The sequence below is a fragment of the Zophobas morio genome, unplaced genomic scaffold, assembly GCF_036711695.1.
Source record: "Zophobas morio isolate AGI-343-1 ecotype UQ-CSIRO unplaced genomic scaffold, CSIRO_AGI_Zmor_V1 ptg000023l, whole genome shotgun sequence".
Classification (NCBI taxonomy): domain Eukaryota; kingdom Metazoa; phylum Arthropoda; class Insecta; order Coleoptera; family Tenebrionidae; genus Zophobas; species Zophobas morio.
Window position 1 is genome coordinate 15,404,539 of NW_026972128.1, and position 123,198 is coordinate 15,527,736.

Consider the following 123,198-nt stretch of genomic DNA (forward strand, 5'->3'; position numbering starts at 1 on the left):
AATATTGAATTTTATAGACCTAGCGCTTTAATCTCTAATTTCGCTAAGTTGTTTGAGTCCATACTAGCTAAAAATTTACATAGTCATATATCTAGTCGATTAAGTCCTAGTCAACATGGTTTCGTTCAGTATAAATCAACCACTTCTATTTTATGTGATTTCGTTCAAAATATATCTAATGGGTTAGAATCCATGGTGCAGGTGGATGTGATTTATACTGATCTTTCCAAAGCATTTGATATTGTTAACCATCGCATTTTACTACACAAGTTACAATCTTTTGGGGTTTGTGATAATTTAGTTCAATTGTTTTCTTCTATTTTAGTTGATAGAGTACAGTTTGTCGAGTTACGGGGCTATCGTTCTGAGATGTATTCCACTCCCACTGGGGTTACGCAGGGATCCAATCTTGGTCCCACTTTATTCCTGTTATATTTTAATGACGTATTATCAAAATTTAAATGCCCCATCTATGTATATGCCGATGACTTGAAAATTACTCACTATGTTTCCTCGGTTGAAGACTGTCGACTCTTGCAGGAGGATTTGAACACTTATAGCAAAGCGTGTGTTGAAAATAAGCTAAAAATTAATGTAAAAAAATGTAAAGCAAAAACTTTTTCGAGATTACTTAACAACGTTCATTTTAAGTATGAATTGGAGGGCGCTGAAATAGAAAGGGTTAATCAAATAAAAGATCTAGGTGTCATTATGGATTCCCGCCTAACTTTTGTTCCCCACATTCGGGATATATGTGTACACGCCACAAAGATGCTTGGTTTTATCTTTAGAAATACGGTAGGATTTACGAGTGTTAACTCTTTGTTAGTTCTATATTATACCTACGTGAGATCGAAATTGGAATATTGTTCAATAGTTTGGGACCCTTACTACAAGACTCATATTAATGTAATTGAACGCATTCAACGTAGAGTTTGTAAACATTTACATTTCGTAATACATGGTTATTATCCTCCAAGATCTTATCCAAATGAGAATCTGTTGAAAGACTTTAAATTATATTCACTTCATAACAGGAGAATATTTGCCAACATTATGTTCTTGTTTAAATTGATACACGGATATATCCAGTGTAGTAGTTTACTTAGGAGGATAGATTTCCACGTACCACGATTGAACTCTCGTCACCCTAACACTTTTTCAATCACCGCCTGTAGAACTAATCAGCATCAGTACTCACCTCTGAATAATATGTGTCGGTGTTATGATAATATTGCACCAAAAGTCGATATTTTTATTGCCAAGATAACCTCTTTTCGTTGTTTGTGTTTAGCTGCCCTTGGACAGTAAGCACGTTCTCTATGTATACGGTTGTAGCGTTGGATTAGTTATAGAATACTTCTATTAGTTTATGTACCTACTTTATTTGTTCATGTATTGTAAATGAGTTTATATGTTATCCTTGTAGACCTTGGTCTGTTGGGTGTAATAAACATTATTATTAAGACCCACCACTGACCCGGAAATGACCGGCATTCAGGCAAGACTTCTATTACTAATATTATTAATATTATTATTCTCTTGGTGTAGTGAGAGTTTTTAGAGTCACTCATTCCTAACCTTTAGATTTACCCCAAATAAACACACTAACTAAAGTATCACTAGTAAATCAACTATAAATTATTTTAAGGTTATCCTACACCAGTTCCATGGTCCCAGTTTCAGTTAATTAGGATGACACAAGATCAAAACTACCGAACAAATTAGTCGAAGATATACATTCTGCCATTATAGTATTATTGAGTAACTCATTTATAACTCAACGGGAAAACCAAAGAAAGAGAAGAAAGAAATAGATGATTAAATTATTTTGATTAACTTTTTTAAAACAGCTATAAGCTACTGTTATACCCAGATAGGCTAACTTAATGTAAAAGAGGTAAAAAAAGCCCAAAAAATATACACCATTATATGAGCTTTCAAAGGACAATAAAGACAATGCGGTTTTAGGGTTTAAAGCAAAAAGGTCTTCCTTTTTTGAATATGCGGATAATTTAAATGTTTTCCATTATTTAGGAGAGATATTAGGATTTAATTATAATACTGAAATTATTCTTAGTGGTTTTAGAAAAGTGAACTTACAACCACGGACGAAAAAGGATGAGATTAAGTCCGATTGGCGATCTGGGATGGCTTAATTTATATATTCAAAATACATAAAATATTAGAAGATTGACTGATGTTAGTAGCTTGACCAAGTTGTTTTTCTGATGGAACCACTCGTAATGTATTTCCAGAAAACTTTAGGATTTGATCTAAGATACTTATTTAAACCTTCTAAGCAACAATTGTTATTAAATTTGATTAGAGATTTAATTTCAGCTCTTTTGAATTCTTCCAAATAGCTTGGATGACCATGAAACTTAAATTTAGACCAAATTTATACTTTTACTTAATTAGCTAAGTAATATGACTGTTGAACCAAGGACGATGTCCTATAGACTGTGACTTTTTGAGTATCTATTTCTCAAGGATACTATAGACCTTTGAATAGAAACACTGAAGTGTTACCAACATAGAAATAAGATTAAGAAAAGACCAATTTGCACCATACAAATCATCAAACAAGATAAGAAAATTCGCTTTTGAAAATTCTAATCATATAGAAAAGTTATTTTTGCACTATCTATTAAATAATAGTATATTATGTGCCAAGGTAGTGAAGACAATCATTACAGACCGAACGCAGACTAGCGCCCGAGACGCGAAACATCGAGGGTTATAAGCGCGATGGTCTTCACTACCGTGGCGTAGGTATATACATTTTTTTTTCACTAGTAGCGCACTACAAAATAGAAATTTGAAAAATTTTCAATTTATTAAAAGTAAACATAACATCACTGACACCACTTAACTAGATTTTGATGTTTCCGTCTTTATTTTTCAATGTTTGAAAAGCTGGTTTTTGTAATGAGGTTTGTAATTTCAAATGTCAATTAATTGATGTTATTTTTTTCGGAAATATGTCAGACAATGAACTATGTGTCCCTCCCGAGATGACAATTAGCACTATTACATTCTTCGTGAAAATAATTTCCAAAATTTGGTAATAATGGCCAACTTTCGTTTGTTAAGCATTACATAACCTCAACCTTTATTATAGACCTTGGTCAATAAAAGATAGAAGAGGAGTACCGACCTTTTGAGCAGTCTTTAAAATGTGGTAAATTAAAATTACCTAGAATCAATAAATTATGCCCATAAAAGATATGGAAAACTGAGTAATTGTCGACATCACAAGAAGGTGAAAACGTAGAGAAGAATATTTTTAATCTCGTTAATTCCGCTGTATATATCAGAAACCTTCAGTTCCAGTATATTAATATATATTTTAATGGCCAGAAGTACACTTTCATACGCAAGGGAGAGTAAGGATCTAAACCAACCTGAAAATAACCTGAAAAACATCTTGTATTTGGAAAAGAGTTGATACCCAGAGAAGGAATTAAAAATCGCTTTGTTTTAATTTACGAGATATGAGATAATATGTTCCTTTTTAGTTTCATTCGAAATACCGGCAATACGCAAATGGGGTTCATGAAATGAGCTATTTTTTTTAAATCCTTGTTGGTATTTATTACACGTTAGGGCGTGCTTTTGAAAAGTCCACGGTTTATATGTGGGTATACACGGAACTACTCGTAAATTAGATATGATATCAGATTTCGTTTTAGACATTAGTAAATAAATAAATGTAGCTAAGTCTGCTTGATTATTATCAAGAACACTATCAGTATAGCTTTCTTAATAAAACAGGAACCGCCATGTGTTAATGAGCCATTGTATCAACCACAGCCTCAAGTTTTATAGTCATTGGAGCTTCTGATGGTGTTAAAAGTCACCTTGTCATTACTACACAACGAATGTGATAATTTTCACTATAACACTGTCTACACACGTGTAATGATCATTTCGGCTGATAGTTTTGTTAGATTTGTGGCATTTAAAGGTCATTTTAGACAGGTATCTGTTTTTAAGAAACGCCAGAAGCTGAACTTTCTATAGCAGGGACGACAGAGACAAAACTATAGGCTATTAAACCTCACAAAAACGGATAACGAATTTTATCACTAGTGATTCGAGGTTAGAAACGCAGCATTTAACCAAAAAACAAAGCAAACGAAAAGACCATAAACTATTGTTATACTTATCACCAGAATGTCATGGGATGACTTCCAGAAAAGTATACACTAAGATTGCGCAAAAAATTGAGAACAAAGCAGAGCGGAGAGACACACACAGATCCTTAAATAACCTAACATATTTGCCTGAATTTACCTATATAGATTACCTAATTTACCTGACCTGACCTGACTGTGAAGCACACTTAAAGCATGTTAGAGGATATTTTTAACAAAGAGTTATTTAGTGATTTTTGCTAAGGATAAATAACATATTAATTTTAATAATAAGTAATTACAACACTACCACCGTCATTCCTGTCTTGTCTTAAGAATTTCGGAGAAAATAAAAAAATGTCCTAAAATAAAGCAATAGAATAATAAAATCATACCAAAAATAAATAATTAAACCAATATTAGTGTAACATTAAAATTTGAATAAACTTGTCAATGTTTATAGATTCTAAGAAAAATTCAAAAAATTTTAATCTGCAAATTTTACTGTTATATTATTAAACCACAGAGACGCGTGTGTTATAATGTAAATTTTAAGTAAGACTTACTTAAAAAAATTTTAAGATGACGTTGTCAAATTTTTGTCAAGAGTGATACCATCTGCACGGTAATCCTAAAGTACACCTGAAGTTTGACAGTTATCGGACTAGTAAGTACATTTGAAGAATACTTATCGCATAAAATTGTGAACAGACAGACAGGTAGACAAAGTGACAGACAGGAAACGGGCCACTTACTTTTTTATGTTCTAGGAACTATGAAACGTCAAGAAAACCAGAAATAATCATTCGTTAGTCAGCCCTAATACGGTGTGAAAACCAACATGAAGAGTAAGTCATATACATCGCGATTAACTGCAGTTACTATATTAATATCGTCGTATTTATAGTCCCGAAACCGATGATTGCTTGATTTTGCGTTTCTTGATAGGTCCACTACACTGAAACCTCAACAATATCTTCTTACAGTCCAGGTGGCATGCGGTAAACATCCATAAAGAAAGCATAAAATATACAATAACACATTCAGGGAGTATTATATGTTATTAACCAGGTAATTTGAGAATAGGTGTAAGTTATACACTATACAATTCAAACATGATAAAGACTACCGACCATTCATGCAACAATTGTGTAACACACACAGTAGTAACGACAAACTTTCAGCATTCATTGTGACTGAGGTGACCATGGAGACGTTTCAACTAGTATACGATAACGTGTCATAGTAATGTTTTATAATTTTATCCTTAGCAGTTGCCATCTGCGTTATTTCAATTTACAATCAGGAAATTATAATGTGACCCGACCACTGGATTAACCATCAGCCATCACTTAATCGTCTATTTGAAATCATGTGAGGGAGAGTAGGACGAAGGTGGTCTTTGCCCCGCGGGGGTCCCCAGGTGTCAGACTACGCGCTGTTTACACTTTACAAAATCAGAAGTGGGTTCAACAGTGGTCGTAAAAAGTGTTTGTAATGTGATATTATAAATAGCGGTTTCCAGTAGTGACAACCTCATTAAATTGACGGCGGTTACAAATGTCTCAATTTCCATTAAAAGATTTTAGGAAATGTAGCGCACATTATATTCACAATAACATCCAACTTTGAATTGATTTATTCATAATAATATTTGTAAACTCATTTGCATGCTATTACTCGCTGTAATTAATCATTAATTAATAAATTCAATATTTTGACTAGATTTATAATTATTAAGTAATGGTAAACGAATGTGAAATAACGATTCATTATTAATTACGCGAAATGATTTGATTGCTGACCGTGGTTTCAGCTGGTTGATTGTATATGTATTATAAGCTGGCTTTGTAGCATCCAGTCCGTAGCTTTTATGCTATAATCTGATATAATTGCTACCCATATTTGTCAAGGGCCATACAACATGCAGAAAACATGTTTATCTGCATTTTTGCAAATGAATATTGGCGTAAGAGGATTTTCATCAGTTTCCAATGTTAGAGGAAATGCATGAATATTTAGTAAAATATTTTTTTATTTAATGATGTAAATCGGACTATCAACAAAAACGTTTTAAAAAAAAATACGCAATTATTTGCGAATATTTTTAAAACGATGGTTAAAAAAATAACAGTTTAATGGAAAGGATGAACAAATTGTTTACAGCAACACTTTATTCACATTGCTATTGACAAAACGAATAAAGTAAAAAGATTAAAACTCCCACTACCTTTGAAATTTTCGTTGCTATGAATAGCCTGTTCATAAAACATGTGATACCTCACACAAATTCTTCAATTTACCGATTTAGAGTCTGAAAGTGTGTTTAAAATGACAAATAATCAGAAAGAAAGCATACCAGAAGATATTTTGATGACGCTGCGGTTGTAGTATCGAACTTATTGCCAGAAAAATCAAAATTAGTTTACCAAAAGGAGTATAGAACATTTTGTGAATGGAAGATAATAAAAAGAAAGCAAAGGTCGACCTTATGGTGTCGTTACTTAATGCTCAGAGCAACGCTGCCATTAAATGAAAATACTGATATTTTCACTTATAATATCCTTAGTGCATTGATTATTTCCGGAGATTTTTTCGAATGCATTTCAAACACGTATTAATTAACCCGAGTGGAACACGAGGGCTAATTACGTCATTTTATTCAAATCCATGCTAATACTACAGACTGTTCTATCAAAAATGTTATTAATAATAAATAAAATAATTGTGTATTTTATTTAAATCAACAATAAATTTTATCCCAATTGGGATTATGTCAAAAAAATTCCACTTATTAATTTCTGTTAGGTTAGTAAGGCGACAAAAATTGCCAGGAAATTTTTTGGTTGCTGCGGCAACAGTCCTAAATTCTATTCTCTTATAAAAAAAGTTAATGCTCTAGGAAAGATTTTCTAGAAGCCAACAAGTTTTCTAACTCGAATAGAGCCCGTTTCAAACATTTTTTAGAAAATTTTTGTGAATTATTTCGTCGTTTTTTTAACTACATACTGTACATTCTGTGATTTTTTTTTCTTAATTTGTTGCATAGTGTTATTCAGTCGAGTCGAGTCGGAATTATTTTGTACATAATCGCTCTGCAGTTGGTCGTGTAAATTTGAGTTAGTAAAAAATAAATTGTTGAGTTTTACCCACGCCGATTCTAAATCACCGACTCATCGTAGCAATACCTAAAGAACTTCAATCTCGTAATCTACGAACATTTCTCTATAAGCCAGTAAATTTTCAAACTTGAATAGAGTTCATTTTAACATTATTTTAGAAAATTCTTGTAAATAATTTCACCGCTTTTTATTATCATGCTTTCAAGATCTGTACCAAAATTCTCTACAAGCCAACAAAAAAATGGACGAATACAGATTCGTGTCGTACGATTTCCAAGTAAGTAAACCTAAATATTCTAAATTAGATTTAACTATGTTGGGGTTTTTCAGGTTTTCAAGACTCATCGTTTCTATAACAAGACAGACTTCAGGTTATGAACCAAAAACGTTTAGAACTTCGAAAAAACAGACGTCTACAATTTTTTTTCCAATGCTCTTAATAAATTGTACTTATGTATGAAGGTAAGAATTTTTTGTTTTGCTCCCAGAATTTGTAAAAATGTTTTAGTCTTTACTTAGTAAATATATCTAATAAAACATTAGGTGTGTTATTTCTATAAATCAATAACTGCTCGATACGTATTAATAATTTGCATTAAGATGAGTCATATTTTTAGTTTTATAGTTATAAATATGTTGGAAATAAAAAAATGTGTTAATTGTTTTTGAAACTGACAGACGAATGCTACACAAGTAAAATATATACTTCGTGCAAGTTTTAAAGATCCACCAACACCTCAACTAACTCTGAAAAGGTAGAAATTTGATATGATGTCTGAAATCCATTTGGAATTAAGAACACTTAGATTATTTTACTTGTTTACTTCAGACTCTAGTGTTTCGAGCAAAGATGAGCACGCTTATTGCATTAGGAACGGTGTTATTTTCTACGCGATATCTGAAATCTCGGCATGGGTTCCCGGATTTGGGAATATCACAGGTATCTGAGCGGGTGTGCGTGTGTATACTTTGACAAAATGGAGCCGACATGGGCGTTCAAGCATATGCCTTCTCAAAATCTAATGGACCGAAAATGCGGACTAAGCCAGGTGAGATTATAAAACGTGCTTAGAACATTAGAAAACAAACTGAATGCCGACCACAGCCAGTCTGAAAGGTCTCGGGAACGGTCCTGTTTACACGTGTTGGCTTTTAGCAAAGCGCGCAAATTGCAATCCAATAAGAATGACATCAAATCGAGCGGTAGGTCGTAGCGGTTCTAATGATACAAACATCCATACGTAGTACCAACAATAAGACCGCTGCTGCTTATAATAGCTGTTCAAAACCTTTTACTAAATGGTATATATCGGAGGGGAACATTCCAATTTTACCGGCTTACAGTTCATTTTGATTCAATTGTAAGACCATCTTTTCATGCTCAACTTTGTCGAGTGTCATCGTTAAAAATGCTATCGGGGTGCGGAGTGCATATATGCACTATCATAAATTGCAAAGTTTAAAACATCGAAAGTTTTTATTTTACGAGAGATAACTGAAAAAAAAATCCTAACAGTGTTACGAGACAATTTTTGAAACTACGGAATAGTTTACGTCCAAATTTTAAATGTTTTTAAGATTATTGTCGATTTGATAATAATGATAATGATTATAATACTTACTGTTATCATCAGTGTCACCAATCATCATTACTGGATCTTAGTATCCGTAACGATACATGATTTGTTAGAATGTTGGTCATTTTAGGTTAATGGTGAGTCTTAAAATAATAATAATAATAGTAATAATAATTGTGAATAACATAACAATACACCTATTGAAAATTTGTTATGTAAGTATATTATTTCCTTGATAAATATGAAATTAATGAATGAGTCAATTTATTTTTTGATTAAATTCGGTTCTGCAAAACCGAATGTTTTGAAATCTTGCAGACGTTTGGAAGTTATCCTACGCATGGTAAATTTGTAATCAAAATATGTATATCTGCCTAACCCTTTCAAAAATTTGATGATGTCATCTCAAAATTTTGCCGAATAAATCCTGTCGAAAACACGAACTGTAAAGGTCGTACTATGTTTGTTTCAAATATCGTGAAACTCTGCAGACATTTTTATTTTATGCAAGAAACTGCCAATCGGATACGAAAAAGCATTAATACTTTGAAAATTTTTGTCAAAAATAATGAAAAAAAAAAACTTAAAAAATTCGATTGCATTGCGCAGAATGTAATCTAACAAGGGATTTGTCCTATTTCAACAATGGTAATTTCGATGAGTTTCCAACTATAAACATATAACTAACTTCCAAATCATATTGTCGACGGACCGATTCTGAGCAAATATTACGCAGAGGCATATTCAAGATCTATAATATCAAATCAAGTTCCGACTTCCGGCCCACTAAGCGGCACATTAAATGCATTCCATGTAATCAGTCGACGGAATCGTCGCTATTCACTGAAAAATCAATTTCGAGAGCTTTGCAAAATTTCTTGTAATATATGTAACCAGGATTAAAAGGTCTCTGTGAGCGAGAGATTTTCCGGTTTAAGATGCTATAACACCGCTTATCAAGAATAAGGGTGAAATAAGTAAGAGAGTGTTGATCTTGTCCGACTCGACTGAATCAGAAACCAATATCCGAGGGTATGAGTAGTTGGCGGCCTGAGGCGGAGAACGTTGTCACATAGACGTTCATATGGTAATCGCCTGCAGAAATCCATGCACAATAGCATTAGGGCCAACTTATTACGTTTACATTGATCTCGAGGTTTATATTTTTCGTTCCATGTTTGTCTTTGTATTTGAATTTAGTTGGTTGCTCCACTAAACCCTCCACCATTTCACCACCCTATACTCACTCGCCTTTGCGAGAACTGATTTGATATTGCAGAGCAATTCATTGCAGACTTACGAAACTTAATACACACACACAAACACTATTAGCACTTTAATTTGCATACTTAGATTACTTTTGTTGATCGAATCTCGAAATTTTAGACTAAACTATGCAAAAAAAGTCATATATTAACTGTAGTGCTGCTGTTTTAGACGATTAGGTTAATAAATCGTATATATGAACATGATGTGATATTTGCGAGTTTGGTGATATACGTCACTACAAAATTCCTACAACGCTTGATAATACTTCGCATACAAATGCTTCTTTGGTATTTTCTTCTTGACATGTTGTAAATTTCTTCTCTGAAGTAAATTTTGTGGAGATTTTTGAAAATGCTTTGTGTATTAATATATTCTATATACGTAATACTACTTAAAATTTGAATAGGAACACAGAAACCGCTCGTTATTTTTCAAACATAGTGCCTATTTACCCTCTTATTGTTAGGGCAATTGGTTCTTCCATAGGGTAAATGCTTCACAATTATTATGCAAATGTGGAAATTCACATCCACATATTTAGTTGCATACGTTAACACATAAGAATCTCAAAGTACTTGCAACTATTCTTCGAACTGAAAGTTTTTGAGAAGAATAAATAAACAATACCCGTCACTGTGCAAAAAAGTAGTTCATGAGGAGACCGAACCCGCGACCTTCGAGTTGCTCAAAGTTATAATCTTATATTGGTGCAAAATGATATAGAATTTTGATTTTCTTTGCGAAAATTTGGATCTCTAGGGTAAAAAATCAAGACGAATTCATAAACCACAAGTACACGTAACATGAAAGCAGGTGTTCAACGGATGAACTCTATTAAAATACTTCCTAGCTTACCCTCGACTTTAGTGGATATAAAAAATTTCTTAAATATAGAATAATAATATGTCGAGGTTGTAAATAAACATCATAGGAACCTGAATATTGTTTGTTATCTACTTTTATAAGTTTCAATAGTTTTGTTTTAAAGTTCTGTAGTTGGATTGTTCGTTAAATTTGTTTTGAGTAAAAAATTAATGTCTTTTGAATCATAGGACTTCGCGTTCTAAAATGGTTGACAAGCTTGGCGTTAACAACTATCGACCCATAATAATAATTCCTGTGTGTGCTGTGAAAAATAAATTAATACTTCGTAATAAAAATTTGCTCCAATGAGTTTATGATCGCACTAAGAGCCTGTTGATAAAATTTATCTCGATAATTCCGCAGCATTTGATAAAGTCCTTAAAAACCTACTATTAATAAAGTTAGAATACTGTGAAATATGAAGTACGCAGATTTAGGTAGGTGTTCAATTGATTGAACTTGTTTTTGGTTCAAATAGGTGATTAGGTTTATGGTTTTGCTGATAATAAGTATTAGTGGTGTTCCCCACAACACTTTCATAGATTTAGGTGTTTTTCATAATTACTTGTAATAGGGTAATTTTGTTTTCATTTTTTTTTCAATATTTTTCCGTTTCCGCCCAACGTTTAACTGTCTGTCGATATATCTGTCTGCGGTCTGTGAAATTTTTGGGCGTACTTTAAGATGACCTGTAGATGGTGAAAAGACAATCACTTCTTTGTTCATTGCTATAAAAAATTTTTATAACGTAATTTAACAATTTGCTTAAATTTAGATTATATCGGTTAAAATAACAAAGTTTCTTTAGAATTTACAATACTATTTTTCTGAAAGTGAACTCCTACACAATTATGCCCAAAAAGTTGACGCAGACAGGTTTCGTGCAACATTGGCGATTGAAGCAAATGTAAAAGTTCCAAGATTAAATGAGTAACACTGGAGTACTAAGTATTTTTATTTGCTAATGCAGTCTTTAGAAGTCTATTTATATCTTCCAGTTAATTTTATGTTCCAGTTGCTACTTATAATACATATTACTAGACATCGTTAATGGTAATCATGTTTACTAACTGTCAGTTTAATTTAATTTTTTAGTCAGGAAAAGAAGTTGATAGAAGTTTAATAAACCTCACTTAGTGGGTAATGACTAATGATATTAAGTTTCTTTTCATATTTATATTCACAGTGATTAGGATTGATAAAACTTTCTTTTTAAATACATGTATAGATCGAGCAATGCTGGCATCTCATGATTTAGCGACGATACAATTGACAACATATCTGTTGTCAAGTGAATCGGCTGTTTCGTCTACTGATACCCAGATATGGAAAAATTTCAGTTCATTTTGAATACATTCAACAGTCTGTAATAATTGTGTAAGTCATTATTTTTATTTCAAAATTTCAAAAAATAAAAATAGAGTCAAAATTACTTACATTTTTATCATATTCTGCCAAATAAATAATAATTCTTGCATAATGGTGATTCATTTCGTATTTTTTTCCGCAATATATATATTTTTAATTATTGCTGTGCATTTTGTAGTTTATGTCAAGGAATATTTGGAATCTGGAAAATTTTGTGTTAACAGTCTTTGCCGAAATGATGTTTTGGGATTATCTTATGTGTGAATGTTTGTTCATACTGGTATAAGTCTCCTTTTTTCCACATGTAAGCTATAATGGAGCAATATTAGAAAATAATCATTTTTCTTAACTTAATTTTCTACAAACTTTGCAAACAATTTTGGGATCACATTTCATTTGATAGAACTCTTTCTTAGTTGTCCACAGTGGTAAGGTATATATTTTGTTTTGTAAATCTATTTTTACTTCCCAAGCGTAAGTAAGTAGTAATCGAGTCCATCGGACGAATGACCACTTTTATATTTTCTCGACGTTTCATGATCCCTACAGTACTAAAAAAGTAGTCTCCCGCTTCTGTCTGTCTGTCTGGCTGTCTGTGTGTCTGTATCCATTTTTATTAGACATACATCTCCGAAACTGCAGGACCGATTGTTGTCAAATTTTGTATGTGTGTTAGAAATAGATATCATGTAGATGGTTAAATGCGAGCCAAAATTTGGCTAATCATCCCCACCAACAATTTGATGACGTCATCTCAATGAACTGTATTTTAAAATGAGTTGAACGTTATACAAAACTATACCCCTGTACTTGTAGTGTACAATCCGCTTTCAGTTTTTCCACGTTCAAATTTTCGCAAAAACATCTGCAAGGTATAATAACGTTGCATTACCAACACGGGACGAGAGTTTCCGTTGAGCAGTGGCTATATCGGTTATAATTAGAGATGTACCGACTATAGGTCTGGCCGACTAACCGACTAACCGATTGTTCGGCCAGTAAAAACCGACTAGTCGGCCGACTGTTCGGCTTTGCTAAAACCGGTTTATAAATGCGACAGACAGTCTGTTTTTTTTTCTATTTCTCTGACTACTTTAAAAATTTGTTTTATTTTAATAAAAGGAATAACTAAAGTTCCTTTGTTTTCCAAAAAAAGTGTTTAATTTTTTTGGATAATTTTAACATTTAATTTTTTTCGTAACTCAGTACAAAAACAAAGAATAACACAATTTAGGGCCAGTTTATACAATATTTTAATTGAAATTAAGTTGATGGCGCATTTAACAAGGCCATTAACGACGTCTGATTGGCGTAGAGTCGGTCACATGGTACTTTAACGCGGGGTTAAAAATTAAATCACAATTAAATATTTAATTGAGGGTCTGTAAACCGGGTTTAATTGTTTTATATACTATTTTAATTTTAATAAAAAAAGCCGACCCATCGGCTGTTTAGCCGATCAGTCGCCGACTGCCAGCCTACGATGAAAAACGGCCGAATAGTCGGCTTATCCGACCGGTCGGCCACTAGTCGGTACATCCCTAGTTATAATATAAGGCGACCTGCGGCGTAGTCGTACGATTTGCCGCTGTAGGTTCGATGCCGAACTTGGCCCTTTATTTTTTTTTCTTGCATTGGTAATACGTTGTGACAACATTTCTTTTGTGCTGTGACCGATATTGTCCATGTTTATGACGTCGTCATCACAAATCTTTTATTGGTGAAATTAAGAACGAGTCACTCCATTTTCTCGAAAATGTGAAGAACACGCACGTCTTTATATAATAATGATAAAATAAGAATTATAATGTTCAGAACATTTTGTTCGATTGTGGTTTAATTAATAAGTTCAGTCCTGTTTTGAGAAGACAAATTCGTTAAAATGAAACTAATTTCTGCATGACATTTTTGCGATGTATAAACACTTGAGCTTTAGATTGCTATTACCTAGTGCTGAAGGACAAGGGATGTTATTTATGCCTCTGGTTTTTGCTTTACAGCGGTTATCATAAAACGAAAATCGTAAAATCAAATTTTATATATTTTTTAAAGAGCTGGAGTTGTTGGATTATACTTATAGACTTCGACAAATTTTTAATCAAATTAAGGACCTCATTTTTTAGCTTTGCTTGCAGGTTCGCCAAAAAAAAAAAATAAATCAAGTGGCTCAAAAAAATTAATGAATGAGTCAATTTATTTCTTAGAAAATTTTGGAAATACAATACTGTTATTACACTACACCAATCTAATATACGTGTTCTTCCAAAAATGTTGATGACGTCATCGCATAATTGTGTAAAGAAAAAACTTAACTCGAAAATGTTGGATATGTTTCGTTGTATTTCAGGAGCAAGAGAAGTTCTGTCGAAACAACTTTCGACCACTTTATTTTTTAAGCATACTTTAGTTGTACCTATTTTGATATTTTCAAAAACTCAAGAACACTAGTACTCCTACATTTAATGAATGAAATAAATGGGTAGGAAATCCTCAGACCCTCTTGACCTGGTAGAGTTTTCCAAGAAGTTTGCGAATTTTTATTAGTTGTTAGTTGGTAGGGTAGTTATCAAAACATGTCTAAAAGTAATATCGCAACAAAAAAATCCAAATTGCAGTATTGATCGTTTTAGGCATGTTAAGGCGTTTAAAAGTCGAAATAGGCACTTAAGATAGATGCTAGGTAGTTTACTTTAAACAAATGCTTGTTTTACTCTATTTCCTACAAAATCAATTAAATCCAAACTCTGTTAACGTGCCTTAAAAATAAAAATATTCAGTTTTGCCTAAAATCCACGCCTTAAATTTATGTGAAGAAGTATCTAACTAATTTTAGCTGTTAGTATTATACTGAGCATGGAACATCTGCTGTTAGGGACGCATTCACTATATTGATCATCTTAGTAGCACAGGCTCTTTTATACATCCATAAATATATATAATTCTTAGAGTTTATACATTTTTGTATTCTATGACATTTGCTGATGTCATAGAATTTATTAAAATTTATTACATTGTTTTTATTTACATGTATATAGAAACATATTTATTAAAATCTCTCAGCAGAGGAAGTGATCATGTGAAAAACGCGTAAACAGTCCGTACTTAAAGCGCAACTGAGACAAGCTATTTGTTGTGTAACCAATGGCAACGCTAGGTTCCTTGTTTAACCGTTCGTCACGCACTTTTATTGCTATGTAAGTATATCTTTTTTGGATTTTTCTAGTATTTTTAAAAATCACTGGCTCAGTCGGCAAAAACTCGTTAAATACTGGCATATTGTGTTTTAGTAGTTTAAATTCTTCAAGTTCTATAAACATTAAAGCATAAAGAACATCGTATAGCACTGGTAAAAAATTGGTCTAAAGTCTTGTAGACAGGACAAGAATGTCGACAAGAATGGGATAGAACTAACGTGAGCAGAGCTCAAGTTCTCTAAGAAATCCACACGTCCACCGGCAGTGGGATAAATCAAGAATCGAAAAATTCAGGAAAATGTAGTATCCAAAATGATTTTTTCTACCGCCCACGTTTTTTGGTTTTCTAACAGAGCTATTAACGCACGCAAATGACGTCACAGCAGTTCTTTAATAGCGGAAAGGCGTTCTTTAATAGATCTGGTGTAATTTAGATAGGTAAGATTGGTAGCAATGACGAGAAATGTCAGGTGAATGTCAGTGGCAAATCTAAACTTAAAATTTCCCATGTTTAACTTCTTCGCAAGACATTTTAACCAATTTTAAAATTACAAAAACTCGAATTGGTTCGAATTACAATTGTTGTTGTGAAAATTCGAACCTCAAATATTTCGTGGTTAGTGTCAGACCGACTCATCACCAACCACGACAAAAGTCCCCAGATTAAAAAAATGCAAATTTCAATTAAATTTTGGGAAAAAACGTGTGCGAAAAAATAGTATAAATAACTCGTTCATAAGGCCATTGAGGCACTCATCCTTTATATAACTCGCGGCTTCGCCGCTCGTTCTATAAGCTTGGTTTCGTGCCTCAATATTTGCCTTATGAAACTCGTTCTTTAATATACTATTATCCTCACAGTATAGAAAGAAAAAACGTGTGTTAAAGAACCAGTAGATGAAGTAAAATAAAAAGAAATCGATTTAGTATAAAAACAATTCTTATTCAGTATTCAGTTATCAACGTTTGTGTACATACATGAAAAGAATGTGATCATTTAGAGTACCGATATTTTAAAAACCTTCTATCTACATGTCATTCTGAAAATATAGGTTAAAATTAGCTGTATTGTTGACACGCACCAAAGGCCCCTTGCACCCTACCGTCAATTCGACCGGTGAGTCGTTTCGTCGGTCGGTGAAAAAAAATCGGCGAACTTTATTTTACATATAGTTTAACGAATTGTTAAAATAGATTGTGAACAGAATCAAACACTAAATAAAACGGCTTATAAACTATTAATACTTAATTTAAAATTCTTGGGGAAAAAGTTGAAAAAAAAACGTTATTTTTCCCTTGCACGAAAAATCGAAATATAAAAATTGTCTGAACACACGCACATAAGGAAACGAGTGCATAAAAAATAAAATATTTACAAAATATGTAACAAAAAGACGACAAAAATAAAACAAAATTACCGATCAAAATAGCCTTAATAAAAGATTTAAAAAAATGTTAAAAATAAAAACAACGTCCAATTTAAAATTAATGCAAAATTCTAACCTTTAGACTTCTTCTTCTGCTATAATTTAGCGAATCCCCTCATCTTCAATAATGAAACCAGTGCAACAAAAACCACATAAATTTTTTGTTTACACAAACAAAAATATCATAGAAGTTAACATCAACTTTATACATACTAATTTTTAATAACGGTGCAATTCAATATTACACAGGTTTAATAAGAAGATTTAAAAAATACTAATCGGAAAAAGTTTTGAAATCATAATATAAATTCTAAACAAAATTTTAGATTTACATCATGCGATTCTTGTTGAAGATGAACAGAAAAAAAATCTTTATAACAGGCTCAAAATACACACACAAAAAAAAGGTTTCGGAGAATATTTGCCTACACTACACTTGGAATTTAAGACCATTCTAAAGTTACGAGTAATTTAGCCGAAACTTTAATAAACACTTCCCAATAAACTCAAACATTGAAGACCACTGTTTTCAATTAATATGACTGTCTGAAACGTTTTGCTGATTTAGTGAACTTCTTCTCGTTGTAGCTATGCATGTCCCAAATACAAAAATGTTTCCAAAACAATTCTGAAATTTAAATGTTTCACAAAACAATAACGATAACTGCAATGAATAATATTTTTTAAATAATTAACATTGATAAAAACCTATTAGATATTTCAAATTATTTCAGCCGAAAACGTCAGTTTTAAAGACGAGATACTAACATTTAAGTTGTTGATAAAACAAACATATTTATTAAGACGATAAGCAACGATTTGTACAATATAACTTCGTCTCTCTTCACATCCGTATTTTTATATCAATTTAGAATAAAAGAACTGAAGAAAAAGTATACAATACGTTGAATAATAGACCGATACATAAAGCCTAATAGTTACACTGTGGACTGATTAATACAGCAAAACGGTCTGAAAATTATTTTGGGTGAGGAGCTGTCATAATTAAAATTATTAGTAATTTTCGAGTAAATTAAGTGAAGCGTTCTTGATTTGATAAAAAAAAGGTGTAACGAGGATGAGAATGAAATTCGAACTCACTAGTCCAAGCCTTATTCGAATGCTTGGAAAACAGAAATTAGTCACCTCCTGGCGTCGCAACCCAAGCAGCTACAACGCAGTTGTTTACACGCGCGCGTGGTATCGGTTATATACAACACAGCGAATATTGCGAAGACATTTTTGTAAAGTAATTGTGATTAGAATTAAATGCGGATTCGTAAACTACAAGTGAAAGTGTATATGATTTTATAAAATATAAAAAATTACTATTGTTAAAAATTTTGAGGGGATGGCTCACGTTGTTGGTGGCGATGATTAGAGAAATTTTGGTTATCGTTTAATCATCTACATGATATTCCCAATATACATACAAAATTTGACAACAATCGGTCCGGCAGTTTCGGAGATTACGTGACTAATAAAAATGGATACAGACGTCAGACAGACAGATAGACAGACAGACAGACGGAAATGAAAAACTACCTTTTTCTCGATTACTACACTTCCTTAGCTTCCGCTCAGGAAGTAAAAACAACACCTAATACCGCATTAAAATTGTAGAATTATAAATCTTTGTCATACAATTAAATAGTTTACATAAGTTAGGTCTGTTTATATTGGATCCCTACTCACTTGGAATTTTGATATACCAAATTACTGAAGTATGAGTTTTAAATAAAAAGTACGACACTACTAATAATTTCTGTAAGACTGTAAAACATTTGTGTTAACTTATGATCTCAGAATATACACAATATAGATTATAATGTAACTAACAAGAACGACAAATGTGAAATACAGATCACGCTAATAATGATGGTAATTTAGCTAGGGGTAAATAAAGGAAGCAGACGATGGGGTGGGCCCGTGCGCTCCCACGGTCCAAATAGTATTATCGTAATCTGATACATGTGACCATTCGTGTTTTTGCAAATGAGAAACTATTTATTAACTGCCTGCCTTTGTTGGTTTCCGGTCCTGGTTTCTGTTGATAAGGGGTAATTACCGCTATTACGATAAAAAAGTATAAACCCCAGTAATGGAATATACTCAACTTCTGAAAATTCAACCTCGTTATCGCAAAAATGAAAAGTACCTATAGTGGATTTGAACATTGTAATTTGCAACAAATGCTAACGAAATAAGGTATAAAAAAAATGTTGGTAATTCCGATATTATCGTCGAGTTCTCGTACTATAGCTACCTCTAACGGCAGGGAGCGACAATAAACCCCTGAAATCTGTTTCAGCGATGTGGTTGGGAAGCTCGCCGTCAGATTGCAGAGTGAGAAACTACCAGCAGCAAAGAAATAAATTTACTAAGCATTATTTTCAAAATTCAACTTGGCATTTCGCATGGCATAAACGCTAAAATTATTTTGTCAAAGAACTTATTTTCAGTAAACAAAATAGTGTGTAATTGACGGTTAATTATCATGGAGTTTCGACGATAATGAGGTCCGCTGAATTATTTAGCACTATTGTCACCTGTTTTTATCATTAGTGCATAATTTATGATGTTATATACGAAACGAAATATTGGATAGCTACGATAATTTTATGACATTAGAATATTGAATTGAAAGGGACAGAACAGTGAGTGTTTCTGGACTTTTAAATAAATTACTGCATCTGAGTGTATTGATTTTTCCTGTTTTCAAATAAGTAATAACATTAAAAGCATGTTTTAATTCATATTTTATGACAATAAATACGATTTACATTATGAAACGTAATCCATTATTTTTATTGAGAAACAATGATAACATCAAATCCACTTTATGCTGTTATCGTAAATAATTAATTCAGTGCGTGTAAGCAAATTAAGTCCACCTACTTTGTTTATTACTTTTCGAATGAAACTTATCTGCGTATATCGGTTATATTAATCATATTTCGTAACACATATTGAACTATCACCTTTTGAACCATGAGATGAGTGGATTTTACTTTCTTACGTAAAACTTCACCGCCCATTTTGCATTCACAAGAACTCTCAAAATAAAATTCAAGGTTATTAACTATAATTTTATATTATTATGTACTTCACAATTAATTTGGAAAATCCTATTTTTATCAAATTGTTGGAAATTTCTTATACAAAGACATTTTTATGGAAAATACTTGTTTAAAGAAAATGTAACTTAAATAAATGTTCTTAACAACAAAAATCAAAATTAGCCAAGAAATTATTAAATAACATATACTAAAAAAAAAAGAAAAACAAATTTCAAAAATATGGATAGGCGTTCAAGAGTTTTCTTTTTACTGTGCATATCATTGTGAATATCACACAACGCTTGAAAAAATCACAAATTAAAAGAAAAATGACGTAAGCAAAAAGAATCTTGTTATATCTACTTATTACTCTCCGAATTCGAAGCTAATTAAGTATATACATACCTACAAATAGAACTAGAGTGAGAAATGATAAAATTATATTCATGCACATTTTCTTATTTTGGAAACTACGGATTCTGATTTTCACCTAACGTACCCCTTTTTTATAAAAAGAAAAAAATGCAGAAAGGTAGACAACTTTTGACTGTCATGATATACCTTTAGGGTAACTTCGGATATCACTGAGAACTGTTTGGTACTAGGTATCGTTTAAGACTTTTCGACAAGCATCCGTGACCGTTTGAAAGTCTTTACTAGGTGTGAATTTTAAGTGTGTGGTTTCTGTTCAAGAAATAGCACTGTTCGTATTTTTAATTTTAACAACTTTATTGGTCAATAAAAAACATATGGTACTACCTTTGAGGTATCATCTAAAAGTCACCTTAACTACTCCGATCTAGTTTAAGTGGTGCTAATTTATTTATTAATTGAAATTTGCTAAGATCGTTTTCAGTCTTGTGGAAACCGACTTCGAAAGTTTATTTCGATAATAGATTTATCGATTTTTTTAAAATAAAAAATAAATTCATATTCTTGGGTGTTTCACTGCAAGTTTGTTCGAGTTCTTGTTGTTTTGGATTTTGGGCATGGTTAAGAATCGGTGACCAAAATAACATAGTTGATATATACATAAAAGAACCATTCCTTCTATAGGTTTTTTATTAAAGCGCTGCAGAAATTTTGTCGAAATGCGTTACTTTTAGAACACCTTTATACACTTTGCTTGTAATTTTTTTTGGTCTAGTTTATTTCACAGGGTAAGGATAATGCTGATGGAGTCCTCGTTTTACTAATGTGTAAACAAGCAATAATTTAGAAAAGACTGTACCCATTATGGTGCGTGACCATAACTGCTATTCTTAATCGCGTATTTAATTAAGTTAGGATTAAGATTACAATAAAATATGGTCACGATATCTCGTTGTGTCACGAGATTTAAGTTTGTTCCCTAATGCTACCTATTTAATTCATTAAAAAGAAACAACTTGTATGTTGCATTAAAAGAAAAAGGTCACGATGTAGTTTTCTGCGATCCATAACAATCACTGTTGACATTTCAATCTTGTAGCTGAAAGAATATAAATGTTTCGAAAATAACGAAGAAAATGTTCGCATTTATAAGTGGTAGGGAAGGTCGAATACACCAGTCAAATTTTTACTGAGGTTTCGTAATACAGAAGCTAGCTTGCTATAAAAACACAAATGTCAAGATGTCTCGGAAAAAAGCGGAAGTTGTTTGGAAATCTTTAACAAACGACGGGAGTCATTCGACAGTTTTCGGCAGGTATTAAGAGTTAGTTGTAACAATTTATCGTAACCCTTTCGTGCGCTGGTTCGAACACTTATTAGCATCAAAGCTTTATGTGAGTACGGTGGAGCTTATAAAATGTTATACAGACAATAATCGAGACAGTGTTAAACTTGTTACCCTAGGATATTATAGAATTAATCTGAGTATTTCCGGAAACTGGAAAGTACTTTTCTTTTTGAAACAGAACTGCCTTTTCAAAAGTTTATGATTTTCTAGAGACACCGCTACGCAATCTTTTGTCGAGCGAACAGTTTAAAATTCCCTTTTTAAAAACAGTGGGAACAGTTTTAACATGCCCATTTTTTGATAAAAAAATAAGTAATCATTGTTGGAGGATAAAATTATATCTACATAGAGCGGTTCATCAAAGGTTTGCTGTACGATTCGTTATTTCGGTAAAATTAAAGTTTTGTTCCAAGTTAAGGCATACTAAATCATACGTCGCTTATTAGGTGATATTTAGATTAATAATAGGCAATCATACCAAACTCTGGAGTGGTGCTTAGACAATAATAGCATACCAAACAGTATGCTGTAATTCCAGAATTTTGAATGTCGTTTCATTCTATTGTAACGAAGCGAATTCTCGCGGGCCGGAAATCGGGACGCGTACCGAGAGCCGGGGTAAATTCGCGATCGCGCGCCTACGCCGCGGGAAAAGAGAATTCTTTCTTGGAGTCTTTACGAGAGATTATTTTATCCGTTTTATTTTATTTCTTGTTTCCGCGAGCGCTCACCAGACCAGTGAAGATTTGTGTCTCCGGCTTTAGAGCAACCCCAGTGAGGGAGCTGGTGCCCGAGCACCGCCGCTCCCGACCGAAGGCGCAACTCCGGTGCCGTGAAAGTGATCGCATAACCCTAGGTCGGCCAGACGTGCTTCTCTTTCAGCGGCACTAGTCGGTCCAAGGCGTGGCACCGAGGCACGCCGCCCCCACGTCTAATCGGCGAAATTCCGGCCCGTCACCGTTCCTCACCGGAATTTCGATGCACCATCAGCAGTGAATTTCATTGTTTGGATTTGATACCTGTAATTATAGAAGTCTTATCTAAAGTCAGGTCATATCTGTGATGAATAATTGTTTCGGTATAATAAATTATTATCCTCCGTATCAAATCAAATACCGAGAGAGCAATAAATAACAAGATCAAAGGCATTGATATCTAAAGATTTGTCTTTGATAGAATATTGGTTTTGTCAGATTACTGACTGAAAGTTTGAGTTGAAACATGGTACAAGAAGACATGGTATGATATTGCGCATTTTGTGTGACGTCATGTGGCTGTTATGACGGCCAACTTTAAATTCGGACTTGTTTCATGTTCGTACTATCACTATCAACGAACGGTGCCAAATTTTGAACACATATTGTTAGCATCTGATTTCAACTTGGCACCTTGGAAGATAAGTTAACCCATGATTAAAAGCTGAACCGAATCTCAACCTCCCTATAACCTCAGATGTCACAGGTAAATTGACATTTGACAGCTTTCGAAGTTGTCAGAAGACCGTTTCAAGCACGGTTTTCAAGGCAATGGGACGTCACGTGGCTGGTGCGCAAAGTAGACGAAGACTCATCCATCGGAGTAGCATACCATGTCTTCTTGTACCATGAGTTGAAAACGCAACGATCAAAGACAAACTTCAAAAATCCATGGTTGTCTGATCCGGAGGTTTGCAGCTCCATTGATTTGTTTCTTATTATTTTAAGTATTCTCTTTTATATGTAATATTTTACTACTGTATTATACTTATCTTGTAGTTCTAAATATTTCAGTAGATTTCTCCATTCTACTCTCAAATATACTTCTACTAATCGTTTCAACATTGTTTCTAAATTTGATTCTACCATTTTGGTAGACAACGAAAAATCTATTAATATTTTCATCCAATCATTCTTCTGCAGATTAAAACAGATAACTCGATTTGAGAACGGTATTGATTTTTTTTTAATCTAACATTATTTAAACATAGTAGGTACATTATTGTTCGCAGTGTTTTGTATTTCATAGTGTGTGCTGTTTATAGTCTGCATTTGTTATTTTCTTGGAAAAAAAAACAAATTGCATTCGGAACACTGTAATATAAGATCACTGACAAACAGGTATATGAAGAATTCTATTTCAGATGTTTACTGGTAACAATTCTCCGTAATTTTCATCTTTTTTTTCACCAAGTTGCGAGTTTGTTTGAATTTGTAACTTGTAAATTCATTATTGAAAAATGAATGCTTGAATATTTAGAAGTATAGATGAATTTTATTATTTTGAAAACGGTTTGATTTATTGTACTTTTAACTTTATGTAGCATAAGTTTTACCCTACCTTCCCCATCGTAGAAAGTTTGTATACAATGGTAGGTTTATTATTCGTAAAGCAAAAGTTCGGGCGGCAAAAAAAAATTCCAAACAACGATACTTGGAAATAGAACAACACACAAAAAGTTGGTGAAATTGTTTTGTGTCTAATTATTCCAGAAATTTGATTTTAAGTTGTAATTGTTCTTTACGATTATAACACATTCCCTTGTCGAAACTTTTTTTCAAAAATATCGTGACATGAAAAGAAAGGGTCAAAATTACCATTAATTTTTACTTTTCGAACATAAGCTAGGGAACTGGAACGAGTGGCGTAGATCTCCGATCTCCATCTGTCTGTTGTCTGTCGTCTGTGGCGATTTTATTAGACAATTAATCTCTCATATACCTACCAGATATATGGTTGCAAAATTTTGGACGTATTTTAATAATATCGTGTAGATGACAAATGTTAACCAAAATTTGTCTGCTTTTTTTTCGCGACAAATATATCGACATCATTTCAAAATTTTTCCGTATAAATCTTACCTGAAGTGCATAAAATAATATCTTTTATACCTTTTGCTTTATTAATTTTGAAGATTTTTGAAAAAAAAACTTTTATATGTTTTCTAAGGAACTACAAAATCAATCGTTTTGAAATCTTGCAGATCGGCTGTTGTGGACATGGTAAAAAGCTACTCAGAGTCTGTTCGTCCCTTTCAAAAATTTAATAATGTCATATCAAAATTTTGTATAGTCTAATCTTGTACTGTTAACCTTACTTGAAATGTTTCAAAAAGTATATTTCTGTACATATAGTTTTTTGTACACTCCAATTTTTTTAGAATTGTTTATACAGGATGTTTTAAAATTGGTACCGTTGTTATTAGTATTATGCTGCACCTATTCAATTTGGTATATTTTACCCTACTAAAATGTTGAAGTCAGTTTGTTTGAAATACGCTCAAAAACTGCGCGCGAACAAGTAAGTTGTTCTTTGATTAGTAAGGAATGGCAACTGCTTGTAGTATTATAAGATTATCACTATTATCACCAAAATTTAATTAAGAACTTGCTGAAACTTGTGACGGTTAAACTGTACAAAAATTTTGAAATTGTTGGAAGCAAAATTTATCCGTATTGTGGTATTGCTTTTTACGTATTACATAGTAGTTCCTTTAAAAAAGTCGTCAAGTTGACGTTGTTTTTTTTTAATAGAAAAAAACTTAGCGAAAAGCGCAAGTCTTTTATTAATCCATAATGTTGCGGCAGTTGAAATGACATTTGACGTAGTTGTTGAAAAGCGTTAATTTTATTATACCAAAAAGTGAGGTTAGGTGCACTATTCCGTGTTCTTAGCTGTCATTGATTATATTTTACGTTTATTGTAGACATACCTACTTGGTTTCTTTTTCAGTTGAACATCCGATATGTAAGATTGTATTCGTTGATTGTAGAGGACGGTAGCAAGATTTAAGGGTACTAATCTTAATTTGTACCCACTGTACAACTTAAGAAATTTTACTTTTAGTAATAGAACAAAATTTTAAAAGTTTATACTATATAGATAAAATTATAGTCTAGTCAATATCTGAATAATTTAAATAATTGACAAATAGCTAGTAAAATTGACCATAGATATTTTTACAGAAACCTGGAATCGTATAAATATTTTGATTTTTTAATATATGTTATAATTTTCTGATACAGATATAAATTGACTTTAGTTTAAATTAAACAACAGAAAGGATCAAACTGACTGCAACTAATTACAAAGAGTAATTTTACTGATTACAATAATCCATCTCGTAAACTGATCACATTTTAATTCTCTATTTCATAGGGGAGTGTTTAGTTTTTATTGATCTAGAACAAGTCATTTAATCTTTTTCTTGTCAAGCAAGTTGTGCTATTTCTTTTTTGTTCCATTCCATTAATATGGTCGAAAAAATCCTATTCGGAAAAATATAAGTTATAAATATTACGTCCTGTAACTTTTCCATTTCATACACTTGAGAACTAATCAAGTTCCAAGCAAAGAGTGAACGGATTTTAAAATATTTGTACTGTTGTATACGTTGTATCTCTAGAGTTGAGACAAAATAACGTTTATTTTGTTTTTTCTTAATTACATGAACATTGTACAGCCCAGTGCTTTCAGTTGATTTTCACATATCAACTGATATTACGGAATAAATTCCCCACCAAAATTAGATAAAATACAACAAAAGAAATGGCTAAAAAAGTAAATAACGAATAAAAGAAGTTAAATTAGGCTGAGTTCATCGAGGCGAAGTGAAGTTGGGGGTGCATTCAGCCAACCGTCAGTTTGGTTAAATTTATATCAGATGAAGCGAGCGGACCGCCGGCAATAAAAGGGCAATTAGAATGGTTGGGCGGTCTGGAAACAGTCTGATTAAAAAAGAGAAGGACCAAATAGACAGGCACAAACCAATAAAGTAATAAGAGAGAGTTAATTATCGCGGCTCTGGGGCGAATGATCGACGAGCGGGGTCGGGAAGAGGGGCGCCCGCTCTTTTACCACTATTTCGAGGGGACTACCTAATGGTGAGGAAAATGATAATGTCGTCGCTTCCAATACCTTTTCCTCTCTGCGTTTTCGCTGATCTAATCGCAGGAGATTTAAAGATTTTTGTTTTACGCCATTTCTGGCGCAAAAATAGCTTTATAACTAATAATAATGTGTATTGATTCTCGTAAATTTACGTACTTCTGTGTTTTAATTTTAAGAATGTGGACAGGTTCCGAAACTATGAAAGTTAGAGCCATTCAAGTTCGTTGACGCTGAACATTAAATGTGTCTGAAAATTGTTTCATTCTTTTTTTAAAATAAATTTTAGAGATGAGAATACTATTGTTATCGGAAAATTGAATTAAAATGCACAAACCTAGCCGACTACTACGAGAAAACAATGGCTATATACAACATGTTCTTGACAAAGTATTATAAATTAGTTAATCTGATAATATACATAGAAGCTGCATACGACGTACGCTTAAATAAACAGTCGCAACTCAATTACCTGTTTGTTTTTTGTTGATTGAATATTGTGTTGTAAATGATATTAATTTTTTTTTTTAATTATAGCTGATTTGAGTTTTAAATGGAACGGAAAAATGCCACATATCTGAGATGGCACGTTTGGTAGTATTAAGGCATTAAGTTGTTGCAGAAATGGCTTTAACTGGGCAAGATGTGGAGCTCGTGCCATAGTAACGGCTGATTAGCGACGACAAACACGTATTAGCATTTTATTGCTTTAGCCAGACTCTCTACGCCCTCTAGATAAAGTGGAATTAAAACTGAAGTGCTCTTTGATCTCCACCGTATTAACTAAACTCAGCTATTGGCCGCACTTATTAAATGAGAGGGAGACAAGCTAACGCCTTTTCTTCTTTTTCTTTCCTTTACGTTTAGACGCAAGTTAATAACTTGTTAAAATGATGATTAAAACATTCTCTCTCTCGGTTTTGGTTTAATTTTGTTTCTATTAAAACACGGTAACAATTTTAATTTTAATTAACACATATAAGAAAACTTTGACGTCAAAGAAACCTATTATATCGTTTAAGTAATATAATTTATTGTGCTTTATTTACAAAAATTCACAGCTCTAAAGGAAACAATTATGTAGTTAAGTAATTATAATCAATTTGTTCTTCATCATTGCGAAATTACTACCTTCTACGACCACCTGCAGTTTTTCTCGAACAAAAAAACTGGTGGAGGCGCCGGGTTTGACATTAAGACTCGAATATTTTATTAAAAGTTTGTCGTCATTAAATCTACATTTTGGTCTAAATGTCAAACGGCAGAAACTCATCCATAAATTAAAATACATGTTGGTATGTATCTTTACAGACATTAACCAAATTGAATTAATTTAATTGAGATATTGCGATTATAAATCACATAGTACCTGTAATGTCTAGTCAAAACATTGTACTTAACACTCGATCACGATAAGTCCAACAACTATACTGTAATAAATGTACACCATAATAGGGACCAAATATACACATTGATATTTACAAGAAATGAAACTCGCAACACAGATATATACAAAATGATTGTCACTCAACAGAGCACATCTACACCATTTGGAGTCCTTTTGTAATGTTCTCGACGTGTTCTTTAGCTTTAAGACGCAAAGCTGCTATGGAGGTAGTTCTCAGGTCTGGTGTTGTTGTGGGAGAATGAGAGTGTGCTACAGGAGGAGGTCGGCTCGGATCCGTCGCTATAGGAGACGTCAGGTAACTTGGATATCCGGTTTGAGGATGGCTAAGGAATCCCGGCAAAGCTGAGAGAAGAGGTGGCGAAAGCCATGGGTCCATTGGCAGCGCCAGGGTAGATCCGGTTGCTCTAGATAACGAGGAGACGGCATGGTATTCGCTGAGACCCAGCCTCGCAGCTTCCATCTTTTCCTGTCGCCGCCACTTTGCCCGTCGGTTCTGGAACCATACCTGGAACGAAAAGTTTGGCTGTAAATAATTGAACGACCATTATCGTTAATAGTGTTTCTGATTATGGGTTAGAAAAAGCTTTTACTGAAAGCAAATATGTTATTTGTTATAAATCAAGATAGCATCTATAAAATGAAATTACTGACGTAAAGTGGACGTTATTTGGTCGCTTGGAGGCTATTAGCGTGCAACCGTTGCACCAGAGGTATTAAACAGGTGGTTTTGGTATCACTTTATTTGCTTACTTTGTCTGCATGTCAAAAACTCGTTAAAGTTGAATACACACAACGTTTTACTTATAACTGGAACTTTCTAGGCTTCAATTTTATTTCCATTTTCTAGATAAACACCTGTGTTTATTCGGTAATCGATTTATCTTACCTTATTAGAGATATTTTTACGTGCATTTCCATTTGATTGCTACATAAACATAATCATGTTTTCTAAACAATAATGACATTACGCCAGATCGATTCATTTTATTTGACTTTAAGCGCAATATGCTCCTTGATTACCTTTAACGACTGTTTAAGCTACATTATGCAATAATTGCTTTACTTGTTTAAAACTTTTACCTGTACAACTTTAGTATAATGCTTTCTACTGAGTTTTTCAGCAATTTTTTAAGTGTTTTGTGAAGGTACAAATAAATTAATAAAATTATATTTATTCCTGTATTATGTTAAAAAATTATAACCTTACCAGGCATAAACAGTAGCTAAGGACAACTTATTTGGTGTTTACAAAACAATAGCGTTTTAAAGCAGGTTTTGGCGGTCTGATTAATATTTTAACATTTGTCTCTCTTAATCTCACGCATTTCATCTTCGCGTGATGATTGTTTGCAAAATTTCTTGGAGGTATAGTACACCTACAACATTTTATCTCCTTTGTCAGTGCAAAATTTATGTACACAAACGTTAAAATCAGTTTGAGGTGGCTTTAGAGAAAGAAACCTTCGGGAGAAACAAGTTTAATAATAATAACAATTAACATGGTATTCTCTAAACACGAAAAAAGTTATGCAATTAATATAAAAATTAATTAGCAAAATGTGTAGTTAGATCAGAGGAATATTTTTGACATTTTTATTTAAGAATTACTTATTTGACACTATCGGCAACGATTCCTCTTAAAAACACAAATTCAAAATTTTTAGAAATCCTGTAATGAACATCATCAACAAAAAGTCAAGCTAGCAACATTAACTGATCATATTTTGTTCGTTTAATTTTCGAATATATTGTTGAATGTCTCGGTGATATAGAGCCTTTTTAAGCAGGTATACAATATCTCAAGTTCTTTGTACGTTGTATCGTATAACAAATAAATACAATATAAAATTGAAGCTATTTTATATTTTATGGGTTCTCTACCACTGTTTTCTGTCTAGAGAACAAATTTTTGCGTACCTATATGACTTATAAAATTCGATTTGAATCCGCAATTATAAAGATAATGATTTTCTTCAAGAAAACAGCTTGAAGGTGCATAATATTTACTAGAAGTTTTTATTTTTATAAACTGTAATAAGTGTTAATAATTTACTCGTTAAATCTTCATTACATACATTTGAGTAACAGAGATAACATTAATTAAGTATAAAACATACAGCTGATATTAAGTTTTGATGTAGGTAACAAATTTATCTACAGTTTTCTCCACTTCATAATTTACTTTTTTCTTGAAAAGGATTGCATATTTTTAAGTGTTTTCATATTTTCTGGTAACAACTTAAAATTACAATTGGCATTAACAGGAGATATATATTTTTTAAATGTATTGTTGTCATTGGATAGAGATAAGATATTTTTCAATATTATGTCATATTCGTGAAGTATCTCATTAGAATTTTTTTAAATTTCATGGACTATAGTAGTAACAGAGGAGGAATACTTTGTTAAAAATAGTGTTCTGGAAGTTTGAAAAGTATCTCTGAATATTTCTGTCCAGTTTAAGTCGATAATTTATAGATTTATTCGGTTTTGCTTTCTAAAAACTCGGTGGATGTCTATTTCCGTCAAAAAAATTAATCCAATCAAATTATTTATATTTCTGTATGATGACCAATAAAAATAGAATCTCAGCGATTATTTTGCACTAGTGCAAAATTATCAGATTTGACATTTAGTTGAAAATGATAAAAATAATAAGACGAATTTCAAATTTTTATAAAAAAGGTGGGTTTCACTTTTGTCTTCTAACTCTCTGACTTGTACACACGAAGATGAGGACCCCCACATTTTTTTACATTGCAGATCTTTTGCGACAGTGTTCCATAGAGTCTGGATTACGCTTACACTGTTTACGTTATCATGCAAAAATTTCCATAGATACAGATCCAGAAACTATTTGATTTTTCATAATTTTTGCGTAAATTAAGTAGGTTATTTTTTTAATTTTTTTATAGGAATACTTACAACGATAGATGTGCATTTTTTTTTCTCAGGAAATAGTCTGCAAAATATCCGCAAATTGAATAAAGTTAAATTGTCTGCTAATTTTCGACAATTTGACACGCACTCGGGAGATTGCTATTGATAATTGTGCTTTGCATTGTGTTTTGATGTTTTAATTTAAAGAAGAGCCCAAATCAGTACTACCAAATAAACTACTTAATTTTGCATTGTTGGTTGAAGTTTGAACGGTAAAAAAATAAATTACAATAAACTTTTGTATGTTGAAACATGTCTTGTAAAAGTCAAATAAATTCAGTTTGTCAAACAAAATACTAACAACTAGGAGTTAATATTTTGATGGATGTCATTTTACTCTTCTGGACATAGATTCAATTTTAGTTTTCAATTTAAGTTATACATCAGCAGAAGTAAAGAAAAAGGGAAGAACAGTTTCTGGACCCTCCCCTAAATATCCCCGCACCCTTGATTATCCTTATTCTTAAGTTTCCCCCTTGGCAATACGGCCATGTTGATGCCGTAAGCGCACTAAGAATTGGTTTTGAACTGATGCATTAATTGACAATTTGATGTCATTCTTTACTCGAGCTAATGGCGGGATGAAGCTGTCCTAAATTGACTAAATCGAATAAGAAACTTTTAGCGAACTTCGAAAAGCAGAATGTAATTTTCGCTTGTTGTTCGAAGATTAGCAAATAGGAGCTGACGCAGGAACAAAACAATTTCCAGTTTACGCATGTTTTTGCAAATAGGCTATAAAGAAATTTTGGTGAATACAATTTAGAATCAGTTGTTCCATTCGAGAGAGATCTGTTAAGTTTATTTAGACAGCAGCAGCAGCAGTAGTTACTGTCAGATTTGTTGATAAAATCAATGATTGTTGTCGCTGTAACAGCAATAGCACTGGGAACGACGGTACAAAGCGGCATTGTGTCGGCTAATAACACGGCAGCAGCCGGATTGGCCCTATTATGTTCAAGATTGTATTACGGCATGCGGATCTGCGCCTGACGTCTTAGCAAACCGGGCCCAGCTTGACATATGCGACCCCTGCACCAGGCAGCCGCCCTGTTAGGTTAAGAAATTTTATAAAACCATTTATTTTCTGTCAAGATATCGATAACTGTGGCAAACAAATTGCCATCTTTTCGGACCTTGCTTAAAAATTACTTATTAAGTTATTACCTAATAGACGTAATAAAAATTAAAGTGGATAAACATTTTTTTTAAGTGTGTGTAAGTGGATGATAACATTAAAAATCACTACAAAATATTAAACTTCAAGAAAAGTAGTTTTTAAGAATATGCATTTGGAATAATATTTACTAAATAATTTATTTTTGGAAATTTTTAAAGAGACGTCATTAAGAAATTTGGTGGGAGCAGATTTTTGTTTAATACGTACAATAACAATAATACTTTTTTTGCTTCATGAGCCCACACAATTTCTTTCTAAGCATTCTATAGCTTCTAGAATTCTAGATGCTGAAAAAGTAGATCTCTAGTTTCTGTCTATCTGTCCTCTGTTTGTTTGTCAAATGTTGGCGATTTTATTAGACAAGCAATCTTCAAAACCATCAGTCAGAGTGTTACGCAATTCTAGATATGTGTTAACAATACGTGTATAATGTAGACAGTACAACGCCAACCAAAATTTATTTGTTCTTTTCCATTAAAAATGAATTGCCGTCATCTCAAGCTCACAAAATCAATTGTCATATAAATTCAGACCTTTCAACACCGCGGATGAAATTTTTGAAAAAAATTTGTAATACAATTTTGATTGTTATCTTAGAAAGTAAAAAGCAGGTTGTTCCGAAAATTTGTCTATTTCTCCCCTGCAAAATATGTTAATATCCATGTCAATCAGTTTCATTTGGAATGCTCTGAAAAGCATAGTTTTGTGTACATTTATAGTTTCTTCATATACTCCTATTTATTTTGAATTGTTTATACAACTTTGAAAATGATGTATCAAATTTCAAAGTTTTCATCAGCATATAGCGCGTGTGAAAAACTGTTTAAAGTGGTAAGTAGTTTTAACAACCTTCTAAAATTTAAACCATATTTTAAATCCATTTTTTCTCTGTTTTATCGATTTTTTTTTTAGCATTTCCTTTACTTGCCAATTCAAGTTTTATATTGATTTGTTTGTATATTGTTTAAAAATAAGCGTCAAAAATTTATTACTAATAAAATATTTGTATTTAAGATGTACAAAAGAATAGAAAAATTGGAGATTTTGGCTTTTTTGTTTACCTAAGTGATAGCACACACTTAGATTTTATTACATTGATCACAAAAATTGAAATAATTGGGGAAATACTAATAAAATAAATATTAATGTGTTTCTTTTTATTTGCCTTACCCATTTTCTAACATTAAAAAACTCATTTATTTATTTAAGTTGAATTTTACTTTCCGACCTAAGCTAAGGAAGTATTGTAATAGGGTCCATCCAGGAAATAGCTACTTTCATGTTTTGTTTATCGTATCCGTCTGTCTGTTGTCTGTGTCGATTTTTATCAGATAGATACATTTCGGAAATTGCCAGACCGCTTGTTATAAAATTTTATATGTGTGTCAGGAACATCGTTTATATGGTAAAACGTTAACCAAAATTTATCTAATCGTCCGCATCAACAATTCTCTTCGTAAATATTGCACCGTAAGTCAAAATTTCAGATTTCTGTAAAACATGTTTCGAAATTTATTTTGTTATTATATTTTTTAGAGGGCATTGTAACCAACCATATTTCATACTATACTGGCACCTAATAGTTGATCGTCATAGTAAATAGCCGACATTATTGAAACAAAAATGTTTTGGTAATTTTTATTTCCCGAGCGTAAGCTAAGGGAGTATAGTAATCGAGTCCATCGAATTATCACCCACTTTTATGTTTTCCCGACGTTTCATGACCTGTAGAGTACGAAAAAAGTAGTCTCCCGTTTCCGTCTGTCTGTCTGTTTGTCTGTCTGTCTATATGTCTGTCTGTCTCTCTGGTGTCTGTATCCATTTTTATTAGACACGTAATCTCCGAAACTACAGGACCGATTGTTGTCAAATTTTGTATGTAGGTAGGTACATACATTAGGAATATCATCTAGATGGTTAAATGCTAACCAAAATTTGTCTAATCATCTCCACCAAAAAAGTGATGCCATATCCTCAAAATTTTTAACAATAAATACTTTTAAAATTTTATAAAATCATTTTACTCCTACAATTATTTTACAAAAATGTTAGTACAATATTCGCTGCGTGTTGGCGTGTTGTATATAACCGACATCTCGAGCGCATCCGATCAACTGCTTTGTAGCAACATGGGCTAGAGCGCCAACCAAGGGTTCGAATAAGGTTTGCGCTACTGAGGTTCAAATCTCATTCGCATCCCCGTTACATCTTTTTTTAGCAAATCAAGAACATTTACCCGAAAATTACAGTAATGTCACACCTCAAATAATTCGAATTTTTTCGAAGTATAAACATAGCTATGTTAACCATGTAATTAGTAACAGTTAATTTTCTCGATAAATATATTTTCTGTCGTTCGCATTTTTCAAGTTTTATAATTGTTCAAAGAAGCGGGATGTGTTTCAGGAGCGAGGAAAGTTCTGTTGAAATAAATTTCGACCAATTTCTTAGTTATATTTTCACTTACATTTTGAGGTACGTGAGTCTTGCTCCCACATTGCGAATGTACTATTTAAATTTTATAAAATAACATACACCTGTATTTGTGGTTTATGAATATGCCTTGAGTTTATTTCTAGGTTTTTCGCAAAAAAAAACAAAAGTGTATAATAACATTTTATACTAACTACAAATATAAAAGAAACGTTCTACAACAGGTTGATAGTATGCATGGTTAAGGGGCTACTACACCTTTACTGAACGTCGTTATGATTATGAGACATAACGATATCAATTTTTTTCTTAATAGAGGAGCAAAAAGTAGCACTTTGTTTTTTATCAAATTTGTAGGATTTTTCCTCCAACAACGAAAAATCACTTCTAACTTCAAAATTACTTACATAACCAATAATTTTTTTTGGTTGCCTAGAAAACGTTGTGTGTACCTCGGCCAAAGAGAACTTTTACGGTCTTATCTGATATGTAGGTCTCAGCTACACCTCAGCCTCAAATCTCAGATGGGCCGAAAAAGTTGTTCTTTGTAGCCTTGATACCCAAATAACTATTGTTGTTTTCCATATGTCTTATTTAAAAATTGCTAAAAGGCCTTTCTTGGATACATAAATATAAGTAAACATAAATTTTATCACGCATTTCATTTGTGTGTTCTAGGTTACCTATACCTATGAACTGACTGGTGCGAGATAACTGTTTTCCACTCAGAATCATGAACACGCCTCTTTATAGATACAGCGGCGGCCAAAGTAAAGTAGGGTACTTTCAAATTTTTATTGACGTTTAAATGTCATTTTCAGTGAATACCTATTCAATTGAGTCCAGTTTACATAACTAAATTTTTTGAAAAAATCCTTTCAAGATGTGTACTAGTTTATTTTGGCCGCCCCTGTATATGGTAGGGGTGCCTTTCTAAAGATGAATAAAATTAATTTAGTATTTATACACACACGACGAATGTTTGTCGAAGCATTTTAGCCAAACTGACCAAAATGCTGGAGTATAGTAAATTACGGGAAAAAATCAAATTTACGACTTCTACAGAAAATGATCCCAAGGATTGGATTTATGTTTTGCATTGGAAGGTAAATTTTCTGGACGACGAGGTTAGATTGGCGAATTATGATGATAGAACTGTGTAAAATTACTTAGTGTATTGATAGCTGTAAATATAAGAGGTAATGTATGTATAATTTAAGTAAAATGACATGGTAAAAACAGTAAAATCTTTGTGCGCTGCAGAACAATCTTACAGAAGTTGTTGAAAGTTTAAATTTTTATAAGCCAAGTATACTCTGTCCGTTTTATTTGTACCTCATAAAATGTTGTAGTTGACAATGTTGTCGTTGCGATGGGACGGAGGATGAGTAACTAACAAAATGTATTGTAGTAACTAATACTTAGTACACTGCTAACTAGCGAGTTGTGTTCTTCCAGCATTGACGTTTTAACCCAATTCAGTTACAGTATTTATTGGTATAAAATGTAGTAGTGAAATTGGGTAACAAGTCAAGTCCGACTCTGTATCGTCAGAAATTAATAAATGTGGGTGTGGTGGTTAAACAGGGCAGTACCATCCATTGAGAAAAAAGTTCATTAAATTACATGAGGTTCAATGTACCAAAGGAAACACTGGTTTTATGGTTTTGACTTTTCAAATCCCCTCATCTGTAACCAATCATCTTAAACCATTACCACCAAATAGAACAAGGAGCTGTTATTGAAGTATGAGATAAATGTAATATACATTTGGATCCAATAAGATGCTTATTTATTCTCGTCGATGCACTATACAGGGAAACCTATAACTCTTAAAAAAAAAATAGCATCTCTAAAAAAAAGCATAGAAGAATAACAGTAACTGATACTACTACATAATGATAGCAAAATATCCTCAAAAATGTAGTGATAAAACTGAATCGAATTTGCAGTATTTCCAAAACAGAAGGTAGTGGATATAGTATACGTTTCAAGAATGAACAGATGATTTTGAGTGAAGGGAGACCCTATTAAGGTGGGCAGATTATGTAGTAAGAATGTACTTAGTACAAAGTTGCAAGGGTGCCAAGAAGGGAAAATTATCAAAAAGATAAAAATCTAAATTATTAGAAAAGACTGGCTGTCGATATAAAGCAATGGAACTCGATAAGAGAGGAAGTAAGAGCTCTCAAAGTACTGTGAAGCTATGAAATGAATGACAAGTTAGTTTTATTAATTAACGCTTAATTGACACTTGAGTTGTTGAAAAGTGTTCATTTTATTATACGAAAAAGTGAGGTTAAGTTGTATCATTCCGTGTTGTCATTTGTCATCGATTAAAGACCTATTTGCTTACTTTTTCAACTGAACACCCGAGATAACTGTTTAATTCTATGAGTAAAGTTCGGCTAGTTGACAAACTTGTGACAATATTAACTAATTAGTGTCTTTCTAAGTTATATGCTACCACGCAAGGGTAAAAAATGTAAGATGAATTGGAACAATATATGAATATTATGTAGATATGGCTTGAAACTGCCAGACTTGCTAGCACATCTCGTGTCGATGTAGTAAACATCATAAAACGAAATGACAAAAAAACGCAGAAGTACATATTTCTGTATTTGTTCGCACCAGATATGTCATCCATAACGTAATACGTTTAGAAAATAGCATTTAATCGTTTTCGATTGTTACGAGTTCGTAATGATTTTTGTCCTTTGTTTTGTTTTATGAGCAGTTACGTGTGTGTGTTTCCGAGAAAACTAAAACTAATAGTGCGTATATGTATGTTTGTTTACGATAATGCGTGCATACTGTCCGATTTAGATGTTCTAGCTTCTGAAAGTAGGCATCAGGAATAAGTTTGTATTGTATAATTCGTTATAAAAACGTCGTGGTAGAGTAAGCGAAATCAGCATCCTCTTGAAACCAAGTCAGAATTAATTAAAGCATCTTTAATTACGGGCATTAATTGAGTCGGCCTCGAGTAACGACAACACGCGCAGCTTTGACGACAAAGCTTGCCATAAAATAATTAAATATCAAAATGAAGACAAATTTAATATTGGGTCGTCTGCGAAGCCGCGGGGTGTGCACGGCATTGCACCGTGAACGGAGTCAGCGGGGGTGGCGGAGGCGGCAGGGACGCTGAGGCTGCTGCAGCCGCTCTGGGCACGCGTACACACCACCTATAGCGAGCTTTCTACATCACCTCCCACGTTTAAAAAGATAAAACCTCAATTTATTACTTTTTAACCAAAATAAAATTACTTTCTCATTCCTGTTGTACACTTTGTCATCATTTAATAATTGCACAGATAGGCACACGAAGAGACGGTGGTGTATTCGATGACAGCTTTGATAGTTGAAATGGTGAAACTTTATGAGGTGAAGAGTTTGACGTTGGAAGTACAACGTTGCAAGTTAATTGGCCTAATGGGTTGTAATTAGAAAGGGCCCGCGGGCGGAACGTTAATTCACGTATTCTCTCTACACAGGTCCTGAATGCCTTGAAATTGTTAATTAAATCCTTAGTTTAACTGAGCTTTGTCTTGGCAGCAAAGACGAAGGGTGTATAATCCACCCACCCGCTCTTTAGTGGAGTAGTCAATCTAATCACCTAGATTTTTTTCAGTATTCTTAATAATAAATAAGTCAGTTACTAGCGATTATACGTACTGAATATATTGCGATATCTTTTTGCTCACTGTCTGAATGCAACTAAATTTAAAGTTTTTGAGAACTATTTATCTATTTACTCTACATACCGAATATCGTCTTCAGTGTGTAAAACTTCAATGTTATTATAATAAAGCATAACATATCGTTTTCTGAAAAGTGAAAGTATAGATTATGCAGGATTATTCACAAAAAGATCCACTTCTAAAAAATACAAAACGCAACCAGCAATACATTAGCATAACAGTATACGGATAATGTTTTCTATACAAACGTGAAAGAGTAGCTGTTTTAGCACGGTAGTATCTGACATTACGTCAGTCTTGCTACAGCAAAATAAATAACTGTGTTTTTTTATGGTATGCAATATCAAAATGGTTTTGAATTTGTATTTCTGGTTGCATCTTGAATTGTTTAGGGGGGGTACTTGTGGCGAATAACAACAATAGAATAATCCGGTAGGTGTATGTTATTTTCTATGTTCGTCATATACATATTACTTCAATGACAGATTTTTGCAAATTTTTTTGTAAACTGGAACATTTGTATTCTCCAAGCCTGAATTAAATGAAATATTGTAAATCTGTTTTACAGCATTTAAAATACAAAAATGACGATCTCTCGTTTCCGTTTCTTAGTCGTCTGACTGTCTGTATGTTCGTCATCTTACACAATTTTTTAAGAATTGCGTCATCTCAAAATTATGTTAAAATTATCCCAGATGCAATGTTGTATGTCTTAGTTATAAAATTTTATTTTTTAGAATTGCTCATATATGATTACGCAGCTTATTTGCGCCAAAAATTGTCTGTAATGTATGTCTTGAAATTTATTTATTTATTTATTTTATTCAATTATCTTTTCTAACAGGTCGAAAACCCTGTTACAGGGAAGCAGAGCATACACAACACCCAGAGGTAGGCGAGAATCGAACCCACGACCCAAGGTGTAGCAGGCAAGGACGAAGCTAACTAACTCACCCGGGTCCTAAAATGAAGATATTTATTTGTTTTCATTAAAAAATTGATTGAACGTATAGTCCAAAATTTAATTAAAATAAGCCCTCTTGGAAACACGCAGTCATAAAAAAAAGTCATGAGGCGATTTTAATGTATTTCCTATGTGTTTTTTAATTGTAGTAATAGAGTAGAGTAATGGTGAAGAAAACTTGCTGAATGATATATATAAAACTACCTTTTTTTTTTTGAAAAGTTTTAACATGTATTGTATTCATGTACAATTTGAAAAGTTTTAATCATAACATTTTAAAAATTGTATACCATTCTATCTTAAATTTAAAATGGTGGCAACACATTAATATTAGTAATTAAAGCAACACCAAACAATCGGCTCAGTACTTTCGGAGATTATGTGACTAATAAAAATCCGTGACGGCAGACAGACAGACAGACGGAAAAGGGGGACCTATTTCTTCGTACTCTAGGGGTCATGAAAGGTCGAGAAAACATAAAAGTAGAGAGTCGGCCGACAGACTCGATTATTAAGTTTATTTCGATAGAACTTCCTTCGTACTTGAAATACAGTCCAACAAAACCCGCTTCTTCAAAAAATTATAAAAAGAGATTTGGCGATTTTTATTTTGTGATAACCTCTATAAAGGAAAAACCAGCGGCATAAATAACACCCCCGCAGCCACTGCGCCGTGGGTGAGCAACTTCCAAGGAACCGCTCGTCGCACAACTACGAACTACGAACAAGATATTATATATTTAAAGCAGATAAGGAATGGGAAAATGTTCTCTCAGTAATAATAATAGAGTGTTTATGTTTATATTTCCAAAAAACTCGACGATTAGTGGCCACATGCGATTGTGTTAAAACAAAGGAACATGCTATAGATCAGGGCTTCTTAAACTTTTTTCGTTCACGACCCCATTTATGATTGCGAGTTTCCTGGGGACCCCATGTAAATATAAAAAAAGATAAGTGTGACTCTGCGCAAATACACATATAGATGTTATAAAATCGTGTATTTAAATATTTGACATTAAAATCTCTCGCGACCCCAGAATTTTGCTACGCGACCCCATTTGGGGTCGCGACCCATAGTTTAAGAAGGGCTGCAGTGAGTTTTTTCCATAACAAAATTTTGTTATGCCGTTAGAATTCTTTGAAATGACATCATCAAATTGTTGGTGGGGATAAGTGGCCAAATTTGATTGGTGTTTTGCCATCTATATGATATTCCTATTACACATTGACAATTGGTAAGATTACTAACTAATAAGGAAAACATTAAGTCTGATCAAGAACATATCTGCTTTTTAGCACAGTCTTCTATTTCAATGTTATTTAATTTATGAAGAAATAATGAGGGGTCCTAAATTTCCAAATTTATCGAACGTTAATCAAGTAATAAAACAGTCTATTCTACGTGTTTATAGCGGCAATTTTTATTTACTTATTGATGGGTTCAGTTATGGCAATTTTTACTTTCCGTCCATCGGACGACTTGCCAGTGTTTTGTTTTCTCGACCCCTAGAATACGAAAAAAGTATTTTAGCGTTTCCATCGGTCTCTCGTTTGTCTGTATGTCTGTCTGTCGTCTGTGTCGATTTTTAGGAGACAGATAATCTTCGAAACTACTGTAGTGTTGGAAATTTTTGTAAGTATGTACCTAAGGTTTATTAGGGATATTATGTAGATGGTAAAACGCTAACCAAAATTTGGCAAATCATCCCCACCAAAATTTGGCAAATCATCCCCACCAAAATTTGATAATATCCGTTTGTTTATTGCGTAATTAATATTATTTAAATTTTATGAAATAATATACTTCTGTATTTGTGGTTTACCAATCTGCTTTGTTTTTTTATTATTATTATATTTGTTTCTTTTTAATTGGTACTGTCTTCAGAAAAATGACACGGATTTCAGTTTCAAATTTCAAAAAAAGTAGGATTTGTTGCACTGTATTTTAAGTCCGAGAGAAGTTCTGTCGAAATATTCTTCGACCAATTGTTCTAAAAGAATCTAAAGATTTCAGTTGTCATTGTACGATGAAAATTCCACTACAGTGGTAGTTACCAATAGATCGCATGCAAAAAATAGGTACATCGTAGATTCCTTGCTTCATTTATCATTTACCTACTGGAAATTTATTTCACAGATAATTTTTAAAATTAAAAGACACCGTCATGTTACATTTAGTGCTACATTAATATCAGGACTGAAAAATACATCCTGAAATGGATGGTATATTATTTGGTTATACTTCAGTGATTTAGGAATTTTTGTACAAACAAATTTCAAGTTTCTCTTTTTTCTTAGTTTTAAACTTGATCTGAAATCATCTTTAGTGATTCTAAATGTGCTGTTGGTTCTTCACACAATCAACTAAAAGCTGACGAAGATATAAGGACACGGTTCCTGGGTTGGACTGTTTTGGAGTAACTATCAGCAACTATCAATACCGACATCATTTGTTACCCGAAGAAGTCCTGTGACTTAATCTATATTTTTTCTTCTAAAAATTTTTGCTCTGTAAATAGCGTTGTGTTAAAGTATTTATTTAAGCATTTTAATTAACTCAGGAATTTCAACATACTTAGTTCGATTTATAATAGAAAATGTCTATCATTGAAGTTTATCTTGCTATATCAAAATTCCTTCTAGACTTTTACAAAGTAATTAATTGATCATAATGATTTAATTTAATATGAAGTGACGTGATTACATCATGTACATTTCAGTCAACTTTGCACTTAAATAAAATGTGGGGAAAACAAAATTATGTCGAGTATATTTTCGATAAAATCGAACAGCTTTCTGATGATACATTATACCTGTAGCGGTGTGCAGACTTACATTTCTTTATCGGGGTCAATTAGTCACATATGTAAAGAAGTATATTGTTTATGAAAAAGAATGTTTTAAGTACTATAACATAAACTGTAATTATGTTGTACTCCAGTTTACCTACAAACATAAATCGTAAATTAATGGTCGTAATGCGGGTTTCGTCTAGAAACAAGTTTATTTTGCTTTATCGTCTAAAGTCAACATAAACCGTCAAATTAAATGACCAGTTCATAACAATACTACTACACTCAAATAAGCGCAACCAAATTCAAATGTGAAACTTCTAACTCCCGTCACCCTCTCACTATGAATTCCGGTCGGTAAATGAATCAAAAGCTAGTAACATGAGGCTAATAATATTGATTCAAGCAAACAACGTACAACACTGTAACTAGTTTTAAACAATCGCAGCAAACTCCGTTAGTCACGTGACTGCCACGTGTCTTTGCAAATTACACGTCACACGGGACTGATTAGTCTACTACAACAAAGAAGTCCGTGGTGACGTTGATGTGTGTAGCTACCAATTTATTAGCGGGGTGATGTTTGTAGACCACCACTACCAACAGCAGTTTCACCCCCGCGATATAATAAGGGCTATTAACGTTGAGTTGCAGAACTAGTTATTAGGAAAATTAACTTTGCTTGACAAGTTTCAGGTTTGCAATGAAGCCTACTAATGTTAAGCGTGGTGTGCGATTAGATGAATCTCTGGTGGGTACAAAACAAACTGTAACAAAGAGGTCGTATTTATCTTTTTATTTGCAACATTCAGCCAGTGTAGTAGTACACTTATTTATATTGTGGTTTATATGTCATAATCAGAATAATGATCACATTTGGTTACTAGTTTAACCATCTACATTGCTAATATACATAACAAAATTTGACAACAATTGGTCTAGTAGTTTCGGATGTTACGTGTCTAATAAAAATCCACACAGACACCAGACAGACAGACGAACGGTAACGGGATATAACTTTTTTCATACTCTAGGGGTCATGAATTGTCGAGAGCACACGAAATTGGCAGTCGCCCGATGGGCTCGATTGTTATACTTCCTTATCTTACGCTCGTAAAAACTGGTTGGACAGAACTTCCTTTGCCTTTGAAATACAATCAAACAAATCCAGCTTCTAAGATAAATTAAAAAAATTGATTTTGTGATTTTTTTTCTTATGATAACTCCCATAACTTAAAATAAAAGCAGTGAACGGTTAAAGCACAGCTAAAGAAACGCGCTGTGCGTATGTTTCAAGTGAGTTTTTCATAACAAAATTTTGGGATGATGTCATTAACTTTTTAACAAGGACAGGTAGATTGGTTTGGTTAGGTATAGTGTAATGATAATAACAATAATAACAGTTCTGTATTCCAATAAACTGCTTGATTCATTAATAATTCTTTTGACTCAGGCTGTATAAACAATTCTAAAAAATATTAATGCATTGACAAAACAGTAAGTGCAGATTCATAATAATAATTATAATAATAATAGCAATGACGTTATTAAGTATTGGGGTGTAAACATATAATTTATTATCGTTAATTTATCGTACTATCGATTTTGCATTTTCTTAGTTAAAGTGTCGCATTTTGTTATATAATTTCGAATTTCTAATGTCATGTCTAGAATAAAAAATTAAGGCAGATTGATAAAATGTTACAAGTTTAAATAGTTTACGTTGCAAAATTTTGAGATATCGTCCTCAAATTGTTGGGGACTATCAGACAACTTTGGGTCAACGTTTTACCGTCTACACAATATTCCTAAAAATAGTTTCGGAGATAATCTTCGACAGACGGAAACGGGTGAACGATTTTTTCATACTTTAAAGGTTACGAAACGTTTGGAAATATAATAGGTACTTTCCTAGTGTAAGCTCGCGAACTAAAACAGCTTTTTGCTTAAAAATTGGTAGGTTTCAATGAAACGACTAAAACTGGAATTGGCATAAACCTTTAAATGCGATGTGTTTTACTAATTTGATGTTATAAGCAGTCTCGCTGCAAAAGCATCATACAAATTCTCAAAGGCTTTGTATAAAATTTACCTTTAGTCAAGTCTTACTGCGACAAAAGACAGCTAAGATGTTCTGTTGAAAAGAGGCGGTCTGACAGAGAGTTTTTGCATTTCAGGTATTGTTCGTCGCAATCTTTTAAGACGTGTCGTATTACGAGTATTATATTTCGTGCTACTGAGCCTAGATATCACCCGTTCTTGTCGGGCTTAACATGATATGAAAAGACCTACTTTTTCGTAATGTAGATCATACGTTGGTGGTGATACTTTCGCTTAAGTTCAAGGCCATCATCGTGAGTCGTTTATAATTAGAGACATAATTAAATAAGAAAAAACTCCACAAAGCTTAAAAGCTTTCACCCCCTCGTTTTAAATAAAGCTTGTGGGTCTCGACAGTTTTGCGCTCGACTGCGCATCACACCCCAATATCTAGCTGACTTGATCCGAACGCATTCAACAACTCACGCAATTGTTGTATAATGGAGCCAACAGAAAACCATTGTATGCCAAAGGACCTGATGAAAGGGTGATTGCGTTAACCGGCCGGTATTTTCAAAGGTGGCAGCTTTTAAGAGGACACTCCAATTTGTTACTTACAATCTATTCAAAGATTTTAAGTTGATGGCATAATAATGATTGCTCTTTATCCGAAACTTTTCACGTGGAATGTTTGATCAATATTGTACGACGGGGTGAACAAGTAAATTGTTTTGGTTAGTTGGATTTGAAACCATTAAAGAATTAGCGATGAGGAATTAATGCCATCCTATTACAGCCTCAGAACGGCAGACGCAAAAAATTACCAACAGTTTTATGGCTGGTTGGGAAAATGCTACATCGAAAGTGGTGGAAAAACATGAGTAATTTTAAACCAATTTACGGCCACAAAAGAGCAAAATTGACTCTGCAATAAAGAAACGAGAAAACAATTTTCTCTAAACATCGTTTGGCGAGGATTGTGTTGGAAACGCATCAGGAATGCATCTGTGAAAGAGGGTTGCCTAAACAGGCGGTGAACGCGGAACGAATTGGTGAGGAAATACGGGAAGCGGTAAAAAGCGGCAAAAGCGATAAAGATCGGCAAAGAGCGCGATCCTCGACTGCTATATAAGTGTGGGAATGAAAACAGACGCGGGGCGACCATCCGGAAAATTCGTTTGTGGAGGAAAATGGAACCGGGTTTTTCTGAAGACAAATGATGTGGGGTGATGTATCCATACTAATGCGCCATTTTCGCCTCGTCAGGTTCACCGACGTCGAGCATCACTTGCTGATTTTGCCAACAATATACCGACTATTATTATTACAGAGTTGTATGTAATTTAAAAATTACAATATTACAAAATTATAATTGAAAAGTATCTAAAAATCCTAATTGTAGGAATGGAAACTTGGAAAATACACGAGATCAGACAAACTAGTCGTTTTATGTCAGAAAAAAAAAATCCTACGAATTCTAATCCATTCGACAATCTTTGGAATTTAGTCATCAATGGCAGTCAGTTATCTCGGATAATGTAGAGCTTGGTTGGAATAATTATGAGAAACTTGAATTTGGTTGAAATCTTGCAGTTTCTAGGAATAACTAAAATAAATCAATCGCTTTATTTCAGTTTTTCATAACCATGAAGTAATCCCAAAGGAATCTTCGAATTAATAAGTTTGACAGAAAAAGTGCATTGACATTTTAACTTCCGCATTTTTTACAGTGTTTTGGCGCCATGAGACCAGACATGGTTTGTCCTTCCTGCAAGACCTGTTATGGTATTGTGTAGAAAACCAGCTTGTTTTTGTCGAGTGAAGTCAAAAATTTTGTGCATAGCAAATAGACGACCATGGTTATTTCGAATCGTATTTTTTTTCGTCAACAAACTTTTCGTTAATATTTATATTTTTATTAATTGGCTGTAATTAATTGGCCATCACTAGTTAGTACAAGTTTTGTTTATTAACACCATTGACGACAACGAGAATGAAAGGCATAAAATTGTACACCTCGCTTAACTGAACCGAAGCTGGTGTATCCTGTATGACGTAGACTTCCATCGAACTATCTGGTTAAGCGTGATTATTTTTCGTTCCACCTGGAAAAGAACAGCCTTCTATGTATAAAACTGACCCTCTAATGTTCCTACCTACTGTCTAGTACTTTGCAGTAAGTCAAGTTCTAATTCTATGATTTTTATTTTTTTCAAAATTTGCACCTAAGGTTGAATGAAGAACGACTAAAAAGTAGGGAAATTTGTACTCCCCACTTGTTCTTATTTCAAATTGACCATAGCAAATGTTTTTGCAGCAGTAATAATGTATATATTAAAGATAAATTAAACCATGAGTACGTGGTTAATCTATACTTGTAAGTGAATAAAAAAGAAGCAGACAATTTGACAATAATAATAATAATAATAATAATTTTTTGTGTCCACTTGCTTCAAAAAAAGAAATCAGAACGTTTAAATAATAAGAAGCACTTTAACATATTTAAACACGTTTCTGTGATGGTCTTGTTTAACATTTTATCTGGATGTCTGAAACTAGTAATTAAATAATGTCGGATGTGAGTATTTCCCACACAATATTTAATGTATTTTTGACGGATATTATGCAGTGTTTTCGTTGATAATAAATTAATAGAACGTAATGATAATGACTCTCATTCTTCTATTGTTGAGGCATTACACGAGGGCGACGTTAAATGGTGAGCATTTAGTCTGAGAATAAACACAGATGCTTTTTTATTACCCGAAGCGTTAACGTTTCTATTACACTTTAATAATCCGAATAATCTATATTTTATGGGCATCAGAAATCGTCGACTACGTACTGTTGGTCGGAATGTACGCAAGTGTTCAGTTTTAATAAACTTCACTTAAATCCATACAACGAGGTTTACTTCTTTAATAATAAAATTTTGTTCTTTTCAGTGTTTATTTTTGGCATCATCATTTGAGTCTTTGGGGCAAAACAGAGACAGCCATTCAAAAGTCAGCAGGAGGTATAATGGAGATTCGAACGTAATTTAATTTAAATGTTTAACGTTTGATTTGAAAACGAGGTGATGAGATGGTTGATTGAATTTATAAAGTCTGGCAGATGATGTGAAATCGGGCAGATGTTGAAGGAGCCGACGAGGAGTTGCCCGAGAGAGCGTTTCTATGCTCCTTGATTAGTGTTTATAACAACCTTCATTAAAACTTTGATTAATAACCGCTAAATTGAGTGTTAAATTCATTACACAAAGTGAATAAATTGAAGATTAATTAACCATTGATAATTTAAACTCGCTAGGCCGTGGCTTAACGAGGTTAAAATTTGCATTTGAGGACGGAAAGCACTTTACAGGCATAAACACAATTAGGAGGGGGCAATGCGTGGGAGGAAGGGCAAGGGTTTGCTTGCGCTGCTGATGGACCCACGTACGGACTACATAACAGTGCCACTTCATTAACCAGAAGAAGGGTTGGCCGGAAGTGTCAAGTGCACGCGTACTTCCGCCGGCCATCTGGCTTACCATCTATCACATATCCTTACGAGTTTAATCCTTGCGCGAGAAGCAAGTTCACACGTTCTGAGGCGTTGCGTGCAGTCTTTAATAATAATTCGTTGATAAGAATGGTAATATAGTCGAAAACAGCGATTACGAGAAAGTAGATTAGCTGTATTTTCAAATACTTTCACAATTCAGAAAATTAGTTACGAAAGTAGAAATTTGAAATTTTACGTAGGTATAATTTAATTATCGTCTACAATCATAGGTCAAGAAAAATAGAACATTAAGTACATGCTATCGTTCCTAGTGTTCCTAATTTTTATTTTCCATATGGTAGGCGCATAAAAGGAAAATAAAATAAAAACCAATCGATTTACTTCACACCCTCGGAACTACATGGGATTTTCTCTATACATCACGGATGCTCGGTAATTCGGTATTGATGGGTTCGTTGAGATCGATTTGAAGAAGAGTCCAAATCAAGCGCCGTCTATTTAAAGAGTGATTACACATTAAAAAGGATTAATTATATAAATTAGCGTCTAATTAGTGCATTTAGATTTTTAAAATGACTGAACTTAAGCTTTTTCTTAGCCATCTTCTCTCTGTTACACAATCACTGTCGGATGGATGATGGGTCACATTATTATTATGTTTCAACCGTCAAATGGTGAGTGTGATACTACCAAACATTAGATGAACTACACTTCAAGTTTTCACTTTTGTTTGATAACTACCTGACAACACTATTTAGCATAACTGTTTTTCACACTGAATTCACTTTTCATGCTTAATCAATTGTATTGAAATAAAAAAGAATACAAGAGCAGAAAGCAGAACAGAAATTAAGAAAACAGGAAAGGAAGATCACTCTTGGTTATAATTATAAAAATATGTCATGCTTTATCCCCCAAAGGCGTTATAAACTACAATTAATATTGTACAGAGATAATTTAAAACTCAACAGAATCCCGAGAAGTAACATTCTTCCAAATCACTGCTATTTTTTCAGTCCAAAATGTCAATTATTTTTTATGTCTCACATTTATAACTAACAAACCATACACTTCTTGTTACTCTTTGTGGGTGGCACATTATATGGCCATCTGTCTGAATTTTCTACTTTTTCTCACCATAATTCATTTACATAAATCGTCGAAAGTTCAGGACGCAGTACAGACTTCCTGCTAACCTCGTCCTGAATTCAGTATTTCTAATGACAGTCTAAACAATACAATATCCAGTAAATACTGGGGCAAGACTCAAAATCAAATGGACGATGAAAAAAAATCTCATAGATTTCCAGCCTGTGGTAATTTGGGCGATCATCAACTGACTCCGGTCCAGTGTCATATCCCGTTACATTGGTACCTGGAGTGTCTTAATTCCTCGCCTTAGCGTCGGTCTAATCTAATAAGAGCAGCAATTGTAAAATTTGCATAAATTTTGACTGTTCCTTTTGAGTCACATGTTTAAAATCCGTGCAAATAAATATAATTACGTGAAACTAAATAGCACAGATTTGCTCCAAACGTGTAATAAGTAAAGAAGTTAACCCTCATATAAAATAGAAAAATCCAAGGATACGACAAAATGACACAAAAATATCTGGGTTTTACGAGTTTTTTTTATCATAACCAAATCAAAACTTAAAGGATTTGAAAAGAATAAATTTTCTTCCAAGGCAGAATTAACCCGAAAAAATTGGATAGTTAAAAAAGTCAACACACATCGTGTTTTGCTGTTGATATATTCGTTCAGCATAACATAGTTGTAAGAATTTACCTAAAAAAAAGTAAATAATAATATAATAACAAGAAAAAAGTTCTTATGAAACGGTTCAGTTAGAGGTTTCCAAGAATTATTTTCCAAGAAGAGTAGAACAAAACGACCTACCACAGTTTGTGTAGAACTTATAGGATGAAAATTGATATGTTGATGGTTCGGATTTTTAACAAAGCCAACAACACTCACTTCTTACACTACTTGGTTCTTTGATGATATGTGTTCTGTAGTTGTTGGTATTATTATTTGATCTTAAATAGCAAACAAAAAACCTTCTCATTGATGACATTTTCTTCTCAATACAATTTTCGTCTAAGCTTCTGAAAATTTTTCCAGGTAGTTGCTTTCGTTTTAAACCATATAAAATATTTCCTAGTGTGCGTGAAGTGTGCATTCAGTATTAGATAGATTTAAAGGTGCGTGGTTCAAAACTACTTTTGCCGTTCCGAGAAACAGTTTCTTCTGTTGTTTTGAGGAAATATTTCTTAAGTTCTAAAACATGTTTGTCTTCTGTACTGCAGGACTACTTTTCTTCCTGTGACATTTAAACTTTCTAAATCAGTTTTTGACCACTTAATTATTACAAAAGAAAATATTTGTAGTGGAGTGCAGAATATGTTTGTTGTTCTCGAGAGATTTTTTTCCGTTTAACTGTTGTAACGAAGCGAATTTTCGCCGACCGGAAACCGTGACGCTTACTGCAAGAGCCGGGGGTAAATTCGCGATCGCCGCGCCGCCACAACGAAGGAAGAGGATTCTTACCTGAAGTCTGCAGGAGTACGAAAGTTTGTGGCTGTGTGAAGAGAGTTTTTGTGTGATTTTGAGAAGTGTGCAGTGCGACCCTCCGACCACTGTAAGTACCTTTTTGGGTCGCATGCCTGTTTAAGTACCGGTTTTTGAATCGCCGCTCCCGAGCTAGAAACCGTACCACCGTCACCGGTTTTTTTTTGTTAGCGTCAGAAGTCGAAACGTCGTGCACGCGTCGTTACCGTCACCGCGTTCCCCTCCCGGGTCGCCGTGCCGTCTTCGCGCGATTTCCAGGACTCAAGAGGCCCCCAGAGCCATTAGGAGGCCGTCCTGAGGGAAGTCGCCGCCCAGGAGGAACGACCGCGCCGGCCATTTAATTCTTTTTGTTTATTTAATTTGTTAGTTAATTAAGACTTAGACGTAAGATTTATTATTTTAGACCGTGTAACTGGTGGCAGGGAATAAACCCTATTTATTGTAAAATATACTTGCTGTTTTATTTTATCTATTCTTGTGTTTTCGCGGACGCTCACCACCTGAATTCCGTGTCTCCGGCTTTAGAGCACCCCGGCGCTCCCTCCTCCGGAGAGGGAGAGCTGGCGCCCGAGCGACCGCCGCTCATGACCGACAGCGCCACCCTCGGCGGCGTGAAGGTCGCCGCATAAGCTTGGTCGGCCAGACGTGTTTCTGATATCAGCGATACTAGTCGACCCAAAGCTTGGCACCCAAGTACGCCGCCACACGGTATCGGCGAGATTCCGGACCGTCACCGTCCCGTCCCTTCCGGAATTTCGTCGCACTGTATCTTCAAAATTAATTTCAATCTTTCTAAATATTCTTCTTGGAGCTTTGTTTTGAACAGTATGGGAGGAAAACTCAGATAAATTTGTATGTACCATTTTGTTCTTGGGCTTTGATTATTTCTTATTATACATATATTTTTATATAGTCCATATTATGTAGCAAGTGACTTAGTCTATTTCTTATTTATTTTTTGTTAATTCTTATATAAAAACCATAGTGGACATGAAAATCCTGGGAGTTAGTACTTCTGCCTTGCCGGCCCATAGGCTCCAAGGCTTTCTCTGAGAAGAAGAAGCTTTTCACTACTCTCTCAAGTCCAACACCAATGCGGGTTAACACCAGAGGATGGAACCACTCTGATGGGGCTTAGAAGTCCACCTTTCCTGAGGTCCCAGATTTTATCTGGCAAGGAGGCACCTCGGACAAATAGGTACTACAGAGCGAGCCCCTTTGCCTTGTGTGCCAGAGTCATCAGCGGCTAAGAGGCTGCCCCCGCCCTATATAATTTAAATCTTAGCAGAGCGCTCCTACCTACGTGGTCCTGGGGTAACCTTTTCATTCATTATCCAGTCTATAACCACAGTAACTTGGCTTTAGTCATCATACTACTCATCACCTTAACCAGCAGGTAAAACTTCACTAGAACACAAGTGCTCCACATCGGGTCAGATATTTTCACATTTCGATGTGTCCGTTTTGTACGAAGCTGGTCTTTGGGGTCCGCATTCCTGAGTTCGACAGGTACGGGTGCACGTGGTTAATGCATTACTGCGACTTGGTAAGCTTCGCGGTCGGTCACCTGCTGTCTTCACAACCTTCAAGCCTAAGGTAAGCCACCAGTAGTGGGAGTTCCGTGCTACTCCACACCTGAGCCAGTTAAAAGGCTCTCCGTGACCCGATGCCCGGTGGGGCTGGCTTGGTAACTGGCTTTCCGCTTTCTCCATGTCCGTCAAAGGCTCCTCATGGTGGGTCAGAATACAAATATCTTCACGGCCGCACAACTGCCTGACTTCCTCATATCCTTAACCGCCCCAGAGCCTCTGGGGAGTGCTCTTTTTCAGGGAACTCAAGACTTTCGTTAGCTTCTGCTACTAGAGCTTCCGTTTGTGAAAACAGTCTGCACACGTGAAGGTGGGAATTGACAAGGAGGTTTTCGCTTCTCTGTTATATAAAGTTTGTCCTACCGGTAGCTGGGGAGGATTATACTGCTCCTCTTACGCCCTTCATGCTGAGGCTTACTAGTCTCAGTTTCGCGGCTCCGAAGGAGACAAACCAACCATAGCGGATCGACGGAATATGCCTGAAAGACGCTTCTTCCGATGATTATTATTGGATCTGATTGATTTATTTAATCATTTAAGTTTATTTGAAGTGTTATCTTCAAATGATATGATCGATTTTGTACAATTCAAGAATTTTGAAATCTAGTAATTCTGTTCTTCTTTTCAAACCAGCCCTGTTGTCAAATTTAGAACTACTGATGGCAGCTTTCCCTGCAGTGATGATACAATGAAAACGAGTGGATTGTAGTGAGACGTTCTGTAGCGAAAGTATTGGTAAACTATATTTTAGGTCATTCAGTGGATAAGATTGGAACGTTTTCTTGAATGAGTGTTATCTAGCGGTAGTTATGAATTGAAGGTAGCTAATATTGAGTTAATGTTGTAAACCCGAAATTTTTTACTTTTTGAATTGTCGTGTCAAGTTTTTATTGTGAGAAATTAAATGGTAAAGCCAGGCAAAGAATCGTACATATATTGAAAGGTTTAGATCTTAGTAATAAGATGGGATAGATTTATAAATTTCTAGGATTTCGAAGAAGTTAAGAGAAATACTTGTAACTGTACTGAGGACTTGTACAATTTTAGTGTTTTTAACTAAGTACTGGGCGATTACTCTTTTATATTATTTAATTCTCAAACTGATTCTTCTACCAGACTGACCAAAGTACACAGTAGGGCAATCATTACAATTTAATTGGTAAATTCCTGAGCAAGAAAAAATTGAAATTGAGTCGTTGTTTCGGACTAAAAAGGAAGCAAGATTTCTTTTGTTTTCAAAGAAATGTTGAAATCTAACTTTTTGGATAGTTAAGGGGTACCAATAAAAGGTAATGACGTTGTTGTGGAACGTTAATTAGGGATTAAATTATGAGTAAGTTTGTACTTGTAGAGGGATTTGGTAAAGATTTTCATAATTAAATGTGTATTGAAACTATCATACAGTCCTATTCGTCGGATGAGGTTAAGTTCTTTTTCGAAGGTTGCTTGGCTTAACGGAATGTATAGTCTAATAATCTAAAGAAAAGTGTGAGAGCTGGGGTGGGAAGAAGATCAAGGTATGAGAGTGTGAGTAGTGGTGGACTTTCTAAAAATTTCATATGAGTACGTATTAGTTAACTTGTTTTTAATGATAAGAAGATCTAAGAAAGGGATGGAATCGTTTTGTTCAATTTTGAAAGTGAATTTTATAGAGGGATGGATTGAATTAATGTCGTCTACAAAAGAGTTGAAATCCTCCAAAGAAGCTTGAAAAAGAGATCATCTCAGTAACGGCTCTAGAATTTGCTCTTGTTTGAAACAGTGATAAAGATGAAACCATTAGATTTGAAAAAAACAGAGGTAATTTTAAATCAAATAAAAGATCACTGACTAATTTGAGAGAGTCTGAATGGGGACTGACGGAAAGAGATTAGAAACGTCAAAGCAAACTAAAAAAAATCCTGGTGGTACGATTACTTGTTTCAATTTATCAACAAGGTCATAATTATTATTTATTCTATTTTAGAACCATAATCTTATTTATAAGCACCCAAATGCGGGCTTAAATTGGCCTTTTTAGCACAAATCTGTCAAAAATTGCTAAGCAACAATTGATTGTTCATTTACACTAATCAATTAATTATTCAAACACGCTTCGATATTCAACGTTTTTCTTAAGTTGGAAAAATGATATTTTATCAAATCATTACCTGACCGACTTCAAATTCTTCTAAACTTTCGTTTGAATGAACGTTTTCCGCTTCTTTAATTTACATTTTGAAAAACGAATTATCAAATAATCAACGGGGTATCCATAACAACATCAAAATAATAGCCAGCTATGTATTAAAATTCGCATCGGCACAATTCACACAGTCTTGCCGAAAATACTCAATATTTCGTTAAAAATAATTTAGAAACTAAAATAGAATAAAACGTTGTATGTACCACGTGCATAATTGTCGATTGTGGCACTCGGGAAATTAAAAGCCCTCCTTCGTCGGGCTTTAAACATTCCCTCGTGCCACAATCTCCCTGATTATGCCCTTAATACATAAATAACTATTTTGATTGCGTATTTATTATGAAATGGAACAACTTTTCTTAGAGTGATATTAAGCCATTTTGTTAATTGACGACTTGGCGAATTGATAAAGGAAACTACTAGTCTAAGAGGGCAATGAGGCTTGTAGATCTTGGGAAGGCCATATAGTGTGGGAGTTGAAGGCTTCATTGGTATGAGAAAGGATTTATTTGTCTCAAAAAATGTTGTATTCCATGTGTGTTTTAAGGTCAAACGTAAAACTGATATGAAATTGGAAGTGGGATCTTTAGGTAATATATTGAATGTGTCTGTGTTTAGAAAAATGTTTATTTTCTTCTACTAGTAGCTTGTTTTTCTTAATTTTCGTTTGTAGAAACTTAATTGTTTGAAGTATTTGGGTCACAAGAAATATTGTTGTTGTTGATTGAATCTTTGGTAGATTTTTGTAATACAGAATTGACTTTTGGAATGGCTATTGATTTTTGTTTTTTGTTCAGATGGATTAGTGTGGTTTCGCAATCAACTATTAGAAACTGAATATCTTTTATATTGATTTTTTGCATATTTTAGTATATTCTGGTTCTTTTTGAAGTAGACTGAATTCATTATCAGAGAGATCAGTGGAGGAAAGATTTTTGATACGTGGATAGAAAGACAAAATTGGTGTGGTTTGTTTGAAGAATGAGGTAATTGGGGAGGATACCTCTGGTTGCTAATCAATTATGTAATTAATTAATTTCTGTTATTCACTGATAAGTTTCCATATTGTTACTTTTAAGTTTCTTTTACTGTTCTTTTATTATTTAAGCTCTGATGATGATACTTGATACTATTGAAACATGTAAGCTAATATAATAAATATTCTAAATACTTGTGGCGTCGACATCTAATTTACACGTTTCAGATTTCAAGAATTTTGGACAACCAGAAATGTCAAACTGAATCCTAAGCTTTTTTGTAATCGATGATTGCAGTGTACATATATGTTTCTATTTTCTCCGCAATGCATGAGGTTAGTGTTTTATAAATTATCGATAAATATGTGACAGGCTTCTGCTTTGATGGATTTGTTGTGTTATTGTCTTCAGGATTTAAATACATATGTTATGTCATGACATATACATTTATTAATATTGTTATTTTAAAATCATTAAACTTTTAAACAAATCAGTAATTATCAAAATTCAAAAACATTTCTGACAGCAATATAGTTTAGCATTAAGCAGGCTGGATCAGAGTAGTGTAGGTCATTTGTCAAGTAATACGTGGATCAATGATCGGCAGTCACGCGAAGTTCGCAGGGGTGGTGTGAGGTTGGAGAATAAGTATCCTGTAGTTCCAGGACGTCTTACAGTTTATCATCAATCACATCAGTGTACATCATTATTTGGCCTTTAATTAGTAATCTGAATGAGGTGTTCGCGCGTTACTAAGGCTTGTGCTTAAGTTATGTATGCGTGTGCTTGCACAGTTGGTGGACGTCTGCCATTTTCACACCGTGCTGACGATTTCCCGCCGTTCTTCTCCTAACCTCACTCGTTCTGCTGCCACCTCAGGAAACGTAACTCCCTGCCAGGACTAGCGTGAAGTTAAATAAAACTCAGGGAGCAGTGAGTAGGTACGATAAAGTTTCAGCTTAATAATTAATGTAGTTTGGTAGGTGATTCAAAGAGAAGGATTAGATGTGCGATATGTTTGAGATAATGATTAAAATGAAGTGGCGTCGTCGTCGAACCAACGAACGCAAGAAGGGGCGGCAGGTGATGTGGCCTTGATTAAGTGGCGCGTTTAAGCGTCGCGTGACTGCAGCAACGCCGTTATTAGACACGACATTCGGAATTATTTTATCAGCGGCTGAGACGCACGAGGACCCTTATTTCCTGCCATTTATTAGCAATCACGCGCAGCACTGGCCTTTTCTTACCCCGTGCCAGCTTCGTGATCGCATTAATTATGCGAACCACCCTTGCATGCTAGTTTTAATAGTCGCGCGGAGTTCGCTGCGACTCAGCGTTGTTGGTTTAGGGCCGAATCGCTGGCCCCGTATAATGTAAGATAAATTAATTTTATTGCCGACTAAACAGCCGAAGATTGTTGTCGAGTCGGCACGCGATGTGACATGTATTTATGCTGCGCCCGCACGAATGCCTCGTTACGCACGGGGGGGGCGAAGAGAGGGTACGTCGGGACGCCCCCCTTCCTCGCGCCCCAGAAATCCGAAACTTTAAATTAAATTTCCGTTTTTGAATTGCACGCAACAAGCCAACCAATTGGCGTTTTATATTCGAGAGTCGGCCGCCCGAGGCCGGCAACTTTCCTTCTCGGAAAATGGCTTTTCTTGTGTATTCCCCGACCAATATGAGTCGAAGAGCAAATAAAATAAAAAGACACAAAGTTATTCAATTTATACGAAATTTCCGCGCGAGTTAACGTATATTGAATCGGTGTGGTGTGGGCTGACAGCGGGCGTCGTCGTCGTCGGCGTCGGGACGCTCGCTGACTCACTTGATTTCCGCGATTGTGTCGCGTGCACCTGGACGACTCGGCGCCAATTTATCACAGCGCCGAACTAACAAGACGCTCCTAACGAGACAATCGGATTACACTCTCGATCTCGTGTCAGATTGACGCTTCCAGAACGACTTAGCTTTCCTTCATCTCTTCTGGTTTTCGAACAGTAAAAGCTGATGGGTAATTATCGTGCTTATTTTACCCACTCCTAAACATATCCCTCGCTACCATTTTAAAATCATGCTATACATTTTTAATAATGTGGTTACATGAGTCTACCTTTTACGTTAAGTAGTCATAAGTAAAACTGTCCCTCGAATTAAAGCTACTTTTATTTGGACCCTTTATGAACACTGTGCATAAGCGCAACTGTACCGACGCGACGCGACCAAGCGCTCGCGCATATTCGCATACAGCAGTTTAACTTCTGCAGAAGCAACTTTGGAGGTACATACAGGGTGATTTCGAAATGTGTGTAATAAAAAAAAGGGAAATAGCTGACAATAAGATTTATTACACTTTGTAAAGTTCACGTTCCTAAGTGGTAGCAATGTGTAGAAAAAATTATTTGAAACATAAATTGTTATACACGCCACTGGTAGTATTTCACTCCTTTCAAAGAATGCTACAGAACGACTACGATTAAGGACCAAAAAAGTGGCGCACCGATAAGTAACGTGCAAAAATACGATAAGAGCCAGTCATGTATCAGTTGGTTGCCGTCCTGTGGTCGATTAACGTCGTTGACAATGGTGATTTTTTCGAATTGGGAGCGTGTCGATATGGTAATGCTTTATGGTGTGACTGATGGAAACGCCAGGCTGGCGAATATTTACATCAGTGGTACAGTATCTTCGCGAATCGATCTCATGGCACCTTTAAGCCTCAAACTCACGATCGTGGCCGTGATAGGACCGAAAGAATACTGCCAGCTGAAAAACAAATTTTGAAACACGTCCACACGCTCGTCAAGAAGTCAGATTTAAACGACGGTTTTTGGCCGGTATTGTAAATGACTGCTTACTTGAACCAAATAGATTAAACGCGGCACAGTACCTCGAGCTTTTAAACAATGTATTAGAAGAGCAGCTAGATGTGGAAGTGCCTCTAGCTGGACGAGTTCGCATGTGGTACTTGCATGATGAAGTGTCACTACATTTTGCTAGACCAGTAACTGAATGGTTAAATAACAATTTTTCTAACCAGTGGGTCGGTAGAAACGGTCCAGTAGCTTGGCCTTCGCATTGACCCGATCTCAATCCGTGTGATTTTTGTTTGTGGGGTTGGATGAAACAGTTAGTTTATGGAAATCAACAGTGTCCAGAAACGATCGAAGAGCTTTAATAACGAGTGGAAGTGGCAGCCGCTACAGATCATGGAACTTCCGGAGTTTTTTTACGTATCCGGGAAAACATGTTGCAGCGTGCTGAAGCCTGCTATTTCAACATTTATTCTAAAATAGTAGTAGTATTCTAAGTTGCTCTTATTTTTGTTCTAATTAATAATGTGGGATCGTTGTGGCAAGGATCAAACATCCGTCAGATTAAAAAGTTGATCACCATGAAACAATACCAAAAATCGACCTTTCTTACGACCACCATTTGTTTCCACAACTAATAATCTTCTGTATCAGTGGCATTGCATCGAGGGTGGTTCATCGGGGTCCCATTCAATGTTTAATTTGTTTTCTTTTTTCAATATTTCCACATTATTACACTTTGATTCTGCATAGTTGTTCTTCCAACAGCGAAAAAAGATTTTCTAATTTTAAAATCAAAAAACGTTGTGTGTACCTGGACCAATGAGAACATTTTCAGCTTCATCTGATTTGTAGGCTCCAGCTACACCTCGGCCTCAAACTTCAGATAGTCCGAAAAAGTTCTTCTTTATGGCCTTGTTACGCAAATAACTATTTTTTAATAAATTCAATACATAGATTACTCTACAAGAGGAATGCTTCGAATTTAGTAGCTACGCAACAACCAATTAACGCAAATCGGGGACACAATGCGTTTCTCCCTTTAACAAACAAATGTTTATATTCACTAATAAAATGTAAATACGTAGTTTACTATACAGTAGGATCGATTTTGTTAAATAAATCTGTGTTACCTAAGTTTTATTGGTTTTTGCTTACGTTCACAATTCATTCCAGAATTGTACAAACATTGCAAAAATTTAACCAGGCATTAGTTGAATATTAAACAAAATTAATTCTTATACTATTTTTTTAATGAGAAAAAAGTCGCGTCTTTCGGATATGGTTAATGGCGGCGGGAATGTGGAAGAATAGAAAGTTACGACATTTTACATTCTAACATTTAATGCACATGAAATAAGATCTGCAAGAAAGATCTTCAAGGGGTCTGAATCTGTAGTTAGAAGGCAGGAAATAGCATTATCTTGTATGTACATGATACTGGGCTTGCTGTGCGATTAGTAAAGTAGAGTCTGCCGACTAGTGAACATATTGACTTTCCTATAAGGAAGTCCCCAATAAAGTGCTCAGGATTATAACTATCATGATTTATAACGAGTTGCTTGTTCGCATTGGACGTCGTTGACCATTATAACCTAAAATGTATCCATGTACATCTGATGCACACTTCTATTCCTTTCAAATAAGCAATCGGAAGGCTGTAACTATGGTCTAGACTCTAGAAACTTCTGGTTGACATTGGTCCCAAACTTTTAAACGTACGTAGTTCCCAAATCGTCCACGATTTTGGCTACACTTGAAGAAAATATTGCTGTTTTTGTGAGGTGATCTGTTTGTTCGTTGCCGAGGACTTCCACACGAGGTGGGTTATAAATGAAACTCAATGACTGCTTAGATGCGTCTATAATTCGGCAACTTAAGGTAAAATTTGTTGCACTAGTATTTTTGTTGAAAACGGGTTTTGTATTTGAGACAAGAGAGATAAGGGTGTCTTTGTAGATTGGTACTTTACTGTTACTGATAGTGAGCGTGTGGAATGTAGTTTCCTTAATTCCAAGTTCTGCGGTGTAGGTGCTTGAGAAAGCAGGGAGATTCAATTGATGTAATTCTTATGAATTGATCCCCTTACAAAAGTTTTTGACATTTTCTTAAAAACGATAGCACGTACATCTTCGTTGCTATGTGCAGTACTAAAATTATTTCACAGAGAATGAAAATTATTTTGTAAGTACCAGCACTTGGCAGCATTTGAAAACGTTCCACCTAGTTTTTATGAAGCTACAGCCGCTACTACTGGATGTTTTTGGTATCGATTTTTGAAAGCTTCATAAACTTATTTAAAACTGTAATCTTAACAGCCAAGAATAGATTCAAATAGGTTTATGAAGCTTTCAATAACAGTTGGTGTAGTGTCAGAAAATAGACGAACTACACGATGTCATAGTTCCATCTTTCAAATCTGTGGAATACCAATTCCATGCTTAAATCACAAAGTATGCTCCATACAAAAAACTTCTAATGTTGATGATAAGTAAAAATTTTACTTTTGTCGCTTACGCTCGGGAAGTATTGTAACAGGGTCCATTTGACGAATGACTACTTTTATGCTTTCTCGACGTTGATCCATATATTGTGAAAAAATAGGTCACCCATTTCCGTCTGTCTGCCGTTTGTCGGTCTGTCGTATTTTATAAATATCATGTAGAAGGTAACACGGCAACCAAAATTTGTCAAGAATTTGATGACGTCACCTCAAAATTTATATTTTATAAAATAACATACTTCTATTGTTGTGGTTTATGAAACCACCATGAGCTCTCCCCAAAAATCCGACGACGTCATCTCAAAATTTTGATGATTAAAACCTATCTAAAATGTACAAAATATTATAGGTCTATATTTGTGGTTTATCAATACATTAATATTTTTTAGAACTGTGTATACAGGGTGACTCAAAAAAATTAAAGAATGAAGCAATTTATTTTATTGATGAAATTAAAAACTTATCTCATTTTTCGAAAAATTTGGGAATATACTTAGTATCGCTATTATTAGTGTTACACTGTATCCATCCAAACTGATATATGTATATGGTTTCGCTAAAAAGAAATAAAATTTTATAATTTTCGTACAAAATTGGATTTGTGTGGTTCTACCTCAGAGGCAAAGGAAGCTTTGGTGAAACAATCTTAGACCAATTTTTTACAACTATCATGGTGATGAACTGATAAAAATACCAGTTGATATTTAATATATCAGTATAGTTTTGATAACACAAAATGCTGATTCAAATAAGTATATAGAAAAATCAAGAAGCATTGTTTTTTGTTGCTGGTGATATAGACGCTTCTTAGAAAACTAGTTGCCTTGCGTCCATTTTGACCGCTACCCAAACCAAAAGTAATAGAAAATGTTCTATGTATATGTTACAGCTAATATCCGAAATACGTTATTATGCATAATAACTAGATATTTTAGGAATTATGCGTAATAACTAAACTTGTCAGTTATTATGCATAATAACCGGAAATATTAGGAATTATGCGTAATAACTGAATTTTTCAGTTATTATGCACAATAACGGAAACGTTTAGATAATATTGATAATAACTAACAGAGGAACAGGAATTATGCATAACACTTGAAACATTAGTCATTAAGCATATTGCCTATTAGGTCAGGGCCGATAATTTTTGAGAACAAAAAAATTTAGAACAGGATGATACCCATTGGAAAAGGAAGAAAATATAACAAAAATACAGGGAAAAATAATTTACGGGCGATCTGAGGTCCGGAAGGGGAAGAGGGTGAGCTTTTAAGGGTAGAAAACGGTTTATCACGATTTCCGGCAAAACTACAAGTCATATCGCAAAAAGTTAAATAGCAAAGTTGTAGGTAATAAAAAGATCTACAACTTTTGTATTTACATTTTCTTTACATAACCTCCAAATTTATGCGAAAAATGCAATTAACCGAGTTTTTGGTTTTTTATTTTTATCTCCCAGAAAAAAAAAATTTAACGAAATTTAGTGAAAACTTACCTATTTATGTTCCAAACTCACTGTAATTTTTTTGATTCAAAAGATTTATTTTTCCCCCTTATTTTGAATTAATATCGAAAAACCACCCTAATTTTCAATCGAAAATTCTCACATCAAAATGTTTGCTTTTTAAAAAAAATCGGTGTTCTTTTTGTTCATTGAAATCTCTACTTTCCAATGGTGTAAAAAAAAGTATACATTACTATGGCAAATTTTCACAGGAAATCCAAAAAAACGAAAAATTCGAATTCGAAATTTTTTTTAATCATGTAAAATTTTGAGCTATTTATTAAAATTTACACTTTAATTACTCGAAAAAAGTAAGATTCCATGTTACACTGATAAACTCAAAAATTTAAAATCCATGAAACAAACGCCTTCTGTTGGTGGGTGGTCACCATAACCACCACCACACAACTTGAGAAGCAGTACAAAGTAGTAGAGTTAAATAATTCATTATCGTATGATATGTATCTCCAAGACTATTAGACTACGTATTGCAAGCAATGCGCACTCTTATACAATACCTCGCTGCGCACTCTTGTACATTTGTACATAACCTAATGTTTTCAAAGTTAAAAGCTTTTGATGGATAGAAAGTATAAAACTGTTAGTGTATAACGAGACCTTAAAAGTTACAGGTAATGAAAATTATTACTGTAAAATAAAAGAACTGGTACGTACCTTACAAAAAACTAAGACTATGAGCGGTAAAAATTACATCCACACAACGTGTGAACATCAAATCGTCAGTACGACCAAACGATAAACTATATTCAGGTCACTTTTGCACCTTTATCTCAGGTTTAGCATTAAATTCTGAATGGTATAACTTCATCTTACCCAGATGGCACTAATAAGCAGAAATCATCAGTGCGTACTCTTATACATATGCGCACTCTTGTACACATTTACCCTAATAACTGAAAATTTCAGTTATTACGCATAATTCCTAATGTTTCCGGTTATTATGCATAATAACTGATAAGTTTAGTTATTACGCATAATTCCTAAAATGTCTAGTTATTATGCATAATAACGGATTTCGGATATTAGCTGTAACATATATAACTACAGAGCTTGAAATTGTCTTCAAAATCTCAAGCAAAATTGCATATTGGCTTTTCTAAGCTTACTAAATCAGTATTTATGATATACCCGATTTAGTAAATTCCTGTGAAAATATACATAGTTGCTGTCCCACATAGGGGTGCTTTGTCTGATAAAAATGCTTTTATCAAATGTCCAAAATGCTAATACATAATTATTAATTTAATTGCCCAATAAAATTTCTTAACCATTATAAATTTACCTACTTCAGATTTGTATGACTAGTGGGGTATAGTTCTGACATTACTAGTTTGATAAAGTTTTTACGTGTCTTCATAGCACTGTATCCTCTACTGAATTTTGTCAAGGAAATAATAATTATTTAACGGTTTCAAAAAAGATTTTATTAGACCATTGACATACAAGATGATAATAACGTAGGTTATCAAAAAAGAGTGACAATGAGAATTTTATTACAGTTTTGTTTATAGTTTTTCTAAATTTCATAGAAATCGGTACAAAAACTCCAAATAAAATGTTATTTATCACAAAACTGTTTTTAAAAGTTTTTCGCCAGATCTTGACACGTTTTAATTAGTACACTAGAGTTACTATATGTGCTGCAAAATGTGTCACTGATGTGCTAAAGTTAAACGACTGAAAACTATTAACTTCTTCAATAAAAAAAAAAAGTTGGACATCTAGGATGACAAATTCGTATCGTCGATTACGAATGCGTAAACTACACCAATAAATTTGCTTGAAATTATGGCAGATATAAATAATCCTAATAACGTAAAGAAAACAATAAATAATGAAAATGAGGGTGGTTTCGTGACTGGATCTACTAGCGTGTTCGCATTACACATCTTTACATATACGCTATAATTTTTAATCAACAATCATAATTCGTTATAAATTTATTATTAAACCAATTTTGCTTATATTGAATTATGAAAATAATTTGGTTGTTGGGTCGTCGACAGACGGTCGCGTTTCTAGAAAAAACTCAACGCGAATATAAAAGGATTTCCGCCTGTCATGACATATAGATTTTCTATAATGCATTTGTTACATGAATCTAATCAATTTCTCATTCGTTTTATTTTATAAGTGAATTATGACTTTTTATAGAGAATCCTTCGACAATAGCTGAGACTGAAAAATGTTGTGAATGTAGATTTTTCATGCGTGATGGCTGATAGAATGTATTTAATTGGACATTTTTATGGTCCGTTGAAAGTCGGGTATTTTTTTAGAAATGTGACTGATTTAGATCTAATAGAACTGACTTTTATTAGTTGAATTAGTCAGAAAGATTTTATTCGGTAGATGGTAATTATATAATATAATATATATTTCTACCGTGACAGTGGAATATGTTAGTATTAATGTAGTAAAGTCGTATTTTTTAAGTTTACAAAAACGCGACTAAAATTTCATACATACCTATAGATTGAAGTTACACTCTTCGTTTGATTGGTTTATAAAATAAATCAATTTGCAAATTTTATGTTTTCAATGGGTTGTTTACGTTCAACCACTGTATTTCATAAAAGTGTTATAAGGTGGAAGATTGGACACGGCGTATGAGATCTTGCGTTGGCCAGTTCTGTGTTCATGTTCATGTCAGAACTTGTTGATTTTTAATCATACGTCTCCGTGTGCCATGTTATCGTGTTGTAGTACATTTCTCTATTTTCTCTGAAGTGTGTTTTGTCGTTTTTGCGCTTACTGTAACTATGTTTTCATATGACCTATTCTTCTCTAAACTAATCAAATGTCTGACGGCTTATTCGTATTTTGCTCTTGTTGTAAATTTTTATTTGGTCATAATGTTATGAATAAAGCTTCATGTAAAGAATTTAGCAACTCACGTCACTGCAAGTAAAGTTCAACATTCCAGATTTTCAGAAAAAAAAAAACGGAATATGTGAGTTTTATTTTTTCCGATAATAATCCCTATAAGTTGAATTAAAGGTATGCTTGTGTTAAAGCAGAGGTAAAAAAGCATGCTATGCGTGTGTTTCAATTGAATTTTTCCAATACGACATTTTGTGATGACGTCATCAACATTTTATGAAGGGCGAGGTAAGAATTTGGTAAATTTTCTGGTAAGTGTAATTTCTTATTTTATACCTTGGATTCTAATGTGCTGTGTTTAAATAAATAATCTTGTACCATGTTAATATGAAATAATATGATTCAGCGACACAAGCAGATGTGATCTACATTTGACGTTACGAATTTTTTTTGCGGCAGGTGCATACTTCATGCAGTCTTAATTATATTATAACGTCATTTTTTAACTCTCACTATTGGTTTATCACGCTATTAAGATGTGTGAGATAATAAAAAAAAAAATACTTCGCAAAATGTTATTAATAAAGTGTAAAATTTTATTCCATTCGGATACCGAGTTTAGTTAAAAGGTGAGTCTTAACACTTTGGATTTTTTCTTATTTTACGCGCAGGATTATATGTACTTGTATTTGCAATAATTAAATCTAAAAAATCTACAGTATCCAATTTTGGTTACACCGGTAAATTATTCGATTTTGTGTTTAATTTTATATGCAACAACTTAAGTATGTTACGTGTTCTAATTTAGTAGTTCTTTCCGTGAAGAAAATTTTGTCAATATTAAAATAACAAGCCATGGCTACAGATTTTTAAACATTAAGAGTTCCGTAGTGTCTCAGAAATATGAACTACTTCTTCGGTAAATACAATAGTTTGATAAAATAAAATAACGTCAAAACTAAATACTTACTTGAACTCTCACTTCCGGAAGATTTACTTTCATGGCGAGTTCTTCTCTACTGTAGACATCAGGATAATGGCTTTTTTCAAACGCACGTTCTAGTTCATGTAGTTGATATGTCGTAAATGTGGTTCGATTTCGTCGATGCTTTTTCTTGCATCCGTCTCCCTCTGATATACCGGAATTATTGACTGTTCCTTCATCTTCGGAACCGCTTCCTACGGGGCCCGATATTTTCCCGTATCGAAGTTCTGAGACACCGTCATTTGAGTTGCAACTTCCTTCGCCTGAAATTTATTGACAAAATTTATTCTTTCCTGGATAAGTGTTCGAGATACTTAATTTTAAGCATTGAAAATTTATTTCGTATGATTTTTTTCTGCAAATGGTCGCAATGTGACCATTTTTAGTCTCGAACAAAATTGACAATTATTGTCAGTTAAATATTTAAAAGTAAATGCATCTTCATGAACAGTGTTTACACCCAACACAACTAAAATTTTTCATCATAGATAGTTACGTGTATTATAAATAAGGCAATAAAAATATATGTCTGTATGACAGCGCAATGTTTCTGTTTTATATTATATCATCATACTTTGACTTCTATATCGATCACACGGTAATTCATGTATAATTAAGTAGAATCACACCTGTCCCAGGGCGGTAATCAAGCCGACAATGTTCCTAACTAATAGAATACAATACAAACACGCGATACACATTATATATCATAACCTAATGTGCAATGTCCGCACTATCGCCTCAACTATCGCTTTCAAACGCTCCCTCAATTATTTATCAATGCAGAAACACATTAATTACCTTCTTATCAGACATAATCTCGACACGTTTTCAAACAACACCAGTCTATTAAAAGTCCCAAATTATTATTATTCTAATCATTTATTCATTGCAGTATCCTGTATCGATTAGAAAATTAACAATGTGTCCAAATGGCCAATTTGATACGGTTGATTAATAGATATAAATACTTTTGTCAGACAATCACACTTAGAAAATACGGATAATTTGAATCAGAAAATGTTTTTTAGAATAAAATGATAATTAAATATGACACGAATCACCAGATGGAATACAAAGCCTCATATCCATTATTCTCTGCCTTTGCATTCCTTGCCATATTTTGAAGTATTATTTGTTAAAAAAAACAAAATTTCCAATATGTTTTAAAAAATTCATCTTACATTTTTAGTTTATACAAGAGCTATTGAAAATGTTGAGGAATTACGGAATCGTATTATTGCATCTTGTCGCATGTGAAATAATTCGAAACACGACCGATGTTTTTGAATGCGTGCTTAAGTTATAATACACTGGAGAACAGAAGCATGTGTTAGGGTTGACGGTGCTCATTTTAAATAATTATTATAAGTTTATTATATTTCAAACTGTTACTTTTGTGAAACGTTTTGAAACTATTATTAAACACCGTAACTTGAAAACTGTATTTTTGTACATGTGTTAAGTTTTTCGCATATATTAAAAATCACCTTGTATAACTTTCAGTAAAATTAATGTCTTCATTTTTTTTTTAAATCAATAGCTTCATCTCAAAGCATTAAAAAAATACAATATAGATTTTGTGATAAACAAATGCGAAATTTTGGAATAACGTTACTCTCTACACTCAGTTTAGCAAACATATTCTAAATTTTACAATAAAAATGTAAAATTATTTATATAGAACTTGCTTTCCCTATGACTGCACTACAAATACTACCTGCACGCGAGGCCATATTTTTAAATAAGGATTTATTTCATGTTTTCAGGACTAATAGGCGCTTAAAAAATTCAAAACGCAACCAGAAATACAATTTCAACATCATATTTGATATTTCATACTATTTTTTAAAAAAGTATTAACATAGTTATCACTTTTCCTCTAACAATATTGAAGAAATGTTAGATACTAAGATGTTAAAATTGATATTTCATTTTAATGGAAAGACTGACGTGATTTTGATACATGGTGAGTGCAATGAGGAAATGGAATAGTTACTGGATTGATTTTTAGATAAATTAGATTACAGAGTATGATTTCAATTTGTTTGTTTTTGTTTTTAAACTAAAAAAACATTTAATTTCAAATTTTTAAAAACAAACAAATAATAAAAAAATAAAACAATTAGTGATAAATATCAAAGATTTATGAAATTGTATTGTTTGTTGGGTTACTGGTGCAATATTAATCATATTGTTTACATTTGTCACGCTTGGAACCGTCCGTCGTCTTGGTCAAATTAGTACTTATGATTAAAACTCAACGTTGTTTCGCCTGTTTTTATTAATTGCCATAATTTGTGTGTCAAATGTCTGGTCTTATTCACAAAAATAAAAATAAATTCTTATTAACTTTAGCATTTTGAATATCGTTACAATTTTTGGAATAACTTTCTTTGGATCCACATTGTCATTTTCCACGTAGGTTCTTTTTTATAGTTCTTACATGCATCGTAAGTCTTATTTTCAGATACTTTTTCTTTACATGTCTTTTATAAGACTGTATTTTCACGTTTGCTCCAGCTCGTAAATTCTTATAAAATTTTTGATTCCATGTTCCCTTCTTTTTCGTTGTTATTTGACTGATGGCAGACTTGTGCTGTTAATTATAAAATGGAGTGAACTATTACAAAAAACATGACTTTCCATTTTTTGCCCTTACGCCATTTCTTCGGGCCATTTGATCTATAATTATGTCAACAAGATATTGCTCTTACAGTGTAAGATTGTTTCCGTTTTTTGTTCCAGTGTCATTAAGTCTGTTGAATGTTGTGTATTTTGAAGAAGAACATTTTTGCTTGCTTCAGCTTGATGTTAAAGTGCAAACATTTTCTTTACTTCTGTATATAGAGTTAGATAGAAATAGAACCTTTTCTTGACTATTTTGGGCCCTCTTTTCCTAGATCTGTCTACAGTTTCTACAATTGTGTTGTTTAGTTCTACTAAATTCATTGGAAGTTCTATATTTGTTAAAAAATAGCTCTTTGTCACATCTTTCTCCTTCTTGGTGTAAAGTTGTAATATTTTTAGGGCGATATATTCACCAAGTGATTTTCATGTTGATCTTGTGTCATTTTGAAACACGTTGTATAATATAGTCGTGAAAATACCCCTAGTCAAAAACACTTAGAATGTGACATTTTTTAGTATTATTATTATTATGGCAGTATGTGTACGAAGTCATCTACATTCAACATAAAAAAAATCGTGAATTTAGGAGAACTTTCGGTAAATGTGCCACTCTTAATTACTTCCTGATTACTGTATTTGCTTTACCTTACCATAATATAAAAATTACAATCATAAATCACTACATCTAGGGACTACAAAAAATATTACTAAGTGAATTAATTTAAATAATACGCTATTAATTATACTCCACAATATGTCATTTTAATTTCAGCCCACTCCGAGATTAAACAAATCTAATGTGACTTTTATTATACACTAAATTTATTAGTATTTTGCATGATTATAAAAACGCACTTTACGAATTACATTATAAGCACAACACACGCTGATTAATCGCACTTGACGTATATGCAAATTGGAAAAATTAAAACTGCACATACACGAGATTTTATTAAGCGGCAGTCTAGAAACGTTCCCGCTAATTGCATGTAAAAGCCACATAATGTGAAAGAAAGAAATGGAAAATACGCCGATGGGAATGACGATAAAATTCGAATAATTAGGAACGGAAATTTCAGCCCGTAGTTTTTTGTAACAACGATGGCGAAATTAAAAATAATCAAAGCGAATGTGGTGTGTATTTTTTAGAGCGCACTGAAATTAATTTTATTATTGCGTCCAGAGAGGTACGGTAACAAATCAATTTTAATTATGAGCATAAAACGATCATACAAGCCTTTTTACAAAGTTTTTAATAAAAACAACATTATCAAATATTTTATACGCTCACGATTTTTAACCTTTAGCAGACGCTTTGTTTACGCTTTGAACCCCAATAAGTAATTATGAGATATACAATAATATAGTCTTTTACTTAGTCATTTTAACCGTCGTATGATGTAAACTATCAATGGAAAAACTATTTTTCTTTATTATCAGTGTATATAAAAAATAATTTCTGAAAAATTATTAAATATTTTTTATTATGCGATATGTTTTGAAATGCGGTTTCTAACTTTGTTTATTTTTAAATTATGTGCCCTGATTGTTTAAAAAAATTGTATGAACCCAAGTCTTTTATTGATTATTATCTGTGAGAGAGCTTATCTAAATTCTACGAAATTACGGGAACATAACAACGTTATGATTGGTGTCGCATGTCGGTGTAGAAATTAACTTCCGAAAAGTTGATAACATCATAATAAAAAATGGTTAAATAATATACGCCTTTATTAAAATTTTTTGTAGCTGTTTCAAGCACAAAAGAACATCAAAGACGGCAGACCATCAAATATAATACGTTTAAAACCTGAATTATTTACCAAATATTGTTTTCATATTTGTTAGTAACAAAATAGTGTCTGCATCACTTTATGCTTCTGTTTTGTTGTGACATAGAGGACAAATGTTTATGGCTGAATTAGCGTTTTTTAATAGAATTAATCTCAATTAAATTGATGATCTTTTCTTTTGAAGGTTAATGGAAAGTAAGAATAAGTGGACGACATATAAACGAGCTTTGGTCATAAATGCAAGTTTCATGTTTATTGCTGCATGTGTGTTGCTGTATGTATGTCGTGTTCTGTATATTAATGTGACATTTATCAGTTTAAAATCATCTCAATAGTCAGATTACTTGAAATCCGTAAAGCATAACATACGTTCAACAAATGAATACTAGCTAATTAAAAACCTGAAGCTTATCGAACATTTTTAAAGACGTTAACATTAGCCGTTTATAGAATATATCTATAGTCTCCAAAATACTACAAGGTTATATGGCCCCACTAAACTTAATAATGGGATGTTATAATTCCTTTCGTGCGGCTGATTAACGACTGAAGCCTAGCGTCATAAATCAAGGATTTGTCTTGCCACCTCAATATCTACTGCTGGGTAATCCGCTTAAACAGTCGCGAATATTTACAACTGTGGGTTTGCCTTATTAACTGCTTCATAGTCGTCTTCACAATACCTTAATTTTACAACAGCCATAACACCTTGCAGTATTTCGGAGACTATACTACTAATTCCCAACGGGGAAAGACAACTAAAAATTCAGCACCAACTAAAGGGCGTGGTCGGCGAAATTAATGTACAAATGTTTCGTTTTTTCTGAAGATTCGAGGATACTTTGGTGACTAGGACTAAATAAATACATACTAATTGATGTATTACGAGTGCAAATGTTGAATAGTTATTGAATAGTTTATATCACTGTTGTGGTTATGCAGTTGTTTGAACATACATCGTGTGTAGGCAAAATTTTCGCAAAATTCAAAATTTTCCGATAATAATAATTTGTGTATTTTTTAAAGCATTTTTGACCTATATTGATTCAGTAGCAAAATTTCAAGAACTGAAATTATTTTATCCTCAGAACGTTGTTTTTCTAACCACTAAAATTTTATGAAATGATAGTGAACTGACAAAAGTATCATTCTGAGTACAGAAATGTGTGTTTCCACCTTAACTAATTGTCATTTAATTTTAAATACCAACAGAACGAACTAAAACTACGTCTAGGAGATCTACTCGATCGCACAGTGCAGTGAAACAGCTTTCAGAAAACACCAAACTTGACACAAAATGCCGAGTCATCTCATCAATTTTGTTTGTGAAACGCGGCCACAATTTGTGAAGTTTCTACAGTGTTTTATTTCATACTTGTACCCAAATAAATATAAGTGGCATAAAAGTCTTTCTTCCTTCCATTTGATTACTCACTTTGGACTGATTTTCATACTTGACCAAGTTTTTTTGTGTTTCATCTTTGGTGATTTTGTTAATCTGTGTACTAATTTGTCTTGATGGTCTTGTTAGTTTTTTATCATAAGCCATCAGAATTTTCGGGACTCACTATTAAGTACAGTTACAGTGCAGAGTAGTATTTGTTGTAGTTAACTTATTTTAAACATCAAATTTTTATTATGTTAGCACAAAACATACTTAAACATCACTAAAATAAAACATGTCGGCGTAATCACTTATTTGAAAATACAGTTCTACTTTTTCAAAAAAGAAGCAAAAAGGACAGATTTAACTGAATTAATTTTACCAGTGTCATATGCTGTTTTAAACTGCAAAAGACTGGCAATAGTGAGTAAACTTTGAAGTAACAGCACCACATCTCCAGCGTCTTTTAAAAACTATAACGTTTTTTTGTGTGAATTTTATTGTTTTACGATAACTCAAGTAAGTTAAAATAAAAATATGACTGTGTGTAGGACTAAAGTCAAGGTAGAGAACCATGTTATGAGTATGTTTCAAGTGAGTTTTTCCATTATAAAATTATGATGATGATGATTTTCTGGAAAATACAGTGAGTCAGTATTGATTTGAGTAAAATTTATGTATTTATTTATCTTTTGTTACTGTAAGGTAAGGCAATCGGGTAGAGATGCAAGCTTGTAATGCCACTATCTAGAATGTTTGAATTATTTCATATAAGTTAGTGTTAAACGTTGATTGTATTATTGTTTTGTTTTTAAAATATGCATTAAATTTAGTAACAGCTAAGCTCTGAACAATTTACGGAGGCAACGACTTCCATAAGTTAAATAGTCTTTAGAAATAAAGTGTTGTCTCACAATAGTGTTAAATTTCTCTTTAGCTAACTTCAATTTGTGTCCTCTTACGATAGTCACTACGTGAAACGAAAATATGTTTTAGTGATGAACTATTATTATTATTATTATTCAATTCAGAGCTGAGGTTATACAACCTATTAATCTCCACACTGTTCCGATGTCTCAAAAAGAATAAAACAAAAAAATAAAAAAGTAAAGTAATAAACACATCTGCATAAATAGATGCTGTACAGTTACATCTACCTCACTAGAGTAATACACAATCATGCAGATGTTTATTCCAACGACAGATTTTCGAAATAATGTAACATTTTTTTGCTTAAACACTGCCGTAGAAGAATCACGACATCGTCACTTGGCCTATTCCATACATTGAAGATCCTGTTCGTCAAAAAAAAAAAAAAAAAATTCCGAACTCTGTTGTTATACTTTTCATGATATGTTTTGTATAGATCATCCCGTAAACAAGAATTGTGAGAATAAACAAAAATGCACACTAAATCGTTGAGAAGGCGACGTTTTTCCAAAGATCAAATACCCACCGTAGAAAGTCTGTTTTCGTATGATAACTTTTTCAGCTGAAGGATTTTTTCAGTTATAATACCACAAGAGCATAGAAAATAATCGAAAATACTAACCGATTAACGAGACTTATAATCTGAAAAACCACGAGAGATACGTTTATATAATGAATTGACAGTATACTAATTACATTTACACTAAATTAACTTTAATTATTATGAAAATGAAAAATACAGTTATACTAACCGACATTGAAAACCAAACACCAAGAATGCGTTGGAATTTTATAATGATTTTAACACCACATATTTACAGAGGGTCGGTGACCAATCGATGAAAATTTCAAGTTAAAAAATCAAAGAAGAACCAAGTTTTTAGTAATAATGTGTTTGACCACCTCTAAGACGTATGCACTCATTGACTCGTCTTGGCATGGATCTGATAAGATGATCTTTATCCGGCTGAGGTACCGCATCCCATACGAGCTGTACCTCATGTCATAAAGCTTCTAGGGTCTGTGGAGGATGCATTAACTTTGTGAGCTTTTTACCCATTAAATTCCATACATGTTAAATGGGTGAAAGGTCAGGTGAACGGGGTGGCCATGGCAAAATATTACGGGCCCCTTCAAATGCCACATCTTTGAAAGGATCGATTTTTCGATTGTGGTTTTTGAAGTATTGTTCTTGTAGAAGCTTGGCACTCACGTTTCATATACAACAAATTGAATTTAATGACAAATTTGCTGTTTATTTACTCTCTACTTTACTATGGAAAAAGGTAAGTTGAATACTAGATTTTTGTCTAGAAAGACCTAGCGAAACACCAAAACGATTATATAACGTCGTCAAGGGTATGATCGATACGTTGGTATCTAACGAAATTAAAGAATCTGATTGTTTTAAAGAATCATGAATTATATAATCAGTAAAACTGCACTGCACCGTTTCGATTAGAAGTATATCTTTTTTCAATGGTGGCGACCAAATGATGCTTGCGTACTCCAAAATGGGGCGGACAAACTCAACAAACAGTAGTTTAAAGAGTGGCTGATCAAGTGATTCAAACGTTCTGTTAAGGAGCTATGCTGTGGTGTTGACACGCTTGACGATGTGAGCAACATGTTCACCAAAGGTTAAACCGTTATCCAATATCACACCTAAATCAGTTACTTGATCTATTGATTCTTGCACAGAATTGTTAATGCTGTACTGAACTCGAGGATTTTTGTTGCCCATTCGAGATACCGAACATTTGTTGGTATTCAGAGGTAATAGCCACAAGGTGGTCCATGCGTAAATAAAGTCAAGATCATCTTGCAATGATACAGAGGCTGTTAATGGGTTACAGTTATATACACTAAGAACGGGTCCCCGAGCAGATCCTTGCAAAACGCCAGACAGTAGGTACTGGGTATCAGAGTACGACCTTTGACTGAGAATGTACGATTGGAAAGGAACGCTTTTATACATTCCAGCAATAGTCCTTTGACTCTCGCGTGTTCTAGCTTGAGCAGAAGGCGTCTGTGAGGGACTCGATCGAAGGCTTTTTCAAAATCTAGCTAGTTGACGTCAACTGGTTTCGATTTGTCTAAATGAGATGTCCCGATGTTTAAACACTGCAGCAAACAAGAAACGACCGATTTTTTAGGAAGAAAACCGTGTTGGAATAACACTGTTTGTATTCAAAAATTGAAGAAGTTGTTTTCGGATTATACGCTCCATGATTTTGATACAAATACAGGTCAAACTAATAGGGCGGTAGTTTTCAATTACAGTTTTATCGCATTTCTTGTATATTGAGAAGAAGTGACGAAAAACCGTCAGGACCTAGTGAACTTTAGAGAGACTTCCAGTTTTTGTTGAAAATCCTGGATTGACTAGAGCTGTATCAAGGTGAGCCTCTGAGGATGTTCTAGACGTTTCAGTCCAAAAGAATTTTTAATTTTTCTCTGATGAACGGCTTCGAATCGATTACTATCCCTTTGTAAAACGGGAACCCAAGCACCAGTGGCAGACTACATAATGTGCCTCACGTATGCTTTATTATTGTTGGGCAACAACCGAAAATTCGGCTTTGACAAAAGTTTTGTATCATTTTATTAGCTTTTTTACCAGATTCTGACCAAGATAGTCTGAAGTCAGTAATACCCCAAAATTTTTCCAAAAATCTACTTTCCTTAGCTCTTTGTTGTCAAGCAATAACTGGGTCTGGGATTATTTTTGTCTATATGTAAAACTGTACATTTTTTATTGTTTACTGGTCACAACGACGTTTTGGACCACTTGCTAATAACTAACTTATCACTGGTTGATTGGACGGTTTGAACTCGTGTTGAAAAGTTTTGTAACATCAGCACACATCATGAAGGGACTTTTTAACTTGTTTACTAAATCTGTTGTCAATATTATAAAGAGTAACGGCCCCAAAATGGATCCCTGGGGAATTCCAATGCGGATCTGGACTGAAGAGGTAAATGAGTCACCACGATTAACTCCAAAGGAATGATCTTTGAAAAATTCGCTTATCCAGTAGAGCAGATTTACAATACAATATCTAATTCTATTAGCGCAAATTCTGCTAAAATTTGGTCTTACAAATAGACACTTTCCCAACTCTATCCTTGCATTTAGCCCGAAATGGTGGCTAAATGGTATTGTACTGGATAACCATATTTCAGATAGCAAAATTAATTTGGGTTTTGTAACGTTTATTTTCGGCGACAAAAGTGCTAGATTCATGCATAACGTAGGGGCCACAAAGTACCGAGAAGAATTATCTTAATTCATTTGAATAAGGCTTCATCATACCTGCTGCTTCGGTAACTTGCTTTGCATGTATTTTTTATACTTTGTGTGTAATATTTCCATACATCTCAAATAGCATGAATAATAATACACAAAATATAGTTGAATTTTTCTATCATTCATAAACTGAAATCAGAAGTCTCGAACAAGTGCAGTCATAAGAACGCGTATCATCGCTTGAACAACGAATCTAGCGTTGCTATTGCTCAGATAAAGAGCGTCTTGAAGCCTGACTAGATGCAAATGGGTTTTAGCACGGGTTGTTTATGCACGTAAGTAATGTATTTGTTGGGAGACTCTAGTACAGTTTCTAGACTGCATTATTATTTTTTCTACGTAACTGAAGTAATTATATATATTTATAAATTTAACCTCCACATGCCACCTCCACTTTTGAAATAACACTATCGGACTAAATAGAATTAATTAATGGTTACATTGTAACCATGAAGGGAGAGGCACGAACAGTATACATTAGATCATTGGAAAAATATTTAGAAAATTTCAAAAATAAGTATAAAGATAAAATGATAAATTACAAGTTTATAATTAGTGGCCTACGTAATTCTATTCTGCTATACATAATCCATACATCACATAAGTTGCGCATACAATGGCGCGTTTGCAACGATTACCTACATTATACATTGTTAAACAAGCAAGGGACATTTAAAGACCTGTATAAAAAGACGTATGCATGCGAAAACGCAATTAACAATTACTGAGCTTATCGCAAATCTGTTGTGTTTATTATTAATGCAAGGCAATTAGATCGCACGAAAACGACCGGATCAATGTTCCTAATTAAATAATCAATTGCTTAACTCAAGAACTGCCACTAATAACGTTTTTACACACGCTCTCTGGTGCACACAGGTGGGAGTTCCATTACAACGACAGAAATTCCACAATGGAAAGGTTGCTCGTCAGGGTTTTAGTCAAATGATTGTGTCGATAAAATCGGTGCTGCCAATCGACGCTAAGTGGCCCAACATCTCACCTGGAGGCACTACAACTTAATTTTCCTTAATTCATCAATTAAAAGACCATTCTTGTTAAACAATAGCTTGTTATAGGCGTGTTATGAAACGACGGGAGCCTTACGAAGTGATCAGCGGCTCTCAACAAGCAAATGATTCGAACCACTTTATATCGAGTGTCTCTTTAATAAAGTGCTTGGTCATCTACAGTTTAATATAGGCACACTACAGACTAGAGTCTCTATTATTCTAATTCGTTTCGAAATGTTGCTTAGCCAATGATCGAAAGCTAAATAGCTTTTAAATAAACTGATATTATTTTAGTGATATATGACGTGTGTATGATGTAATTTTGGAGCACTACTACAATACGAATATCTTCTTAAAAAATTAATCCGATCCTGTGTATGAAACGAAAACATTTTTTATATAAAGAAGAACAATTCTGGCTATCCTACGATGTTCATAAATTTCTCCTTCTTTAATCTTTATGTCAAAAATTAGAGGCAAAAAACGTAGAAAATCTTTAATGTAATTTCCATGATATGTACGAACTTTATTTAGCTCAGTAGCCCACGCACCAACCTATATTCAGCTGCTTCAACATGAACAATTATTGTAAACTTTCTAACAAAACATAAATAATTAAATAAGTAATTTCCTCATATTAAGTGGGAACATCCAGCATCACGACCATTTCTTCAAATAAAAAAAAAAATACTACTACACCAACTTTGATTATTTCAAAAATATTTTCGATATCTGGATTTCTTCTAATCTCTAAATTCGTTATATCACCAACGTTTTTGTTTGTTTAAAAAATCATACTCCTAGTTTTTTGTAGGTTATATCTCCACTGTAAGTTAGTGTCACTATATAATAAGAAGATAGCTCGGAATCAAATTTAAGCACCGAACTTTTACCAATAACATTTTGGGTTAAAAATTATTCACTTTAAATAATTCCGATTCTTAAAACAGAGCTTTGTGAAACGCACTCAAACTGTAACCAATCAGAAAACAGAATATCAAAAATTTTGGCAGAATAAATGAGCATTTGTCAAAATATGGATAAAATATGATGTGTTCAAAGATTTATAACACACTCCTTATTACTATTAGTATTATTATTATTGTTGTTAAATACTGAAATAAAAAGTTTAATCTTCTTTATCATCTGATGGGCTTACAAAAATAGAATAAATATGGATACCTAATAATGTAGTTGTTTTTGGAATAATTGGATTTTTAAAATTTAGTTAAACTAACAACATACTTATATGTCAGTTAAAATAGAAATATCAAAAGATACCTATAGTAATATGTACTAATACGTTTCTCAACTTGAGCTTAGACCACGCTTAGAAGCAAATCAATTTTTTAACTAATATTTTCGAAAAGTTATCTAAATAAAATTTCTTATTGTCGAATTAATTAAAAAATTAACATAATTAATTTATCAGTAACTTTTCAAGTACATAATATCACGAACCTTTGTTATGTGATTTAATAAAGCATTTCGAACGGCTATTAAGCTGACGTCGCCAACAGCTGTAACTACCGATTGACATTCTCTGGTTGAGTTCAAAAATTAATCACTTTTTGACGGATAATTAATTTGTAAACCTAACTAATTAGTAACTGTGTTGAGGTTTTATATAACATAGTTAATTACATTGCGCCGAGGGAAAAAGTAATTTGTTGGGTGGAAGTAGTTTACAGACGCCGAGAAATGAGTAATCGTTTTAACTTTAAACAACAAAAAGTTAATTATAATAAACTTCAGTCAGACTTTCGAGAGAATTCATATAGAATTAAATGGAGAAATTTCAACTTCGATAATGGTGATTATACGCATTTCAGTGATGTGAATGTCTTGTTTTAATTCGTCGTTATCTACGATCTGCCAAATTATCTAAAGTACATAAGCCGGACCTGGCACTCAGAAATTTGTCTGACAGCTAACTTCTATCTTCCAACTGATCTTGTTCGAGTCGACACTTTAAAGATGTTTTCTTTTTTGCTTTCGAAGGGTGCTTCCAAATTTATTCTAGGCCTCTCTCACTTATCGCATCCACTATCTTTGATCAGTGAATTAGGCGAAATAACCAAAATTATGACTTCTCCGTTGATTTGATAGGTCATGCTTCAAGGTTTTCAACTTCTTTCCATCTCGTCATGTTATTTATAAATCTAATTTCATTTCATTTAATATAGTAATAATACGTTTTCAGTGTTTTGGTTTATTTTCGTGCTGTGGCAGTGGTACGTGTGGGTGAAGGTAGAACTTATTCTATATACCGTCAGAGTTCGCGTGTTCATAATCATGTCGCCCGTGATACGCCGGGTTTAATGGAACACCACTTAGATTACTTAACTTGATGTTTTTATTTCGATTTAACTAGAAATGCCGCTAATGCAGCGATGACTTGAACCGCCTCTCATGTCCCCGTACCCGCTTTATTGCATATAAAACGCTAATTGAGTTAGATATTACGAACTGTCGATGGTAATTACCCTTTTACCGCTGTGCTTCTGAACTGGTGCTGCTATAAACGTGCTGGGAAACGTCAGACCACCGATACACATGCGAACCGGACATTTTACTGCGTGCCTTTTCGTGTCTTGATGCTTTTGTATATTGTTTGCATATTTGTGGTTAATTTTTATATTAACCTCCGTTTGTGTTTAATTCAGTGTTCTTCTAAACGGTTAATAAACATAATAACTTTAATAAGTAGTAACAGCTTCTTGTCAGTTACAGTAGTTTGAAAGACGATTTATGTCCATCATACTTTCACTTTGACATATAGAATCAACTTACACAACGTTGTGTTCATAATAATACAGGTGACAGTCGTTTGGAAAAAAATATAAATATACAGGTGCAACAACATAAATTAATGCGAATTTTAGGAATAAACTATTACATTTTTAAAACATCACTTTTCACTTAACAAAAGATTTCTCATAAATAAAAATTACAAAATAACAATGCTTTACGTAAAATACAGAACCGTAATTTCCTCTTTTGCAAAAAACCGTCGGAATTGGTTCCAGAAATAACACATTCACTACGTATAATCCAAAAAAACAATCCATTTTTTTATATCACTTTGCAAAAAAACTGGTTTAACATTACTTAGACGGACCTCTCTCGCTCTTGGAGTAGAGTCGAACAAACGGTGCTTTTGCGAAAAATGATAAAATTTTATTTTGCAGTTTTTATTTATAATCTCTACAACTTAAAATAAAAGATAAAGAAGCATACTAGGCAGCGACGTAAATAACACCCCCGCAACCCATGAGTGCAAAGTGCAAATGGACGCAGTCCGCACAGATATGGACAATGTGAAATTTGTTAGAGCGGATAACCAACGGGAAAACATATATTATCAGTACACGCTTAATTTCGACTGTTTATGTTTATACATCAAAAGAGTTCGACGATTAAGCACGTATAAAATTCGCTGCCGCAGAAAATAAAGCGCAAAGCTAAGCTCATGTTTCTAGTGAGTTTTCCCGTTGGAAAGTGTTCCGAACAATATTTCGGCAAGGACACGTATGTCAATTTATACCGTCTTTCATTTGAAAAAAAAACTGATCCAAGGTTATTTAGACAGAACTTCCCTACTGAATGCTGCGATTTTTACGTCTCGAACGAAAGCTAAGGAAGTATTGTAATCGAGTCCACGAGACGATTAGCTGGATACGCCATGACTTATGATCTCAAGAATACAAAAACTCTCCCGTTTCCGTCTGTTTGTCTGTCCGGCATGTGTCTCAATTTTTGTTAGACAGGTTAGAGGTCATCTCAAAATTGTATATAGTCAATGGATTTTAAATTGTATAAAATAACATAGTCCCATACGTGTGGTTTACGAATCCGTGTTGAGTTTTTACCCAAGATATCTAGATTTTTGGAATAAAATCACAATTTTATACAGTCAATTCATTTGACATACACCTTTTAAAACTTTTATGACTTAAGCGGCTTGAGCCAAATCACCCTTATAAGTCAAACTGACTATTGTATAACCTAACTCACTTCACAGCTCCATTATGGCAACAATGGACAGTAATAATCCTTGTGGTTCGGGTCCATAAGTGAGTTTACTATAACAACATTTTGCCATTTAATTTTGAATCTGCAAAACCGAATGCTTTGATATTTTGCAGACGTTTTAAAGTTATTGTAAGAATGGTAAATTTTTAAATACCGGGTGTTTGGAAAATCGCGGATTAACTCTTCAGTACGTTATCTACGGGGGTTTCGGGAGTCCCAAAAAAATAATAAAAACATGCTTTATGATGTAGATTACTAAAAAAACGTAGTTTTATCAAAGTGAAATTGGCAACACTGCATGCACTTAATGCGTGAATGCCTGCGGTTTACTATCTGATTTCTTAGTAACGATTGTGATTGAAATCCACCATTTATTTTTTTTAGGACAATAACCATAACAACCAGGGGGGCTAGTAGCTGCTAAGATAAGACTGTTTTTGGCAAATGAGATACCCTCTAAGAAAAGAGAGGGTGGGTGGGCGGGGCTACTAGCTACTAAGATAAGACTGATTTTGGCTAATGAGATACCCTCTAAGAAAAAAGAGGGTGAGTGAACGGGGCTAGTACCTGCTAAGATAAGGAGGATTTTGGCAAATGACATACCCTTTAAGAAAAGAGAGGGTGGGTGGACGTGTAAAAGAAGGAGTGATTTTGGCTAATGAAATACTCTCTAAGAAAAAAAAGGGAGAGTGGGCGGGGCTAGTACCTGCTAAAATAAGACATATCTTGGCAAATGACACTCTAAGTTAAGAGAGGACGGGGGTGGGGCTAGTACCAGCTAAGATAAGATTAATTTTAGGAAATGACGTATCTTCTAAGAAAAAACAAATCAGGTCAGAATAGAATACCAAAGTCCCCCCAAATTGTTTCAAATAATTTGCAAAAAAAATCCCCATGGGCTCCCGCAATAATACACCATGGGTGCCCAAGAGTCTCTCGAATTAAAAAAAAAAACACTGCGGCACTCAACACTTTTTTAAATTTGTAAAAACTAAAACACTAAAAACTCAAAAGATTTTTTTCAAGTTTATCCAGTAACAAAACACCAGATTCCTTTAAATTTATCTGAAAATAAAACAGGACATCTAAAATTAACTGCGAACGTTTTGAAAACTTTTGATACGTCAAACATTTTTAACTGCTTACTCGATTTTTGTTGATTTGTACCTTCCCTTTATATGAGGCAGACGTGTGATGACTGTGTTGTTTAGTTATTAAACGTAGTAAAAGAACCAATTCTAAAATCATTATAACTCCACAAAAATGTGAGAAGGATTTTTTTTTTACTATTTTTCCCAGACTCCCCTGCTGATTGTTAAGAGCGTAGCGGAGAGTTAATCCTCCATTTTCCAGACACCCGGTATATCTGTTTATCCTCCCAAAAATTTGATGAACTCAACTTAATGTTGCTGAATAAATTCTATTTAAATTGTGCAAACTATGATGAGTCTATATTTGTCATTCATATTTTTTTTAGAATTCCTTATACAGGGTGACTAAAAAAAATAATTATTGAAATTTTGTAAATACTAATATTATTAGTTTTACATTGCAGGTTTCTAAATTGATATACGTGTCCTTGCACAAATGTTGACGATCACAAAATTTTGTAAAGAAAAAATGCATTTGAAGCATTTAGTTTACTTTAACATTATAAGTATTATTTATTAAAAAGAATAAAAGTCGTAAAATCAAATTTAATAATAATTTTTTGAAAAAGCTGGATGTTTTATTTTAATGTACCTCAGGGGCGAGGAAAGTTCGGTTGAAGTAACTTTCGGCCAATTTATTTTGTGATAACACCTACGTAGGTTAAAATAAAGCTGTGTGGACTGCTGAACTACAGGTAAAGAAGCACATTTTGCGTATGATTCTAGTGAGTTTTCCATAACTCATCAGTATTTTAATAAGGACACTTATCAGCTCGAATAAGAGCAGGGTAACACTAATAATAATAGTACTGTATTTTCAAACTTTCTGGAAAATACGATGAACCGTTCTTGTTTTGATCAATAAAAAAAAAACTGGAGCCCGGCTCCCGGTTTGATCAACGGACCATCTGTAAAGTGAACACGTTACCCTTAGCCTACTACTGTAATAATGGAAGGTCGTATTATGTGTCTAAAAAATAAGACGAAGTAAACAATAAAAAATATAATAATAACTAACAATATAACCTGTAATGTACATGTACATGCATATAAAATTTCCGGTAGTTTCGGAGATTATTTGTCTAATATCAATCTGAACAGACGGCAGACGACACATAGATAGACAGACTTGCAGACAGATAGATAGACAGATAGACAGACAGACAGACAGACAGAAACCGGAGACCGGTATAAAGTGAGAATTCTATACGTTATGTAAGAAAATATCCTGTTTGAAACCAAAAGTGGCGATGAATGAAAAAACAAACTGATTATTTTTTAAGATAAAAGGTAAGTGGAGATTTTTCTGTAAGTTCAAATATACAACATTTTATTAGTTTAGTTACTGAAATACAGGTTAGAATAACGGAAAGTTAATTATTAGCATAGAAAAGAACATATTCTCAGCAGGTCAAAATGTAAAGAACAAGTTAAAAAGAAAAGAAATAATAGACACAGCAACAAAAGACCGCCAATTTTGATGAACAAGCTTGAAGTTTCAATTTTTGTTTAGATAAAGTTCATTTTTTCGAAAGGTAATTTTTGTAGCAGTTATAAAAAAATGGGAAATGCCTTTCAAAATATAAGCCCTTAGAGATAGTATGAAACTATTTTGAAAATTTAGTGCAAAATTAAAAAAAAAGCTGATCCAACCCTAAGTTTCTACACCCACCACTTTTCCTGTTAGAAAGGGTAGTTTACTCTTTTTTTCACTAGAAGTAAAATTAAATATACCAAGTAATTTGTAATAGAAATTGAGAAAATTAAAGTACGAAATTAAATTTACTAATTTTACGTATACAAATTTATAGTTTCATCAATGTCTAGACAAAATAAATACCTATAGGTTGAATGTGAAATTACTTCATTTGTTCCTTGTAGAATAGCAGTTTTTATTTTTGGATTCACAAACGTAAAAATTTGATAATAAAACCCTACAATTTTCAAATTAGACTGTTGTCTGTCAACAGTCAGGATTTTATATGCATTTGTTTAATGTTTTATAGGAAATAACTTTATTATTTTTTAAATTTATTAAAACACAAAATAACCTATATAAAATTATAATTGATATAATCAACAAAGATAACCTCTTAAAATAAAACCTAATGAATTAAACCTGAAAAAATATTTTTGATATTATGATATTTGAAAGTTAGTCTATTAATAAACCCCATTTTCACCAAAATTGGAAGTTAATTAACAAAAAATTACTCACATCGAAGATCGTCATTATTGCATTCTATTAATAAACTAAATATATTATTTGCCTTTTACTATAAAAATACCTGCTAGATTGTATTAAAAAAATGTAAGAGTTAATTTTTTTTATGAATTTATTTTAATTTGTCACAAAGAATTCCTAAGAAAAATTTTTACTGGCAGTAATCTCCTTTATTGAAATAATAAATAAATAACTCGAGTTGAAAACAATTTAATTAAAATAGATAATAATGTGAATTACCAGTGTTCAATTTTAACTGGACAGCGAAAAAGAATTTCACTCGGAGCTTAAGAAGTTCGAAGATTTAACTAAATAAACCAGTAGAAAATACTGTAGTAATAATCTATTATTAGTTCACAAGAAAAGCTGGATAAAGTTTTGTTTTTACTTTAAATCAATTGCTCGAACAAGATTGAGATTCAACAAACAACGTACTCAAACACGCAATTAAGTCTCCTTCATCCTATTTGTCAATCTCGTAATCCTATCAAATATAATTCCTTGTCAAGTTGGTTGACGTCAAATTAGTGCTGCTGTCAATAGAGGATAAAACGAGAAAATATCTCAAATCAAAGCTTATTTTCATGTTTGATTTTATAGGTACAATGAATATGAGCGAATAGCAACAATGTATGTAAAACAATAATTAAATTAAAATGCTTTAGTTACAACACGGGAAAAAACATTCTTATCGCTGTGTGATTGAAGATCTAAGTAAATAAACAAGAGTGGGTTTATATCAATAATAATAATATTTTCTGTTTAACATAAATTCTCGTAGTTGAAATACGTTACCTGAAATAGTTGGGGTTCATCTCGATAAAGCATTTCTTCAGTCTGAATTTCAAAGAAACAATAAAACTTGCTAATGGACTAAGAATTACCATGACTAAGTTGATTATTAATTGATGGGTGTAACTTATCAAATATTAATTAATTTACTCATTAACATCTACTCAACCACTTACGCAGTAGTCTAGCAGTTGAAATGTTCGATTTAGTTAATAACGGCTACTTAATAGACGGCGGTCAGACAAGTCTCCGGTTGTCTTTCAAAACTATAGATTTGCAATAAAAAAAAACTTCACTATCTCGCATTATTAGTTAATTTTAAAAATAAAATTATAGTGTATAGTAGTGTGCTCTTTGTGTGTCAATGTGTAAAACTATCATTTCACAGAACATTCAACATACATGTCACGATAACAAGATAATTAATTGAAAGAGTGTTGCCCAAATTACTTATTATATATAAGATTATCAATTTAGTTAATTAATTCGTTTGTGTGGTTACCTTAAACTGTCGGCCATGTAATTACTTTCAACTGTTTTAAATTGTTAATTAAGTTGAAGTAGTTATTCATGAGTCGTCTTCATAATAGATCCGCCTTCTTGTTCATAAAGTCTTTATAACAACTTAAATCTTCTTTTTAGTTGTGATGTAATGCGGAGAAATTAGGACATTCCAATAGGTACTGCTTAGTTCATTTATTAGAGTAGTAGGTATTATTGTGTATTGTTGCTGAATGTGCAGCCAAAAGAACGATAATACGACGATAATAAAAAAAAATATATCATAAAGGAACCACATTGTGTCCACCAAATTTGGAATAAATTCTAGAAAAAAAAGAAATTTTGACAGACACTCAAATATCTACTTTTTTATATGGTCACGGTTCTAAGAATAAATTAGAAAACTTTTACTAAAGAAAATTATGATGTCATCGATTAATCTAAAGATTAATTAGATTAAAGAAAATTAGATATATATTTTAAATTAGAATAAAAACTTCGCAAACAATATAAAAAAAATTGTTTTATTTTTTCGTTTGTAGTCAGTGTACGACGGTTAAACTTTTTGATGTTGTTTATTTCACAACAATATCTACCTATAGTGGTAAACTTTTATTCATACATAGAACAAATGTTTGTATATATCTATAAAGCCATTTCCAAATTTTAATATTAATTAACTTATTTTAATTTATTTCATTTATGTATGTTTATATTTATTTCCAATAATTTGATGAATAGTTATTTTTTTGCATGATAGAATGGGAAAAATAATTCAAAACTCATTTTCATTAATCATATCATATCGAATATACTTATAAACTGCAATTAAGTAGTTTGAATGGATTAGCAAAGATGAAAATCAAGGGAGTACGCTAATTCATAGGACACCTGGTATACAAGATGTTCCAGAACTCTAATATCTAAGAACGGATAGAGATATTGAAATTCTGTAAACTCCATTGGTTTTAGATGAAAAGTGGAAACCTATTATAGCACATTGCAAATGAAATACTTACATAGATAGCAACGCAAACCTATATTTTTTTAAACTCTAACGTATAGCTTTTTAAACGAATTTTAACAGATCATGGATCATGGATTAAGTATGATAACAATGTAAAAAAATATAGCCCCTGAACGAAACCGCAAGAGCCGGTCGAGCTGTAGTGGACTCGTTATTTACGACCCTAAAACCTTTTCTGTTGTAAACAACTTAACTTCGACACAATGGAATGATTTTATGATGGCCATATAACCTTATAGCTCTTGGTTCACTATACAACCACTTTATTTTACAAACAAATGTAGTACCTAGGAATAGCCAATGTCGGATTGTGCTGCCAGGATACCTGAAAATTTTCCGGAGGCCCCCCAAACAGTCTACTTCTTATTTTATGCAATTATTTACATTTTTCACATATCCAGGATGTTACAATTACAAATGCATACGCATAAAAAACTAAAGAAAAGCATCTTTTTACTTTCAGAGTGTAAACTCAGTACGAAACTATAGGTCTCCCGGTTCCGTCCATCTGTCTGTCTGCCGTCTGTCCGGATTTTTATTAGACAGATCATCTCCTAAACTACTGAACGAATTGTCAAATTTTACATGTATATTACGAATATTGTGTAAACTGTAAAACGCTAATCAAAATTTGGCTAATCATCCCTACCAATAATCTATTGCCGTCATCTCCAATATTTACTCTCTAAACTTTTGGAAACGTTTTAAGATTATTGTAAGCATGGTAAATCGATAATCTTTTTTTTCCGTTATGCCCCTCTAAAACAATAATGACATCACTTCACAATTTTGCCATATAAGTGTTCTTTAATTTATATTATCTACCAAATGTAAATTTTGGTGATTTCAAAAGCATTGTTTGTTATTTCAAATCCAATTCTCATCTGAAGGACTCGAATTGGATTATCGGATGTTTAGATGAAATTTCTAAATTGAAATCAGTAGAAAGTAAAATGACCCCAACATTTCTTTCAATCTACCTATACCTATATATATTTCATGTATTTTTTACATGTTTTTTAAGGTACTGTATCATTCTTTTAAGCAAACTGCCACCAATTTTGACGTTAAAGTTTTTTTATTTCGTTTTTTTTTATAAAATAAAAAAGTGCATTTTTGTCGTAGTTTTTTGATCCATTTTTTTAACATTTCACCCATTTTTAAGATTATTTTTTAAAAGGTCGTGGATTTCTAAAGACTTGGCCAGATTCCAGCGGATCCATATTGAAACCAGTGACTGAGATTTTTACAAAAAAATAAAAAACATTTCAACCTCAAAATTGTCCTGTTTTCTTAAAAAAAAAAAAATGATAAAGCACCTTATACAAAAAATCAAAATTATAACACAACATTTTACAATTTAACTTTGAAATTGTAAAATCGAATGTTCTGAAAACTTGTAGGCTTTTTAAGATTATCGTAAGCATGGTAAATCGTTAATTACAATTTTTTCGTTTATGACCTCCTAAAAAACGATGACATCATTTTATAATTATGCAGAACAAATGTTTCCTAAATTTTATAGAACTACATGACATGCTACTACTATACCATTTTGAAAAAGCGAATGTACTGAAATATTGCAAACGTTTTAAGGTTACAGGAGAGGAAAGGGGAAAAATTAGTTGGTTTAAGGCCTTCCTAAAAGATTATGATATAATCTTAGAATTCTGCGGAATAAATGTTTTTTAAATTTTATAAAATATATTCCTGCATGTGTGTTTTATGAATCCGTGTTGAGTTTTTACCCTTAGCATCCAGATTTTTGAAAAAAACAATACATAACAATATTTTACATTTAATTTTGAAATTGCAAAAACCGAATGCTGTGAAATCATGCAAATATTTTAAAATTATTTGAAACATGCTAAATCGTTAATCACAATTTATTTGTCATCTTACATTTTTCCGGAATTTCTTCAAATTTGTGTGTGTTTTTGGGAAAAAAAATGGAGTATGAATTAATCAATTAGTCCTTTCCTCTGCGGTGAGGACACAAAATCAACCAAATTTCATTTTGTTTTAACCGATGATGCTTGTAATCCGAACGTGGTAATATTCCAATCCGGTCGAAGTATAAACATAAACAGTAGATGTTAAGAACCTTTGGCTCTTATGGTTTTGTATATATATTTGCAAAATGTAATCTCTATTATTTCTAACACACTTATTGTTACGAAATTTTAAATGTAACTTGTCCACAACTTTCACTATATAACTGCGGGGGCAGTTTTTTTAACAATTTAAATATTTTAAAAAATCAATATTTCAGTTATTATGGAAATTTTGGAACGGGGTTTTCACCACTGTTTTCACCTTGCAAAACTTTACAAATCGTACCAGGTCTATTTTTGACTTTATTTGTTGGGACTAAGATATAGTAAAAATAAAAGTTAGCAACTTCTACAACACATGCTTTTTTCTATTGTGTATAACAAAAAAAGTTGACAATATATCTAGTACGATTTCAGAAGTTTTGTAAGTTGAAAACAGTGTTGAAAACTATGTTCTGAAATTTCCTTTAATAATTGAGATATCGATCTTTAAAAATACCTACGTTATGCAAAAATTTCACTAAAATTAAAAGAAAAGTATGATCACAAATTGTTTTTTAACAAAATTGCCCTTCCATTATATAAAGAAAGTTATGGACAACATATATTTTAAATTTCAAAACTTAATGCAGGTAAACTTACCCTAATTCTTTCCAAAGTCTCCATCTATTATGCCCGACGTGTGCTGATTACAATTTGTGTTCTAAAATTAATTTTGTTGCTCATATAATGTGTGTAATACAAATAGATATATTACAATTATCCAAATTATGAATAGTTATTTATTTATCGATAAACTTCAATAGTTATCTTACACATTTCCAAAAGATTTCTTATTCTTTTTGTTTTCCTTGCGAATCTGATTCTAATAATTGTGTTAAAAATTCTTCTGATTTCTGTCGTAATGGACTGTTTTCCAACTACATATTTAGTGATCGAGTCGTCAACAACTCAGTAACCACAACACATTTCTTTATCCGTTCCTCCAATAACACCATTCTAGAAATTGACAGATGTAGAAAAAAGTTTTATACACTTTAATGGACGTCAACTCGTTCGCTCCGGCGCTTTAACTCCTCAACCATAACATATGTTCTTGTCACACGTATAACTCATGAGATAGATGCAACGCTGTCATATTTTCATTTCGTATTTTCATAGGTTTTCAACGTTCGTATTGCTTTGGAGCAGAATGTGTATCTGAACGTAGGTAGTCATATGTTCGTCACCGCTTGTTAAGTAGGGGAACGAGGGGCTTGTTGTAACAGTTTTTAGGAAAACGAATATAATTTGGTATCTATGTTTGACCATTATAAAAGTATCGATCGGTAGTCTAACTATTCCCCTATTGGACTGAACAGGCAAAAGGTCAAAATTGTTCATCTTCACTTCACACCAGGCATTTTCTTAAAAAAAGTGCATTGTTACAACTTGCCCCGTGGTTGGGGCTAGTTGTAACAGCCATGAGACAGGTAGTACCAGTAAAAATAAAGCTGATGTTGATACATATTTAGACTTTATTTTTCAAAAATCAACACAACACTTCATTATATACAATTTTTTTTCAGTAAAACTGAAAGAAACTTTTAGAAAAAGAGTCAACATTAAAAATTTGAGTGTTGTCTTCCTTTTTCTTAATATATCTGGAAAGCGATATATGGCATAGGTCAAAATTTTGGCTCGCTTTTCGTATGCTAGGTACGAGATTTGTAGAAGTGAATTTGGGATAAGTTGTAACATGTTACAACTTGCCCCAAAGCTATTGTTACAACATGCCCCGTAGCACAATTTTCTACATTTAATTACATTTCGACAAAATTATGTGGCTTAGCGTCAAAATGTGTAAGGAATATCAAAGCTGAGTAATTTTTGAGCTACATGCAAAACTAAAAGTTTTAAATTAATTAATAACTGATACGAAAAACCAAATTTTACTAAAGCAATATTTTACATTACATGGCCAAAACGAAACACGTGCACACATCCACTCACTGCGCTGGCTCAAGGAACAGTGGTTGTGATGACATGATGTCTTATGGTGCAAGAATTAAATTCAGTAAAATACCTGACGTTATAAAGAGTTTAAATTGTGGGTAAAAATTTAGTGTTACAACTTACCCCTGTTACAACAAGCCCCTAGTTCCCCTACCTACTGTTCTATAGATATTTATGTGTACCATTCACGCAACACAATTGGATTTATGAATTTTTGGAGATTTTGGTACAAGTGAAATCCGTTTTTACAACTAAGAACATGAATCTGTTTCTGGAAGTACAGTTTTTTTATAAGTAAGTAATTTCCATTTATTTATTTTTAAATACATAATAACCGATATGAGCCCATACACGGTGTTTGATGTGTGGACATTCTTTTTCTTTTCGGTGGTTGATAATGTAATTTTACCATAGGGGAGAATATAAAGTGATCTTTTGGACATGACTAAAAATATGTTTTTTTTAGACAAACCAAATTCTTCATGGTCTTCTTCTTATTGTCATGTCATTGAAACTTTCCGTCTGTGGTAGTGTAAGTACCACAGACTATATCACATATATTCAAAGCAGATAACCAACGCGAAAAATAGAAAGAAGTAAGATGGAGTGACAGTTCTACCAATTCCAAGCAAAATTTATTCATAACAACTGAGAGAGTACTTGTTGATCATGTTGTATATTATTAGTAGATGCTTAACTTCGATTTTTTATGTTTATACATAGAAAGAATTCGACTATTAAGCGCGTGCAGATGCTGGTTGCAGAACAAACGGCGACGGCAGATAAAAAGTGTGAATTTGTGTTAACAAACTGAAATTTGATTATTTTGTTTCCTGAAAACAGAGGAGAAGACTAATTATTATCAATTAAGATACAATGGAGCAAAGTGTTCTGAATATTATTTTGGTAAGTATAGCTATTATTAAGACAATTATTGAATATTTTATTAAATCTTGTATCAAATATTTAGGCACGCCACTGGGATCCGTTGTCGGAGAGATTTATTACTCTTGGTCTTTTAAGACTTTAAATTTTGAACTGCAATTATTCGTGACTCATACGAATATTTTTTTTTTGCTCTTGTTAATAATAATTAAAGAGATACTGTATAATGAATGCAGAGTTATTAGGACAGACGAGACACGAACTTGTTCGAACTTTTGAAAATAGTTGGTAAAATATGACTAATTAAATTAAATTCTTAGGTAAGAATTACACGCTCCGTTGGACGTTAAATACCTATCTATGAATTTATTTATGCTGATTAGTAAGTAGTAGGTACTTACTAGTAAAATTTGGACTAATTTTTAAAATTTGAAATTTCAAAAGGAACTGAAAACGTCTACATATTTAGTTAGAATTATAAAAATATTGTACCCGTGGGTATTATAAGTAACATAATCCTTGTTAAGTATTTCAATTTTTTTTAATTAGGACGTATATACGTAGGTCTGTTCAAGAATAGTTCACGTCTCATCTTCATTTGGAAACCATGGCTAAAAATAGATTGCTAAGGTAATATAATTTACAAAAAAGTAGATACCTAATTATGTGTATTAATTCAAATCTTTTAATCCAGTCTTATTATACTTAGATCATATTTTTAATGATTAAAAAAATACAAATTGCACATTTAAAATATACAGTAGTATGTACATACCACAAACAAAACAACCCGTCTTTTTCTTTTTGAATGATTTTTCATTGGCTACGGTCCTGTAACAGTGCTTATCCTTAAAAATTTCCAATACTTTTGTGAAGTTTTTTTTTTAATAAAACAATTAAATGCCCCGCTTCAGTATTATTTTCTCATATTAACTTTGAAACTTTGTACTTTAATAACATTAATAAAATTTCATTTAAAAATAAAATTTAAAACAAAAACTTTTTTTCCTATAAAACAATAGTAAATATTATTTAATATTATATAACAATACACAGTTGCATACATGCTCTAAACTCCTACATCAAACAAATTGCATGACAATGCTTTTCCACAATAAGCTTTACATCTCCACACGATAATGAGATAATGGTGGTTAATTATGTTCAAGTCATAATAACACTGTTGTGATATGCCTTACGGGGAGATTTAGAAGTAAGGCATAATATTTTTTATAAAACTAATATAGTAGTGAAACTTTAATAAAAAATCTGTCAAATATGGTTATGATCCACGTGTGACGATGATAAAATAAATGAAAAATGTATCAATGCAAAATATCAGGAACTATAGCAATGACAGTTTTCGAGCAACATTTTTTAAAGAGATACAAATACGCAACGAGCTTCAGCTTCAATAAAATCATCCTGTTTCTTTAAATAATATTTCTACCTATATTATTTTAAAATTCTTCTTCGCGCTTTTGTTATAGACTAGTGCTACGATAAAAAATAAATCTTGTAAATACTCTCTTGGTGTTCTCACATTTAAATCTATTCATATATCATTAAGTAATAAATTTATTGCAAGTTTATTTGAAGCTTTATTGAAAGCTTACCTGCGCTTTCAGTATTGCCGGGTGTCGTCGAGCGATCCCTGTCATTTTCGTCCTTTCTGACCAATCCGAGTATGTTATCGATGGTATGTCTAGGTCCTGTGCCTGGACTTGCGACCATCCTCATGGGTTTCACGTCCAAGCCGTAGTTAAGCATGGCTGAGGTGTCTTCACAACGGTCCGAATCCATCGCGCCACATTAACTGACTGAAGTTGGCTTCCACGCTTGGATACCTAGGGGCGGTTTTTGGAGGCGTGTTCAATATACAGGGGACCAATGAAATACTTTCGACATCCATCATGGAGTCCTGGAGGGTAGAGAGAGATGAAAGTTTGGATGCCCGCCAACAGTAATAGAGTCTGTGCTGTAAATTTCACAGTATAAAAGCTTGAAAATTGGTGTCAACAATCTGGATTAAGTTGTACATGTTGCTATTGCTACTCGTTTTTAAGTGGGGCTGCCAATAAGACATGTTATTGGTCTTGCCAGTTATTCCATTAATGGGAAACCAGCGGATTTGTGGTGTTGACTAGTCAACACTTGGGAATATCAAACCAATTTACCATTGCCTTAATCGTTAGATGTATACATAGTAATTATAGCAGGTATGTGAACGTGAGGAAGGCTGAAGTCTTGAAATGGTTAAGATAATTAAATGTAGTCTCATTACACTCAGTGATTTGCATTAGTTTTTTCGTAAACGTAAAGTGGATTAGCCATATATTGTGTTGATTCGAATCTCGATCCAAAACTGTTTTGGTTCAAAGTTTTTGGGTTAATTCTATTCGAGGTGTTTTAATTTTAAAAGACTACTTGATCTAGTTAAGTGTTGTCTTTATAATTTTTTCAAAGCTACCTAGAACACTTTTTCCCTGACAGACTGCAAAACTGAAAAATTTTTTGTACCTACATTTGTTTACACAAAAGCATTAATGACAATAAAAAAATTAAATTTACACATTTTATTATTCATTCATTAGATACATTGTTTAAAATTAGCCACAAAGAAACAGTAGGTACCTCTAGCCACAAGAACATAAACCATGAGATTGATTGAACCAGACAAGATTCTTCTATCGCTGGATTTCATGAAAAATTTTATCAAAACAATGAGCACAGAAGGGCGTGGATTTCAGTACCTTAGACATAAATGTCACAACATAACTGAGGCAAAATTAAAAGGTGAATATAGTGAACCAAGAGCTATAAGGTTATATGGCCATCATAAAATCATTCCATTGTGTCGAAGTTAAGTTGTTTACAATAGAAAAGGTTTTAGGGTCGTAAATAACGAGTCCACTACAGCTCGACCGGCTCTTGCGGTTTCGTTCAGGGGCGGCTTTCACTAAATATGAAAATCCACCACTCCACTATTTCTTTGCTACCTGCAGCCACTGAGGGTTCCGAAATAACCACTCTCTTTGAAAGCCGGCCCTGTTAAATATGAGCAAGAAATGTTTAGAAGATGATTTATTGCCAACCGGTAAGCTTAGTGCGAACCACACAAAGGGGGTATTTATTTGCGGTCAACTAATTTTATGATGGCCATATAACCTTATACCTCTTGGTTCACTATACCTATTTGTACATACACCCCTAGATTAATCTGCTATACCTACTGTCAGAAGCCGAATTTGAAGAGCTTCTATGCGATTAATAAGATTACAACTTGCTGATTTGAATGCTTTTAAGACAGTGACTCCAATCTTTTTGGGAAATAAAAAATTGCAAAACAAGTCATTTTCGGAAAATTTTTATTTTTTCAAAAATATATATGTATACCTACCTATATAGTGTTAGAAGTGACTTATTTTTGCTATTGTTTTTATAATTAGTCAAGGAAAATGAATACTACTGCACAGGCATTTAAGAAAAAAAAATCAAAATTTGTTGTACTACTTATTAATCAAACCACTAAAAGGAGATTATAAGTAGGTACTTCCATTTACGACTGCATACAATTGTACTTAAATGAGATACAAATTTGAAAATTTAAATTACAAATGATAATTAGATTTAGCTGTCATTTACGGTCGCTCTACACCTACCTAACTGTCAAAAGCAAGTAGGTAATTCTTGGATTATTAAAAATAATGAAATTTATAATTTTCTATTCATTCTCATTTATATACCTAACAATTTGTACTTAGTTGTTTGTTGCTTGTTTGAATATCGCCAACTTTTGAAATTTTTATGATAGACTGCAAAATTTTTACAATCTTAATAACAAAAAAAAAAAAAAAAATCAAATAGTTCTTACCTACTTTCTTTTTTGTTGTACATTTGACCTAGCAAGATATAATGTTGCTATATAGAACAGTTTTTCTTTAGTTTCTGTATTTGACACTGTACAAAATTTATAACTTTTTCGCCACTGCTGAAAAATTACCTTTGTTGTATCTATTTTCGTTAGCATCCGAAGGAATTATTTTTTTAAGACAAGAAATTAAGCTAAATTCTGAATTAACTTATCCAATAAATTTATGGACAAAAGTTTAAAATGGCAAAAAAATTCCTCTTTCGTTAAAGGGAAGCTCATGCTAGTTTTAAAAATTCTGCCATCAAAAAAAAGGCCAATAACTTGTAACATAAAATTTGGAGGAACTTCCAATCTATCAACTTTTGTAGTTTTTAGGCCTGTATAAGGTGATCAGGTTTTCTTATTTATTTTCTAAACTTCAAAACAAATTAAAAAAAATTACCTAATACAAGTTGATGAACCTTAAATTATTTTATTGTTTGTAGTAGGAAAGACTGATATATGGTGTGCCTTGCAGTTATAATATCATGAATAAAGCTTAATACGGAATTACTTGTTATTCCTCATCTTATACCTTTAATACCTTAATACCTTAATACCTTACTTACCCGCACTGGAGGGTAAGATGACGAAAGTGTTAACTGTTAAAGAAAGCTCATATTTCGGAACTTTTTAGCGTTATATTAGTGGGAAATTCAGGAATTAAAAATTAAACTGCTGCGATGCTTCAGGTAAATTTTGATTGCACTTTGCTGAATATCTTAAAGAAAAAAAATATAATATCTTTACCTTGGCCAACTTACCCACCTTTCCCCTACGTTGGACGACGAAATTCTAAAAATCAACATTTTTAAAATCTTGTCCTCAATACGTTGATTGTGGAAGTAGTTTTGGTTAATTAAAAAAAAGATCCATACTTTTGGCATTTACAATACCTATAGAGCTTATTTACTTGTAATTTTGACTGAAACCTATTAAATGGTAATTATTTTGATAGAAAAAAGGTTACCGTTTTATTCAGTAATAATTTTTAGATGATTATACGACCATAATATTTTGCAGTTAAGTTATATTAAAAAAAACAATAAAAAATCTCTCTAATCAAAAAGCCAATTGCTATCAAACAATTTGGTCGAAGGTTTATTAGATAGACTTTCCACTGCAAAATTTTTTGATGAGGTCGTCAACATTTTATAAAACACGTATATCAGTTTATATAGGTGCAGTATACCCAATCCTACTAACAATACCTAAAAATACTGTTCTCCCAAAATTATCTGGAAAATGGGATGAACTTGTCTTGACTTAATCAATAAAATAATTTGCCTCACTGATTAATTTTTTCAATCACCCTGTATACGCAATTACAAAAAGTATGAATGTATTGATAAATCACAAGTCTACACAGACTCACAATATTTTGCAATTTTAGACAGGATTTATTTGGCAAAATTTTTACAAGACGTCATCAATTCTTTGGAGGTGGATAAACCGACAAGCGATTTTCTATTCTTACGATAACCTTCAACGTTTGCAAGCTTTCATAGCATTCAGTTTTGCAGTTTCAATCTTAAATTGTAAAATGTGGTAATACAGTTTGATTTTTTTTAATCTGGATGTTTACGGAAACAAATCAAAACGGATTCATAAACCACAACTGTAGGTGTAGGTATATTGTTTTATAAAATTTAAACATTTACTACCACATTGTTGGTGGAATTGATTAGATAAATTTTAGTTAACATTATTCCTAAAATGTTTATAAAATTTCGCAAGAATCGGCCCACTAGTTTCACAGATTTATCTGTCCAATAAACATCGACACACGCGACAGATGACTGATAGACAGAGGGAAACAGGCCTATGACCATGTCTAGAGGTCATGAAACGTCAAGAAAACAAAAGTAGCCATTCACCTGATGGACGTTATTGAATACATACACATAAGCGAATGTATAGTAGTATATGTATAGTAAGAATTAATTTTGCATATATTTTTTACAAGTTAAAACTCCCTAACTCTATACCTGAAAAACGATAGATTAGAGGCCCTTAGGAGACATTTAGAGGCGGTAAACGATGAACGGGGGTGGATTTTCTTTGTTTGGCAATGAATTTAACTGAAGTGTTTTTTAAGTATACAGTAGCAGAATATTTTATGAACTTGAATTATACTCGTAGGTCGGTATGTAGATGATTTTCAACATTATGAAATTATTTTCAGTGTGTAGCCGAATGAATCTCTGTCGAACAATGTTCTTTTTATACACAAACCCTGAAATTTACATATTTAGATTCCACGAAGTTTTAAATGTTACCCTTTTATTGGTAAAATTCGTTAAAATTTCAATGAAAATCAGTACCAGTTGACAATAATTAGAAGTGAGTTTTAAAAAACTATAAACATTATTGAAAATTGAGACGATATTATTTTTCATTACAATTTTTTCAATTAAATTATGTTAAATTATGACTAAATTAGCCAAAGTAATGTATAGGTAGTCAAACAAAACATGTTTTCTGTCAAGTAAGCACATGTGAAAATTACTGTAATTTTCCTTGAATTTTTGAAAAAGTCTTTATTTTAATAGTTTTAAAAATTGTTTATATACGAACATGAATCACATAGATCTACTTATTCTACTTAACACCAATTTAAGAAGACGAGTTGATAGGACTAGGTCACTAATTTTTTCACTTTTGAATTAAACATCATTAATAATTCTTCTTACTGCGTTTACCATTTTTAGCAGTTCAGTTCAAAGTACTTCTTCTTCTTTTACAGTCATCACGTATTGAGTAATATACCTATTACTCCTATTGAATAAGCACAAAAGTGAGATTTAATCCAATAGATTGAAGGAATTTTCAGTATATAGTAGGTATTTTAACTAATGTTTTAACAACTCATGAAAACTGATGATTTATGTACACAATAATAAAATTTCTAAAATTGATCTTCTTTCAAAACACTTAAAACACTTAAGAAGAATAGTTTCACTTATTAAACTTTAATATCAAGTTTTTTATTCATAAATAGATATTTAGAAATTAATATTAATAGTTTACAAGATATTTTTTTCTGTTTTCATAGATCGTAAGATTCAAGTAAAGTATGGAGTCCAAAGAGGTATCAAAAAATGTACTCCTTTTAAGCAAAGAAAATTAAAAACTGCCGTACGGTTAAAAATTGAGCAAAATTTTTGGTTTTACCATGTTATTAATATTGACAACTGACTTAGAAATGTTATTGATATTCAAAGCATTGGAACTGCGTACGAGTAGGTACAACACATGTCTCTGAAGCAGATTAATCTGTGGCAGAAGTTTCCAGCGTGTATTTCTCATAAATAATGTTACATATTTGATCTTGAATTGGCACTTTCCCCAGTTTGAATTTTTAGAAAGTCCAGCTCAGGTTTAGTCAAATTTAACAGTTAGTTACAGTATTAGGTTACCACCTTTCACGCATTTTTTAATTTGCAATGAAATCAGTTGAATTTGCTTTAAAGGAACATCATCTGATTTTTCTGTAAGTTTTAAATTTCCTCACGGGTCGGTACTGGGACCTCTGTTGTTTCTAATATTCTTTAACGATTTTCCTATAGAACTGAAGGAAAATAACGTGATTCTTTTGCAGATGATACAACAATCAGTACTACCGACAAAAACTGCTATGAAATCCTGACCAGAAATGAGAGAGCCATGTTCAAGGCTTCTGACTGGCTTTATTGTAACGAGCTTGCACTGGATGAGGAAAAAAGTGTCAACATGTTGTTTTCCCTAAAAAAGACACCAAATCTAGCTAATTTGACACTGTTACCAAATGTTCAAACAAGGACGAGATTCTTGGGAATCACGATTGATGACAAATTGTTTTGGAAAGAACATGGTGATATATTAGCTAAAAAACCCAGCAAAAATACATTTAGGTATGCTTAAAAATCTTGAAAATCAAATGTCAAAAGAAGTTGTAAACATCGCTTTTAGTTTCCTCATTCAATGCTTCTTGCGTTATGGAATCTTAATATTCTCCACTCAAAGCAATGCAATTCCGATAGGGTCTACCATATCGAGCTGATTGTCGTCCTGCTTTTAGGGAATTAAATATTTTGACATTTCCGGCGCTATGTATTCATGAATGTTTACTCTTTATGGAACAAAATATCCACATCTATGATAAATTTGGAGATTTCCATGCATATAACACTCGGACAAGGGAAAAACTGAGTTTGAAAAGTATTCGCCTAACGCGAACCCAGACAGCTCACAGGTACTTTGGTATAAAATTTTGTAACTGTTTGCCTGCTGATATAAAAAATCTCAGTCTTGTTAAATTTAAGAAGGAAGTTAACGTTGATGAACGGTGTATACTATGATTATGACGAGTACTTAAATCGACATTATTCTAATAATTTTACGTAAAAATGTTTTTTTTTTCTCTCTTTTTGTGTATATCTCTATATAAGCTGGTTGGTTTTAGATGTTATTTTAGATATTATTTTCTAACGAATGTAAAACTGTACAGTCTGGGCACTACGGACTATATATTATTATTATTATTATTATGCAATTAATGGAAGATCACTAATTAAAATTTTGGGAAATTGTCTTGCTAACCTTTATTAAAAAAAAGTCTTGTAGTAGACAAAATAAATACTTACACAGGCTAATTCTCGAGAAGTTCCACGCCAAAAAAATTCAGAACGCATCTCAAAATACAATCACAGCTTGATATTTAATATCACTATTTTTTTTAAGCAAAAAGCATAGCTGTTTGATAATTTGGAAATACACGTCAGCTGCTATATTAGGTTAAAATCAAAAACAAACAACTTCCAAACAGAAGCTCGTCAAGGCTTTTCCTGTACGGACAATGTTCTGTACACAACTGTGTAGCACTTGCTAATAAAAATCATATCAGTCTTTTCGTCGTTTGCATACACTCTGCATCTATTCTGAGGAAGTACATGACAATACCTGACTCTATGTCAATGTTGTTACACAAAACAGATAACCATATTTTATTTTTTTCTTCCTGAGCATAAGCGAAAAAAGTATTGTACTCGAGTCCGTCGGCCGATCCTCTACTTTTACGTTTCCTCGACTTTTCATGACCCCTAGAGTACGAAGAAAGTCTCCCGTTTCCGTCTGTCTGTCCGTGTGTTGTCCCGATTTTTTTTAATGGTCTTGAAATTGTATCTCTGGTTGCGTCTTGAATTTTTTAGGCGTGGCGCTTTTCGTGAATAACCCTTTATAATAACAAAATATAATATACCACACTGCACAAAAGAGTATTAATGTGGAATAAGTTTGACCAAAAGAGAAAAATTGGGCTCATGTTTTTAATAACTTTCAGGCATATCAAATGGGGGTAGAGAAGAAAACAGTTGCTTAAAAATTCTGACTTTCAATATGTTTCCTAATAAGTTTAGCGTGTTTTTGGGTACAATTTGTGTAATATTGAATTGACAAACTTTTCAAAAATAATATGATACTGATATTTTCTAATTTATCGTGGCAATTCAAGAATATAGGACGGAATATTCTAAATTCATGAAAACGATACAGGCATTAAGTTAATTTTTTGGGTTTATCCTTTTTTAAATAGTTGTGTTCAGTTTTGTATTCACTACGTATTATTTTTGTTTGGGTTTATTTTTGTTCATATTTTTCTTCTGATTCCATTCAAACTAATTATTATGGTTATTAAGTAGATAGTAATTGTTACACCCTATTTACGTTGAGTATAATGCTTTATATATATAGTGGTGCAACTGAAATTCACAGTGGGTCATTTTAACAAATTGGAGTATTTGCAGATCAGGTTGAAATAATGTTGCATGAAAGTAACGATATGTTGACGAAATTAGTGACCGAGAAGTGTCATTAGTGGTTGCAGCGCAGCGAGGATAAATGCATCAACTCGTACTCGATATTTACACATCGCCCTTCAATATACCCTTTATTAAACTCTTCAACCGTAACACCAATTTGCCTCTAACATTAGCAAAACAGAACATCAATTAAGTCCCGCAACTGGAGTGCATTATAATGTTTTGTTCGTTCACTTTTTTGAGCAAAAAGAAACGCATTTGCTTCTGAAATTATAAATTATAAAAGCCAAATGCAATAAAATATAATGATGTTATTTCCCCATTCAATTTCCCTGCCTTTACAAACACTTAAGCGATATCTGCCGTATTAGGATTTCAGCTTTGATGCAGTGCTTTTCGTTTTTATGTAAGGTGTTAAAAATTATAAAATGCCTGCTACAAACGCGATTTACGACGTTCATTTTTAACAGGACGGCGTCGTTGTAATTTTCTTTTATACTCTGAGTATTAAATGAAATTATTATTATTATTAACGATGCTAACAATATTCGTGCATAGTACAAATGACTTTTAAATTGAATTGTACGCTGGAGGCAGGGCGCTTCAAAAATGGAGTACATAATGTGATTAGTTCCAAGATAGGACGCCAGATGGGAGCTGCTATAAAAATGCTTTTATTATATTTCCAGCTACAATGGGCCGTTTAAGGCCAAATTGGCACATTGTTACTCTCTGTCGTGAATGTATATGCGGATGGCGTGATTGTTTTATACTCTTTGTGCGCCCCCTAATTCAATTTGCTGATGTGATAGTGTTTTTAATCGCAAATAAATGACTTCGACTCTATTAACTTCCATAATCGTGAAGATTCTCTGACGCGTCATTATCTTCCATTGTTTTACAAATTTTACTTTGCACGGTTTTCGTGCTAAGTAATAAGAAAAAAATTAACTGCGCAGCAATTAGTTTCTGCATAATACCATTATGTTTGAAATTCTGACTGCGATTTAGGTATAGTTAGTTTTACGAATTCTGGAAATGGCTCAGAAGAAATTGAATAATAAGACAGCATAGAAAGGTCGTGATGATTTAGTTAAAAAAAAATGTTGAGATCACAATAAAGCAATACGGATTCGGTTCAGAGCACGAAAATTATTTTCACTAATAATTTTCGAATTGTGGTGGTTAATAGACGTTTGTATTTTTTTTTTAATTTATCTCTTATGTTGTTGTAGCAAAGCGAACTATCTATTTTAATTCTGTTGTTCTACTGAATTAAAAACAAGAAAAATGTATTCGATGTCATAATTCATATAAAGATAACCGAAGTCTGGGCACATTGTTCTCGCAGTAACAAACAAAAGTTTCTTTATTATCATCATTCACTCTACTGTTATCATAAGTGCCCATCCGTACTAAATATGTTTATTTTCAACCTAGTTAATATACATGTTTTGGATTTTATGAATAGTGATTCAAATTATAATTGTGAACACATTCATATCTCTCTTTCGGGATATCAGGTAATACAAATAAATTAACTACATGAAAAATCTTAACTGGTGAAAGGACCAGAACACAACGTCAAAAGTCGACGACTAGTTTTGTTTATTACACCATGAACATTCATAGATCTAGATTTTTTTCATATTATGTCTGTTTAGGTATACTAATAAAATTTTACAATATAAGTCAAACAACCGAATTCGCAAAACTCTAAATTCATAAATTATATTGGTACGATCGCCAAAGACCATCTTGGGACAAAACAGGATTGTATTTGTAATCTACGAAACTTCGGTCGCCACAGCTACTCGGTGATTGTTGTAACAATTTTTTTTTACAAAAAATCAGGCAATTTTATTACATTATTATTTTATAAAGTCAGTAGTCTAGGAATAAAGCAAACTATTTAGTCATTTTGCCTGTTGTTACAGTCGACTAATTTTCCATGAGGTAGTTAGCAATCTAATCTATCATGCCATTTAAATTATTGGTTGCCTAACTTTCAGGTAGACAATGCTTGATACTGGTGTCGGGGACGACGTGGATATTTGTGCCACAACGAGAAATCATAAGTCATCACAACAATTGAATTGAATCCAATTTGATGTGCAATCTTCTACAATTACCTTGTATACAGAGTGATTTTGAAATGTGGTGGGAATACCTCACAATAAGATTTATTGCACTGTGTAAAATTCACGTTACTAAGTGTTAGCAATGTCTAGAAAAAAATATTTGAAATTAAATATAAATTGTTATACACGCCACTGGTAATGTTTCTTGACCTATCATAACTACTATTCAAGGAATGGCCCAGCACGACTAGGATTAAGAACCAAAAAAAGCGGCGCATTGATAAGCAACGTGCAAACATGTATTAGTTGGTTGCCGTCGTGTATCCGGTTAACGTTTTTGACAATGGTGAATTTTTCCAATCCCGAGCGTGTCGACGTAATAATACTTGATGGTATGGCTGATGGAAACACCACCACGCGATTCCATCATTTATATCAGTGGTACACCATCTGCGAGATCATGGCATCAAGCCTCAAACCCACGATCGTAGTCGTAATAGAACCGAAAGAATCCTGCAAGTTGAAAAACAAATTTTGGAAAGTGTTGAAGAAGAGCCCAACATCACCACTCTTCCACTTGCAGCTGAAATTGGGGTTTCATAGTTTGTAGTGCATCATACATTTAAAAAACAAGGCTTACATCCATACCACGTTCAAAAAGTGCAAGCTTTGGCCCCGCTGATTTTCTACATAGTGTAATTTACTGCGTACATTTGTCACAGAATGTCGTGAGCACTCTAACTTTTTAAATTGCATTCTGTTTACGTTTGAAGCAAGATTCAGTAGCAATACACTTGGCCGGATGAAAATCCAGACGTTCGTCAAGAATTTTTAAAAAAATGTGTTGGAAGAGCAACTAGATGTGAAAGTGCCTCTAGGTGAACGAGTTCGCATTAACCATTTTCCTAACCATTATTAGGTAGAGTAGAAACGGTCCAGTAGCTTGGCTTCCGCGTTCACCCGATCCCAATCCGTGTGATTTTTGTTTCTGGGGTTGGATGAAACTCATTTATGGAAATCAACAGTGTCCAAAAATTATCTAAGAGCTTCAACAACGAGTGGAAGTGGCAGCCGCTACAGTTCATGGAACTCCCGGGGTATTTTTTAACGTACAAACATATTGCGACATACTGAAGCCTGTATTGCTAGTCAGGGACAACATTTCCAACATTTATTGTCTTGTATTAGCATTCTAAGTTGCTCTTATTTTTATTCTAATAAACAATGTGGAATCGTTGTGGCAAGGACCAAACATCCTTCAGAATAAAAAATCAATCACCATGAAGCATTACGAAAAATGGGTCCTTCTCAGGACCACGATTGTACAACTAATAATAATCTTTCGCATTGACCTTTAACAATGAATGAATCCCTAAATGAACAATGATAACCACCAAAAAGTCAATTTTACTTTTAATTGAAACTGAAAATATTTAGGTAGATACATCTTTTTTATTACAGCGTTTTTTCACCTACTGTTTAAAGGGGGATCAGTGGCATTGCATTGGGAGTTTTACCCATTCGACTTTTAATTTGTTTTTCTTATATTTCCACATCACTACGATTCGTGATGCCGTATACAATTATTGCATATATTTCTAAATCACCCTGTATATGTAGTTCTCTCTAGTAAAAAGTTGATAATCACCGCAAAACACAAAATCTAAAGAAGTTTAGACCACTTTTTTAGAACATTTACATGATATGCTGAAATAAAATTTTCTCAGAAATGATTTTTCGAATTTTTCTCTAACTTTCTAGAAAAACAGTGTGATTGGTCTTTAACTGTACTTATATTCTGCACCAAATAGTTTTCATGATGACATTTTAAAAGCTGCTAGTAAATCTCGTCTCACATATGTATTGTTAATGTCATTTTAGTTATTTGTGACTCAATATTTTACCGTTGTCTCATTTGGAAAATTAAAATTCCAAGTGCAACAAATTTTGCGAGATATCAAAACTGTTAATATTTGACTTCACTGAAATTCTACAGATACGGTGAATCTGTGTTGGGAAGTAAGAAATTAAATCAATATATTTAAAAAATGAAAAAATGCACAGTTATGTGCCTCGAATTTTTTCATCTTTGAAGAATAATAATAATAATCAGCATGATATAATATGATTTCGAGGAGGCGCGGAAAAAGTGTAAAGAAATATACAGAAACATAAGTTAAAAAAGCCAGCAGCAACAGTGTTAATATATTTATTTGTACCCAAAAGCACCGATTTTCTGCTTTCTCTGAACTTTTAGCAGTCTTCCCGAAAACCTTTTGGTCGATCCTGGACTGGATCAACTATACATTGGTTTGCCATATTAGTTGTAATAACTAATCTCTGTGCAATAAATACACGTAAAGTTTGCAACGTTATAATGAAACTAAATTGTTTAAACGTTGGTAACACAAATATTGGAGCGCCGTAAACCGATTTAATTTCCGGCAGCCCGGCCGCATGACTATGGTAATTAGCGTACAGGTGGCGCCCCCACCCTGCGGCGGACAGACGGAGAACTAATCATGACTGTGCCGCAGTTAGACTCTATTATTTACTCAACTGCTTTTACTGATTGAATCTGATTAGAAATTGCATTGGAAAACATACACTTCACATAATAATCCATCAGATTAATCAAAAATATCGTTTAATCACGGATTTTAATTTTCAAATAATAGTAAAATATCTATATATATTAGGGTCCACACTGAAAAGGTGTTATAGCTGAAAATGCATTAAGCGGTTGAACTATTATTCTATTATACCACATACACCTTGTATTTGGTAAACATATATTGTTGTGGGCGTCCCATTTGCGCTTGAGTCCTCTAGAAAAAATAGTAACGAGGCTACCTAAAAATCAACAAAACCTAAGCTTCGGTATAAGCACATAATACGCTTGTTTTCCATTGTGGTCGACTTGAAAAGAGCACGGGATCGCAAACACAGCCGCACCATTACCTATAGCGTGTCGTCGGAATATTGCATTTCAAGAGTCTTGCATTCCTCGATATTTACAGTATCTTTTGCGGATCTGGGCCGGTAACAAGTATCAAAAGGCGGCTTATCCTTAGTCGAAGACATTCTGCAAAGCATCGATCTTTTGTAATTGTGGTTTGTTTGGGGGTTTGGGATGTATCCTGCTGAGAGTGTGGCCCGTGTCTGATTGCTATCCCTCCTCTTTGTGTATAAATGAAAAGAAATTCAAAATTATTAGGATTAGCACAGATCTACTTTTGTACTTTTGTACTTATACCGATATAGATGTTTCCAATTATAATGAAAATTATCGAATAGATCTCCTTCAATAAAACAGCGTGGAAATATATTTTTCTCAAATTTTACTTTTTACTAAACTTTTAATAGGTACAGATAAATAAAAGATTTATTGGTATAATTTTTATGGGGACACCAAAAATACACTCCCAGACAAAAGAGCCGGACATTTGAATATTTGTAACTATGCGATAATGTTTAGTGATATCACTTGTTTTGCTTTTTTCGGTTTCCACATGTTTAAGAATAAAATTACTTTTTTTGTTAATGAGTACATTAATGTTTTGCTTTTTGGAACATTTTTTACAAAAGTTCGACCAATTGAGTAATCCTAAAAAATTCAAGTGCCCTGGTTTTTTTGTGAGGCAGTGTGTTTGCGAATGCAGTAGACACATTTTTTGTGCAACTGCATTTATACAATAAAATAATTTTGCAGAATTAACGTGCTGATTTATTAACGTGCTTTTTCATTTTTCTTGTTTTTTCCTGGTTGTTGGGTCTCATCAGTACAGTCAATTCCACGGAGTTGTTTAGTGTCTTAACGTTTTTTTTTTGTGCTTACAAAGGCCACGAAAAAATCTGTGGAAAGTGGTGAGCTAGTGAATACAGGTGTAATCCAGCGTACGGTAGGGTTTTAAACGGGATGTAACTATTTCAAGCTACTGGTTGTTTTCCCAAATAGCGCTGAAGAACAATTTTTTGCCAAAGTGTGTGCGAAAGGAATCCATAGGTCACCATCTCACTAACACAAATCATTAGTTTTTACTTCCCGAACGTAAGCTAAGGAAGTGTAGTAATCGGGTCCATCGGCCGAATTGCCACTTTCATATTTTTTCCACGTGTCATAACCTCTAGAGTACGAAAAAAGTGGTCTCCCGTTTCTGTCTGTCTATTTGTCTGTCTGTCTGCATCAATTTATATTAGACACGTAATCTCCGAAACTACCGGACCGATTGTTGTAAAATTTTGTATGTATATTAGGAATACCAAGTAAATGTTTATTAAACCCTAACTAAAATTTTTCTAATTATCCCCATCACCACTGGGAAGACGTCATCTCTAAAATTTATAATATGAAGTTTTTTTAAATTTCATGAAATAAGATATTCCTGCACCTGTTTTGTGTGAATCCGTGTCGAATTTTCACACTAGACACCCAGAATTTTGGAAAACAATCAAAAACTGTATAGCAATTTTTGCGGTTTAATTTTGAAACTGCAAAACCGAGTTTGCTTTATTGTACTTCAGGAGCGAGCGAAGTTCTGTTAAAGTGACCTCCGACTAATTTTTTTACTTTTAACAAACTACCCCACTTGGCAATTTGGATACATAGATACATTATTATTAATGTAATTACTATACAAAGACGCCTCGAACTGTGCACAAAAATAAAAATAAATTTTTGCGTATTGAGAGAAACTCTTGTAAAAGAGTTATTTTGACAACTGTCTGATTTCATATTTTCTCCGGGAAAATCCCCGAAAATAAAAGAATGATTGCAGCAAAATATTAGGTGTATCTATTTTAAGATTATTGTATAAATAATGGAACGTCCCCACCAAAAATTCATCTTAAAATTTTACTGAGTAAATCGCGGTTCAAAGCTATATCGTGATAAGCTTCTTCACCTGTAAGTTAACAGCGGAATTCTTCGTTTTACTATTATGTATAAAGTTGCAGTTAAAAAAAAATAATTTTAGAATTTTTCTTAGAAGCTACATAACGCTTCCCTTTGTTATCCTGGGACGACAATAATAAGCTTGGCCTAATGACTCCAGAATATCAACTAATTTATCTTTTTATATGATACAGATATCTGATAAATTTATATATATGATTTTTTTTAAATAATATCTATGCTTTAAAATTCAGTGTTATATGCGTTTTTTCGTAATAATATACTTAATTATGTATTTTGGAATATGGTTAAAAATAAATAAACGAAGCGATCTCTAATGATTAAATTGGAAACGGGATATTATTAACGACAGTTAATTAAATTAAATTAACTGTTGTTAATAAAATTGTACTTTAAATCCGCGGTATACAATCCTGTTCTGCCTATGATTGAATAATTCACCTCTGCTTTATTTTAAAATAATTTTTTTTCTAAAAAAAAATAATAAATAAAACCCGTTAAACCAGAATACCGTGATTTGATAATTCAAAAAACACCGTTAATGGCTCACATCAGAGATGTAATCAACCTTAGATAATTTATTATATGATCTAAGTAATCAACAGATTTGTTCGAACTGGCAGCGTCGACAAAGGGGTATCTCCTGGAAGACCTTCACTATCTGAGGACGTTGTTGATGATTCGAGACGACTTGAGCAGAATCCGCAAACATATTTGACAAGATTTCTTCAGCATTCAGGAGTTACTGTTGCAACATGAAATTGAACAATGAGTACTGATGACAAGAGTACACAACATTTTTGAAATTAAAAAGAAGGTGAACATGTGCCTTGAACAAAATGGTGAACATTTTCAACATTTATTGTGATGTTTAACAGCAATAAATTTGTTTCTTTTTATTGTAATGAATTAAAGCATTTAGGCAACCAGGTATACACATGGGTGTGGTCTTTGTCATGCGTCCTTGGGCGTTTAGTACAGTTCAAATTTGAGAGGCGGTACGTTTTCATAACCTCCTTCGAACCAAAATCACTTATAGAAAACGTATACTATGCAATTAAATCTTTAAAACATACATGAATACATTTCAGTCAATGTTAAAAGACTATTTAAACTCTGTAGTACAAATTTTAACATTCGGGTAATGAGTTAGATGTACTTCTACAAAAAAAATTAAGAACGAGAACGAAACGGAAAGTAACCTTGCTGTAACTTGAAATCATGAAATGCTCAAAAAGGTTACAAAGGCGATTTTCATTATAAAGAAGCACTTTTCTTAACAACACATAGTATCATGTCAAAAAGAAACTTATCAAGTTAGAGAAAAAATTAGTCAAAGTTGTCCATGCACGACAACCGCTTTCTTAAATTAAAATAATTAATTTATTAAATATAAGTTGATAGTTTTAAAATTTAAAATTAAATATGCAAACTATTTTTAGGAGCTAAAAGAAATGAAGCGAAATTAACAATAAAAGAAAGTTTATTTATTATCCATTCACTAAACATAAACAACACATGAATAAAAGAAGGTTGGTATAATAACAAATTCCTTATATTTTTTTTATTTAAACAAACTACTGGGGCGCTTAAGAGGAGTCGCTACATTTGGTCTTATGGTGTCAATATATTTCCAGAATATAATATCTCCATTATTAACACATTCATTGTTATGAAATTTGAATGTAGCTCGTCCACAACTTTCACAAGGGCAGTTTTTTTTAAACAGTTTATTGTCATATATTTTTTAAATTTTGTTGAAATTTTTGCATCGTGTATTTAAAAAAAATACTATATTTCAGTTATCTATCGAAATTTTGGAAAGAGGTCTTCACCAGTGTTTTCAACTTGGAAAACTTTAGAAATCATACCAGACCTATTTTAGACACTTTGTTGGAACTGGAAAAGTCGACTATATAGGGTAAATGTGTACAAGAGTGCGAGTATGTATAAGACTACGCACTCATGATTTCTGCTTATTAGTGCCATCTGGGTAAGATGAAGTTATACCAACCAGAATTTAATGCCAAACCTGAGATAAAGGTGCAAAAGTGACCTGAATATAGTTTATAGTTTGGTCGTACTGACGATTTTATGTTCACACGTTGTGTGGATGTAATTTTTACCGCTCATAGTTTTAGTTTTTTGTAAGGTACGTACCAGTTCTTTTATTTTACAGTAATAATTTTCATTAGTTGTAACTTTTAAGGTCTCGTTATACACTAACACTTTTATACTTTCTATCCATCAAAAGCTTTTAACTTTGAAAACATTAGGTTATGTACAAATGTACAAGAGTGCGCAGCGAGGTATTGTATAAGAGTGTGCATTGCTTGCAATACGTAGTCTAATAGTCTTGGAGATACATATCATACGATAATGAATTATTTAACTATACTACTTTGTACTGCTTCTGAAGTTGTGTGGTGGTGGTTATGGTGATTTTTTTTTAATTTTTACTTCCTGAGCGTGTTGTAATCGAGTCCGTCGACCGACTCTCTATTTTTACGTTTTCTCGACTTTTCAAGACCCCTAGAGTACGAAGAAATAGGTCTCCCGTTTTATGTGTAGTCTGTAGTCACTTATTCCCATTTATTTTCACCTTAGAAACAAATATTTTTTTATAAAATGTAATGCGCACTCATAAGCATTCAAATGCGCACTCTTGTGCAATGAACTGTCTAAGAGTGCGCATTTACACATCTTGAGAAAAATTGAAATTACTCTTAAAATATAGTGGTCTTGAGACGTACAATTAAATATATCTGATCTCTAAACATGTATATAACGAACCCATATCATAAAATTTGTCTATCCAAAAAAATTAAAAAGTTATTGACAGTTTTACACTAAGTGCGTACTCTTGTACACATTTACCCTATCTAGTACGATTTCTGGAGTTTTGTAAGCTGAGAACAATTTTGAAAATCGTGTTCCGTAATTTCTTTAAAAATAACTCCGATTTTTGGAAATTTGGCATTGGTAATCATTTATGTTTCGTGAACAGATAATTCAAAAGGTGTTGAAAATGTTGTTCATTGTTTTCCAGACATAAACAAATTTCAGGCGTAATAATTTCCAATTGCCTGGCGATAGCCATACGCAATTCCTGAAAGTTTTGTGGTCGATTTTTGTATACATTATTCTTAAGATAAGTACGAAAAAGTAAAAAAAACCGGGCCTTGCTAAGTCTGTAGCCCAGCACCTCATAATTTGAGAGATCACGCAATCTTCAAGATGAAACCAGTTTCATCGGTGAAAAACGTGATGTCTAAAATTTCATCGTTATTGCGATTTACCAAAAACCATTTACAAGAATATTTATGCTAAACTGAAAGTTCCGCGGTAGAATTTAGTGGTAAAATTGAACTTTACAGAGAAACATTTTCGGGTCCTTTTTTAAAATTAATTGTGATTCGATTTGATAGATTTAGTTGTTGTAAAGTGTCTTGCATTTTCTAACATCTCTGCTGTGTTTTTTTCCTGGTCTTCCATTGCCGCTTCTTCTTTCAACACTTCCACTTTCCCTAAACAATTCTACACTTTTCTCACTACCTGATAAACATTGTCATAAAAATGTGGTAGTTTTTACCATTTCTGTTGAAACACCACTTGTAGATTGTAAATTTGGCAACGTTATATTCAGACAATTTTCTAAGTAAAAGTTGTTTTCAATCAACTAAAAACTGTTACAAATTTTAAATTTTAAACAAAATGAAGAGGTAGTGTTTCATTAGAAATGGCAGAGACACTGCTCCTGAAATTCTTGAAAACAAGCGAATATCACCACTCACTGTTTTTCAGCTTACTTTTATTTCTAAAATACGATTGCAGGAGAAATTCAAATTTAAATTTAACGAACGATAAAGAACCATTTAATTACTAATTGATCATCATGTTTCAAAAATGTAGATAGCAGAGAACGACCAAATTTACGCAGATTGGTTATCTCCTGTCACATCTGTCGTTTGAATTTCCGTGTTTTGTTCAGTTGTTTGTGCTTCCAAGTTTGCACCATGTTCCTTTAGACATATATACCTACGTTTTAGCGACAAAAAACAGTCAACAAATAACTAGAAGATTTCTTTTTTGATTGCTGGTTTTTAAGAAAACAGAATTATGGCTAAAAGCTCATAGGTTAGATGTACGAGTATATGTAAATGGGACCAAAACTGCAACAGACATTCTTCGAATTTGTTGAAAGTCTTCTGTGTAAGATATATAGTAATAATCATTTTGAAATGAAGACATATAATATAAATCTAGATTGGATTTCATGCTTCAGCTTTGCCTAATTGTCAGTTATTATGGCAACAGAAGACTATACAAGAATTATTGGGAACTTTTATAAACTAAAATAATGTATCTATGGCAGATGTGACATAATGACTGAAATTTTTATAACTGACGTCTTAAATTAAATTTCAATAATAAATAAATATCTGTACAAAATTTTATAATCCGCTCTGGGTTTCTGAGGGAATCCACAAGCTTTAGAAACTCCATTTACTTTTCTCTAGAAACAAATTGTTTGCTATGAAAAAAGAACATTTGTTTAAATGTATGTATATAAACACATATATGCATGATACTTTAACACATTTATGTCTATTCCAGTTGATTGTGACTTTACGCCAATGAAACAACACTCAGTTAAAATCTTGGGAATTATAAATCATCAATCAGCGGAAAATGTCTGATTTAATTAACGTAAAAAATGAAGTCATACAAAAAGGTATAATGTATAACATTATCTTAGCAGTGTAATTTTCTCCCTGCCATAATTAATACCCTTGGTTTGAAGCGTGAAGGAAGTGTTGGTTTTTGTTTTCCGCCGTCTACTATATAACTATCTATTACCTAATTACAACTTCAAAACATAGGAAGAATATCTTTACTACTTTGTTTTATTCTTAAAATGTTTATTACCGGCGTTTTCTTAACTCAGCTTAATTATTCAAGTTTTTTTAAACATACAAGTATTAGCTTATACCATGGCCGACTAGTATAAAGATTATGGCCTGTCCAAGGGTACCATACGTGCTGCCATCTATTAATAATTCAAAAACGACAAAAGAATTATTAACACTTTTTGAAAGGCACAAAGGCATTCATACCGAAACAAACGACCATTACACGTTTTGACGTCTCATAATGTCAAATAAAATTAAAATTTTGCTAAATTATTAAGTGTAATTATTAATAGATGGAAACACGTATGGTACCTCTTGGACAGGCCATAATCTTTATACTAGTCGGCCATGCTTATACTTAATTATTTCTACTTACTTTTGTGTCATTTGTCTATTCACTAAATTTCACAAAACTTCTTCAAATTTAGGGAATATACAGAAGATAGAACAATTTTGTCAAAGATACATTCTTTTTCATCAAACAGAAAAATGCACCGTGGAGTAAGCTAATTTATTAGTTTTTACCGAGATATCCAAGATCACAGTCAATCGTAACAAATTTTATCTATGTACCGATCAAAAAAAAACTTTTCGAAAAATATTCAAGTTGAATTTTTTACAATTGATATGTTTAGTCAGATCGATCCTTAATGTGTGTTCTAAAGGGCAGAAATAAAATCATTAATTAAAATTTGGCAATTTATGTTGTTTAGCGCAATTAAGTAATTGAAAGACTATAGGTGATAATGAAAAAGGTAATATTCTTTTCGAGAAAGACACTATACAGAAAGGGGTAATTAATTTTGCTTTAGTATATCAATTAGTAGACAATATTCTGTGTCAGTGCTTTTTGACTTCTTGGAGTAAAATTATCCTGAAATTTACATTTGTAATTTCAATCACAACGTAACTTTTTTGGAAACGTTTGGTTGGAATTGTAAACAGGGATTTAAAGAATACAAACCGCCATATGTAGTTAAACCCCACAATTTATTCAATTTGCAACAAGCTCAATAGAACCAAGAGGCGTGTATAACCATCCCTAATTATAGCGTTGAATCGTCATCCCTATAGTATGTATTCACTTTTGCTTTTTTAGATAGGCCAAAAGGACTGTCAATATCATCAGCTTTTAGTCCAGATGTCGTTATAAGCCTACACAGCATGAGGTGTTTCAATTAAAATTGGAAAGAGCCTTTCACATTACTATTAAACATATATTTTATGCTTTCAAAAATATAAAACTGTAAAAACGTAACAGCATTCTGTGATAAAAATTTATTAATCCACTCAGAGTATCAGAGCGTATAATAATAATGACATGTCACAAATCGTAGTGGATGAAGAGCTTTATTTCCAACACACCTTTCTTCGGAACCCTTTTAAGTTCCTATTAGGGTTGGCGAGATTAAGGGAAGATAAGAGTGGCAGATTGTTATTGCTTTAAAACAGATTTCTATGCAATCGGTATAATGATCATTCACTTTAGGTAATATGATGCAGAATGGCACGCATCATTTTAAAACACGTTATCGTCATCTGCTATTATTGTTATTTGGTGGAGTGATTTTCTGACTGTTGATTTTACTGATAGTGATAATGATTATACGCTACAACCGTCGTTTGAACACTTAACAATATTACCTCCAATAGCAATTTTCTAGTTGTAAATTGTGTGTTTTTTTACGAGTTAGCTAAATCGATATTTCACGGTGATTTTATGGAGGAGCTCTTTTGTAAGTTATAAATGTGATGACTACAAGCATTTTTCAAGTAATTAAGTAGTTTTTCGAGGTAAAAAAAAATACCTACTGCAAAATGGTAGCAAACTTCTGGTTTTATTTTTCATGTTGAATAAACGCTAATAAGGAGTTAGAAAATTACGCTGTGGATGGAAATTGTAATTTTATTTTAAAAATATCGAACAAATTCCAGTTCTGCAGTAAAAATATATGCTAATTACGACATTTTCAATTTTTCAAATAAATTTCAAATTAAGTGGCGCCAATGTTGATTAATTTACATATAAGAATTAATTAGAACAGTATGTTTTTCCTTATACCTATTAATAATAATTTTCTGTCTGTTGTATTAAAATCAAATTTTGAAAACTTCGCCTCAGTCACGTTCTTTATCTGCAGTTTAATAATCCATCAAATTTTATCATTCGTTAAAGATACTGTTTTTTTTTTATCTGATTGTGGTTTACCAATTTTTACTTCCCGAGCATAAGGTATAGAAGTATTGTAATAGGGTCCATTAACGAATGGTTACTTTCATGTTTTCTAGACGTTTTATGACCCCTATATTACGAAAGAATAAGTCTCCCACTTGCCTTCAAGTTAGCTTATTATTAGGTACTTAAAACTTGGATAAGTAATCACGTCAGGTAATAAATAAACCCATAATTTCAAGTTAATTCTAACAGTGTATTTAGCCATTCCGATTGTTTGGACACGTTTTTCCGTAACGGAAAATATTGAATCAATAATTGCATAAAAGCATACAAAAGTTAATTGGTTTTTATGGAGGTGGTTGTCGATTGCTGTGTCCGATATATTCTGACCAGGCCAGTGCAGCGTGCGGTTACCTCCAATCATTACCCTGGCCATAATTCAATCACAGTAATTCCGTATTTGCTTTATATTAGACCGTATCTGTCCAGAACATGTGCTTTGTGTCGAGCTTTGGTTAAATCCTATCAGCGTGGCTAATCTACAATCTGCGAACTCTCCTCCTTACATAGTTTATTGGTTGTTATTGTATTGTATCCAACACAATTGATTCAATGGTACGGGAAATCAGACTTTGTTACAGTACGGACTATTCACCACTTATCTGTTCAAAAGCAGGAAACACTCATTTTATCTAAACTCAGGAAACTTCAATACGAAAAAAGTGAACCAAGTTAGAAACGAGTTTCTCTAGACTACGAGTTTTCTCCTATGTCGCTTCCTCTCAATAAGCAATAATCATGCATCGTTCAGCAAATAGAGAACGTCCCTCAGTGTGTGCGAATACAAACGGATAATGACATAAGGGTATAACTAGTTTATAAGCGCACGGCAAGATGAAGGAGGGAGAACTGAATTGCCCCCCTGGGGTTAATCGGCGCCTCGGTTCTATTGTTTACATTTGTATCTGACCGCTTTGAACCATTCTTCGGTAACAATACCGCTTTTTGGCGCGTTGTGTATGTGACAGTCTCACCTCACCGCAAAAGCTGTCCTAATCCGACTAATGATGTACTTTCAACAAGTTCACAAGCAGTGGCGCTGCAACGCGGTTTGTTAAAAAAATATCCAATCTCGACCTAATGCTAATGCGGAACACCTGAATTATTTTCCTCATTTTATTAATTAAAATCACAGTGAGTGGACTTGTTTGTCTTAAAATAAACATTTATAAGTGGATTTAATTTACTTTGTAAACATTTAATCATCTTCAGTTGTACGAACTCAGGAAGAGGAAAACGACAAACAACCATGTTCCCAACTTATTGTACAAAGTATTTTCAATTTTCAAAATATACCAGAGTTTTCAAATTTGGATAGATAGAATCTAATAAATTGAAAAGTATGTTTTATTGAAAAAAAAATGGAAGCGTTTTGTTCTATACTTAAACTACTCTTATGTGACTTAACTCAACAAGTAGTAACGTTAAATAGTACTTTGTACGTGGAAGAAATGCTGTATTATAAGCAAGTGAGAATGTGAAATCACGAGCGTTAAGGTACGTGTCCACTTGCGAGAAATCGCCTCAAAATCAGCCCTGGAGAGCTCCGAGTCGACTCGAGTAAAGACGAAACACTGATCGGCTGATCTCGCCGCGAGCTATATTCTCTCCAGTGGACAAGCCAAACTGCGTTTACTTGCGAGAGATACTCTCAGTGCGAAGAAGTTTCGAATTGGGGAAGTATTCCCCGAGAGTAAGCTGTTCATCATAAATTATTTCTCGAGTAAAGCCGACTTATTTTACACGTTTATGATTCTATGCAAATGGTCGTGAAAAGGACTACGCAATTCGGCCAAATCTGATCGTTTACCTGACTTCAATGCAGCGTTTTGAGATAGGTAACACATTTTAATGAAATTATTAAATACTAAAAAAAATGTAAAATGAAAATAAATGACTAAATTATGTTCATTTATCGTAAATCTGAAGCAAGTAATGTGAAAAGTAGACTAGATTAACTTTTTTAATTTATAATTAAACATCATAGTTTGTATAAGTGATTCTGATTATACTTCATTATTATTATTTGTTTGTTGTAGTACGAGATTAAACTATGCACAACGAAGTAAATTTATTTTTTATTATTCTAATAACGTTTTTAAATGGATTTTTAATCATAAATGACATATTAGGTACTACAAATGTATTGTAGTTTTATAAATTGATACCTGCCTCACCTGAAAGTATAATTATTAGGGACAATAATTTTATAGATGTTTTTAACACTACAATATTGCATGTAATTGTCCTTTGATGAATCATAACCCGCCGGGATGATAATCTTCAGGTGCCGGTCATATTAAGCGCTCTTACCAACCTAACCCGGGAAACAATTTACCTATACCCTTTTTGCTACCTGTTTTCCCAGCATTCACATTTCAGCTGAATTTCTTGAAAGAGGATTAACAAAAGGCTCATAAAATCATAAATTATTTGTGGGTCGAGTACAAATCGCTCGTTTCTTTCGCTAGTGTAGCCGAGCAGTGGACAGGGTAGCAAATTTGCTAGAACTTGGGCTCTAGTTGAAAACCAAAGCTGTGCCTCTCTGGAGGTACTTTCACAATACGAACACGTTTCGAATTCCTACAGTGCGTCCGCGAGTGGTGAGCTTTGCCATGGCCAAATTTGGATGGTCAAAAGACCAAACTGCAGAACTAATTGCACGATATGGAAAAAAAGGACTGTAGAAATCGCGTAGCATACACTAAAATTATTTTCAACTATACAGAGTGTTCTGTTTTGAGGCGTAATATGCAACGTAATTTTTTAAATAAAATGCCTAATTCTAATTTTCTAAAAAATTTTTGTAATGAAGCGGTTCACAAAAAAATCGCAATCGTATTAATTTTAAGATCTGTGTTATAATATTTTATGGGGAGGTAAACAAAAGTAGGTGCTTTGCTGTGGTATCAATTAAATTAAATTCCAATATGCCGAGTGTTTATAAAAAAAAAATAAAATATTACAATTTTCAAACATCGTTATTTCCGTCAGCCGATTCTCTACTTTTACTTTTTCTCGACCTTTCATGACCCCTAGAGTACGAAGAAATGTCTCCAGTTTCCGTCTGTCTGTCTGTCCGTCTGTCTGCCGTCCCGATTTTTATTAAACAGATAATCTCCAAAAGTACTGGGCCGATTCCAGATTTTTGGAAAAAAAAATATAAAACAACATTTCACAATTTAATTTTGATTCTTACAGCTGTTTTAAAGTTATGATAAGCATAATAAATTTTTAATCAAAATATATTTGCTTATCCCCTCCAAAAAATTGATAACGTCAGTACAAAATTTTGCCGAATAAATTCCACCCGAAATGTGCAAAATATATATGATCAGTCTAATACTTGTAATTTATTATTGTGTTCATATTTTTTAGATTTGCTTATACAGGGTGATTAAAAAAAATGAATGCGTGAATTTATTTTACTGAATAACACAAGAATTGCAAAACTGAATCCTTTGAAATCTTCCAGACGTTTTAAGGTTATTGTAAGCGTGGTAAATTATTAATCAAAATATATCTGTTTATTCCCAACAAAAACTTGATGACGTCATCTCAAAATTTTTCAGAATAAATTCTACGTGTGCAAAATATGTTGAGTTTTGAATTGTGATTCATCACTGCATTCATATTCATATTCATCTACTGTTATTTTTAGTATTATACTGCACCAATCCAAGTTGATTTACGTGTCCTTGCAAAAATGTTGATGACGTCATCATAAAATTGTGTAAAGAAAAAACTCAACTCGAAAATGTTAGATATATTTCATTGTTCTTTCGGTGTGAGGGAAGTTCTGTCGAAATAACTTTCGACCAATTTTTTACATTTTTAAGAGATATGTGGGAAGAAGATTTTACATAATATTAAATAAGAGTAATAATGGCAATGTTGATTTAGTCAAAATCAACTCTACATTAAAATTATATGACATTATAATAGAGGGTGGGATCATATGAATGTGACAACCTGTGACACAGAAAAGAAGGGTCCAAAAACCCCAAAATGTGCGTGACATAACTTATGGAGAACACCTTATTTTGTTCAATGATTTACATAATACTTTTACATATGTACCTGATACAAAAAAAATCGTAATGTTACTATTACTCTTTCATGAATAGAAATAGCATCGTGCATTTGTGTATTTCTTAGCACAATTTTAGGTCCACATAATAATTTATGTCCTCTTACTACCTGTTTTCACAGCTGCAATATTTTACCGCATTTCTTGAAAAATAAATTAACAAAAGGTTCGTAAAATCATAAATTCTTTGTCGGTTCGAGTAAAGAGGGTTCATTTTCCTCGCAAGTGCAACTGTGTAGTGGACAGGGTTTTGAGAGCTTTGTCTGATCGACATCTATCGGCGAGCAAAATTTGCCAAAATATCCTCTCAAATCGACAAGCCCTTGAAAGTAACTCTCGCGAATTCTCGCCAAGTCACTCTCCAGTGGACACGTACCTTTAGCGGGAGTGATACTGATCGCACGAGCTTATAACAGCATTTCGCTAACGTATAATATACGACGTTTTATCCTACAATAGCAGCTTTTATATAAAAGCACGAATAAGATGAATCCAAATGAAAGCTCATTTAACCGAAAAAAATCCTGAAGTCTTTAAATGTATTAGTAGTAGTATCCATAATTACATGTGAGCATTTTACCTCACTTGTTAATAATATTGAATTTTTGTCTCGGGAAATAACATAGGCACGACTTATTACAAAAAATAAGAAACACCTAGACTCGTCTACAGAAGCTCGATTAAATATTTGATTGAGGTTAAATTACCACGTGACAGGCTCTGCGCCAATCCGGGATAAGGTAAAGCTCATAATTTAGATCGTCTAAAACTCTAAAGCATTCTGAAAAGAGAAGACTGTAGTAGGTGGTTAATCTCTACCCACTATAAAAAATAGTGGAAAGTTATTTGGACCAAACATTGTTTGCGTCATATCTTTTAATAAAGAACAACTTTTGATATAATAGAGTCATCAGCCTTTTGGTGAGAATATACACTACCGCCCATTTAGAAAAAGATTCTTTAAATGAATTTTTGGTAAAGATTAGACAACTCAATGAACATCTGTGCTCTACAGTTTCGACCTCCTTAGGTGTCATCAGCAGAGCATATTTTAATGGTTATCCATTATTCGAAAGTAGGTTTACTGAGGTTTTGCGCAAAACAAAGGAGTGACGCCGGTGATGGTAGGTGTAATTCTGTGTCCGACGGGGCTATTGTACGGGAAGTAGCTGTTTTCATTCATTTGTTGGCCCATATATTTATTAAGTGCGCAATATTTACGACAAAATAGAATTCATCGATTACTATCGACATCTTCTATATCTCATTACTGAATTGTTGGTTATTTAAACAACAAAACATTAAAGCATGTTGTACACATTATATTGCTCAAGACCTAATTTAAATACACGGTGATCAACAAATACTGCTTCTGTTACAATTACATTCAGTTTATGTCAAAATTTGTCATTTATTATTATTAAAATGATACAGAGTTTTTATAAATGATTCTAAGGGCGTAGTTGGTCATGGATTTCAAAAATTCAGCTTCACTGAAATTATACCTCATTATGACAGTTCTCATTTGTTATTAGTATCATTTGTAACCTATCATTAAAGTCATCGTTTTTATTGTTTTAACGCTTTTAAAGTGTGAATTGCAGTAATTCTCGTTCAAGGATACAAAACAACGACATAGTTGTTTTCAAAACTGTAACCGCTTGTAAGCAAGAATATCTGGCCAAACACCGTGATTTAATAATTCAAGAAATATCATTAGAGGTTCACATTAGAGAGTTTGTTCGAACTGGCGGTGTCAAGAAAGAGAAATCTCCTGGAAGACCTTCAATATCTGAGGAAGTTTTGATGGTTTGAGACGACTTGAGCAGAATCCGCAAATAGTTTATTTTTTTTTTAGTTTTAGTTTAGTTTAGTTTATTAACGGGAAAACCCCACTTACAAAAAAAAAATAATAATTACACTCTTAAACATAATTAACTATATATATATATATATATATATGTACATGTATACTAATAACCACCTCACATCATTAAAAACCGAAGTACTTTAAAATTTGCTTCCTGAACTTAGACACTGAAGAATTGAAGATCTCAACTTTATCATCATTTGTATAGCGGTTAGCAGCGTCCATCATTCTTCGCAAAGGATGATTTTTTGCTAAATTTGATGTTGCCAATCGAATTCTAAATATATTTCTGCTACGAGTAGTGCAGCTTCCTGATGCCGGTACCAAAAATGTCAATCTCCTTAGTAATTCAGAATTATCAATACGGCCATTGATAATGTTGTGAAGTGTATGCGCGTCATTAATACATCTCCGTATGCCTAGTTCCTGAATGTTGAAACAACTCATTATCCAACTATATTCACCTCTAACATGTCTATGTCCCATCTTAAACTCAATTGTTCTAGAAATTTCTTCTGAACCTTTTCCAGTAATAAAGAGTCTACATTATAAATTGGACACCAAACAGACGAGCAATACTCCAAATGTGACCGTACTAACGAACAATACAGAATTCTCAATGCTGACGCTGACAAATCTTTGCAATTACGCCAAATGAAACCCCACATGTTTAAGGATTTATTAAAAATATAACCATAATGATTCTTAAATGTGAGACCCGAGTCAAATATCACACCCAAATCCTTTATCTCAAAAACACGAGTAACAGCATGACAGTTAATTTGATAGTTAAACTCAATACGAGAGTTTAAATTAAGAAATGATATAACATAACATTTTTTAATATTCAAAGGGAGCCAATTGTTATCACACCATTCGCCAAGTGAATCTAGGTCTACCTGAAGTTGCACTGCATCTTGAACCGATCGTATATTTTTAAAAAGCTTTAGGTCATCAGCATATAGTAAGTAATTCGAATAATTAAAGCATTGAGTCACATCATTCACAAATAATAAAAAAAGGATAGGACCACAATGGGTGCCCTGCGGGACACCTGACGGAACATTAAAGAAAGAAGAAAAGCAATTCCCAATGCGAACTTGTTGCATTCTACCCAACAGAAAAGACGATAACCATTTAATCGATAGATCCTTAAAACCTAATCTTTGCAATTTCATAATAAGCAGTCTATGATTTACTCTGTCGAAAGCTTTGGCATAATCAGTATATACCGAATCAACTTGACATCTATCCGTGAAGGCTTCATTTAAGAACGATTGATATTCTAACAAATTTGAAAGCGTAGATCTATTAACACAGAATCCATGTTGTTTAAACGAAATAACCGAAGAGGAACTCCACTGTAACTGTTTGGATACTATACCGTCGAGTAATTTAGAAATTGCAGATTGATTACATACACCCCTATAGTTGTCAATTTTATTACGCTGACCGGATTTAAAAATTGGAATTACGAAACTTCTTTTCCATATTTCCGGGAAAATTCCTTCCCTCAATGAGGATTTAAATAAATTTAACAAAGGTAGCGAAAGAGTAAATTTGCAGTTTTTTATAACTATGCTAGGTACACCATCAGGACCAGGATTGCAAGACGATTTCAAATCAGATATATGATCAAAAACATCGGTTAGTGTGATATTTAAACCTACATCATGAACCTGAGGTGACACCTCAAAATCACACACAAATTTTCTAGTCATCCTTAACATACACCGAAGCAAAATAATCCCCAAAGAGATTAGCTATATCTTCACCCTTTTTTGCCGATTGCTGTCCAAGTATCATTTCATCAGGAATACCATCATTCGCCTTCTTGTCCCGAACGAACTTCCAGAAAAATTTGGGATCACTTGAGATACTTAAATTTACCTTAACAATGTAATCAGCATACAGCTTGTTGATTAAGCTCTTTGCATTGAGATCGCAAAGATTTGAAATAGAGATAGTCACCTAATTTGCCTGATTTTTTATATTTGTAATGTGCTTCACTCTTCCTTCGACATAGAGCTTTTAGTTCCAAAGTAAACCACTTTGGGTAATTAGAAGGACTATATTTTACAACTTTATATGGAATATATCTCTCAA

The 123,198-nt window shown here is 33.0% G+C and overlaps 1 protein-coding gene across 1 annotated transcript; it reads right to left on the reverse strand.

Moving 5' to 3' along the window:
- Positions 1-27,973: 27,973 nt before the first annotated feature.
- On the reverse strand, positions 27,974-93,079 carry LOC135134418 (retinal homeobox protein Rx1-like). Its single transcript, XM_064063099.1, has 3 exons — positions 92,893-93,079; positions 65,537-65,814; positions 27,974-28,515 (listed from the first exon to the last, which is right to left on the reverse strand). Exons 1-3 carry the CDS (start codon positions 93,077-93,079, stop codon positions 28,144-28,146), a joined length of 837 nt encoding a protein of 278 aa, XP_063919169.1. The 3' UTR covers positions 27,974-28,143.
- Positions 93,080-123,198: the final 30,119 nt, after the last annotated feature.

What these genes read in the sequence shown, in the direction of transcription:
- LOC135134418 (XM_064063099.1), bottom strand. Translation starts at nt 93,079, where the DNA reads ATGGATTCGGACCGTTGTGAAGACACCTCAGCCATGCTTAACTACGGC. An exon ending in CGGCAATACTGAAAGCGCAG is followed by an intron (nt 65,815 to 92,892) that starts GTAAGCTTTCAA and finishes AATAAATTTCAG; the next exon opens with GCGAAGGAAGTTGCAACTCA. An exon ending in TTCCGGAAGTGAGAGTTCAA is followed by an intron (nt 28,516 to 65,536) that starts GTAAGTATTTAG and finishes TTTTCGTTCCAG; the next exon opens with GTATGGTTCCAGAACCGACG.